At 44.5% G+C, this 144,179-nt stretch overlaps 1 protein-coding gene across 7 annotated transcripts; it reads right to left on the bottom strand.

Moving 5' to 3' along the window:
• Positions 1–25,978: 25,978 nt before the first annotated feature.
• On the bottom strand, positions 25,979–137,700 carry KCNQ2 (potassium voltage-gated channel subfamily Q member 2). 7 transcript variants are annotated; one of them, XM_032766322.1, is made up of 17 exons: positions 137,393–137,700; positions 89,631–89,721; positions 87,404–87,530; positions 83,757–83,932; positions 81,496–81,621; positions 75,005–75,115; positions 73,068–73,163; positions 70,362–70,456; positions 64,232–64,261; positions 59,062–59,130; positions 56,189–56,218; positions 50,479–50,532; positions 42,320–42,543; positions 41,336–41,444; positions 38,764–38,895; positions 28,525–28,648; positions 25,979–27,639 (listed from the first exon to the last, which is right to left on the bottom strand). In XM_032766322.1, exons 1-17 carry the CDS (start codon positions 137,686–137,688, stop codon positions 26,902–26,904), a joined length of 2,628 nt encoding a protein of 875 aa, XP_032622213.1. In that variant the 5' UTR covers positions 137,689–137,700; the 3' UTR covers positions 25,979–26,901. The 7 variants fall into 7 exon arrangements, with proteins under 7 accessions (XP_032622213.1, XP_032622211.1, XP_074928313.1 ...); XM_032766320.1 differs by lacking the exon at positions 50,479–50,532 and adding an exon at positions 35,522–35,629; XM_075072212.1 differs by lacking the exon at positions 50,479–50,532 and having other exon boundaries at positions 41,336–41,441.
• Between the last annotated feature and the right edge of the window lie 6,479 nt (positions 137,701–144,179).

Raw genomic sequence — 144,179 nt, 5'->3', positions numbered from 1 at the left:
CTTTGGGTCTACTATTGGGATAGATGTGGCTGCCCAGGGGACATCTCAAGCTGTGACACCCTATCAGGCTGAGTCAAGAACTATGCTACAGACTACCGGGAGAACTGGTGGTCTGTTATGAAATCCTGGAAGACTATGGGGAAGGAGAGAAGGATTGAATCAAATGAACAAAAGAGGCACTGGATAAAAATGAAAACTGGCACAGACAAGCACATTAGAGCTGGGAGTTTGGTGAATTTCTCAAAGAGGGGAAGTTTCAAAAATCTTATTCAAGTTTGCAATCCAACCAGCCGTCGCGCCGTATATTGTGCACTCTGCCTTTTTTTCTCTTTGACCCTAAGAAACACAATCAAGTTAAGCCAGTATGATGCCTTTTTCCTTTTCTCTTTCCTTTTCTTTGTTTGCTGTAGATTTCTGCATAGAAAATTAATTAAATGCTTTTAACAACCCCCGTAATGTAAGCAGCATTTTATAACTGCTAGAACAAAAAAACCCAACATTTTATACAGAAGGGGAAACAAGTGGATTTTTAGCTTTTTCAAAAACACTATGGCTTTCTGAACAGATCTCCTCATAAAAAACAAAGATTGAGCTGCCTTTTTTTTTATTTAATTTTTTTTTTTGGCCATTGTTATTTAGCACATTTTGGCTAAAGGCAAGAGAACAGAACATTTTTCCCTCCCTAGAAATTGCCTTTTTTGTTTTGCTTTGCCATAATGAAGCATTGCACAGAAATTGAAGCTCATGCAACTGTGAATTCTCTGTGCTCTAGTAGGAATCACATCAAACATCATGGCCTGGCTCTATATTTGACACACATGGGAATCTCTTTGACTGCATCACAAGCACTTACATGACTAGCTTCATGCTTTTAAGACCTGATCCAAAGCCAGTTGAATAGGAGTCTTTACGTTGACTTCAGTGGACTCTGGATGGATCAGGCTCCTTGATCGGAGGTTCTACCAAAACATTACTATGTCCAGTGGTTTACTCGAGTTCTCCCTTCCATACATACAACCTCTGACACATTCCATGTACTGGAGAACATGCAGGACTTGTGTTTACAGGCAGGGGCATGAGTAACACTTAGGAATCTATTCATTTAAATGGAAGTGCTCGACCAGAAGCATGCCCCATGAACATGGTGTATTAGGTGTAGAGAGTTTGTCAGGCCTGATAGGAGTTGCTGTTGCAGAATAGTGAACCCTTTGCGAGATGGCACTGAGGAGTCCTGAGGGTCATATGTACAGCACCTGTTACTTTGATTCCCTTATCTACTGCATGTTATTTTAAACTGTCTCATGGTTTCCTTGTATTGTCAGCCTCTCTGTAGCTATTTGCCGTCTCTTGTGTTAAACTTAGATTGTAAAGTCTTTGGGGCAGGGACCATTCTTTTGTTCTGTGTTTGTACAGCACCTAGCACATTAGGATCCTGCTCCATGACTAGAGCTCCTAGGAACTATGGTAATACAATAACAATCATAATGGATTATTTTCCTAGAGGGTGACAGAATTGGACACAGAGACTCACGTATTTCCATGGTTCTGCTGCATTTTACTGAGGTTCTTTGTGCCAATGATAAATTTACCCCTATTGAAATTCTTGGAAACTTTCTGGGTTTTTTTCCTTGTAACTATATCAGCCATTCGCAGGGTTTGTAAAAATCCATTCATGATTTGCTGGAAAATAAAATCACAAAATGGTACTGTGATGCCATGTCTGAGACCTGGTGGTTGGCATCTTTTCCACTACTCAGCTGCTATTGATAAATCTCGACTTCAGCATGTCTCGTTTCTTTTTAGCTTGGGAAAGGGAATGACATGCTGTCACATCTGAAGTGCTGACTCAGCAAGGTACTCAGGTTTCCCTTGAGGGTATCTGTTTTTATGGACTAGCTCCTTAAATCACTTTTCTTTCTGGGTAAGGAAAACAAATGCTGTGACAAACTGCTGTGATTTCATTGCTGACTCACCAACCAGTTATTGTGCACAGGTGCATCCATTTATTTCCTATGGTTAGGGCCCTACTAAATTCATTGCCAGTTAGGTCAACTTCATGGTTACAGGATTTTTAAAATATAAATTTAATGATTGCAGCTATTTAAATCTGAAATTTCAGTGTATTGTAATTGTAGGGCTCCTGACCCAAAAAGAAGTTGTGGGGGTGTCATAAGGTTATTGCAGGGGAGTTGTGGTACTGCTACCCTTACTTCTGTGCTGCTGCTGGCTGCGGCACTTTCTTCAGAGCTGAGCAGCTGGAGGGTGGTGGCTGCCGGCCAGGAACCCAGCTCTGAAGGCAGAACTGCCGCCAGCAGCAGCACAGAAGTAAAGATGACCTGGTGTGGTACCGCCACCCTTACTTCTGCGCTGCTGCTGGTGGGGCGCTGCCTTCAAAATTGGGTGCTGGGCCACCCACCACTCTCTGGCTACCCAATGCTGAAGTCATCGCAGAAGTAAGGGTGGTAATACCATGACCCCCCTAAAATAACCTTGTAAACCCCTGCAACTCCCTTTTGGGTCATGACCCCCAATTTGAGAAACACTGGTCTCCCCCGTGAAATCTGTATAGTATAGGGTAAAGCCCACAAAAGATGAGATTTCATGGGGGGAGACCAGATTTCACGGTCGGTGACGCATTTTTCATGGATGTGAATTTGGTGGGGCCCTACCTATGGTGTCATGGCTCATCCTTCTGCAGCCGTTTCACTCTGGGCTGTGTGATCATATCCAATTTCGTAAGATGGCCTGGGATCTCCAAGGGAAGCCCAAGGTGTTACAGGAAGTGATGCTGCTATTTTAGCAAATGGTGCTCTGCACTGAGGCCATCATGGGGCTCTGTATTGTTGGAAGTGTCCATTCTGGATGCAACATAAGACAGGTTCTCTCCACGAGTGGTCTCTAGAGATCCACAGCTGCTTTTTGTAGGAGCAAGGGTGTCAGCCCCCATGTCTCTGTCTCACTTACGTTCTTCTGGAGTTTCAGCTGGACAAAACATCCTCCTGCACATCTTGTCCTAAATAATTGCACATTATTGATGTACACAAACCTATTCATCCTCACCCAGACCACCCCCTTTCTCCAAAGATAAATCATCAGTTTAATGCAACCCTTATAAAATAATAAGCTCTCCCCTACAGACCCTCTCAAATCCACCGAACTCCTTTCCATTAGCCAGAGACCAAGAAAACAGATGACCTTTCAGCATGCCCTATCGGTCATCAAGTCCTATGTCAGTTGGACAACATGCTGTAATATTGTGTTGGAATGTTGCGCCATGTGGTTGAAATGCAGAATAATCATACTAAGAACATAAGAAGTGCTTTGCAACCTCAAAGATCTCTTTGTCCATTAGCTAAATGACACTGTTTATTATAGGCAGGGGGAGAGATCTTTGTTGCGTGCGCTACAGATTGCCTGCCAGTATCAAAGTTGAGTTGGTCTAGAAATTTCTTTCATATCTTGCAAAACAGGGTTGCAAGTCTTGGAACACAAACAAGGAAATTGGGACTGTCCTGAGATTGTTTTTCATGACCAGAGGCAAGCAGCTGTAGCGGAAATAGGGTTTGGTTAACTGTAACCCTACTAAATAATATTACCATGCCAAGTGAGACTCTGCTGAAACCCTAAAATTAAGTGACAGCTCCCTCTCCTGGTGGAGGGATTTCTACACATCCATTCTCTGTGATATATTCTTACCTTGTATATAAAAGGGGGATAATTGTTACACTTAGAGGGATGTGGTGAGGCTTTGACTATTCATGTTAATAAAGTTCTTTGTGATCTCTGGATGCAAGATATCATGGAGAGCTAAAGTACCATGTACCATCATATATTTGACATGAATTTGGGAAAACTCCCCTTGACAGTTTTGCTTCAAGAAGACAGCATTCAAATATGGTTTTAAATTAAATGCTTCAAGAGATCCACTTTAAATGGCGCCTTAGAGGAATGTACAGGATACCCTAAAAAAACCCCTCACCCTCTGTTAAAAGTAACAAGGGCCCAATTACATGTTGTTTTTAAGGTAGATGCGCTCTAAAATAAAAGCAAAAGTTGGAACCGGCGCGGTGAAACAGCAAATCACCAGGCATGCTGCAAAGACTAAAACCTTGAGTAGATTTTGAGCTTTCCCAAGGCTTTTTTGCTGTCAGTTCCCCTGCTCACTTGAATGACAGTCGTGTGGCTTTGTGTCACTTCAAAATGGGGTTTAAGTATCCCAGATAAACAGAGGGGAGAAGCATTCAGACAGAAGGAGAATCTAGTCTCTATTTACTCTCAGACCAGTAATCTTTTTATATCCCCCTGGTTTTAAAGGGAGAGGATCACCACCTCAACAACTTTTGAAGAAATCTCTAATCTGAAGATTTGCCTGGAGCAGTGTTATTTACAGACTCAATTGTCCATCCTTTAGGTGGCTGGTGTCTCTAGAGAAACACTGTACATTACATTAAAGAGCGCTAAGTAAAGGGTTGGGAGACAGGAGCTGGGGGAACTCAAAGTTTCCAGCATATGAAGAAAGCTTAGAAGGAAGGTAAAGTTTAAAGAGCGCTGGTAGGGGAAGTTGGACAAACTGCAAGGAGGGTCAGCAGCAGCACAAAAGACGCAGAGCTAGGTTTTGAAGCAGTTAGATGAGCAATTAACTCAGCTGCATGCTTAAACTGGGCAACAGTGTGTGCAGGCAGTCAGCTATGTCATGAGCTGGCAGGGGCAGGTCTCAGTTAACTGAATCCAGAAGGCAAGACATTTAGTTCAGGAACAGTTCGCTGGAGCACCAGGCAACAGATAAACAGGGCAAAGACTGCAACTTGTGTAAGTGGGTCTAAGCCACTCAGGCTTTGTTGGACTAGCTCCTATTATTTTCCATCCGGCTCATGCCTTCCACCAGCAGCAGCAGCAGCACCTCCCAGGACATGTTTCTCCCACACTCTGGCTCCAGCTGTGTCTGGAACCAAGTTATAAAGCCCTGCAGAGGGATCAGCTGGCATACAGCCAGTCAGTCAGGGCAAACCCCTCCCTGAAGCTTGGGCCAGGCAATTTCATCCTGCTTTACTCCTCCTCTCTTTTTCCAAGTTGGCTCTGGGGACACAGGAGCCCAGATTTTGCCCTTCTTTTCTCTTCTTGAGCTTCCCAGTACAGGGGCAGCACATATGGGGCTGTCTGGAACTAACAGTGTGAAGCGCATGGTTTGATTTTCAGCTCTGGGCCTACACCTGTGCACTCACTTTAACATCTACACACGCACTTGTGCAGATCAAAGATTTGGGTATTGTACTTGGAAATGCTGACAGCCACAAACACAAGTGCTAGGGTCACTCAGCCATGCACGTACGTGTGTGTGTGTGTGTGTGTGTGTGTGTGTGTGGGCGCGCGTGTGTAAAATTATCCAAGCAGAAACAGAGTCTGGTTGTGGCGTCACTGAAAATCAGGCCCTAAACACAATTAAAACCAAACCCCTTCATTAAAAGTCTCGCCACACTCTTAATAAAAAATCTTGGAAGGCTCTGCATGGTACCCTGAGAATAAAAAAGCAGCTTCTAAAGCCTGTATCAGAAAAGGATCTATTTCAAGCTTAATTCCTGATGATCTAGTTAAATAAAGATACCCTTCTCTGATTAACTGTGCCCTGAAGCCCTACTGTGCTTCTATCTCATGAGTCAGCAGCCATAAAAAACAATCCCCTGGAGATTTAAAAATTGGGCTGGGGAGCAGACTGTCAGCAGGGAGAGGTCTGACATGCTCATAACTTCCAAAGGCTCAGACTGATTCTGTCCTAAACCAGTGGAGCTCCGAGTTCCTCTCTGCAGTGTGATACCTGTGACCAGTCAGCCTAATGGGAGCAAATGAAAAAATCAGGTAGCAACTTTCATTCCATTCCCCGCCCCCAGGGGAATAGGTCTTGCCATGACCCATCAGAATGCGCCTCGCTCAAGATGTATGGGATATGTGCTAAGAACATGGCTCCCATCATGTAAGCATTCGTAACAGCTGCCATGGGGAAAGCATTGAATCACCCATGGGAGGGATGGTGCCCTATATGCTATGACTGGGAAGGCAAGTGGGGCCACGTGCAGTTGCCCATTAAGAGGTGAGTCAGGCTTTCAGAAAGTTCTCAAAGTTGGAGGAAAGGGGCAGATGCGAGTGGGCTCAATGCACAATAATAATAATAATTTTGCTTTTAAACTGTAGATTTCAAAATGCCTTACAAAGAAGGTCAACGTTGTTATTCCCAGTGAGCAGATGGGGAAACTGAGGCACAGAGCAGGATGGTGACTTGCCCAAGTGGCAGAGGCAGCACTAGAATTCAGGCCATTACTTTCTCCACTAGGCCACATTGTCTGTCTTGCTGCTGTTACTTTCCTACAGGAGAGCTCTTTCCAGGCAACATGCTGAATTCACATTGTGCCACCTGTGGTTTTGACTGGAGTAAATGGATGGATAGCAATGGAGTTATAGCAGCCTGAAGCTCACATCGCCCCCTAGTGAATGAAAGCTAGTCACTAACACAAACTGCAGAGAATTGCTCCTTCGTTTAAGAGATGTTCAAGGGTGAAGTGTGTCCGAAAGTGACAGAGGTATAAAGGCATTTAGAGTAAAATCAGGTTCGGTTCCCACCCCCTTTCTCCATCTGCGTGGAACTGGAAAGCAGGTCGCTGCAGTTCAGGAGGAGGCTTTAAATAATACAGCATGCGCTATAAATAAATCATCAAATAAAAGCAAAATGATGTTTGTCTCCCACCACTGCCCTTGGTTTGAAGGGAGAGAGGTCAGGCAGGCAGTGCTGGAGGAGCTGAAAAGAAGGAGAGGCCTTTTTTCCACTGCAGAGAACATGCAGAAAACAAGTTAAGCTAGTTTGTTTGGCCAGCACTTTTAGGGAGTTGGGGAGTATGTGTATGTGTGTCTCTTAATTCCTGGCAGTATGACAAGCCTGCACCTTGTTAGCTGAACACCCTAGTGCAGGAGTTGCATTGTGCACAGGTATGTTGTTATAAAGCTGATAAATATTATCATCCTTTGTGTGGAGCCCCACATTTCACCTGCCAACTGTCTGAGAGGGTCATGGGTGGCTAAAGCCAGTAGGATGTCCCACCCTTTCTTCCTCCCGCCAGCTCTCCTCCCGTTGCAGGATGGGGATGCAATTAAAGAAGGGAGCATGCAGGCTGCAGGAGAAGGCCCCTGCTGCTGTTGAGCTCAGGGCTGGGGGTTGGAGGGTGTCAGGCCCAGGGAACAGCCTGCCTGCATGGCTGCTATGTATGAGCATGCACCATGCTGCACGCAAGGATCAGCCAGTGCCCAAAGGGAAGGAGGTGCCCTGATGGGTAACTCAGACACAGATGTTGGGGACAGGGCAGGTGCAAGGATGTTTTGTGCCCTAGGCGAAACTTCCACCTTACCCCCATCTGAGCCCTGTGGCAGCTCTCTGCCCTCCCTCCACCCTAAGGCACCCCCCTGTGGCAGCTCCCCACGCCCCTGTCCTGAGGCTCCCCGCCCCGCAACAGCTCCCCCCGGCCCAGGGCCCTGTGCGGCAGCTCCCCCTCCCCAGCTCACCTCTGCTCCGCCTCCTCTCTGAACACACCATCGCCACTCCACTTATCCCGCCTCCCAGGCTTGCGGCGCCAATCAGATGTATGGTGCCTGGGAGGGAGACAAGCAGAGCGGGGCGGCGTGCTCAGGGGAGGAGGCAGAGCAGAGGTGAGCTGGGGCGGGGAACAGTTCTCCTGCGTGCCGCGCCCCCCATACTTGCTGCAGGTGGCCCTCCCTGTGTCCCCCTGTCCCAGCTCCCTCCGCCTAAATGCCGACAACGACTGGGGTGGCCAAAGATCGAGCTGCTGCGGTCACCACCGAAGAACTCAAAATGCTGCCCCCAAAATGCTAGTGCCCTAGGCGACTGTCTACGTCACCTAATGGGTTGCACCAGCCCTGGTTGAGGGGGCACTTGGACTGTTTCCATGCAAATTTCTAGGTGAATTCCTGCCTCCCCAAAGGCTGTAGGGCAAGGCAAAGGGTGGGAATTGGGACTAGCTGCCAGAGATGGGAGCCCCACCACATTTGCCATAGCACCTAGAGGCTGTAGGGAGGGGTCATGGCTCCATAGTGTTAAGTGCCATACGGACACTCCTCAATGCAAAGTTGGTCCCTGCCCCAAAGAGCTGGTAATCGAATGAAAGTAAAAGACTTAGAGCCATTACTCCCCATCCTCCCAGGCAAGGGGAATCATCAGGAGGATGATAGGAAACCCCAGGCCTATGGGAAATGAACAGAGACACTGCTCTTCTTTTCTGACACACGCCCACAAAATGCAGCCTCTCCTTGACCCTGAGTGACTAAACGCACGTGGCTTCTTCCGAGCCTTCTGGCCACAAAGGGTGGGCTCAGCCAACCAGAACACAGGAAAAATGCCACTTAACTTCAACCACTGACCTCACGCCATGGAAATAACCCCACCTCGAAAGTGCACTGTAAAAAAATAAACAAAGATGGGTCTAATTAGAGTGACAACTTGGCCGATGCAAAGCATTTGTCTGCAACGTGGCCTGTGTGTATAAACTCTGCAACTCCCTCGACAGGCCACAGGACACTGGTTTACATTTGGCACTGACTAGCTCCTGACCCTGCCTTGTCGTTATAATCTGGGGCTCTACACAAGCCTAGCCTACAAGACTCCTGTCCGTCTAGCCATCCCAGGCTCAGGTTTGCTTCCATTCCATCGCATGGGGTGGGTCTTAAGAGGACAAACGCCCACAAGCAACCACATGGAGACAGCCAGGCATGACCTCGTCAGGATTGGAACCCCAATCTCTGGAAAGGCAAGGCCCATGATTTAAACCTGGGAGCAACCTCACATCCTTGAGGGAATACTGATTGTTTTTAATGCAAAAACTGCATTCCTTTTAGGGAATCAGGTTTTTTTTCCTCTATTTGTGCCTTTTTGCCAGGTTCAGGCTGTTTTTCTGAATGTGTAAGTAGCAAAGGAGTAACAGGGTGTAGTTACATACTGCAGATGTTTTTGATGTTTACTGGTAATTTAAAGCAGGAATATAGTGACTTCCCTCGCAGCATTTATATCAAGGCAAAAGATCAGAATGTAAACCACTGCTTACTCTGCATGAAGCTGATATCTCTTTGAAAAACCTCCCATTTAACTCCAGTCCATTGATGTAAATGAGAAATCAGCATCAGAGACTATCTTTTGTTTCCTCCTTTATTAAAAATGATGCATTTGTGAAATTCAGGTTCTTGGCTCCTTAAGGATTCATCTGTTCCTGCAATTTATGTGCAATACGAATTCAGGAGTAATCCTCTCTTTATGATCTCGTCATTATCTCCCACCCAAACATTAATTCTAAGGTACGAGTGGGCTGTGTAATTCCCAAGGAAATCCATTTGAGTTTGGCAATTTGGTCATTTAATTTAAATTATTGAGCAGGGCCAGGTGGCTTTCTGGATTCTTCTGAGCTGATAAAAATAAAAATCAGAAGAGAAAGCAAATGCTTTCAGATCCTGAGTTTGCATGCTGGTGGGGTTCTGACTTTGCCATGAATAATGCTTCCCAGCCCCAAACAGGGTAAGGAAAGCCCCTGGAGATAGCTCAAACAACCATTTAGTTGCATAGGAATGGCTTGATTTTGTTGCAGATGAACTATGTCATATATATATATATATATATATATATATATATTATTTCATCAATCGGCTTTTGAAGCCCCAGCTCCTGTAAACTGTGCAAGCCGGAAAGCATGGATCTCTCCAGCAGCACAAGAGACTTCTGTCTCTTGCACCAGCGTTCCCTCTGCAGTGAGTTAGCTCTGCCATCTAGAGGGCATTCTTGGTGGCTGACTCTTGCAGCTTTAGAATGTGTCTGATTTCCTCACTGGGTAAACAGAGGAATGGCGAAGGGTTTGTTTAGGAAGGGCTGAGCTACTTTGGGCTTTGCGGAGGGAGGAGAGAGAGAGTATGAAGCAAAAGGAGCCATTTTTATTACTATTTGTATTATTGTGGCACTTAGGTTCCCTGACGATAAACAAGGACCATGTGGTAATAGGCACTGTATGAACCCAGAACAAAATTATTTGATTACGGCTGGATAAAAAGAGGCAAGGGTGGTGGGGTTGCTCCATTTATGATACAATGTATGTGATTTAACGTGGCATCCTGGTGTCCACAGCTCTACAGAGGAGGGTGCCTTGTTAATTTAGAGAACAAAATGTTGCCAACTCCTGTGACTTTATAGCAAGTCTTATGATAGTCAGTGTTTTGCAAAAAGCTCTAGCTCCTGGATTCATGTGATAATTAGGGGGAAGGGACACAAGCCAAAATATAGGGAAAGAACAGATTCCGGGTCTTCGGTGGCATTTCGGTGGTGGGGGGTCCTTCAGTGCTGTGGAAGACCCGGAGTGAGTGAAGGACCCCTGCTGCCGAAGTGCCACCAAAGACCCGGACTGTTGCCGGGTGTTCAAATCGGGCCCCACAGTTCCGAAAGCCAGCCCTGCATCTAAGTTGAATGGACATGAGCAATCACTCAAAGACGAATGTGGTCTTAATGAAATTATTGTCAGGTGGGTGCAATGAGTAATTATCAATGGTTCACTGTCAAACTGGGAGTGTTGGGAAAATATTTGTACCCAAGTGTGATGATTTTACTATAGGTATAGTCATTATTTTATATTTTAAATAGATGACACAGGAAATTAACAAAAAGGTAACATGGTTGTTCTTTGTTAATTCTGATAGTGCCATTGTCAACAAGGAGACAAAGACTCTATTAATTACTTGAATTGATACCCATTTTATCTACCTGAGACTTGAAGGAGTAAACTGTGTCAATGCATCTAAAAAGATCCGTTAAATAAATAATCAGCAAATGTATAATTAACTGATGTAGACAACGTGGAATTGCTGTTGGTTCTGCTGGGACTGGGACTAACTGAATTGAAGCTGAAAAATTCCTGATCTTCAAAAGATGCTCCCAAAAAGTTTTGTTTCATTTTTTTTTAAATTTCCTTGGCACCAAATCAGTGGTTCACAGCATAACCCAGTTAGTATGTTGCTTATATTTAAAAAATCTTCTGTATGCATTCACTGCTTTGTACTATGAGAGCAATGTATCAAGGGCAAGCTTCAAGGAGCTTGTGGATGACATCTATGTATGGCAGGGAGTGTGGTAATTTCATGTTTTATGACTCACTGAATCTTTTATTTTTGCAAGGTTGTGTAAGTTTCTAACTTGTCTTTTGAATAGCCTCTGACTTGGGCAATAACCTTCACCATATCTAGGAGAAATTCATGCACTATCATTCATATGCACATTCCTAATCTCAAAACTATAGATAGAATAAACTGTAATTCAGGAAAGCACTTAAGCACGTGCTATGCTTTAAGATCAAGCTTAAATCCCATTGATTTAAGCCTCTGCTTCTCTGAATAGAGAGATGTTTTCCCAAATCAGAGCTTAGATGGCAAAATCTGTTATTTCGACAGTTTTTGGTCTGTGAACCCGATTTGAACCTTCAGAAACTGATTTTGTGCACAGGTAATTTGCACTTGGGATTGTTGTGGCTGTGTACGGGAACTGAGGAACTGCAAATGTGGCTAGTTACCTATTTTTGCCTACAGTTACCTGCTCTGTGTGTGCAACCACATTAAATATATGCATAAGATAGCTGGGCATTTTGTGTGCATAAGTGCGGACCTAACTAGTTTGAAAATCTCACCTTAACGCTATCTTATTTTCAGAAGCCTGCACCTTATTTTCAGTTAGCATTACGTGCAGTTCCACACACCAATGGGGAGTGGTCAGTCTTTCTGCCTTGTCCTCCTGTGGGAGAGCATTGAGCCTCTTGAGGAAACTGACCAGAAATTGCAATATTTACATTAGTCAGCCATGCATAGTCTCACCTTTGGCTTTCTGACCATGCGAGCTTCAGCAAAGTTGCCAGGTGTGGTGATTTCCAGGAATCTGCCTTTTAAAAAATAAATTCTCATGTCTTGCAATGTAAGTTACCCTGGAAAAGCCTGCAGAAGGGTGTAAGTAGAACTGGTTGAACCATAACTTCCCCTCCATGTACTGGAAATATGAATATGCTTTGCTGCCCTCTGCTGGTATGTACAGTAACCTGGATAACTTTAGCTTTCTGGGCAGAATCTTGTGCTTCTGGCACCTCAGCTTGAATCTCCAGTGTACAGAGCTGCCCGGGATGTCTGTATTTATGTGCACAGAGATTTGGATCTCCAGGCATGTCAGAGCAGGGCTCAGTAGACCAGAAGGGGGAGGCCAATGCAGTTGACTTTCTACCACTGTGCCCCATTGCAAGTTAGAGCTTGAAGACTGCTCTAACTTGCACCAATGGATAATAGTCCCCTTGATACAGCTCCACCAGCTGGAATCCCCAAAGAGTATTGCACTCTGAACCTACTGGGTGAATTCCTGACCCCATTGTAATCAACAGCTTTGCCACTGACTTCAGTGGAGCCCCCACTTACTTTCTCCTGGTCCTGAGTCACCCTAGCCCATGCGAATGTTTTTTTTTATTACAGACACTGTAGTAAGAAATATAACTAAGAGCTCTGAATTTCATGTCTGTACTGCTTGAGTATACACACAGCGTTAAGCTTCCACAATACTGTCCCAGAAAGCACTGGGCTCAATTTGGAAAGAATTCATTGGGGACAGTGTATTTTGTTGTTATAAAGTTCTGGATGGAATAGACCCGAGGCAGACATTGCTGCCATGTAAATGGACATAATCTTTACCTACTAGATCATGTGTGCAAAGCTCTACGAGATCCTGTAGTGGATGGTGCTCGAGAAGGATAGCCTGTTGTGTTGTTCAAGGTAGTCTTTAGTCTTAAAATTAAAAGCTGCTAAAAATAGTACACTGAAATATTCTGCCTAGAGCAGGCCCTAGGATCTGTTATTAAGGCCTGAAAAATGCTTTGCAGTCCTTTTGCAGATCAAGAGTTAAGTTTGCCTGCTCTGAAATAAAAGTGCTCCAGAAAAACTATTGACATTTCAGTTTCTATCCCCTAGGGTAATGTTACCAAAGTCAGTCAAGCAATTTAGGAGTCTATGTATTTCTCAGACAAGGGGCATCATTTTCAAAAACACGTGATTTAGGAACCTAAATCATGTTGATTTTTAATGAGACTTATGCTCTTATGTGCCTGAGTCACTTCAGAGTCCCAAGTCACTTAGGTGTTTTGAAAATGCTCCCCTCTGAGATCCAAACTTGTATCAGGAACTGGTTTTTAACTGCGCAACATTAAAACCAGCCAGATTTTCCAACCCGTTCAGCAACCAGCACCTCGGTTGTTCTCAGTGGGGGTGGTCCCTATGAGGTATAAAATCATCTCATTAGCACATTTTGCTGTTTTTCTTTTCCAGAGGGGAGAGAACCCTTGGGTTCTAACTCACATTTCTTTAAAAGGTACAATATAAAAGATTTTTTGGTTTTGCAAAATGATATCAATGTTATTTCAACCAATCTGGCTGTGGAAAAGCCTGTCACTCTAGAACAGAACCCAACAGCATAACAAAGATGTTGAAAACCAGGATACATTTTTATTTAGGGCTTATGCTTGGTAAAGATTATAACTCTTAAGCCACATGACTTTTCCCCAGTTCTGTAAACTGGCTCTGAGCCTACCCTTTTTCAGATGGTACTCGCCTCCACTATTTATAAGAGTGATATGGCCTGTAGTAAATGAAGGCCCTGATAAAGGCCCAGTATGAGGCCTGAGGCCTGAGCTAAAGTAATGGTCAAGACTTTGCTCACATAAAGCAAAGTTAAGCTGTGAGCCAGAGGCAGGCTCTGCTCACAGAAGCTGGCAAGGAAAGGGCTGATGCAAGAAGATACGTACCTAAAAGGTACTGAACACTAGAGATCAGAACATTCACATACTTGCACATTCCACACAGATAACAAGGAACAGACTGACCCATCCCAATGACAGGGGCAAAAGGGTAAAATGATGGATAGAGTTGTTTTGATCTAACCAATCTGTACACGGGGAAAGGTGGCACCTTACTACGTAGAGGGGTTGTACCTTACTGCGTGAAGGGGTCGCACCTCAATACATCAGGATTGACGTGTAACTTGTTTGTACCTATGTATAAGAATGCACCCCTGGGGCGGGGTCTTTGTCCGGCCTAGGGAGCAGTGGAAAGTCCCGCCACTAACTGAGCTGAGTCCATTGACCGTGGGTACATATTCGTAGTATGCTCGGTAGGCTAAGTAATCTGCGGACAACTACTACTGTATCCAATACGGCAATAAACCTGGCCAATGTGCCTTCGTACCTTACTAGACTCTGTGGTCATTGGGGGTTCTCTTCAGGTCTGCTGTGTCAGCTATCTTCGAAGAGCTGGGACAACACACACAGGGAACACACGCACGCAGCGGAGTGATACCAACAAGGAGAGAGCAGAGCACCAAACCAGTAGCATCTGACAACACCTCTGACAACATGGCCCTTATACATTGTTCCTTTGTCTCTCAGTCAAATCCCTTATCTGTCAGGAAATGATTGATGCTCTGTGCCATCTCACAGAGGCAAATCATTATTTTGAAAGGGCTGCAATGGAGCAATCTCTTTAGAGTTCAAGACCCCATGAACTTGAAAATCTCCTGAGCTTGATTTTGCCCATCAGAAAGAGAAGCCTTTGTCTAGCTTGGAGTTTGGTCTCTCACCACCCCAGTAACTGGCCTCTCTTCTGTGTTTCTTGTTATTAATACATGTTTGCCTACGTAGCAGTTTTAAATAAAAGAAACAAAGTGAACTGCAGAGAAGTGCAAAGAAAAATAAGTGTGTATTTCATCTCACAAAGGCTAAGTCTCTGGCATATTTACTGGATGCAAGTTGTCCATTCTGATGCTTTGAGATAATTGAAAAAAAAACTTTCCTCCGTTTCCCTTAAGATTGCAACTATTTCCTTTTTTTTTTAAATTTCACACATATACATCTTCTTAGCTGTCTCTCGTCCACATGAAGGTATGCATTGTTTCATGCTCAGTGTTTCATGCTCAGTGTAAAAGTCTGTGCTACATAGCTCTTCAGTGGTAATAGTGTAAAATGATCAGTGATTGTGTAATTTTATATCGTAGCTATTCTAATAGAAAACTATAGGTCATTCCCTTGGAATCTATCCCTATAAAATGTACCGTGCACAAAATCCATGATCGAAATGTACAGAGGAAATTACACATTCACAAAAAAAGTCAATTTGCTATATTACAAGAGAAGTGTTTACCATTCAATACATACAAAATGTTTAAAATTGTACATACGTACGAAAGGCATTATGAAATATTCTTTGGAGCTGGAACAAAAGTGCAAAAAAGCCAAGGCAACAGAGCAAATGAAAGGAAGCAAAGCAGCTGTCTTTGCTTTCTAAAGGACAACCAAACTTTAATGCTTAGTTGAGTGTCTGTGAAATTTTATAAACATGCTTGAGAGGGAATACACTGACTATCACCCAGTCAAAACCCTGGGGCAAGGTGAAATTCATCTGTTTGCAGAGAACTAGCACTAAGTCTATGTGCTATCGATCATCCAGTTAAACCCTATTTGGACAGATCCTCTACAGGTGTAAACTGTCAGAGCTTTACAATGGAACTATGGCAATATACATGAGCAAAGTCATCTGCCCCTACGCTGAGCACTTATATGGGACTTCAGTAGTACCTAAGTCTGCTGAGAGACAGATTTCATGCCAAAGAAGAAATGCAATTACAATTCATTCAGATATGTCTTAGGTTGGAAATCTTAATTCTTCTTCAGGTATTTTATTTTTATTTTAAGTCTTTGGAAGAAAGACAAATACTACAAGGGCCAAGAGTGTTGGCAACACTTTAAAAGATTAATAAAACCACAGGGGCTGATTATCCTATGTACTGAGACATGATGGCTTCTATGGATTCAGACTGGAGGCCAGGGTACCGAGCAACCTGGAAAATTAGGTCCTTAACTGCTCAAAATTCATTGCTCTATTCATCTCAGCCTTCAGAGATTGGTGTTTGTGCAGTTACTAGACCAAGGTTTTAAAAAATGGGTACTTAAATTTAGGCACTGAAGTTCATATGTAGAAACCGAAGTTAAGGGCAAGATTCATGACCCATTGAAGTCAATGGGAGTCAACTGCTGAGATCCATGGGGACATAAGATTTTTTTCTCATGAATCTCGGAAATTGACACTTTGTTTTAGTAAAGATTGAGCCCATATCAAGAAGTTTTGCCCATGTAGACAGATATGTCTGAAACTGGCCCTCTCTAAGGGATCTTCTATTCCCATTGGCGTCAATGGGAGGTTGGCTATTGACCTTGGTTGTGTCAAGTTTTGGATGCACAATTGGCACAGGTCGATCTAATAATTTGCTTTAAAAAAAAGAAAACCAAATCAAGTATATAATGGTGGCTTTTTAATTTCTAAATGGGATGTGATTCCTTTCAAATTAGACTTCCTAGTTGGGATGTGAATCTGTGTCAGTCCTGTTACAAATCAGAATAGTTTTCCATTTTGATATAAATTTTATCAAAACAGTATTTCCTTTTGGTTTGACATAGTTACTCTCCATCCTTAGATGAGAAAATAACATACTTTCTTTTCATCTTATATGCATTTTTCTGCTTCAAAGCATGCAGTGTATATGTATATACACACATATACATAGATACATGTATGTATCTACATGTGTGTACAAACACATACACCTCACCTTTTGCAGCCAAAGCTATGTTGTCCTTTTATCTTGCAGTTCATGACTGAGATACTTAATACATCATTTCATCTGTACAGTATTTACAGCTCAGATGAATAACAATGAAGAATATATAGAAATACAGTATTTTAGGTCTTTCAAAAAAATCAGCACTCCAGAAACAGTTTCACTTATTTTTGCTTTCTAGTAAAATATGTTTAGAAGCATTCAATGCAGTGTATCTCTTAATAAATGAGGATTTTTCCTCTCTCCTGGTACTTTGAGTAACATCACAAAATAGGCAGGTAACACTTCATATTTGGTGTCTATTGAACACATACAGGCTAATTACATACAACAATATCTATCAGCAATTGGCATGTAACGTGCAGTTCTTGTGTGCTTCAGAAAGCTACTGTGCCAAAGTGATACTAACCAGAAATCTCATAAATACAATGCCTTTATTGATGACACAGGAGTATAGTTTTAGTATATGGGGCATTACTGTTAAAGTACTATATTGTGAAGTCCGCACATTTGAATTACTGGGAAAAGAATGAAACATTTATAAGAATAATTTATTTAATCTCCCAAACAATTTTATACACACCTCAGTAATGGCAACTATTTAAAAATCTGCTATTAGATCAAAACAAGGGACATCATAATCCCCCCTTTAAATGATCAGTTATATTTTTTATTTCTGAAAACTTCAGATTCTTCACCCAGTGCATCACTTTGGAAGCTGTGTAACCAGCAGAGAATGTTCTGCTTAAATCTTGGGGAAGAAGGTAAGGTAGTTGTTAGAGTAACCATCGTGGAATATTCCACATTCTAGTCCTAGAACAGAGGATCTCAATCTCCAGAACAGATGCTAAGCCAGTGAAAGGGACAGTGCTTGCTCATTGGCTGGCTCAGAAGAGTCCAAACACCAGGAGGAGTTGTAATGACTGTCATCACCAGGGATTGGTCATCACCAGGGATTGAACTGGAACATCCAGAGCTACAGCTTGAACTAAAGGACAAAGCCTTCCAGCTGGCAGCTATAGCAGATTGGTACCCTGTGTGGATCAGGCACAGACGGAGATGTGTTACACACACCAAAGGGTGGGTTAGTCAGGGTATTTGTCAGTTTTAAAACACTACAGTAAAAAAGCTACTTATACTGTAATAGAAAGTGTCCACTGCATGCTAGAACAGTGAGAAATTAGCCAGGCTGGGTTCAGACTGATTGCCCACCTCTCCTTGTTTGGTGGACAGAAGGGGAGATTGTCCCCCAGGTTTCAACTTAATTTCAAATGTACCTGAATTTCCAAGTGAAACTCCACTCCTGCCACCACGTTTTCACTTGGTTTCAGATCAGAACCATCCAAACTGTAGAGATCAGCATGGTTTCTACTTGAAACCATCAGCCCTGCCCCCGCACCTGAAAAACAGACCCTGCCTGGAACGAAACTCTGCCTGAGCTTTGCACTGAACCATGTTGTGGCTAGCCCCGGTTTCACCAGGAATCAGGGGAGAAGTTGCTACTGCAAGGATGAATCTGGTGCTATGACTATGGAGACTTAGGAGCAGGCAAAATGCTTCCCTGTGTAGCAGGAGCGTGCTTGCTAGCCTCTTTTGAAAATAGCATAGTTTGTGCTATCCACCCAGCCTGGCTATCAAGTGGGTTCCTGGTGTGCATGGCCATGGACATGCAAATTCTGGGAGACTGAGCAATACTGGGTACACTAAAAAACCTCCACTTGCACTTGGGGAGCAGAAGCAACCACGCTGCTAGGGACCACATGCTCTTTCTCTGAGCTCAGGAGACCAGTTCTCACATTGTTTTATCATGATCTGCTATTGATATGATACCAGCAGCATGTTGGGTGCTGAAGAGATGGGCAAAATGGCTCAATCTAAACAAACGAGGGACATTTTGGACCCACAGATGGCTCCATGGAGTGAAAAAGCAATAGCTGACAAAAAGCAAACACCAATCCACAAACTGATATATACGAGATTGTAGGGGTTAGTGTGGGGTGTAGTCACGTGACAAAACTCAAGAATAGGGTTGCAGCCCTGCTAAGGCAGTAGTTTCCTTTGTACATGGTCTGGACTAGGAACACTGATGGCAAGGGACCCAGTGGGCACAAACAGGGACCAGAATCACACTAGCAAAGAAATAATGCAGCAGGAACTGAGATTAAGGAGCCTGGTAAAATTTTAAGGACACTCTCTGGAAGGCATACTGTGATGCTCTGTGGGAAATAACATCAAGACATTTAGTGGGCATGGAGGGCGTTCAGCACTTTGCAAGACCAGGTAGAAAAAGGATGAACTGCACGGTAGAAACGACTTTTCAAGGGTGGCCTCTCTTCCCATTGGCCCAATTTTCATTCAAAAAGTTTGTACTCATTTTTGCACCCACAATTGAACTGTAGGCACAAGGGTATAAATACCTGTGGTCCCCATTACCCAATGAGCTAGTGGTGACATTACAGCGCTCTCATGTCCTCCCACAGTGAATTAGACAGGCAAAAAATATGCAGGTGCCAGTTTAGTGATTTCAAGTTGCATCCACTAAAGTGGAGGCTTCAGCTCTGTAACATATGTACCTCAATATCCCTCCTCCTCTAAGCTTTACACAGACCTCCAGGTGGGGTATTCCCCTATTCCCTTTCTAGCATGCTCCTATTATCACTGCCTGCATGAAATCCACAAGATTTCATGCACAGCCAACCACTCTTCTTTTTTCCATATGCATATTTCTACAGACCTCTGCACCAGTGGCTGCACATGACACACGTGTGCACCCCTCAGAGTCACTTGTAGTAGAACTAGAATTTATGCATGTCATACCAGACATAAATTGATCACAGTATCAAAGACACTTGGTATATTAGTGTTACCTAAAAAACCCGTTGGGTTGTTAATGAACTTTTGACACCCTATACAATGTATAACTGACAGCATGTTTGGTTTTTAAAAGAAAAGTTTTGCAATTACTGTTTAAATTCTATTTCAGATACAGATATGAGGGTATCGATTTCTACTCATCTCAGACAGCATGCACTAGCAGGCAAAATCGAGAGTATGGTATGTGACAGTCTGGAAAGCACATTCATATGTTGAAACTGAACTCTCTGCCTCTCCTTGGTTCATCTGATAGGAGGAAGGCTGCAAGTGACTCTGGGTGATATCTAAAATCTGAGCTTAGTTACTATTGTATCAAAGTATTGCATTATGTCCTTTCCCTTTTAACATAATATAAGGCAAGCAATATAGTGCCAGTGGAGAATCAAACACCAGATGCACTAAAGATTCTTATGTATTTATATTAATTCTTTTTTTTTAAAATATACGATCACCAACCCACACTCTGACATTTTAAATAATGTTCAGGTTGTGATATGAAATGGAGAAGTCAGGGAGGTTGACTGTAAAGGCAAAAGTTCTCCTTTCTCACCACTGAGTAATAAAATTACCCCCACAAGAACGGGACCAAGATGTAGGAGTTAGTTTCCATTTGAATGTCCATTACGTTACCATTATGTCTCTGCCTTGTGCAAGAGGTTTTGTATCTGATTTCCATGTTTCAGGTTTGTTAAATGAAGTGTATAAAATGAAAGCTATTGACCTTAGAGAGAAGGCAAAGGGAGAGTAATATGGCTCTGGCTTTAACTGGCTGCCACTACAACCCAGGTGCAGTGGAAAGTCAATTCAGGGAGGATTACAGAGGGACTGAGGTTGTGCTTAAAAGTGGGAGGTGCTGGATGGAGCAGGTAGTGTGGCCAGCACACTCGGAAGAGATGTGCTCACTCAATACATTCCTTGGGCTAGTCCGCAGGCAAGGCTGATGGGAACACTTATGCAGAAGTCCTACAGGGTTTAAGAGAACAAACTAGCCTAGCCACAGGGTTTTAGACCTTTGTCAGAACATAGTAGAGAATTTGTATCCTTGCTATGGAATTTATAGGATGGTTAAAAAACAAAACAAAGGAACCTATAGGAAAGACAGAATTCTGCGTTACATTTTATAGGACTTTGTCCAAAGGGAAGTCCCAGCTGAAAGCTAAAGCCGCTCTTCTTTGCAGATAGCGCCTGCTTTTCCCGAAGAATGAAAGTCCCATTTAGGGTACAATAACTCCAACTGTGCCCACAGTTGACAGGCCTTGCTCCAAGAGCACGGAATTGAGCTGTTTGCATGCTTCGGCCTCTGTGGGAAAGGGGAGAGGGAAAATCCAACTTTCAAAACTGCATGAGACTCCAGAAACTTGGATAAATCATCAACTTGCAGAGCATAGAAGCCTGGCACTGTTTCTGCAAACCCTTAGGTAGGTTGGGTTTTTTTGAAGAACATTTTCTAGCTGACAAATGAGAATTATATGTATAGATCTGGGGCTTTGCAGTTACTGAGCACAATGTGCCTTAAGGATCTGTTCCAGGCCTTTGTGAAGAATAGAATTAAACAGTAGTTGTATTATTAGCATGTAGGCTCTGCATATGGTACCTGTCAAACCACAATCTCACTAGAATAAGGTGAGGCCACTGTACTAACTCTCTCTATACATAAGGGCTTGACTTTACGTTGTACAGTACATTGCTATTATTTATTTTAAATATGCAGTAGGAGCATTCCTTGTCTGCCAGGCACATTATACAGTCCCACACGTGTCATTTCCATGCTCAACTGGAGCAGCCTTTGGGCTGCCGCATGCTTCATAAGTACAACAACCCCAGTCGCCAGTGTTGGAATAGAGTGGTTGACGGAGAACAGGCTGGAGCCTTTGTAGGGGAGAATGTGTGCATTCTACCCCAATAACTTTTTTTAGATGTGACTTTTTGATAAATTCAAAGAAAAACTACTTTTTCCCCTCAAGAAATACCTTGATTAACCCAGGGCAAAAGTCACTGCTGGTAGGATTGGGTATAATGATATCTAGAGAGGGACAAACTCTTTGATATAGCGATCCCCACCTCACCACTCGCTCTTTCATATAATAGCTCCCTTGAGCTCCATCTGCTAAGCTGCTTCTACTCCTAGACCTTGTCTCGAATCACCAGGAAGTAGTGGGGGCAAGAAGCCTAATTGATTCTAAACTGGAGCTTGATATGTTTATGAAAGGGATTATTTTATGTGGTTGTCTGCAGTGATGGGGACTGGACTCCATTACCCTGGAGGTCCCTTCTAATCCTTTATTATGGTCTTCTCTGGGACAACAGTATCTCTGCAGGGGAGGGCACTCAACCTCTCTGTGGGGTGTCGGAAATAGCTGGCATTTCTGAAAAGCACCGTCTCTGCTTGGTTCAGGAAGAGCACTAATGCTGTTTGGACAGCTGAAAACACAAGGATCACGGAGCAGGGAGTGTAAACACCACAAATAATTCAAAATTCTTCATTCAGGGATGTAAGAAAGATGTGGCGCAATGCTCTTCTCTCTTGGGTAAATATTACACTTTTTACATTTTAATTAGCATATTTAAATAGTTTAAGTAGTATGACTCTTAAGAAATTCTGTTGACCTTTTTCCATCAAATTTCCAACTAAACACAACAACATGCTCAAGTTAAAAGCTTTGTTTAAATGACATTAGGTTTCTGACCAAACTGAAAGCCAGGTCATTCAAAATCATAGGGCCAAATTCTATCTTGGAAGCGTGTGTTTATTTGTCACTGACTTTGCCTGGTATACATCTCAGGGCAGACTATGGCTCACCAGTCTTGACTGCACTGGGAATTTACCCTGATCCCAGCCACTGAGCCTGAAGTGTAGACATGAAAAGCCATGATTTGCACTGGCACGGCTTCCCTTTGCTTGAAGCATGGCTAAAATCAGAGCAAATTCTTGCTGTAGACAAGAGTCTTGCTGCCACTGAGTCATTCCAGCAGGATGTAAAGCTGATATTTTAGCCCTGACTTTAGATTTTCCCATTTGTTCCAATTATGCCAGAAATTTTAATGCTATTTAAATATTTTGATGTTTTTTTTATTTCTAAATGACTGGTAGGGTAAAAATCATTTTTTAAAAATGTATGACTATCCCTATTTACCCTGCAAATAGAAATGACCCTGCTGAAGATACCTGAATCCATGAAGCTGCTTTAAAAATATTTTTATGTACCTGATTCATTACATGATTTGCCTAAGTACCTGCAATGGCTCTCTGGGTTAAGCAATATGTTTTTCATTAATTTCCTTGACATTTTTTGTTTGTTTAGAAATTAATGTTAAGAAAATGAGCCAGCAAGGAAATTCACATACAAAATCTACATCTAAATAACGTTAAAGTCCTTCCCAATTATTGGGAAATTCAGCTTTGGGCTGGTGCTCCACTCTTCCATCTCAGCGCCACAGTCTCCAAAGGCCTTCTCTGGACTGAGCTTGTGATGTTCGCAACCTCAGTTCTTTGTCAGATGTGCACAAACTGCAACATTTGTGTTCCAACATGGACTTTGAACCCCCTCAAATTCAGTATGGTTTCATCCCCAGTTTTTGAGCTGGCCCGTTACAAAGATGGGGGACATTTGCAACATTCAAAACAAGATCTGGGACTAGATTTTGAAAACTTCCAAAGTTTCCTGAGGTGCAGATTCTGGGTTTTGTTTTAAGGACATTTCTTCTTCTTATGCCTGCATGTGGACACACACACACAGCTTCTGTATGCCCAAACAGACATGGTTGCAAATACCACAGGTGCAGATAAGAAGGCCCATTGAAAATTTGGCTCACAGCTTGTCTGGACCAGTGTTATTAACTTTGAATTTCCTAGCTTTTCTTGGGTTTGTTCACAACTTAGCATGTCCTAAAACTAGTTTCTGTGTTTGAGTGTACAGAGATCATATAGCTAGAAACACAGAGGTACAACAGATGCTACACACAGGCTAAGCAGCAGTGAGGCAAAGGGGAGAAAGTTTACTTTGCATTTCTCATTGGAGGACATTTATGAGCCCAAAATCAAACCTTCTCTCCAAAAAATTAATGTTTCTCAACCATCAAACTGAGAAAATGCTGCATTACTGACTCTCCAGCAACTGCATATGCAATAGGAGTGGGGGAAGGAATGGAGACAGAAGGATCACGTGAAGAGTCACGGGGATGATTAGACTGGAATTTGCAATGAGAAAAACTATGTTAAGTGGATGAGCAAAAAACCCATCAATTAGGTCCAAATTCTGTTCTGGGTTACAACATTGTAAACATGGAGGAAATCCACTGAAACTGAGCTGCGAGTTTTTCTTTGCTGTGTAGACATACCCTAGGTTTACTTGCATGTGCAAAAGCACGTGTTCCTCGAATTGGGTAATTGTTTACAGCTGAGCAGTCAGCTATGCAAATGCATATTTTTGCATAAGTAACGGAATCACCTGCAAATATCGTGGGTGCATTTCTAGTGGTCCATTAGCAAATACATCTCTGAGGACCCCATTGGAGTTTGCCAGCATTTTTGTGCTCACCTATATACACCCTTTTTTTTTGAACATGCTTAAATACAGCTGCATGTGCAAAAGCCAGATTTACACATTCATTTGCAGCAATTTTCCACTTAACTGTAGCCTGTGGGCCACATGTTATGAAAGTCAGGCCAGGTGAGTTTAAAGAGAGCGTGGGAATAAGCTGCCCTTTATAAATATGGATTTTAATGTATGATAATTCCAAATTCAAAGCAAACACTCATATAGAGGTTAGGTGTATCATACAGTAATTACTTTTAGTTAGATACATCACAGGGGCTACTCAGAATTCAGAATTCTAGAGGCAAAAGAAGGCTCCAGGCAGCTTGAGTGGGGAAGAAAGAATTGCAGAATATGACGGGAATGGGGAGAAAGCTCTGGACCTGCAAAGGTCCCTTCTCTCTATCCTTGGAGACACAGATGCACAGGACCCCCTAAAAAGAGGAGGTTATCCCTCTCTCACTTATATACTGAGGCTAATTGGATCTGAAGATTACACATCATTTTCCCCCACCACACCCAAACAAGTGCTGCATATTGCCCCTGATTAAATGTATACAAGAATTATTTTATTTTCCCTCCAGAAGCCGTAAAGACCCACCTGTTCAGTAGGGGATTTCCTGCCCTGGTGGGTGAATCTCACAGGCTTATAGACTTTAAGGCTAGAAAAGACCATCATGATTGTCCTCTCTGACCTCCTTCACACTGCAGGCCATAAAAACTTCCCCCACCCACTCCTGCAATAGGTAACCTCTGACTGAGCTACTGAAGTCCTCAAATCTCATTTGAAAGACTTCACATTATAGAGACTCTTGTGGAATCACATTGAGTTCCTGGACAAGAGCTGTATGTTTCCCTGTTGTATGTGGTGTTTTATGGCTGCCAGATTGTGTGCAAATCCTCCCCCCGCCCCCCAACACACACACTGATACCACTGAAATATAGTGCATTATGCCTAAATTTGTCTTTTCCCTCCTTCACTTCCCAGGCTGCTTCTCCTAATGACCAGAAGGAACGAACACACTAGGTTTCTCCTTTCACCACCAGCAGGTCAATCTTACAAAATGGAGGGATTGTACCTGTATTAGGTGCAGCGAGGCCTAAGAGAAATAGGGGCATGCCGTATATTTGAAATATCATGAAAACTGGCCATTGACATTGGCAGGGGAGAGGGTGGAGGAGCGAGGGACACAAATAGCTTCAGAAAACACGCAAGGTGTGGGGCTCTAGTTAAATGGGTGGATTTGGTGGACATGGCAATGGCTGTTGTGTTGCAGCCCTGGCTGTAGATCTCACAATGCACCAGCAGATTTCCTATGACCCATCCCCTTGAGCGACCCCTGCAGCTCTGTGACAGGAAAGGACCACTTTGTGACTTTGTTTTGGTCCTGAAAGAAACCTTCTGCATCATCAGTTTTCCCCCAGCTTCATGCACCAGTAACGATGACATGATCTTTACCTGGCTTTTCAAGAGGGAGAGAAAGAGAAAAAATAGAAAGACTTCCGCCACCTGCATTTGTGGATAAATACAGATCACAGGTGTATTAAAAAAAAAAAAAACAGGAGGAAACAAGGAAGCACCTCGGGACTCAGCATGAAGGATCTAAACAAAACAATGGAGAAGTCATAGCTTTGTGATCCAGAATCGGATAGTGGAGGAAAGGAGAAAGGAACTTTGCTGGGAGTCTGGTGCATGCAAAAGCATCCAGGCATAATGTGAACAATGTACAAAACGGTCAATATTTTGAGTTATGGGGCCCAGCCGCTGCTGATGCTCTCGTTCCTTGCCATGATCTCAAGTAACGTCCCTCTTACAGGGTCTCTCTTGTGGCTGTAAGTTCACCACGAGCAACCTCAAGTTACTAAAACCCCGTAGGTGGAATTACGGCTTCCCGTTCTGTACAGCTTGGTGGGTACACTATTAAATATAACACATGGTTTAAATGTAAAATGCCTTATCCCCCGCCCTGTGTGGTGTTCCTCTTTGCCTTCAAAGACACATTTTGTGTCTTTGACTTTCCTCCTCCACCTAAGCGCTATGACAAATTTAATTTGAAAATCATTCTGGTTCCAAATGGTGCCTGCTAACATTCTACCTCGACTCGTCCTGACAGCATATGTCTTTTTAGGGCAATACCGTAACGTGAATGTAAATACCCCAATTTGTCAAGAGCCAACTGAGCTTCCATGTATTATACAGTAATTATACTACATTCCCAAATGGCTAATGGAGGATCACATTCCATAAATTCAAAAGTAATCATCGTGTAACCTGGACTGTTTTACAAGGCAGAAACAATCATGTATTTGCGGTGCAACTCCAAAGTATTTGACTGTATAATCACCCAGTGTCATGGTATGGTAATTAGCATGTAAAAGATATGTTCAGCCACCAGTTAACCCACTCCCTCCCCCCCCAAAAAACAAACCCACCTTGCAGGTGATATTTGTGCCCTGTACCCTAAAGGATTACCAAGAAATGTGGTTGCCTACCCTGTACTGTGATATCGTTTCACCTAATTATCTTAGAAAGATAGTATGAAAGAAATCCAGACACTTCAAGGCTCTGAATTATTCACCACAGTGGCCTCTTTCTACTGAATGCTGGCTCAGTGTCTGTCCCCAGAGTAAGCTGTAAGAAAATATCCACAAGCTAAGTACGTTCTGGATTCATAAAACCTTAGCTGTAGATCTTCTTCAGAAGTTCGACGTGGGGACAGCATGAGTGGGTGGCTGGCCAATGCTCTGACTTGGCTCAATAGATGTCAAGATGCTTCACTGTCTAGGGGCTGACCAGCCCATGTCACTGAAAGGTCCTTCACCTGTGGCTGATCTGGGAGGTGGACCACAAGGTGTGCAGAGGTCAGAATCAGTGTCTGACTCTCCTTCTGCAATGTAGGGTCTGATTTTGGCACAGGGGGCCACTGCTGCATAGCAACCGTTGTTAAGGATGTCCAAATTTTCTTTGGACTGGGAAATGCTAAATCCACTAAAAGAGCGTTCCAGTTCCTCGTGATCCACCGACGGGATGGAAATGGATGTGTCACTGTCTCTCAAAGCGCTATCATGGTGTTTAGCTGTAATGTCTTCGTTCCTCAAGTACTCGGCACTGGCCCTGTTCCCGCTACTGTAAGCGGACAAGGAGCGCTCATGTGACGGTGGGGGCGGGATTCTTACCAAAGAGCCAGGATCTCCAACTGGGGAGGATCCATGGCTATGCCGCTGGTATGGCTGGTGCTGCCAGGACGTTGAAGGGGGACATGTGTTGGTTGGCATTGTTGGGGCTGGTGGTGCAGAGAAATTCTTTTGTCCCATTGAACTGGTGGACCTTATGATCTTGATGATGCAGCCATTTTTGTCCATGTGCTCCCGGCTGTCTTCTGGACTGTGGTAGGGTGGCGCCGGGTCTGGTTCTTTGGACCCAAAATAGGCTTCGGCTTCCGTTGGTGCGATACCCATCCTCTGCATGTAAATGTTCACCAGAAAGTCCAGCTTCTTCTCCATGGACAGAACCTGCAAAATGCCACACAGTTCCCTGTGCTGGGTGATGTCTGTGAACCAATACCTTGTATGCAAAGAGCTCCACTCCTGTCCATGCTCAAATGGGGATCTAAATTTCATAGATAACCCTTTCCTACACTGGCACAAATTGGACTTCCTTGAACTTTTAAAGAGAGTTGGGATCCAAATCCAGTCTGAACTTTGGCAAGGGCTTCTCTGCTTTTATGGAAGATAGATTTTTAAAAATATTTTTAAGTTGTACCCCAAAAAATCGTCATTTAATGCATTGATTTGTTTCTGCAACGCCCTTTGTGTTCTCTTTAAGCAAGCAGAAATGCTTGTGAAATGTGACAGATTTCAATGGGACTAGAGAACACTCAGCACCAGGTCAGAGGTGCTCAGCACTTCATTGGGTCAGGCCCTTACAGTGTGTGTCTGGGGAATTGTGTGAGCCTTGTGCTCTGGAGTGAATTTCACCTTGAACGAGGCATGGATCCTGTGGCAATTAAAATCATACCCACAGCCTCACTTGAAGTTGTTTAGGTAAGAAAGGGAACATTTCAAACGCCCCAAGGTCACTTTGGAACGAATGATCTGTTTTCAAAAGGGACTTTGAGACTTAGGCTCCTAAGGACCTATGACTTTCAATGTGTCTTAGGCACTTAAGGCTCAGATCCTCAAAGATATTTTGGTGCTAACTCCCATGGGAGTTAGGTACTGACATACCTTTGAGGATTTGGGTTTTAAGTACCTAAGTCACTTTTACAAATAGGGTTTAAGCTGCTAAATTCTTCAGAAACCTTTGAAAAATCTTTCATCTATTCTTAATCTTAACTACTTTTAAAATCTCAGCTCACAACATGAACTTTTTCTTTATAAGAAACTTCCCCTCCATACCTGCTTTTCAACTTTTCCAAGCCTGCCCATCATGCTTGGGTCTTCTGGAAGCTCCCCCTCTGCTGACCCTTTGGTTCGATCCTTGTCGGTCATTGATGTCCCTCGTCCAACAATCTGGTCCACTCTACCAGGAACAGAAATAACCCCCCCACCCAGAAAAGGCCGTTGAGTTAGTCAGATACATCAAGGAAACAGGACTCTGCTAGCTGCTGACTCTTTTGTGGACAAAGCTACAATCTCTCTCCCAACGAGCACTCAAAATTACTCACACAACCAGGGAGAGGCACCTAAGTATTGTCTTTGATGGAAACAAGTAGCTATGTTTTCACAGTAGTATTAGCAGAGTTTGAAATCTATCGATGCTGTTTCTATAGATATAATCTGGCACATTATGCTCCGTAAATTTTCCCGCAAGGAAGAATTTCACTCTAAGCAGGGTTTCTACTAAATTAATTAGCATTGTATTTGTTACTGTTGATAATTTTGTTGTGAATAAAGTTGTCTGCCTGCTTTATATAGATGAGATTCATGGCTTTTCACATCTTTACAGCCAACTCTTCTGCCTCTCTCCTATATACTCATGTCCATCGAGATAAGAGTCTATAATTCAGCATTGGAATGATTACATACCTTATTTGTAATCCCTTTTCCCATGTCTAAGAATTTAAGGCTCCACATGGACGGAAGAGGAGTCCATATAGGAAGTCACAAGCCAATTACATTTAATAAATCAAACCTAAATTTTCTCTACAGGTAATTAAACACGGGCATCTCCTGATCTAATAAAAACCAGTAAGACATCTTCAAGAGGGGACATATTCTTAATCTTAACCTGATATATAGCCATCTCCCTAAATATAATCCTGGCAAACTTTACTCATGCATAATGTGCCAGAAGTGTAGGTGACAAAAAACAGATTAATCTGGTTGAAACCAAGTTAGTTGTCTTGAGCAGGAATAAAAAATGCTTCTTATGCAGTTCTGCAGTGTGGGTAATGGATCCATGCACCAGTATGAGACAAAGAATGGGCTGAATGCAGACAGACAAAGGAAAATTAACAAACAAAACTGAAGGAAAGGGATGAGACACAAGGCCATTCTCAACAACAGAGCAGTCTAGTTGGCTTTGCTTTGGTGTGTGTGTGGGGCTAGTTTCTTATACTTTCTTTTTTTTAAATAGAGGGTGAGATCATCAGTTGATATGTAGTAGAACAGCTCCCTGGACTATATTAGACAGACAGCAGTTCACACGAGGTGAGGATCTGGCTCAGGGAGATAGGGAAGATGCGCACCTCATAGCTAAGGTAGCAAATATATAATAAGCAAAAAATATTTAATCCAGGTGAACTGACTTAGGTAATCCTTTATTTAGGCAGAAATTTTCAGTACTACTGCTTCACCTATAAAATAATGTCTGATCATTTACTCATATGCTGAGTACCATGTGCTATAATTACAAGGGTGAGTAACAAAACTGTTGTAACCATGTAAGGAAAGAGACTTTTAACAGGAAAACGAGAGCTACCTTGATTTGGAATCAGAGGCCATGATGTAGTAAAGTCACACTCTGATCTCCTTTCCTGCATGTATAAACATGGAGACCCAGTAAAACAATAGTCAGGGCATGTGTTTAAAGAAGCTAAACGTCTAATCACTCCTGATTATTTGGAGAGCTCAAGAAAGGAGGTTGGTTTCTTGTCCTGGTGTAACACCCTGATGTAGTCATTGTACTGGAAGAGCTTTATCATTCTATATGAAACCAAAACCAAAATGTCCTTCAATAATAATTGCCAACTAAGGAAACAAGAGAGAACAATTTGTAGTATGGAGGAAATTAAGGCAGCCCCACTGAGGTGCCTCAGAGCACACGCTAACCCTAGAAATACTCTTTTGCTCTTATAACCCTGATCCAGAATTCACAGATGACAATGTAAGACTCCTATTGACTTCGATGCAAGTGACTTAAGTTATCCAACTGTTCAAAGAGGGAGTGAGGGGCAAGCCTGTGCAATGGAAAGCCTTCCTGCAAGTTCCTCCAAAACCAGCATTTGCCTACACCAGTTTACAAAAAAAGGGCTTAACATACAAGCAAATGAATGCACAATTTCCCAGCTGGTTTGCACAAATATTTGTCCTCCCCAGTGGTATTTTTGTATGTGCATTATTTGTGCATACAAGTAAGCCTCCACTTTTTTTTTTCTTTTTTTTTTTTTTTTTAAAGTGGCCCTTACATCTGAACATTTCTGATGAAAGGGAAAAGAGAGAATTATTTTATAGCCCTCATGTTTCGTTTCCATTTCAGAAATGTCGTTTGGCTGCATTTGGTGAATTTGGTTACTAATGGCCAGCAGGGACTTTCAGCATTAGTTATTAACAGGTATTTAAATTTCCCAAATACACCTCTGCTTACATGTACACATCCTGGGCCTACTGCACCCTTTATTAGTCTAGTCTGAGCCCTGCTCTACACGGGGGGCGGGTGGGGTGTTGATCTAAGTTACACAACTTCAGCTACGTGAATAATGTAGCTAAAGTTGACATACTTAGATCTATTTACAGCAGTGTCTTCACTGCGGTGAGTCGAGTGCTGCCGCTCCCCCATCGACTCTGCCTGCGCCTCTTGCAGCGTTGGAGTACAGGAGTCAACAGGAGAGCGCTTGGGGGTCGATTTATCGCGTCTAGACATGATAAATTGATCCCCGCTGGATTGATCGCTGCCCGCTGATCTAGCGGGTAGACATACCCTTAGGCTCTTGCAGGCCATAGATTATTAACTCTCCCCTGTTGCATGGTGTTTTTACGGGGCTGTAACTGAGACTGACCATAGTAATTTCTGTGTAGTGATTTCTCACCCAGATTTCCAGCAATGAAATTTAGTGTTAGGATAGGATGTCTAAAGGGGCACATAAGGAAATTAGGCAGCCAATTCCCACTGACTTTCAGTGGGAGTTAGTCCCCAGTGCTTAAGGCACTTTTGAAAATCCCTTCACTTACAATACCATTAAGCCCCCTTTTCATTATTTTGTATTGCTTTTTTTTTTTCAGTTCAACTCATGGAAAACTAGACGTGCACAAAGTTTCAATGATAAACCAGCACACTAGGTCTTCTTTTAAACCTGCCATAAAATGAAATCAAAGGCATCAATTCTTAAAGGCAGGTGCCAGAGTTGTGTCCCAAAGTGTTGTGCGCCAACCCTTTGTGCACCCTAATTCCAGTAAATGAGCATTTCAGCACCCAAGTCCGGTAATTATGTACCTAGCAATCCAGCTGTCTGGGCAAATGCTGGATTGCAAGCAAAGGGCCTGTGTGTGTGTGAGCATGGGTGTGTGCTTAAGGGGGCATCTTTCCCTTTCTTACATCCCTGTGCAGGAATCAGGCACAACTGCAGTCCCTGTGGTCATATGAGTACAGAAAAGGCTCCCCTGCCAGCATCCCTGGGGCACTAGCCCCCACACACAGGGCAGGAAGAGCAGAGAAGGTCGAGAACATGTTACATTTTCCTAAAGGGGCGGTGCAGGGTGAGTATTCTCACTGCTGCTGGAGAAACGGGAGGAATTCAGGAGGCCTCAGGCTTTCCCTAAGGTGCACAATGTGCCCTGGGAGTCCCCCTGGAGCAGTGTGCTTCTGCACTAGCCCCAGAGAAAAGGCTTGTGCCATAAAGACACTCTCTGGTCCCAAGTGGGTGTACTCACAAATTCCTGGAGCTTCGTCTTAGGCATCAGCCTTTTAAAAATCTGTCCCTTGCTTTAGATTTGTGACAAAAGAGGATCAAAAGATTGCTGATGCTATATGACTTACTACATCACCTGCCAGGTTTGCCTGGTTCAGCTGCACCTTTAGTTTGAAAAAGCTTTATTTATTATTATTTGTTATTAAATTTTAAATAATAGCTTTCCTTCTTTTGAATGATACAGAATAATGTAAAATTCTTGCATCAGCCATGGTGCAGTTTTTCTCATGCTTCATGCTTACAGTTCATGCAAAGAGGTGTGTCGAATGCCACCCTCCGGCCAGAAGCAGACATTAAAGGTCAAACGGCTCAAATGAGGAAAATATGAAAAGTTTGGAAATATTTATTCAGTTGTTTTCTTTTTAACACAATCCAGGCACAGACACCAAACCCCTTTCATCCATGTCACATGACTGGCTACTTAACTTTTGATTGGTTAATAGTATTTGGACAAGACATATTTAATCTAATAATACCAACGACTCATGTCCATGCTCCTGAAAAATATAGCTGGGGCTACTTGGATTTTAAAGTAATTGTATCTTGAATCAGCTGAGCATTCGAAGTTCATGAGCATACAGTAGGTGCTACATACTATAGGCTAAATTCTGCCCTCAGATACATGCTAGCAGTCCATTGCCCTCACCGTGAGCCATATCCATGTATCTGAAGGCAGAATGTGGTATTACACATCCTTCGGCTGCCAAATACAATCCAGTTGGTTTAGAGAGTTTATGTGACTTCCACTAGTTTGGAACCACTGTTCTTCTAGCTGACCAATTGGTGGTTTTTATTTTATTTCATATTTCTGTAATTATCTGGCCCTCAGTTGGTTGAAATGAGGACGTGATGTAAAAGAAGAAGCTCAATGCAGGGTAGCTCTGCTGCTGTGGCACATTTAGGGCAAAACCACCTCAGAGCTGGGGTGATTATCTTAATCACCCGCTTTGGGCCAAATCTGGGCGCTCTGACTCAGCTATAATGTTTGCTGTAGTTTTTCCTGAATAAGAATGTCTGGATTTGGGGCTTGAATCCTGCAGGATGCTGAAAGCTCTGGCCCCAGTCCACCAAAGCACTCAAGCAGGCACTTAACTTAAACATCTGAGCAGTCCCCATTCACATAAATGGGGCTATTCATGTCCTTAAAATTAAGCCCATGCTTAAGAGTTACTCTGGATTGGGGCCAGAATGCCCAGTACCCTTCAGGATTGAACTCTTGGTCCTAGGGTCCATTTGGGACTCCACTGCTGCTTTCTAAGGTTGTTAGCTGCCACCCTAGTAAACAAAAATGATGGGGAAAATTAAATGAAAATGGGGCAATACAAAATACCCCTAGGAGCTCCAGAGGGTAAAGCCCAATAATGCTGCAGGTAACAATGGAATAATTTTCTGGTGCTAAGGGTCAGAAATTGTTTATGTAGCAGGGAAAAAAATCACCCTAAACAGTGACTGTTAATTTTAGCTCTGCAGTCAACTGAGGGAGGGTCAAAGTTCCCTGCAAGCTAAAAATGGAAGCAAGTAAAAAAAATATATTTCCTAAGGCGTATTATAGTGTTATGAATATAAACATCCTGTTTTTGATTGCGGGAGTTATATGCTTGTGAAGAAGCAGTATTAGGCTAATACAAAATAGAATTTTTAACATATGGGAGATAATATAATGCCTTGGGTTGAATGAGTGACCTGGAAAGGATAATATAAATACCCTCAGTTTGGCATTTTGGGCATCCTCTCCCATTGTTGGTCATTTTTTCAATCTGCAAGGCAGTAATTTTAGTGTATTAACCTCCACTCTAGCCAAGATGTTTTGTACATTGTACATAATACGTAGCTACAACTATATACAATCTTCCCATTTTTAAAGTGCATTTCAAAATATTGTTATGGCTGAGGAAACAATTTCATGTTTAAAACCTGTTTTCACGTCTTGAACTTTCAGAAACAACTGTTACCTTTTGGGTGGAAATTTCTCAAGCTAGACCTAAGTTCAAAGTGGGAAGTTTCTGCAAGGTGCAATCCAACTGGATTTTTTCCATCTTTGAGTTAGCAGAGTGTGAATAAATAGGTTTGAAAAAAAAATCACACACATTTCTCAGGCACAGATAACTCAAAATAGCTTTTATGGAAAACTACAGATCTGTCATGTATCCATGTACTTAGTTCTAAGTGAGGGCTAACACATTTGGAAAAATATTTTGAAGTAATAATATAATTGTGTTTGAAATCACCTTCTACCTGTGCACAGAATATAACTTTTTACCAGATATATACATACGTATTCAGGTGTGATGGTCTAGATAAATGGGGAATATTTTGGTCAAAATGTTTGTCCCCATTCTTAAACCCAAGTTCATCTGTGAGTGTAAATCTGAGTAGTTACTTTGAACTATCTCGTTGGGGTAACTACTTGTGTTTGTGCCGGCAACACATTTTATTCGTGAAAGTTCACAGACACATAGGCGAGACCTCCCTCCAGCTGAAAATGTGCATGTAACTGAGAACACACCATTGCTTATTTCACTGATAAGACATACAGGAGTAAAATTTTCAAATTCATTTGGTGCTTCTGAATATTTTACCTAGAGTGAATCCTCAGTAATGTCAATAGTAAAATTTCCATTGATTTAAATGAGGCAAGGATTTGACAGATAGTTTATTTTTGTACACATAATTAAGGATTCTTTTGAACACTTGGCCCAGCATATATAATATTTTTAGTGATATTATACATTTATTGTGGTCAATAGAGTTGGACCAGAGGTGAAAACAGTTCAGTGCATTTATTCACTTCCTTCCCTATAAATATGAAACACGTTTGATTCTAATGTTGCCCACTGAAAAAAAAACATGGAATAGGTGGATAGATACACACACAGAGTGAGAAGTTTTCCATTCTTTAGTTAATCTTAATTTGCCTCTTCTTCTAGATGAAAATAACAAATCTTGTTGCTTTTGAAGATATTTTTGTAGTCTTTTATAATTGGCTGCAATATCATAACAAATTATGATTTTGTCATCCCAAACAACTACTTGAGGAAGACTGAATAATGCTCACAGAAGAAATCAATGGTTGTATAATTTTTTTTCCTTAGACTTGCCCTAGTGTGAAAACCCATCACCAAAAGTACAGCCAAGGGATTTTGAGTTATATGTGTCAATGAGTTGCCTTATTAAGTGATACATGCCGTCATATACCTGGCATGAAAGGGGTTTGACATTAAGCAAATGAAAAATCCAGAGAAAGCGCCATTTTGGTGAATCCTAACCTAGGCGAGTATTGGGGTGACTCTTTGGAAGAGAGCATGGGTCCTTTGGTTGGATACTTCTTATGCCGGGGAGTTGAAGGGGGCGGGGGACCCACAATCATATCTATCCTGGCAAAGTAAATAAGAAAAAAGACACCAGCAAAATGCATAATGAAGCAACACGTAGAAAAAACTTGGTCAGAAAGTTGCGGAAACATAAGGAACAACTAAAAAAATAAAAAATAAAAGACAGAGAGAGAGAGAGAATTGGAAAATATATTCTGCTCGAAACAGAATGCAGCATTATATTGCCTGATCGTTCATGGTTAATGCCAAATCTTATCTGGCCAAACATAAGATTCATGGAACTGGGCATTGGAAGAACGTCACTGCTGCTTAAAATGGGAGTCACTCTGCATATAATAGGCAACATACTGTACACACTGGAATATATTTGCATATATGTGGCAGTGTCCCATTGGAGATGTCAGATATAAGACAATATATATTCACCTTTCTATTACAGCAAGGTGTAAATGAGGTACACTGTGGAACTGTACACTCGGTGAATGAAATGCATCCATGGTTGGAAAGGTGTTGGAAAGGGATGTGAGCCAGGGACAGAATACCAAAAAGAACCAATTACAGACACGTCACAAGAGCAGTGACAGAGAGTTATGAATGATTAAAGAGAAAAGTGCATGTAAAGACCCCTACAAGTTTGCCTGAATAAAGCTTTAACCCAACAAAACACTGGCCACAGAGAGCTAATGTTAAACATCATCACAAACTCTCTCTCTCTCTCTCTGAGAGAGAACGTATTGCCTTGGTCCCTCATTGATGCAGGAGGTATTCATCTATCATAGATTTACACCAGTGGCAAATTGCATTGTCCCATTTCCCTGCCCCCCATACCAGCTCCACTGTGCTGATCAGCATGTTGTGGGACACACCCAAGTCTTGGCCTCTTCCCCATCCATGCCCTGCTCATTCTCCACCAACCTGTTCTGGGGACAGGGGAGTAGGTGACAGCACAATGTCCTGCGTGCATGAGATGAAGGTCCAAGTAGCCTACATGGTGCTCTAGGAGATAGTTTTACTCCTTCCTTCCTTCCCAGGATAGAAGGAAGTATAGTCTATGTCACAATCTATCCCAATGACTACTGCATCCCATTGCACGGATGCAACTGAGAGGAGCATTTGGCCTTGTCTTTCAAAACAGCCACTCTCTGTTCCACCCCAAAATCAACCAGCCGAACAGCTTTCTTTTTGGAACACACAATCTCAGAACAAGAAAAATGGAGGCAGGACTGGAGAACCTTGCCAGGGACAAGGTTCAGCTGAAGACCCCAAAAAGTATGGGTGCCCATTCAGATCTTCCCTAACCTAGACAGACTACTTTACTGGGCACACCTTGGCTGGAAATCTCAAAAGGAGAGATTTTAGTCAAGTGATTTCATGCTCTTACAGCTAAACCTGGGCTTGAGTGCTTTGCTAGATACAGTGGGTTTGGGATAAAAAGCTCAGTCCTGCTCTTCGAATGACTCTCACAATGACATGACGAATCAAGAATCAAATGGGAATATAAGTAACACACATTATTCTGGCAACACAAGTACTTTTATGGGGGATATGAGGTAACAGACAATGATTTATCTCCAACTGTGGCTCCATCATTTAGATTTTGAAATTAAGGAAGCAAAGACAATGTTCACTGTTTCCTGTCATATGCCTTATCTGTGCAAAGGACCCAATCTAATTCCTTTTGAAATCAATGGAAAAATTTCCATTGGCTTCAATGGGGGTTCGAGAAAGACCCTTTTAGGCTGTAGAGTAGCATCCACTTGAGCACCCATTTTTCATCTACAAGTTTGCAGAGGCAAATATTTACATTACATTACTTGGTTGTCTCCTGCCTGATACACAGGCACAAGCAGTTAGTTAGGCATATAAGTGACATTCACTTTGATTGAAAGTAATTTAAGGTGCAAAGTCATGCCTTGAGTTACATATATATCTACACATTGTAGGCCACAAAGGGTAGGTTTTCTTAATTGATACGACTGAGGGTTATTTGTAAGGAGAGAGGGTAGAGTTCTTACTGTCAATGGCTTTTCTCTCATCCACGCTTCATAGGTTTGAATTCAAACTTTTTCTGAGGTAAAATAATTTGGGTGTTGGAGGGGAAGGGTGGAGTTTAAAGTCTCTCTCTCTCTCTCTCCCTCCTTTTATACTCTTCCTAATGCTTCCTCTTCCATACAGTTTAAACACAAGGAGTTCGATCCTGTCCTGTGTTAGATCCCCTTTATGCACTCCCACGCCTACAAAACCAACTCAGTACCCCCCAGACAGTTATACAGCGGATGCAGTTTAGTTCCTGTTTCACTGAGGCTACCCATCTGGGCTGATATGTTAAACTCCCATATTTTTAAGACATTCTTTCCCCATTCCCACCCAATCCAAACAGAGGTCGGACTCCTCCCACTTCCCAGAGCAAATGATGTAAAATTATTACAAGAGCCTCTCATACTGGGGCCATTTTTCTAACAGCTCCTTTATTCTTAACAAGAGGGCCAAAAATTGTACTTTCAAGGTAGTGCCTTTATTTTATTTCACTGCTGGAAAGGACACCCGATATGCCACACAGCCCCCCAAATGGTGATGTCAAATCATAAGTATCCAACAACAAAGCACTGAGACATATGTTCCAAAATGCTTTGAAAGATTTATGTACACCCTGCTCTGCTCTTTGACCACATGCTGGGCCACAGTGAGGGAACATACTCTCTGTGGGGGGCTGAAATGTGAACAACCACCTTGTGTGTGTGGAGTGAGATTGAGGGGAGGGCAGGATACTTCAGTAAGGATTCTCCGGTGGTGCCATGCTATGGGAGGTAACACGGGTTTATTGGCACAAGGAGATGGAACAGGGTTTGCTTCTGTTTCATAACAGAACCTGAGGCTGCTCCTGAAGCCTGTCTAGCACCCTTACCCAGAATGCACAGCTCCCTCCCCTAGACTGGACACTAGAAATAATGGGCACTGTAAAACTAATCTGCCTGCCCAGCACTCTGTGCCAAAAATTCACCCCTTGTGGCCACCCAGAATAACCAGAAGTTATTCAGAAATCCACCGTTTTCCATTAGCTTTTTCTTAGAAAGAAAAATAGATATGGCTGTTTAAAGAAAGGACTTTATCTTAACCCTCTCACTCCTATCATCCACCACTGGGGTGCTATCACAACAAACAGTGGAGTCTCTTGCCTGGACTGGAGATTTTTAATCCGGGAGAGCATGTCCAAGTGACCGGCTGAGTACTGCTCGATGACATCCATCACATCGTAAGGCCGAAGGCTCTCCTTGAACTTCCGTTTGGAAACAAGAAATTTCATGATGCTAGGGGAGAGAGAGAGAGGAAAAAATAGATTCCCCATGCTGGAGCCATGCAGTGTAGAGTGAAAGGCATGCCAATGCTGCAGAGAGCTACTTGGGAGTCAGCGGAACAAGACATTTGAAAAGTGAACACTTTCTGAGGCTACTTTAGATAAAGCAGAGAGAACCAAAGTTCAAGATGTAGGGCTTCGTACGCTTCCGGGGCTGCTGGTCTCACTAGCCAGCTTGGTGGAAAGTCTTCCAGGTAGGGGAGGAGGCTCAGTAATGCACAGCATCCACAACCCCCAGCTTGCCCCACTGGGGACCTTGGGGGCAGATTGGAACAACCCAGCTGACTAGGGGTAGGGTTTGATCGGGGCACATAGAGATGGTGCTGATTCGGTGCCCCTAGGTGGCCACAGCAATTTAAAACTGCTCCCCATGACAGAAGCCCCACAGTAGCAGTCAACCCTACCAGACCAGAGGTGTGCAAATGGCAAGCCCCAATGCCTCAGAGGTGTAATTGCTATCTGTGGGTTAAGGTATCTAGGATGGGGAAAGGGCCAGCATTTTCTTGTGGCTCTGTGCTTGCTTTAATATCTTCCTTGTGCCTGTCATACTGATGCCAGCAGGAAGCATAGATCCGGCCCCAAAAAAGTTAATAATTGGACAATATTCTCTGGTTGATGTATATTTTTTCCTCCTTATTCTTCGATCCTCATGCTGGGCAGCAATGCATTTAGTGTGTGTGTGGCAGGGAACAGCATCTATAAATCCCTGCCTCACTTAGGATTGAAGCACAGCTCCCCAACAAAGCAAAGTGCCCACTCATAATCCAAGCAGTACAGAAGGGCAAAGCCCTTGGTATTTGGATGGTGCACGTTAGGTGGGGGTTCCCACTATCTGAATACTGTCTGGATCTCAGATATGAGCCAAATAAGAATAATAGGCCACCCCTTAGCCACAGAACTTAGCTCTCCTAACAACAAGCCCAGTGCTTCTCTTTCTCCACTTACCTTTAGCTATTTTCTGAGGAAAGACTGATTTTTCAACCCCTCCCAGAAAATTCTTAGGGAAAATGGCTCCTCTTTTAAGACAATGGAGAGGACTGGGATAGACAGCTACTCGGTTTCTATCAGCAAATGGCTGAAAGTAATGGAGCAACCTGGGCCTGTGTGGGGTGGGAGTGGCAGGGGCCTCTCGGAAAGGAAGGGAATGGCTATCCCCTCCTGACCAGGATTGCTTTCCTCAGCCTCTGATGGAAGCCTCCTGTAATGACATGATATAGTGATAAAGGGTGCCAGATGGTTAGGACATGAGCTCCAGTGGTTCCCAGTGGCTCAGAAAAAACTTCCTGAGCTGGAGGGCATGTATTTTACTGGGTGATCTTGTGTGAGTGTGCATGCATATCCCACTGATCTCTAGGTGCCAGATGACTAGAGGCTATAAATCTTAATATTGCTATTACTATAGCTAATAGAGATTATCATTTAGGGCAAGTCAGAGAAGCTCATGTTTTGAAGCCCAGGGGCCTGTGTCCCCTCCCCAGATCTGCATGTGTGCGTTGTAGATGATGACTCTTATGTCTAGATATGTGCATCTATGGATTTGTTACAAAAGCTCATTTGCAACATGGTGGGTGAATTCCAATGTTTTCACTTCTTGAACCTTGCCACTCTTGAGGTGCCCCCAAGGCACTGTTCTAAAGCTATCCCCACCATCCTTCCAACAGGAGGAGGCCGGGTCTAAGAATAAGACCTGGATCCTCTAGGTGGCAATTCTGTTTGCTAGGGCTTAGGTCATCGGACAGACATCTTGACTGAACAATACAGGACAGTAGTGGAGATGAACACTGGTTCTAGCACCCAGTCCCCAAACAATAATTTTGGCTCTGGATCCAGTGCTGTACCTGAATCCTCCAGCTCTGGAAGGAGGAGGAGTATCAGTGCTAGACACTGCCAGATTTTGGGGACGTTCAGCCTAGGATCCTAATCCAATGTGTGTGGCTTATAGAGAGGGGTAGGCCAGCTGGACTCACCAATGTGAGTGGGGAAGAAGTGGGGATTTAGATAAGCATTTTGTGTCCTTACTTCTGGCAGCTAGAAAGGACATCATAGCCCCAGCACCCTTTAGTCTGTCAGCCTTGTGTGTCCTCTCTCCATCTGGGTTTGTAAATGGCAGCATTTAACCACAAAGCGAGCGATATGATTTGGATTTAACACCGTTAGGGTGTTTTCCCATTTCTCCCTTTACTCCTCCTCCAAGCAAAAACTGTTTTCCGCGCTTAGCTTTATACAAAGGAAAATAGAGCACCTGGGGTGGATCCAGTCAGCAGCAACGGGATTTGTGCATTATTCCATGCTGCTTGGTTTACAGATACCCTTATTTATTTCCCTTTAACATTTTACCCTGTAGGGAGGTCTCTCCATCCTCCTTCCTCCCCCGCCTCCTTTTCCTTTCTTACCACACTGCCCTGATGCTGACTTTAAGACCTGGCGTTAAATCTTCCGTCACAAACTCGCAGTTGCAGCTTTTGTTATCATCGGGAATGTCTTCTCCAGGGAGGCTTGCTTCTGGGTTTAAAAGAAAGAAAGAAAAAGAGAATCCATAGCTAATTAGAGTGACGTTGCAGCAGGAGGAATGGGAGCGTCAGACTCCCGAAGTGAGCACATGGAAGACATAAACGGCATGTTACCTTTGCATCTTAACAAAAGCTTTCTCTCCCTCCGAGCTAGGCTAAGATGACATCTGATACCACCAGTTTCAGTCCCTATCTGTCTTTAACGGCATCACATAACTGAATGAAGCTCTCCTCTTTCCTCTCCCACCCCAGTATCTTCATGTGGATAAAACAATACCTTATGACGTGCTAATAAGGGAGAGAACAAAACAGTTCAGTAAGTCTAGATGGTTCAAATCCCCTTCACCTCCTCCAAACTGGCTGGGCCAGTAAGCATCCTGTTTAAATGAACTGCCTATTATCAAAATCTTTAAGTAAGAGTAAGAATCACTGGGTATAGAGTAAGAATCACTGGATATAGATTCTCCAACTTCCCCTGCTACTGGGTAATCAATATCTGATCCCTATCACGGTGGACACATAGATGGCTGGAGACAAAGAAAGATGCACAGAATATCCAAAGACAACTCTTGATCAAATTATTCTGAGAAGCTTAAATATCTAAATCAGAAGGTAAATAATTCAAGGATCAAAACCCCAATATTTCCTATGTGAAGCAGAATGCCTTATGCTGTACCAAGTAATGGAGACATCCTGATTGACTATCTGCTGGATTCACACCTGCCAGCAAAATTCCTGTTGTGGCAGCACCTTGCAGATCTTCCATCCAAGCGCCGACCCAGCCTGACCCCACTTAGCTTGGGAGGAAACCAAGAGGATGGCAGTCCATGGTGACAAGGCAAAATGGCTGCCCTCAGAAGCTCTCACCTTCAGAGTTCTGTCGAGATGCAGCTCCCTTGATCCGGAATGCTTGCCGGGCTCGGCTCCGGTCTCCAAAGCTCCAGCTTTTCGGCACTTTACTTGGGCTATCGTCAATGCTCTGATCAGCGCTGGGGGATCTCCGGAGGCTCTGAGCCTGAGGAGAGCTTTTCCCTTTAGTTCCAGAACCTCGGGGACTGGAGAAGACACGGTCTTTCAGGCTGACCTTCTGACTATTCATGGAAACAAATTGAAACAAAGACAAAAAGGAGACAGCAGGGGGAGTCACTCTTGAAGCCGCACATCCCTTCCCTTTCAGACCTCAGAAACCCATGACATTACAAAGCAGCAGTGAGATGTGTCCAGGTTTAATTTTTTTAGAGCACTTCAGAATGGTTTCCATTATCACGAATGAAATGCGAGGAACTGTTAATTGGGAAAAAATAATGGAAGTTCAAACAGAAACCCTTCCTATTATTAGAAGACTTGCTGAACAGAATGGCATGAAACGATGTTGACGATTCCTTACATCATTTATTGGTTCCTATCATGAGTTATGATGCTTTTTTCCAGTTTCCCTCAAAAATCCTTTTTCAATAAGAAAATATTAACAAAAGTTTACCAAAAATGTTTCAAAGTAAAGTTAAAAAGCTATTTATGCCTTTTCATGCCAGTCACCTGTCTCTTTTCCCCTTCCACTCACGCCATCTTTTCTACAGACTGAAAAAGTTCTCAACCCCTCTTCTATCCTCAGGTTAAAATAAAAATCTTTTTCTGTACATGTAATGAATGTTAACTACATAGCTGTGAATTAAAATCCTAATAAGGATTTGAGGTTAAAAAGCACTTGCATATTTACTAGGGCTACTCAAATATTTGCAGCAAAATTGGAAACACTTCAAAATCTGATATGTTTGCATTTAACTGCAATTTCTTTAAAATGATCCAATTTTATTGCAAAATATTCTGTTTTTTGCTTGAAAACCACCCTGATTCCCGTTGATAAACAGTCTTATTGTAGAGTCAAACCTATTTTCAAATTTCTGAATTCTGAAATTTCAAATGAAGATGATGAATTTTCACATGAAACTTGCAAAAAATGATTTTGTGAAACTTCATGAGAGGAGCAAAAACTGATAATTGCAACATTCCCAGGAACAAAACTGAAAATATTTTTAGTTTTGCATAGACCTAATATTTGCCAAATACCAACTGATTATTAACAGAAGATATTTATTGAGAATAGATAACGACTACAAAGCACTTCCTCATTTATCCAATATTTTATATTAATGTAAATTCAAGCCTGAGTAAAGTTTAGACGTAATTTCCAAGTGGTTTCTACCACAATAACCATTAACATTCTGCATTGGAAATCTTACAAATTCAGCAGCAGAGGTGCACATGACCTGATTGAATTAAGTCGCTGACTATGCTTAGAAAAGTGAATCAGACAGAAGGGTATTGTGGGAACTTATCCTATTTCAATGACTTCTAGGTCAAACTTGCTTAGTTAAAGTAGCAAAGATTTATTTTTTCTAGCTGTCAGTGCCGCCACCTCAGATCTAAGAAATAAGCTGCTTCTTATTTCATCGTTAATAATAAAAATTCTGCAGTTACAATATAGCTGTGGATATGTGATACAGCTTTATCGGCTGTGCTGCGCTGCCAGGAGTGAGCATTTGGTTTTGTCAGTAAAGGAACCAGACACGCAGGGAGCAGATCCGATGTGCTATTTTTACATAGTCGCTTTATATTGTGAAACCTCATTGTACAGACTGATCCAAACGTTTAACTAGAACTCTAATGCTAAGAGCAAAACACAGGTGCCCTAAATTAGAGGCACAGGTGAGGCTACTTTTTAAATCTGATTCTAAACGAAGGGTGTTCTTGTAGCCTATTCATTTGTAAGGCTCATTTGTGTTGCATGTACTGTTCGAATTTCTTTATTCTGCAAGGTCTGTTTAAATATTTTATCTGACAAAAGTCTGCCAAAAGCTAAAATCCAGAATTCAACCCTATCTCTTAGCACTTCATCCTGAGAGGTGCTGCATGGCCGAATTGTTCTTCTTGAGAATTGTGCATGCTCGGCATGTAAAGATTGTTTATCCATAAAAACAGCCAGACTGGGTCAGATCAAAGGTCCATCCAGCCCATATCCTGTCTTACGACAGTGGCCAATGCCAGGTACCTCAGAGGAAATGAAGAGAACAGGCAATCATCAAGTGATCCATCCTCTGTTACTCATTCCCAGCTTCTGGCAAACAGAGGCTACAGACACCATCCCAGCCCATTCTGGCTAATAGGCACTGATGGACCTATCCTCCATGAACTTAACTAGTTCTTTTTTGAACCCTGTGATAGTCTTAGCCTTCACAATATCCTCTAGCAAAAAGTCCCACAGGTTGACTGCGCTGTATGAAAAAATACTTTGTTTGTTTTAAACCTGCTGCCTATTAATTTCATTTGGTGACCCCTAGTTCTTGTGTTATGAGAAGGAGTAAATAACACTTCCTTATTTACTTTCTCCACACCAGTCATGATTTTATAGACCTCAATCATATCCCCCCTTAGTTGTCTCTTTTCCAAGCTGAAAAGTCCCAGTCTTATTAATCTCTCCTCATATGGAAGCCGTTCCATACCCCTAATCATTTTTGTTGCCCTTTTCTGAACCTTTTCCAATTCCAATATATCCTTTTTGAGATGGGGCAACCACATCTGCATGCAGTATTCAGGATGAGGGCATATCATGGATTTATACAGGCAATATGATATTTTCTGTCTTATTTCTATCTCTTTCTTAATGATGCCCAACATTCTGTTCAATTTTTTGACTGCCGCTGCACATTGAGCAGATGTTTTCAGAGAACTATCCACAATGATTCCAAGATCTCTTTCTTGTGCGGTAACAGCTAATTTAGACCCCATCATTTTATATGTATAGTTGGGATTATGTTTTCCAATGTGCATTACTTTGCATTTATCAACATGGAATTTAATCTGCCATTTTGTTGCCCAGTCACTCTGTTTTGTGAGATCCTTTTGTAGCTCTTCACAGTCTGCCTAGGACTTAATTATCCATCACTGAATAAAGCTGGGCCCTTATTCTGGTTGCCCCAAACCCATTTCCCAAGTAAATATGTTGCAAAAGATTCCATGAACTAAGGATGGCAAATCAAAAAGTACTGAATTTCCTACAGAACATGAGAGAGAGGAATTTCATATTAGGACATCATAAGGTGCAATATTTTACTCATTAAAAATATCACTTATGAATCTGAGGAACATTTAAAATCCATTCAGGTCTGATCCCTGAGTACTCAAACTCTCGATATTTGGAATGCCTCCAACATTCCTTTGTGTTAAACAAACAAACAAACAAACATTAACAATAAAGACAACATTGGTATCCATTACGGTTTTCCTTCTGCCATGCATTTTTTTCAATGTAAAAGCTGACTAGAATCTGCATGCAGACACAGGCCCTGCAGCAGAAAATGCAGTTGAGAGGTGGCCAGAGCTGGGGAGGGAAGAATGCAAAAGAAAAGCAAATGCTTTCAGCTAATCTAAGATCATGTCCTCATCCAAGCAGAACATCATGCAAGGTGAGGTACAGTGCGTCAGAGAATTGATACTCAGATGCCAACCACGCAGATGGTAGATGGACATTATTCAGTAGTACAGTACGTGCGCTGAGCGGAAGGGGGAAGGGAATGGTTATCTCGACACACACAACTGCAAGGAAGGAGGCTTGTAACTGACACTTGCATGAACTGAGGGAGAATGGGACATTCGTTCTGCCTGTTCTAAGGGGAAGGGAGGATAAAGCGAATCACAAGGTTTTGTAGCCTGTACCAAAATCTATGGGAAATAATAATAGAATCAGATGGTCTGGTTGGTTCCTGTATCAGAATAAGGTAGCTACTCTTGGTTAATATTTGTTTAAAGCCTATTTATTAATTATTAATAATAATAATTATTATTATTAAGAAAAGAACCCTATAGCATTACTGCACAGACTTAAATGAGAATTTGCTCAGCATTTAACCTGAATCCAGTGAAGGGTGGAAATGTATAATTTACCTTTTCTCTGCTACCGAAACGTGCTTTTGCTTTCTAAGGCAGATTCCTAACAACCATCTACTCCGATAAATGAAAGTCCATTCTTGACTAGCACATGTAGGGGTCCAATCCAAATTCCAGTGAAGCTAATGGAAAGACTCCCACTGACTTCAGCGGGCTTTGGGTTGGCATGTGATGGTTACAACATTCACCAGAAAAGTGGTTAAGAACTAACCCTCTGTGTACATACATAACACAGAACAGTTGGCTGACACACATTGTGTTTACGGATATTGATGGTTTAAGTTCTTGTTGGAAATCTCCTGGGTTTTGTGGGTTCATTTCATAGCCTTAGCAATCTCCTGATGTTCCGGTTTTGCATTCCTTACTCCTTGAGGATTCCCTGCATTCACTGTAATTTTGGATCAATAACAATGATGACCTACTGGGCTTTGTCATGTATTTGAAATTACATTCGTCCAGCTGCTTCATTTTCTCCTTTTGCCTGCATATAGCAAAATACTAGCCAGACTGATCAATACCAACCAGTAGGCAGTGGTGTTGCAGCCATGTTGGTTCCAGGATATTTGCAAGACAAGATGGGTGAGGTGATATCTTTTATTGGACCAACTTCTGTTGGGTGAGAGAGACACAGAAGTTGGTCCAAAAAAAGACAGCTCACTCGCCTCATCTCTCCAATACCATCCTGGACTAAACAGTCATTTACATACGAACCCAGCTGGCAGTAATATTTGTTCTACTGAAAAATATTTCCAGGAGACAGAGGGAGACAGAGAGAGAGAGGAACATTATTTCCTGTTGGAAATGGGGCTGTTGTTCAATCCACAGTTTGTGCCGAGTTCACGGCCTGTCAGACCAGTTTGTTAAAGGTAGGCAGAACAGCTCAGATTGAAATAATAGCCATTTTTGACCACCAGGTTTCTGGTGTGAATGTGGGTATACAATGCTTGCTCTGGCTGGCTTAGAATTCAAAAGAGGACAAAAAATCATGCCTGGTGTATCTCCACGGGCTTCCACAGAGTTAGAGCAGGGGTGAATATAGCCCAGGGAACAGAGGAGAAAGCAGGGCTCAGAGTAAAAATTCCATTTAGAATGTGGTGGGAGATCAAAGTTAGGTTAGGTATGCTGAGCGGGCAGCAATGCTCGTACTGGGGGGACTATCTTCATACCTACAGCGCTGAGTTTGAAATAACTGAAAATGCTCGAGCTGCATTGGTGCCTGATGCCCAAATATGTGAAGGTATTTAGGCATTGCTGCGCTCAGTGCCAGAAGGCCTCACTGATTTAGGAGCCTAGATCTCATTTTCAAAAGGGATTTAGGCACTTAGGAGCTAAAATCCCACTGAGAGTCATTACAATGCTACCTACGCCCTTGAGACCAGATGGAGCAGGGAAGCCAGAAAAGAAACACTTTAGAAATGCATCTGGCTCTTGTAGTGAATCAGGAAACCTATTTAACCCTGTGGTTAGGTATTTTTTAAATATTGCTGACTTCTTCCACTGTTCTCCGCCTTGGCTGTTTCTAGCACACAGCTTTTGTCCCCTGTGTTTTTTTCGGCAGTTAGAACTAGTATTATGGGAGAACATTCTAGAATGCACTACTGCATGAGTGAGAATCTTCTAGAAAGTCCTGACACCCTCTGCTCTTTGCCAATTAAGCCAGGTTTGTGCTTGTTTTGCATTGCTGGAACAGTGCTAAGCCTGCAGAGCACATCAGCAAATCTCGCCTATTCTTTATTCAACCAGAATCACCTAAACTACATTCCATTTCAGGCATCCCCCCATGCTACCCCATTCTTCTGCAAACACCCCTTGTCCATTATCAGTCCACACATCATTTTCTCCTGAGATTGGTAAGAACATCTTTCTTGCTCCACTCTGTCAGGGTAGACTCCAAACATGTCTTTCCCTTCTACAAAACAAAATATGGCATCAGTGGTTGATGCAAATAATAAAAGAGATCCAGCTATACCAAAGGCCAAGATTCCTTTATGGCTCTACATCCCCAATTCTTAGAGACTCCCTCTTGAGATCTTGTATAGATTTGGAAGGATCCTTAGTTAATGAATTGGTTCTTTTCCTCCTCCAACAGAAGTCAAGAAGCGGGAAATAACAGAAAAAGCCACGCAGGAAGGAAGGAGTTAGATTTCTTCTGAAGAAACCAAGGGTGAACAGCGATTTACACTGCCTTTGCATATAAGAAAGTATCCATCCCTAGGAAGTCATACAAATTCACTTGGCCACTGACACCAATGTCAGAAGACAAACAAGTGAAGATCAGAGTTTCCAGTTTTCCAGGAGGTGATATTGTGTAATGACAGGCGAGAAAGAAGTGTTATTAATATTATTAATATCTGCCAAAAAGAGCCCTAAAATTAAACAGCTGACACCATCAATGCTTACGAGGAGGAGCCTTCACCAGCTAGACGTATACACCTCCGAGGATAGAAAAGTCTGCACTGGTAGATGGGAACACTGAAGATAAGATAAAATTTAAAAGTTCAGAATGAAGAAATATATTAATAATATCTCTAATATGAAGCAGACTTTTTGTGAGCTATTTAAGTAATCTTTATGTAACTGACCATGCGCCAATGATATTTAAGTCAGACGTTCCTAATATAAACTTCAGGGGAGCCATAGCATGGCCAGAACATACAGTGGGAGACCATATGAAGATTCTTGGTATTCATTTAGCTACAGAAGTATCTCACTATGGCGAATTGGTTTCTGTGAACCTTCCCCTTTGACACCCATTCAGACATGGAATTTACCTCTGATTCTGAGCTTTTGGTATATAAAAATATTCCCAGATAAACTAGAAGCTATCCATTCATGGCAGGTATATCTGTATCTATATCTATATTTTTATATCTATATAAACAATAGCAATAAAGGAAAAAAATATACAGGGTGGAATAATTCATTGAGAAAACCAGAGAGATTTCTTTAAAACTCTACTTTAGCTGCTTTCTAACAAAGAGACAAGTACTTGTGATTTTGAGAATTAAAATGGATTCCAAAAAGAGCATGCATAAATCCCATGTCACAAGCATGCTGCATCACTCAGCTCCCTGCTGCCCCTGTGCTTGTGATCCTGCACTCACTGCAAGAAATACATGGGAATTCACTGTCACTATTCAAAGCACGCAAATGCTGGGGATTAGTTGTTCAAGGCACTTGTTGGCTGCCTATAAATTCAGTGTTGAGGAGGGGGGCAGTTGAATCTAATGTGAACAGGAGAATAATGGACATATTTATATGTCAAGAAAAGAAAAAGGACACTGGAAATTTCTTAGGATCCTCAGACAAGTGTGTCAAGGAACACAAGTGTGGGAGAAGTCTTTGAAGATGGTTAGCAGTCAAGTTGTCAACTTGATAAAAGACGCTGTGTGTATCAGACTCTAAAGTCTATCTATTTATTCCCCACTCGACCTATATGCAGGATCACTTTTAATGCAAATAGGAGATATGCCCACAATAGGAGAGACAATATATCTCCTATGTCGATTATAATAGGTTGAAGATTAGTCCTTCTCTAGCTGCGTAGTAGAGGTGCTAGATAGGCAAGCCATGCTTCCAAATGTCACAAGATTAGGAAAGGCCCATTCATAGGGATTCAGAGAGCCAAAGGAACAATGTTTGGTGGAGGTGGAGAGCTGGTGATTTTTCTGTTACTAAATTTGTATTGCTTTATAATATACAATTAACTGTGGAAGGGTTCCCTGTAGCTTAGGGTGGGGTAGAGAGATGATGCATCTTTTTTTTTAATGCTTTATTTTCCAGCATTATTTTAAGCTCAGTTCTTGGCCTCCTTCATGGCTACCAGTCTCTGGCTTGCTAGCCCATATCCAGTGTCAGCATTACACATTTCCCCAGCTTCTGTTGATTCTTGTGTGCCGCATTATTGGAAAACGAGAAAGCCTTTGATTTCGGAGAAGGACATGGGGAGGCTCTTCAATTTGTTTTACTCATCTAGTACCTCTATTAAGCAGGGAAGTGATCAGAACGGGTGGTAGCAGGGTAGAGAGAGAATGAGCCGTGCAGCTTTAGATTAGTTCCGTGCGACGCATTTCCCGTGGTACCTAGAGTTTCCTGAGCAGCATCCACATAGTGACTCTCTGCATGGTTTGCTTTTACTGGAAATGAGGGGAGAGTAAAGATTAGACCTGGAAGCAAATGCCAAACAGGAAACTTTGATGATCGTTTCTACTTTAAAAGGCAGGCTGTTTTGATGGCTGAGTTTGTGATGGGATATTAAAATCTGGCCATTTAATAAAAAAAAGGGTTTTATTTGTTGCAGTGAGAGTCATGAAAGGAATTGCTCTGTAGTAAATTAGGAATGACTCGCTATTAGGAATGACCCCTTCTGCACTTAGTTGGTTGCATTACTTCACCAACTGTTGACTTTACTAAAAAAAATGAGTCTGGCAGATAGAGCCTACTACCTGCTTGGAAAAAAAGTAGTCCCTCCTTAATTTCTTGTAAATAAATTTAATTGCTGGTTTTTCAGTTCCCCAAGCATGTGGAGTCCACGTTAATGTCCTAGGATAAAAACTTTCCTCCAAAGCCATTCAAGGGGTTTATTTCTCTTCTTCCAAGTATTTAGTGATTAATGAATTGCTCCTTCTCTGCTTGCCACAGTGCTATGTGAAATGAGGTGTTAAAAACCCACATCAGTGGAATGTGGCTAATCCTTCCAGGCTAAGGAATTGGAATTTCAAAATTCACAAAATCCATTTTTCGTATCACTTGCAAATCCAGACCAAAAAAACTGTGTGTGGGAGGGAGGCAGTTATGGACTTGTTAATGAATCAATGAAGTTCCCATGAATCTGACCTGAATCACACTCTTTTCTGTGCTCAGGGACTCGCATACTGTTACCCATTCACCAATATAGGGGTCCCTTGACACGGAGCTGGCTTCTCTTTGCAAAAAGAGTACGAGGTAGCCCACTGACAGCTGTGCTCAAGCATTACTAGACAACTTTGCAAATATATTTAAATTTCAGAAGGGGGGGACCCTATTTGGCTCCTCCCCCCCCCCGTTTTCTTAAATTTGAACTTGGCAGCCTGAGGAGCTTGTGTTTAGTAACAGAAGGAATTTGCAAAATTCTTTCTGCTCTGTAGCAGCTAGGGCAAGTTCAAACGGAATCCACCCTCTCTTTCTTTAGGACTTGGAAGGCCTCTGCAACAAGTTCAGTGCAGACAGACCCTGCACCCACATAGAGCCCAAGTGACAGGTTAGCTACCCGGATAGCCATACTGCTGGGCTCTGCAGATAACATCATAGACAGAGAATATTCAGCATGCACAGATTTGGAGAGACACATTGGTTACTTGGGTTCTTAATCTCCTTTTCTGTCTCTAAAGAAAGTAGCAGTCCCTTCTTTTCAAATAATCAGCCCCCATTATGGCCACTGATTATTCCCAGATTACACACAGTCACAGCATGAATATCTGACACCAGTTTTAATATCAATATCAGTCTAATATTATATAGCGATATATACACATATATATTTTTTTAAAATAAATATATTGCAGAGGGACCCAATCCTGCACCCATTCAAGTTAATGGTAAAACTCTCTCTGATTTCAATGGAAGTGGAATGGACAACCACAATCTACAGCTTGACGGAGACCTTTTAAACTGGTTGCTAGGGTTATTTATACAATCACAGGTGACCCTAACTCATGCTGGAGCATGTAATCTGCTTCTTCTAACTCTACAGTTCCCTAGAATTGTTTCTTTGCACTCTGACTTTTTTTTTCAGTTTGCCTGATCCTGTCCTGAAAAATACAAAAGGGCATAAATCTCATCACATATGTTTATAGATGTTCAACAAACCATTTTTAAAGAACATCTGACATATATTTCACATAGAAATCTCCACAGCCCTAGCTAAGCCATACATGTGCCCCTTAATACTTTGGTCAGAAGACAAAATAAGCAGAGACAACTTGCCACACTGAATTTGCAGCCTGATTAGTACGTGAATAATCACATCCTATTACCCTCTCTGAATGGTAAGCCTTGCTTAGTAGGAGTAGTGAGAAAGTCACACCACGTCCCTTTGGCTTCCCCTGAGGTTATCAGACAGGGTAGCTGGCTGGCCAAACTTCCATCTCTACACCGAGTGAGACAGAAGAGACGTGTGCGCTTTTAGAGGGAGTGATCATAGCTAGCCAGCCTGTGGAGGTCAGCCATCAGGACATGAAGAGCTCTGCTCCCCCACCCCTGGCATAAGCAAATTGCGATGCAGATGGACAGACAGCACCCAAAGCACTTTGCGACAGAGCAGATTGTATGAGGAGTTAAAAAAAAAAAATGTAGCCAAATACCAACATGGTTTGTGCCTATCACAATCTGCACTGCAGGTCACAGAGAAATGAGCTTATGTTTCTTAATAGCTGATCAGCAAACAACTTCACAGTGCTTGGTCACGGGATGAATGCAGACAAGTTTGAGTGTAAAACAAAACAGAGAAATGGCAAAGACAAAACCCATCTCCAAGCTGCGATGCCTAATTCAAATCCAAGGCAAAATAAACTACCTTCCTTGGTAACTAAAAAAAAGATATTAGAGTGCTAGACAGTAATAGGATAACCCCAAATAGTGTAACTGCATTATGTGTAAAGGGGCCTTGACTGTCAGTTCGGGACAGTCCCTAGCATAGTGGGGCTCTGATGCATGATTGGAGCCCTTATATCATAATACAAATAATAAATACATTAATAATTGAATCCCTGTGGGCTTAAATGCACTGCATATGAAATTAGGGGCATGGTCCTGCAGAGTATACTCTGGCTTCAATGAGATCTTCTGGTGCTACTCAATGTAAGGGTATTGGGGTCTGTCCCAAAAGAGTCCAGACTGTCTATTTGAGTGGAAAGAGTTTCTTTATGGGCACTGAGAGTGCTGACAATTTCAGCCCTCAAGCGGGAAGATGTGCTGATCTTTGTCAAGTGCCTTCATCAGTTCTGCAGCAGTGTCAGAGGGTGGAAGGGAGGATTATTGCTCTAGCAAAACATTGGGGGGAAAGGTTTGGCTACGCTAAGGACGCTATTGAGAACGATATGGAAAATATTAATGCTATTATAAAACTCAACAGCACACCCTGCAGCCACTGTCTTAGAAGAGCAACAACAATGATTAGAAGCGTGAGGGGAATATTATAAGGACTATGAAAACTTAGTTTGGAAAGGAAACAGGTGAGGAAGTTATAGAAAATAATGAATAGGAAAGAAAAGGCCAGTTATGCAACTCCAATTTACATTCTCCCCTAACATAAGAACAAAAGGGTGCTGGATACAATTAAAAGAGAACAAATTAAAACCACTAACAAATACTATTTTAACATGTGTATTAACCTGTGGAGCTTACTGCTGCAGGATGTTAGTGAGATTAAAAGAAAAATGCTTCTCTGATTGAGGATAGCATTTGCAGTTACAGTTACACAGGCTAATATAAAATCACAAAGGGCTATCAATCCTCAGACTTCAGGGTCTGAACAGAACCTTGGCTGAGACCACGCAGAGATTCTTCTGCATGGCCCAACTAGGTGCAGCTTGGGGATTTTAATTTTTCCTCTGACGCACACAATATGTGCCACCAGCATAGACAGGAGACCAGATTAGCCAGATTATTGGGATGACATCCTGGCTCCACTGGACTCATTGGCACTGTGGCCAAGATTTCACGCTTGGTCTCTTCTAGGAAAGCACTCCTGTATTGTTTTCCTTGCTGATGATATTTGAAGTGGAATGGAGGACGGGAGGTTACATTCCTTCTCACTGCACAAGGTTAGGCCTCAAAGCACGAGAAAATAAGGTCTGACTTGTGAAAACATGATGTTGGTGATTAGATTTAGTTGGCAGCTTGTGGATGGAGCACTTTGGAGATCCTACATGCACAGAAAAGCTCAGATGAGTGACAGAAAGGAGATAAAGTGGAAATAACAGTAAAGCTGGGCACTTAATCCTCTTAGCTGGCACCTTATCTACTTAAATATCCTTTACTGGATTTTGTTCCAGGGAAAAGTTAACTTGTTTCTAGCCCTTAGATACAGGAACACCATCCTTAGACAGTTCTGGGTGTCAAACAACTGTCTTGCTATATTTAAAATGTTAGTGATCTGCAAGAAGTGTTTAGATCCAACAGTATTTCCTTCTTAATATATTTAGGTCATAAACTAAGTTGAGTGGGACGGAAGGTTAAAAACATTCAGTTTGAAACTCAACCTGAAATTACTGCCAAGTAGAACTGGTAGGATACTGAAAAGCAATTAACAAGGTTGAGCTGGATGGAAAATGAGGAACATTTGTCTCAAAAATTGTCATCAGCATTTCCCCCTTGCCTGTTTTTCACTGGAAAATCTGTTTAAGCTAAAACATTCCAGCAGCTCTAGTTGACCGCTAGCATGCAAAAACATCAGTCGCACACATTATTCAGCGAACTCTAAGGCAGAGAGATCTGTGATCCAAAGAGGCCTACCCTATTTTAGGTGATTCCTCAGTTCCAGTACCTGCTGCCAATCATACTAATGGCATCCTCTGTATCTTGCAGTGATGGTTTGAAAAAGGTATAAAATATTATGCCTGTGCTCTTTAATTATATTGGGCCAAATCTTGAAGCTTTCCTTATTCATGCAAAACTCCACCTGAAGTCAATTAGTAAAGACTATGGCAGGGGTCGGCAATCTCTGGCACGCGGCTCACCAGGGTAAGCACCCTGGTGGGCTGGCCAGTTTGTTTATCTGCCACATCGTCAGGTTCGGCCAATTGCGGCTCCCACTGGCCGCAGTTCGCTGTCCCAGGCCAATGGGGGTGGTGGGAAGCTGTGCCAGCTCATCCCTCGCCCGCACCGCTTCCCTCAGCCTCCATTGGCCTGGGACGGTGAATCGTGGCCAGTGGGAGATGTGATCAGCCAAACCTGACGATGCAGCAGGTAAACAAAGTGGCCCGGCCTGGCCCGGCCTGGCCTGCCAGGGTGCTTACCTTAGCGAGCCACATGCCAGAGGTTGCCGACCCCTGGACTATGGGATTGAGTCCATAGAGTATAATCAGTTATTGCACACAACGGGTTCTGGCAAGAAGGGTTAACAGGGGAGTGCTGGGAAGTATTTGGAGCTGTTGACGTACAAAGTGATTGCATGGCATGGAGGGCCAGTGGACGTAGGCAATGCTCCATTTCTCCAAACTCCATGGCCTGGGAGAGTTCTGAGGGTGTCTGGCTGAACATGCTCTGGTTTTCTGGTACAGGGGCTGAAAGAAAGGCAGAGCCAGGCTTGGGCTTCAGTCATGGGACATGCAGTGGCAGGGGAACAGAACATAAAGTGTTAAAATTGGGTCTACATTGTTATTTCAGCTCCCAGATTCTGGAAACAGGCGGAAGAAAGAGAGGCATAAAACAGTCTCCTTTTCCCATGTATCCTAGACACTCATTTGCCAAAAACTCAGAAGACATCAGTCTGTGACAATACATTTCTGAGGGCAAATTTGACACACCTCAAACTTCATCTGCTGCCAGCACAACCCCCTTAAACACTATCCATACACATAGCTACAAAATATAGTCAAGATATACTGCGAAGAAGGAAAATCTGATTTAAGGCCCAGCATTACATGTATGTATGACACACAGAGACATGTCCCACAGCACAGAACAAGCACATACAAGCCACTATGCTGGTTTTAATGGTGCTCAGCTCCTTGTTGGTTACAGACAGACATAGTGCGCACACTCTCACGTATGTGTAAAGCATGGGAATGGCATGTTGGCAGTGATACAGACCTGGGTGATGGCTCAGGCTGCTGCTCTTTCCTTTAAACAGAAGCAATGGTACATTATCAGTGGTGTCAGGTAGGAAGGATGCTGCTGCATTCACTGTTAAAACATAACGAAAGGACAGTACCAAACGGTACAACTAAGTGAGGCGGATAGAAGGGAGGGCATGGAGCACTTACTCCTGGGGCTTCCGAACTGGAGAGAACATAGCCGCAGACTCACACCACCTTGGAAGGAGACACATGAGACGTATAGGGTCAAAATGTCACAAAACCCACCTCTTTTGTGCACACAGATTCCTATGGAGCCCTGCGGGTTACACCACTTGCATGAGCAGTGCGGGATAGCGAATGGTCACGCTCCTTTGAAAATTTGGCCCCGAGTTTGTTTCTGAACAACTCCCCAGGACTTTCACAGACCTTTCATAAACTTTCCTTTCAGCTCTTGGGCATAGAACTGACTTTGATGGGGTGTAGCCGGCATTTGCTGCCCCCTACCAGAGGCCTTGCCCAACCTTTGCACATCCCTCTCTACAAAGTGGTCCTTTTGGAGATGAGGAAAAGTGAGTTTGGACCTCCAGGAATTATCTACAGAGATCTCCCAGGGTCAGCTGCCGGTGGAATCAATGAGACTTGGCCCTCCTGCAGCTAGAAGGACTAGGAGCAGGCAGAAGCCAATCAGGGCTCAGCAAGTAAGATAAAAAGAATTGGGTGCTTCTTTCAAGGACCAGTTCTGGGTGACGCTGTGACAGGGAAGGCAGGCTCTCCCTCCCTTAAACTTAACAAACCTGGCCTATCAGGGACCTAGCTCTAACACCATTTTGCCTCACTCAACAAAGGGCTGTTTTTTTTATGTTATGATTAATGTCCAGGTGGCCATTTTGAGTAGTGTTAAATTATTTTTCTGTAAAATTAAGGCAAGTCTGTTCTGCGGGATGCTCTGACTCATGCGGGTCTGTTACACTAACTCCACGAGATGTTGTTTCATCGATGCATCTGCCCCATCCACTGGGTCAGTAGTGCAGAAGTTTAGGGGGCGGGGTTGGCTGGAAGGTGCACAGCACTCTTTTTCCAGCTCCTGCAGGAGTCTCAGCTGTGGCTAAAGGTCCACATGAAAAATTATCTTTGGCAACTGCTCGTTGAGAGAGAGAGAGAGAGAGAGAGGAGCCATGTTTTCAAACTCTGGCAATTTGGGGATGCAGTTGCTGCATGTCATTTAGATGTTTAAATACCCGATTGCCCCAGTAAATCAAGGGCATAGAGGACAAATTGAACTATATGGCATCTCTACAATTTCAAGCACAAAACCAGAGGCCAAGCTAAGGCCAGGCTGAAAAACTCACCCAGGGTTCATATGATATTCAGGAATTTCTCTCTCCCAACAAAAAAATAACGAAAAATGGCCTGGTCGCCTAGTGGCTGTTCTTTGCATTTCCACCCAGGAGCGCTTCATTTGATTTCTGGTCCCCATCTCCCATTCTCCATGCTGGCAGGGATTGAGAATGCTGCAGAGGCAGCTCACTTGGTCCTTGGGAGAGAGGGAACAACGCACGTGCCCCAGTGAGTGGGGATTTGCATGAGCCAGAACACCAGATTGCTCTGGGGAAGTTCTGCTGCAAATCCAGGGACAGATTTCCTAAAATGCTAATGGAAATACAAATGCAGATCTCCTGGACCTGGCTCTACTCAGCCGTGACCATTTTAGGTAGTTAAAAAGTGGTATTGATGAGTTCTGAAGAGAGTCCCATCTAAATTCCCAAGTAGAAGGAGAGCAGCCATGATACAACGCCTGGGGGAGCATAACACAGGGGCCATTTACAAACAAGCCAGGAGCCACGCCCAATCATGGGATTAAATATCCAAATCATAAAGTCCTTTAGTCGGGTGTGTTAAGCTCCTGACGCTTTAGCAAATTTTCTGAAACATGAGATAACTCCAGAGGTCTTGAAAAGCCCCAACCTCCTTCAGCACTTTGCTCAGTCTGGCCAGGTAGCCAAAGCGGGAACCACTCTCAGTAAGCGCAGTACTCTACCTTCCTGGGACCCCTCCTCCGTAGGGGATCACAGTCCATCGGGGTAGGGAGCCTTATTTAAAAAAAAAATTACAAGGGGACCCTCCCCCCCACAAACTCACTCTGAAGATATAAATTGCAGTGGGACAGTCCTTCCAGGTGTGGTCATTTCTAATTTATCATAGAGGGCCTATCAAAAATGAGTTGGATGCTTCTGATTTACATTGATTAATATTCATTGGCTAGTGTTTTTCACCTGGCTAGTTAAAGAAAGAAAAATAAATCTGCAAATAGCATCCAAGCTTTGTGGCTGGGGGAAGACAGACCCCAGTGAACATCCCTTCCATTTCTGGGTTACTAATTCAACCTTATTGGTTCTGAGGGAGCAGCGGAGGTGGGGGATTTATTGGGCTGCAGAAAGAGCAGCATGCTAAGTAAGGACTCTGACCCCAGGCTGGGCTTGACACTCCTCTCACACCAGTGAAAACTGGGTGTAACTACACCCAAATCGGTGGAGTTATCCTGGTATATGTGAGAGGAGAATCAGGCCCTGTATCTCTTATCTACATCAACTACAGGAATCAACTCCAGGCTTTACCTTGTGACATATTTCTTTCTGTTGTCAGCTGAACATCCAGACAATGTTTAATAGAAGATGATGCAGGAAAGGGTCTAGCAAAGGCATTTACAAGCATCACCTGGGGAGAGGGTTGGGAGCCAAGGCACCATATAACCCGTTATATGGCAGCATCCAGGTACACAGAATTCTCCAGGGCTGTGCACATACTATGGAAGGAAGGAAGGAAGGAAGGAAAGAAATTGGTTTGCCAGCTGGGTGTTTTCTGAGCTCTCCCAGCTCTGTTGCTAACCTGAAAGTCAATCCCGATTTGCTCTTCAGGTTCCTGAGGAGTTCCAGCTGGTTCAGAGGTGGGATGAGTCTAAAGTGAGAAAATGAGAGACGGTGACGTTCAGGCAGAGACAACATCACAACTTCCTGTCACGGGAACTTCCCCACCCACCTACTTTCAACCAACCTGAGCTTCATGTCGGGGTTTGCAAACACTGGGTGGCTTGGGGAGAACGAACAGGGATTGGACCTCTAAGGGCACTTTTCAAAGTGCCCAAAGGTAGGTGCAGGAGAGATAGCAGGAGAGTGAGAGAAAGAGAGAGAAATTTCGTTGGCGTTCTTGTATCTCTAAACTCTCTGAAGTTGAGCAGTGGCCAGCGTTCCTATACGGTACTGTTACGTTTGGCAAGGCAGGTGTTTATAGCATGTTGTTTAGCAGTTGGTCCTACTTTGTTAGAGGTTCCATGCAGGCCCCAGAGACTACGACTGGCAGAACTCAAAGCACAGTGTTGTGTGGTCCTGTTGCCAGGGGGCAGAACTCCAGAAATTGGGGGTAAGAACCTTACAGTGTGAGGGGAGACAGGCTCCCAGAGGCTGTAAGTATCCAAGGAAATGCAGCAGTTTTGAAAACTTTAAACAAATGCTCGGTCCAGCTTTGAATTTGGTTGAATGTTTGATTCATACTTCATGTGTCCAGTCCTGGTGAAGACAAAATAAATGTATGATACGCCTTGTATCTTAGGGTAGAACTGAGGTTTCCTCCTCATCTGAGATCTGAAACTTACAGAGAAAGAGACTGACCCTACCACCCTGAGCATCCATTGGTTCATGAAAAATTCTGCCTCTCTGACTTTATCTTTCTAACAACATAAAACCCACTGAGTTGCAATGGCACGGCAGGTATTAACTGTGCTGCCCACACTTATGTCAGCTGGCAGAAGTGTCGGAGAGACGTTTATGTAAAGGGCAGAAAGAGTGCTACTGTGAATTCATGAAACCTGCAGGGATTGAGGATGGCTCTATAAATGTTTTACACTGATATTCACAGTCAAGTTCTCAACTGCGAGAGAAGCAGACTGGAAATGTCGAGAGATGGGATTCATCTCCGTAAAAGACACACTTGGCTGGAAAGAGCAGCATCCACTCAAGTGTCTGCTCAGGGACTCTGTGCTCAGGGTCAGGGACTGATGGGATTAATCCAGATGCTTATTGAGACTTATTTGCACAACCCTGGTGTGCCCTTGTCATATCTGAAACTGCTCCTTCCAGCATGTCTTCCCAGAGGGCATGAAATCAGCACAGATAAACCTCCGTCCTGCCTGTGACAAGTCTCAAAGTATTTATACTCTTGTCTGAAATAAATGGGCCTAGATCCTAGCTAGCTAAGCCTGGAATGGGTGTAAGAGCTTGTCTTCACTATCACGCTACACTGGTGCAGCTGCGCTGACAAAACACATCTAGTGAAGATGCCCTATGTCGCTAGGTGAGTGCTCTCCTGTTGACATAATTACTCCACTTCAATGAGAGGTGGAAGCTCTGTTGGCAGAAGCGCGTCACACCCCTGAACAACATAAGTTACCTTGGCTTAGGTGGCAGTGTAGGCAAGCCCCAGCTAGCCAGACCCTTAGCAGCTCTTGGCATTCAAAGGCATCACATCAAGGAATTTATACTCATTCAAAGGACAGTCACCCACTCTGGACTGCTGCCCCCTCCTCAACATATACAGCACCTCCTACATGGCAGCTGTCTGGGTTCCTTACAAATGTACCACTCACAGCATGTAGGGGAGGGCAGTTCCTAACATCAGAACATCAGTGCAGTTAACAACTAAGGAGGGCAGAGCATTGAAGAAAGCTGCACCTTCCTCCACCATGTTCTCTCAGATGGCCATTTCTGTGACACATCCAGACTCCTGGCAAAAAGAGCAAGAACCGTGAGGTGTCTCCTGCATGGGCATGATATGGCCCAGCAGTTCAGATCTAAAACTGGGCTCGACACTTCAAGTAAAGGAGATTCTGCATTAGCTGTCAGCAGTTGCAGGGCTGATGTCTACTCATTACAGGGCAAGAAGCATTACAGCACTTAGATGTTCCACATGGATTGGATGCACCTGTCCTTCCCAGATAAGCTATCACACTGGTCATAGACAGTGGTCCACATTTCTTATGCACCTGCTCAGTCAATCCTGGAACAAAGCAGGGCATAATTATGAACAGGGTTCTTCAGCATTTTCAGTGGTCTTGCTTGACTGAACACACAATTACAAGAGCATGTGTGCTGCATGTATAAAACTCACATTTAAAAGCACAACGATCTACTCAGTGAATGTAACAGTTGGGTTATTGTGTGCACAAAATGGAGGTGATCATAAAGTTTCTAAAGAGGTTGACATAAAAATAGGGCCTCAAAATTTGGCCTGGCTTCCTTTACATGCAGCTTATGATCAGCCAGTTTTTTTTCCCACCTAAAGCAGTGGTTCTCAAACTGGGGCTGCCACTTGTTCAGGGAAAGTCCCTGGCCGGCCAGGCTGGTGTGTTTACCTGCCGGGTCTGCAGGTTTGGCCGATCGCGGCTCCCACTGGCCGCAGTTTGCTGCTCCGGGCTAATGGGGGCTGTGGTGAGCGGCGCGGGACAAGGGATTTGCTGGCTGCCGCTCGATGCTTGATTGCTGGCCAGGACACCGGTGCATTTAAACGCCCCCACAGGCACCATGGAATCCGTGGGCACCACGTTGGGGACCCTTGACCCAGGGGTCAGGCAGGATTGTACTCAGGCTGCTAGACCACACTACTGCCAGAGCTGCAAAGTCCCACATTGCTATTTTTCGTGCACAGCTCAAGCTGAGCTAGAGTGGGTCTGTCCACCCAGGTTGGCAGGCACACGCCCAGCTGCAGTACAGAGGTCCCCTGAATGTGCTCAAGTGGAAGAGAATTGTGTGTGAAGTAGAGTGTTGTGTTCTGTGCTAGGATGTGGAAAAGAACCTGAGATTGTGGTGTTTGACATTTTCTCTCTCTTATCCAAACATTCATTTCACTTGCTTGAAGGATGCATGTTTAAAGACCAGCAAAGCAAGAGGATGCATGCACCACACAGAGCTCATGGTACCCAGCACAGCAACTGTTAGAACTCCTGCTCGCTGCACAGGCTCCATTGGTTTGTACTTGTGGCTCCAGAGTGAATCATCTCATCTTTCTCATCAAATTGACCACCCTGCTCTTGTTGATACATCACAAGAAACACAACACTAACATCAGGCATTCCCTAACCCCAGCAAAAGAGCACAAAATTACTGTTGCTGGAAGCACAAATATTCAAGCATAACAGAGCCAGGGAGGTAGGGTTCTCATGCCTCAAAACCCTCCACAAAAAAAAAATACGATATCATCGCAAAACACAACACGGGGAAGACAGCTGGACAAGGCAGTGTGCACGCACACACACACACACACAGAACTGATAGTCATTATTTCATAATGCAGCCCCAGGGAGTGAGAAAGACTGAGCAACAGACAGATGAGAAGAAGTGGATGTCAGAGCTGGGTGGACAGCCTGGTACCATAAGAGGCCCAAGATGCAGCAAGTCCTGTCTCTGAGAGGAACCCACACTTGCAGTGAACCCTCCTTTGCATTGTGGTTTTGTCTTTATGGGACAGAGAATGATATACACAAAATTGATAATGAGGAACCCCGTCTTACAGCTTTTACTCACATAATCAGTCCCATTGACTTCAACGGAATTACTCATGTGAGTAAGGCTTTTAGAATTGGGCGCTATGAGCCAGATCTTTGTTGGTGTTGATAGAGCTATGCTGATTTACACCAGCTGAGGATCTGGCATTGTATGCACATTAACTTTCAGCTGCAGTCCCTCATTTTTGCATGCCCATGTTTGCGTATGCAACTGATTCTGCTTGCAAAAATGTATAGACTCATTCTGCACTGAAATATGGGTACTCTGGTCACTGTTGTCAGGGTAGGCAAAAGTGCACATGCAAAGTTGAAGGGCCAATTTGAGGCTGGCGGAAGTTTGAGCCCAGTAACTTGAATAGGGTTTTCTTATTTAAATTCCACTTAGTCTCTGCAAAATTGTTATGTACTGTAGCTATTGGGGCCTGATCCTTATTCCAACGAAGACAATAGCCTATATGGCATTCAAGATAAAAATAACCAGGCAGTTGGTTTGTAATTGTAGAGTAGTAGGTCTGTATACAAATGGCTAAAATATAACAATTGAGGTGAAGTATGTGTCCTGTAAAATAAACTATTTTCTGAGTATGACTTTGTGGCTCTGACCTGAACAGCTCTTCATAAATTTTCCAACTTCGGGAAGTTTGTAAATATCTTTATTTTATGAACTGCAAACAAGAGGCCAGTTTTTTGTCTTTAACTATACGAGAGTAAAGGCCTGATTTTCAAACCGAGCTTCCATTCTGTGTCGCAGTGAAGTACATCTACAACCCTGTACCTGCTGTTATCATATTTATTCATAATAAACCTTTTACATGTATTATATATAGATCTTTTCAACCTGAACAACCTCAAAAGGTTAGACTCACTGAATGAATTATTTATTGCAAACAGTTCACTCAGCTCTAGCTCTGACTCAGAGGGAAAAGCGCCACCTACTGAATTGCCAATAACTCTCATAAACCTTGCCGAGGTTAAACTGCCCTTTCAAAAACCAGCACAGGCTGTCAGGTCAAAAACAGTCATTTCGGTTTAACATATCTTCACTGGTAGCTAGTGGCCACAGCTGCTACAACAAAGAGTGGATTGGGATAAGAGAGGGTTGGAAAGGAAACGTTGAGAGATGGAAATAAGAAAAAAAGGTTGGGAAAAGGGCAGAAAAGAACAGGGAGCTTTCTTGTTAACTGTCCTGTGAATTTGAAGATGTTCATAATCTGACCTAAGAAAACCAATCTCATTGAGAAACCTCCTGTTCTCCTTCCTGGCATTGCCACTTAGATGTACAGTTTCCCAACTCTTGTGCAAACCACCAGTTAGACTGTTGATGAAGATGCATGGAATTAGCCTACAGACAGCTGAGCAGGGAGGTTGATATTTGAGCTTTTTTTAAAAAAAAAAACAACCAAAAAACGGGTGTTTGGTTGTATTACAGGCTTAGCATGTTACGGTCCCAGACGAAGGAGGAGTGACATAACACATGGTTTCAGATTCACATGCAATTCATACCTGGAGGCACCATAGGTTTGCGTTTGCGAGCTTTTCAAGTGTTTTCACCAAAGAAAACAAAAGGGGTCAGAGAAAGAAAAACAGCAAAAGGGGTGGAGGGAGAGAGAAAAGAAACAGAAGACAGAAAATTAGCATGTGAGCTACCTGTATTTCAATGAGCAGGTGTACTGTGAAGCAGGCTTACAGGTGGCTGGCAAATCTGAATTGGCTCCGGCATTCCCAACCTCAGTAGGACTACAAATTGCTGCATATCCATATCACCTTCAATAATGGCTAGTCTAGTGTTTGCTCAGAAAGCAAAGGTGGGCAAAAGAGATTGAGGCAAAACTGCAGAAACCTCCAACCTTTTGCAGACATTCCCTGGGGGAATTGTTACACTCTGTCAGCAAAAAGTTGGGGGCTCTTCCTGGAATCACATGATCTCCTCACTCTGAAATGCTGCCTAATGAGGTACTTCTCCAGAAGCATAGCTCCTGGGTTCAATGTATCTGAGAATGAGGTTCAGAGGACCTACACTAATTCCATACCATAAGCATATCTGTAGCGGCCATTGATTTATATTCTCTGAATGCCAATACACAGGGAGAGCATTCCCATCAGGGATAATAACGCAGTCGAGAGCTGGGTATCGTTATAACTGGTGGTGATGGACACAGTCCTTTTAAACAAATCTGGTTACAAATTTACACAAAAGTTTCTGCCGTCTGGGTGTATAAGCATGTACATTAAATGCCCATTACAATGTGCTTTTCTATGCAGACTCAATATTGGCATGTATCCATATGTTTGACACGTTTTATTTATTTGAACTTTGGTATTGACATACTTTGAGTGTAAGGGTTCAATTTCAGATTTTCTTAGGGAATAAAATATCCTCTCAAAAGAAGTGGGTCTAACTCTACTGCAGTAGGTCATTGCAATGAGAAATCTGATGTTCCCCCAAGGCGTACGTAATAATTGTCCAGTATGAAACAATCCATCCTTTATGGGAGCAACAACGAGAAGACATGTACACCCGTGTCACAGGGCTCCTGCTGACAGCTACCTCTTGAGGAATAAGCAGTACAATGTGAGCAAAAGATGTGTCAATGCCAACCTACCTGCTTTGTGCCAAGGTACCAGTCAACACAACTTACCACACGGAGGAAATACCCACTTCCTCATACCCACTTCCAAAGCAGACTTATGCATCTGCTAGATTACAGCAGAGGTAACCCACAGCAGGGCTGTCCTGTGTCATTTCAGGCCATGTGGCATGCCATCAGTGACTTACATTTTTATTTCATTCGCCAGTTTGAAATAACGTATGAATTCCTTAGGGAAGTGTGTAGAAGAGGACAGAATAGACACTGTGCCTCTGTGTGTGATGAAAGCTACAGCCAGAATATAAAGTTAACCCCCCATCTCTTTTTTTTAAGGAGGAAAAAAACCAATTTCTACTGAGCTTAGCCTAACAGATTTCAAGGGATATTGACATGGGAGGTGATACATTATAAAGTGAACCCCATACATTAAATCATTCACTGTGGAAGGCTACTGATGTTTCTGTGCAGCATCCAGGAGAATTTCAGAGGATGTACCACATCGGATAAGTGACACTGACACCCAGTGTTCAATTTGTAATGAAAGAGGTGCCAGGGCACAAGCAATTTTGTTAACTTTAATAACTGATGTGGCCAGAGGCACCAGGGGGCTCTGAACTGCCCAGCCCAGAGGTGCCCGGGGTGGGGACGGGACGAGACGACTATGAACTGCCAGGCCCAAAGGTGCCAGGGGGCTATTAATTGTCAGGCCCAGCGGTGCTGGGGCTATGAACCGCCAGGCCCAGAGGTGCTGGGGGGGGCTAGGAACTGCCAGGCCCATAGGTGCTGGGGGCGGAGGCTACGAACTGCCAGGCCCAGAGGTGCCGGGGCTAGGAACTGCCAGGCCCAGAGGTGCTGGGGGCAGGGGGGGAGGCTACGAACTGCCAGGCCCAGAGGTGCTGGGGGCAGCGGGGGAGGCTATGAACTGCCAGGCCCAGAGGTGCTGGGGCTCTGAACTGCCAGGCCCAGAGGTGCCAGGGCTCATCCCTTGCACAAATGACGCTTTGCTGGCATGGTGTTTTATCCAACGTGTCGGGCACATTATGCAGCAGCACTTTGGTGGTTCATTTATATCATGGTAATGTTGGTTAAATAGCACACCTTTGAACGTGTCAATTTAGCAACTATAATAAGAGGATCTCTGATGGTTTACAAACATTTATTAATACTGCCGACACCCATCTGAGGCCAGGTTTATAATCCCTATTTACAGTCGGAGATTTTGTTATGAAGAGGTTACAGTAAGTGACTTTTCCAAGATCGCACCACAAGCCAGAGATAGCGCTGAGAACAGAACTCTGCTGTCCTGGCTCCCAGTTCCATGTCTATAACCTCCCAATCACACATACTCCCCTGGATATGGTGTTATGTGGGACTTCATAGTAATGACAGTATTGCTATATTTAAAAATTGTAGTACAATCGAAACCTGTTAAGCACTAACAAGGTGCATACCAAATCCCTAGACATGCAGACCTGCCATTTGGGGAAGTTCATCAGATCTTGTTCCACATTCAGATCTGGCTCCAAACTATGTGGCTTAGGCCATATGTAACATATTGATGGGACACGGTTTTCTTTTGACCTTTTGGGTGACATTCACTGTACCTGCACACAGCACAATAATCAGGGTTTATGCAGGTGAAATTCAGTGGGAGAGGAAAGTGAATTGGAGACAAAATCTACCCTCCCCAACGCAGGGAAAATGTATTGGGCTTCAGCCCCAGGGATTCAATAATGGCCATCATTTGTGAGGGGTGTGATAGCCAGTGAACCCACATATTCAAATGTCCCCAACCCTTAGTCACTTCCAGCTCCACCCTCTGAGCCAGCCTGTGCAGGACTAGTGGTGACATCTCCTCCAGAGACCACAGCTCATGCAGTTGTCCCTCAAACGGTGCTTAATTGACTTGCATCAACCCCCTACCCCCACCCACCATGAGTAACTCATCCTTGAGGGGTTTTTTATTTAAGATGGCCTTACTCTCTCATAGGCTAAATTTCAATTCAATGCATCCAAAACATCTTCATTTAACTGACCAGATTAGCGTTCCACCTGAATTTCAGCTTTTGGTCCACGTGACGCAACAATTTTAACAGGTCAATTGCTTCAGCAAATAGTCATTGAAAAGGGTTTCACTGTATGTCTGGCTCTGACCATAGGCTTATTCTTTCAAACAGCCTCCAGGCCTGATCCACAGCCCACCGAAACCAATGGCTGTGCTGCCACAGACCACAACGGACTTTGGATCAGATCCAATGCCCTCACCCTCGCTGAGAACTGACTTCAGTAGGAATTATTTATCCTCAATTATTTATCCTCAATTAAAGGTAAGGAGACGGGAGGGAGAGACTTAATGAATGAGTGCAATGCTATTGGGAAACAGGTTGTTTAAATAAAACACTGAAGATTGTTCATAAATGTCTTCAGCTAAAAGAAATAAACATAGGGAATGAATCTGGTGCAAAACTTGCTGACCATAATAGCAATGTGAGTTCCAGTGGACTTTGAAAATGGATCAACAGACTGGCTGCAGGGTTTCTGACAGGCCCACCCACCCTAGGAAACATATCTGGATTGTCTCCTAGGATTCCAACATGCACCAATAATCAGGGTGAAGAGAAACAGATTTAGATTTCTAATAGGCAGCTCTACTGTCTGACAGTTCCTCCCCAGGGTAACAGACCTCCCGTTCCAATACTGTACCATGCTATTCTCTAGTGGGGTAAATAAGAAATCCGTGAGCCGTCTCAATGCCCAACAGTGAGAATGACAAGACAACGGCTGGCACCATCAATCAATTCCTTCTGTAAAACTAACTCGGTTGATTTATTCAGCATCACAGACCGTCCTGTGTAGCTCCAGGTAAGCACATTAAAATGACAGAGATGCACATGCTGCCTGGTCATGCCTCACTCTGAGGACTTCCAGGATTTTCCTAGGGAATTTCAGTGCACCTGCAAGTCCCATCCTGAAGGGAATGCCACTTTCCAGCTTTCCCCACTCTAACTGGGGTCATTTAAGCTTCAAGTGCTGCCTTAGTATTAGCAAGAGGTCATTCCATTTAAACCATGCCAAACTGACACGGATGCCATTCAAATCTGGTCGCTGCCCTGTGGCCAAGCAAATCAGATTTATTTCTTGCAGCTCTACAGTCTTTCCCAGGTGTGTGGAGCTACTTATGGAGGGAGAGAGGGGCAGTGCACCTGGAAATCTGAATTTTCCCCCTTTGGGAGAAATTGCAAGTGATGTGAGTTGCGGGGAGAGGGATCTGGCCTGTTTGCTGCCTGGCCATATGGCTGGGGTGCTGCTGGCTTTCTGGGGATTGAGGATCAGAGCATCAGCTGGGGGCTGCATAGAGGATGGCTGGTGGGTAGGTGCTGAGAGCTGTATGGGAAGTAACAGCGTCTGGGGATTGCAAGGGGAAGGATGGGGCTGAGGGCTGTTTGCAAGGTGCGTGGGGGGGGAGGGAAGAGCGCTGTGTGGGGACTGGCTGGTGGGTGAGGAGTGGGCTGGGCGCTGTGTGGGGTTCGGGCCTGGATTAGAGGTGAGGGCTGTATGAGGCGTGGCTGGGGGGCTGACTGGGGACAGATGGAGGCTGAGGGGAGTGGGTGGGGGCTGGCTGGGAGAGCATGGTGACACTCCTTGAGCCCTTCCCCTTCAGTCCCTGCTGATTGCCTCCTCCTTCTCCTGGATTCAGCAGGGGCAGCAGAAAGGCTGCCTGAATAGCAGGCACCACAGCCCCTCCCAACTGCCAGGAGAAGCCTCTGCAGCCCTGCCTGTTGTGTATGGGGCCCCAGACAGGCCGTGTGACAGCACGATGGCACTGCCAGCTGGGCTCTTGGCAGTCCTAGACTGCCCCTCTATCCAGGGTGAGCTGCAGGGTCAGTTCAGGATGCAGGCAGAGCTGTTACATACACAAGCAGTTTCTCCTATAGGTCTGATATCGGCAAAGCTAGGAAGTCAAACTTATCCGCAGGCCTCTGATAGGATGGGTCACGCCTCAGGTCTTAAGTAAGCTGTATACCCCGGCGTCAGAGCTATGGAAGATGCCTGGGCATCCAAACCAGTTGTCTGGAAACAAACTTTTCTGCTGCTCTCCTCTTGAAGATGCAAGAGAACTCACTGGGGCTGTGGCAGTCCTGCCTACTGACATGTCTCTGCTATCAGACTGAGAGATGCTGTTATCCGATTTCACAAAGGCAAGCATGGATTTCAGGCTGGGAGCAGTGTGTCCCCGGTGTCATGACTGTCAGGATGTGTCCACTTGCAGGGAAGGCTGCAGTGACTGTTCTTTTCATCAACATCTACCTTGGGTTGCCATTTCCCTCCTACTGCAAGCAATTACCCGGTCTCAATATTTGAAGAGACACAGAAGGGGAGGCTTTGCCTCATTCAAGCTCCCAGAGAGAGACGTGTGCTCTGTTTAATTTCTGACTGAAAACCATGACAATAAAAATTAACGTCGCTGCCCCAGGGCCTCATCCTCTCTTTACCCCACCAGTCTAGGTGGAATCAGAGGAGGGTGCCAGACCCTGTGAATGCCAATCACAACTCAAGGAAGCAGTGAACTAAGTGCTGCACTGTGGGAGAATGTCAGGACCAGTCAAGAGATTGGAGCAGAGGTTTGCTGAAAGGCAGAATCACCATTAGAATCTGGTTACAATGACATGACAAGGCAACTCAGAACTAAGATCTGCATGGCAAGGAAAAGGACGCATTTACCTACTTTCCAAGGCTGCTCGGTGGAAGTCTTCACACTGCTGTAGCAATTGTCACAACACAATGCAACTACCAATGGATACAGAAAAATAAAGGTGAAAATGACAACACACATAAAAAAGAAAATTAATATCATGGACATTAAAATAAAGCAAAAAATATATACAAAAAAACCCCAAAAAGAAACTTAAAATTACGCCAGCTCTTGCAAGCTTTTCAAATCAAATTTAAAAAATGTATTTAATTAATATAAAAAATGAATGGGCTGGATGGAGTCATTGGCACCGTGAAACAGGAACCTGTAAGAAGGGATTTAAAACAGGTACCTGTACATGGGAACGGTGACTGTCCGTTCATAGTACTGCCAGGTAGAGTGCAGGTCAGTTCGAGAGAGGTTGGTGGCATAGAACCTCCAAGCAGCCTGTGGAGGAGAAGGGAGCTGTATGTGTGAGTGAAAAACAGCTATAACTGTCCTTCCCACCCCAACCCTCCAATCCACAGCAAGATCAGCAGATTCATCAGAGGATCAGAGTGCTAGTCAGCTGCTAATGGAAGGGTTCTTCGGTTGACTCAGACCAGTATTTTTTAAAGAGATGACCAGGCGATGAGCCTATGAAAATATACAGTAATGATTTGTACTGCTGCTCAGTAAACAGTTTAAAATTGAATATGTATCCCTGGCTCATGGCACCCACCTCTGAAAATGCTGCCTTCACTTTGTGGTTGGTTATGTTAAAAACAAAATAAAACAAACAAACAAGTTTTAGAACCTGATGGTTAGAATTACTGGTGCTTACAACCCCAGCTGAGTCAAAGGGAGCTGTGGATGCTCAGCATCTCTGGAAATCGGCCTCTTCAAGACTCTCAGAGAACACCATCCTGATAGTCAATATCCATTCAGCTGGAACACACATCAAAAATTTTCAAGGCTCACAAGTAGTTCAGTCTAGTAGCTGAAGAGCCTTTCCGCTTCCTAAGCCCACCGAGTCAGTCTGTCACAGATCCACTCTTTGAGTCTGATTCTGATCTTAAATTGGTGCATCTTCGACTCCAACAGCGCTGGTACACCTGATTTATGAGAGTCTGACTGTGATCTGAATCAGACCCTCTGCCTTGAACCGGCAGCTCCCACTGGGTTCCTGCCCTGCTGGGTTTTATTTATTAAAGAACAGAGTCTCTCTGTAGACTGGGAGACTTGACAGTCTATGGCTTTACTGCTGCAATAGCAGATTATTACTTAGATTACAATAGAGCCTTATGCACAGACATCTGTTTCCATCAAAAAATGCTCCCAACTGCCGCCATCACATTCACAGAAATTTTCTCTTTGCATAAAACCAATTTGGGGAAAAGAGGCTGAATTAATGAATTGTCTGCATCATGTATTAACTAAATCAGCTTGGATTTTGTCGTTTCTCCCCCCAGACTGGCTGACAGCATCTGCTGTCATCCAGTGGATGATTTCCTTGCATTTATTTTCAGGCCTGCTGTCTAGCACCTTTTGAGCTGCCTCAAAATGCCACCTTCCCTCCTCCTCCAGAGAGTCTCAAAGAATAATGAATTGGAAACGATTCGTCTGAGACAGTTTAATATAAAGTTTCCTTTGCTTGAGTCCTGGATGTTGGTCCCTTGGGTTCATTTCCCTCCTGTAATGTTCTTAAAACGTGTTACTTGCACTGTTTCATGCCTCAGCAGTATTCTTCAGTGCAAGAATAAAGGGTACATCTACACTGCAAATCTCCCCCTCCCCCAGCACAAGTGAGACACAGAGCCTGGGTCAACTGATTTGAGCTCACAAGGTTTGCACAACAGGACTAAAAATAGCAGTGTAGATGTTTGAGCTCAGGGTTGCTGGGTTTCAGAGGCCAGGCTCCAGCCCAAGCCAGAACGTCTACACTGCTATTTTGAGCTCTGCAGCCCGAGCCCCCAGAGCCCCTCAGTTGACCCGAGCTCGGAAACTTGCGGCCATGGGTCTATTTTTGCAGTGTAGATGACCTCTATGTGTCAATTCCTAGGAGGCTGGTTAGATAGAAGGTTAGGATCTCTTCCACAGCTCAAGAAAGTCCATGGGAAGACTCCCATCGATTGTGATGGGAATTAAGCAAGGCCCACAATCAAGAAGACCTTATAAGGAGAGGGAAGTGCACCTGCAACTCTTTACTTTGCACTAGGATGACTTTAAAATACTCTCACTAGAAACAGCATCCGTACCTGGAGGAGGCAAAGTGGCTTTTTTTTTTTTACACTAGTCTTTCTACACTGGAGACGTGGGGCTAGACCATCAGCTCAGCTGAGCAGGGGTGAAGAAGCCACCTTTCTGTTCCCCAATTCTGGACTGGCTTGGCGCCAAAATGACCCGATAGGGACCACTGCACCAGCTGAAGACCAGGCAGAGCTCTGGTCACTTCACCCCAGCCATGGCACAGCCCCTCTCTATCCCCTACGTGTAGGTGATGTGGGGCCTCTTTGCCAGCAGAAATCTTCGGCTGTCCCATTAGGGGAAGTTTCTGCCTGAGGCTGTGGAAACCAGCCAGAACAGGGACCGAGGACCTGACCAGTCGAGTCAACTGTGGGTGAGGCCAGGAGTGGAATGAATGTGCCAGTCTCAGCTTAGCCCATAGCAGACACATATTCACTTCCCCCAGGGCACGATTTCCAGGCTCCGAGAGGGCAGATGGAGATGCAGTGACAGAGCTAAGCAGAGAGAACATGAGTAGCACCTGCCTGCATGGTGCCTTGTCTGGCCGCCCAGGAATCCGCTCAATTCTATGAGTGTAAAAAGATCTCCCTTCATTCAAGACAATTAACCAGAAGCAATTCTGCTGAAACCGTCCAGATAGACGTGGCTCCTTTGTGTCAGTTCAGTCCTAGCCAGGTATTGTTACTGATACCTACATGTAACAGACAAAAAACCCAGCCATCCTGGTCTGTCATCTCTGGGTCGCAATGTCTGCTGAGACAGAGCAGCTGCTGGTATTGGGGAGTTCATGCAGCACATCTCTGTCGTCAGGATCGGGACACTGTTTGCTAACCTGAATCAGGCCCGCTGCAGGGTTTCGCCTCTTCTCAAAGTGCTTTTGCCGATGCTGTTCTTGAACCTTCAGGGCAAAGCCAGAACCTAAAATGCCCTGGAAGAAAGAATGAGACCATTTAGAGTAATCCGTGCGTTAGCCCGGCTCTAAAAGGTTGCGTTTGTGATAGCTCTACCCTGACAGCTCGCTCTCTCCTCTGATTTGTTCTCTTCTCATTTTCTGTCCCATTAAGATCATGGTGTACTTCCCCTCTCCCTAAGCTAATAATTTCCACCCACCATAAAATGCTATGACTGTGAGACATGGAGTCTGGGGGTAAATGCTTTACTTCTCTCAGGCGTTGCAATAAAGTGTAAGCTGTTCACCCAGTGCTGCAGCTCCATCAAGACAAAAAGCAGTTTTCTGCAATGAACTCCCAAACGTTTGCAAAAATGATTGTGGTAGCTTAATAAAATCTCCCCAGTGGCTCAGGAGCAAGAAATGGCACTATCACTGGATTGTGACTATTTGGGGACAAAAACAAGGCCAATGGTTTCAGTTGCCCAAATATCTGTACTTATTTTGCAGCACACAATCCAGAATTTTTATCCTGTCCTATCATTCCCCCCATGACCCTTCTTCATTCATATCTAAGGAAGTCAGTGAGTGCATGCAGTATGAATATACAACTGTGTCTCTCTCGTGTTGTCCTCTGTGTTGATTCAAAGGAGTATGCGTAGCCAGAATATAGAGATGCACAGAACATATTATTCTATTGTTACTTGGCTGTTTTTCTGTGATCAGTTCCAGTCCACAGAGATGTAAGCCCAAACAGTCTTCAGTATTATGTGGTTGTTTTCATGTTCCTTGAAATGCCACGTTTGGTGGCAGGAAACAAAAAACTTTCAAAAATGTGCAGGCCCAAACTTTCAAAAATGTGCACCCTCCATCCCTGGGACCAGATTTTCAAGAGAGCTCAGCACATTTTTAAAAAAAACATGCAGTTTGCGGAAGCTGGGAGCTTTTGGAAAGTCCAGCTCTGATGGAGGAGTCCAAATGGGAACTGAGGTTCTTGGAAAATCTGGCTCCAGTTATGGGTGCTGGGCACTTGAAAGCTAATCTGAAGGGCTTCAGTGCAACCAATGGGAAAGTGCTCACCAATGCTCAGTCAAACGCTTTGTGTTTCTCTCTCATAAATAAGGATTAATTAAAAAAACTCCTTTCATGCATAAGCCTTGGAACAGACCCTTTGCTGCTGTAAACCAACGTGGCTACACTGATTTACACCAGCTTAGAATCCGGCCCTAAGTATCTGATCTATGCAAAAGATGGAACTGTTCTAATCTTTTAGTTAAAAAGACTAAATCCTGAGAGGCACCAAGCAGACACAATGCTCACTGCAGTCCCTGGGCATCTCACGGGTCCTGCCCCTCCTAGTCAGTGTTGCCAACTCTCATGATTTTATCACAAGTCTCACAATATTTGATCTTTTTCCTTAAAACCCCAGCTCCTGGATTCATGCGATTATGTGTGAGTCTCAGCTTTTATTCAAAACAAAAATAAGTTTGTCACTCTCATGATTGCACAGAAAAGCTCAAAAATGTAAAGCCTAAAAGTTAAAAAAACAGAAAGTATATCAAAATGAATCCCAAAATGTGTCGTTCCCCCTTCCTTCCCCATCCCCCTACCTCAATCTCATGACTCCACAAGGCAGCCTCAGGACCTTCTGGGCCCTGATTCATGAATTTTGAACACTGGGTGCTGCCAGTACTGGGATTTCGCCATTGAGCTGAAATCCTTTTGCTGCAATAAGTAATTAAATGTCTGCAAAGTTAACTCCATCAAAAAAATCGGAGAGAGCCATATAAGCGAGACGGCAGCCTCGGTGAATGTAAACGGGACTGTCTAGAGAAAATATCATGTTCTGCTTTCACGGTAATGTTTGGGTGCTTACTTACAGCAGGGAGGGCAAAAAAGGAGACTCCGATGAGGGTGAAAGTTGCAGCCAGGAGACGCCCATTCCAGGTCTGTGGATACTTGTCCCCATAGCCGATGGTGGTGAGCGTAATCTGAGGAAAGAGAGAGTCAAAGCCTGTTCACTCCAGGGCATTTTGGCTAGCCCCGTATTGAAAACTGAAACAGCTGAATGCAATTCACTCTTCAGCATAATCTCCCCCTTCCCTGGTTATTCTTATGCCAGCTCCCAGGATTCTATCCTGTAGGGTACTTCACTGGCATATTCATCACAGTGGCTATGTCTATAGAAATACATATGTACAGGGGGATGTGGGAGCCCCATAGAGAAGTTTACAGGATCTTTTATGTTCTCTAGAGCGATGGAGCCACACTGCTGAGTACTTACAGAGGCAGTGCAAAGCTCCTCTGCTTGCTATATCTGTGCACAATGGAAACTGGTTTACAAGAATTGAAAAACTGGTTGAAAGAATTGGGTCTGTTTAGTCTAGAAAACAGAAGGCTCAGCAGGGATATGATAACAGTCTTCAAATATGTAAAAAGGGACAGTGATCAATTGTCCTCCAGGTCTGTCGAGGGAAGAAGAAGAATTAATCAGCTTTGCAGCCAGGTAGACTTAGGTTAGATATTTGGAAAAGCTTTCTAACTATAAGCTCTGGGTTAGGTTACTTAGCTGGTGGCGGAATCCCCACTCCTGGAGGTGTTTAAGAACAGGTTAGACAAATATCTGTCAGGGATGATCTAGGTATACTTAATCCTGCCTCAGTGTGTGTGCTGGACCCCATGACCCCTCGAGGTTCCCTTCCAGCCCAGCATTTCTACGATTCACTCACAGCAGTGTCACAAATTCTTTCTTTCTTGTGCCTACATATCTGCCCTTAGCACAATAGCTGCCACCAGCAGCAGCCACAGAAACAGCCAGCTATAATCAACAACGTACTGCCACAGACACTCTGCCTACAGGGGGGAAATGGCATCTTGCCAAGGCAACTTCAGAGGTGTTCTAGCCATCTGCCTCAGCACATACAACATCCCCATCACCCGGCTATCTCAGCCCCTCCCAAAGATCTGTGGATGTATCCTCAGGCACCCCATGTATTGCTATCCCCATTTCACAGTGGAGGAAGCTGAGGCTCAGAAGACCAGATTTAATCCTTCCTTGGTGCCACTACCAGGAGGCAGCTTGTATCTCTCCTACTATGGTGCTGCCCTATTGCCATTGGCAGGGCACACATCTCCCAGGCACATGATCACCCCAGCCATGCCTCCTCCCATCCCGCTCTCTCCCTTCATTCTCTGGACCACCCCAGCCCATCCCAGAACACCTCTGCAGTAGGAGAGAGGGGTTCCACAGAGGTGCTGTGGAGTTTACACCAGTCCTAGGGCCCCCTTTCTACTAGCTTATCTTGCCTATGTTCACCCAGGGAATCTGTGGCACAGCTAGGCACTCAACCCAGAGCCTCTGATTGCCAGTCCAGTGTGATAGCCACCAGGCCATCCTGGTTTTTACTTCCGTCCCTCAGAATGGGCAGCTTTTCTCATTAAACAGGCATATACACATCACTGCCTTCTGGGGAGAAGGCTTATGCATTTTACTCCAAAGCATCCATGTAGGAGATGGAATGGCTCCTTCAGGACTGAGAACAATAACCCAGTATTCCCCAAACTCCCATCAAGCTTTTCAGCTGTGGATCTTTCAAATGAGGCAGTGTTATTTCCATGCATAAAAGTCTGAAACTGTTTATTCCTAATCATTCTAAAAGTGCCTATTAACTGGCTTCCCTTCCTATTTCCAAGCGCAGTATCCTGAAGGTACAAATTACTGCAGCTTAATACAGCCTGATTCACAATTGTGAATATATTACTGATTATACTGCTATAATGTTCCAAGCAGGGGTTGGGATGTTGGCATGTATGTGTGTTGTGGGATGAGGTGGGAGATTTGCAAAGATATGCTTGAACTCCAGAATGCAGGAGAAGAGACCGGTATAACTTTACTGCCAAGTGTCTGCTGGCAAAGGATGAAGAAACTTAGGTTTGTAGCCTCCAGCAATGGAAAGTCCGCCCAGAGCAAGGTCACAGCGGGCTACAACCCTCCTTCCCCACGTAGTCCAGCATGGCCCACAAAGTGAGTGGAGCAAGCCAGGATGGGGCGAAGCAGGCAGGGATGTGGTGATTCATAACATCTTCCAGGCAGCCTCTGCAAGCAGCACTCCTATGTATCCCTCTCCAGAATTGAAACTGCCCCGCCTCTTCAACTACTTCGGGCACAGCTGCCTCTGAGGGTTCAAACTGCACCCCAGCCCTGCACTTATGGGGTTAATTAAACCTACTGCACATTAATTTAAAACAAACTCATTTTTATATGAAGAAAAATATAATCAGTGGCTTTCCCTAAAGCATTTTATAGACATAAGCACTATAAACTCTTTCCATTAGATGCCATTTAGACAAAATATTTAGCAAAAAGCATCTTAATGATTGTTCTATATTGAAACACATCTTGGAAAGAGTTTTATTCTACATTCACTGAGATGTTACTACACAGATTTCAGCAGGGACTTATCTAGGCCGGAGCCACTAAGTGCAGATCCAGAAAAGGATCCAAACATTCCCAAAATATAGGGGGTGCTTGGAGTTTGAATTCAGACCTACCACTTTGTTGTTATTTCTTTGTACTGAAGTAGTGCCTACAAGTCAGATCCCATTGTGCTAACCACTGTATAAATCTATAACAAAGAGACAACCCCTGCCCTGAAGAGCTCACAATCTAAGGAATATGGGATCAATCACTCCTCCATTAAAGAGAGTGTTGCTACAGACATAAAAACAAATACAATCCTGTAAGGAAGGATTGAACTTAGATACAAACTCGTCTTAGGTAGTTCTTCTGCCCTGCACCATTCACCAACAGTTCCAGGGCCACTGATCAGTATTTCAGGACCACGGTCAGTGACCAGAACAGTGGAAGGTCAGATTTGTTCTTACCCAGAGACAGGTCTAATTTGCAAAATTTGGAACTTTGGTGAAATCCTGACCCACTGACATCAATGACAAAACTCCCATTGATTTCTATGAGGCTAGCAGATCACCCCTGGATTTCAAACCCGCTGTGGCCATCTGCTCCCTGACTTCCAGCAATCAGGGAGTTACATCTTTATTTAGACCTCACACAAAGTGAAATATTGAAGCAAGACTGGGAGTGACAGCTCAATAAGGCTCTCAGAGGAATACCAGAAGCTGTATGAGCAGTTATTTGATAGTATAACTGTTCCAAATTTTCAATGGAAATTTTCATTGCAATTTTGAATATCAGTGAAAAAAAACCTACATGAAAAATATCAATGAAGTGTTTTCAATATTTTCCCCATTTTTGAGCAGCTCTGTTTGACAGATAAAAAGGATAACTCCAAATCTAGTTGTCTTGGAGAGGAAGGAAGGGCAGTAAACTTGGCTTTGAATTTTTCTCATTGTTTTCTAGTTACCTTCAAACCATGCTTTGTTTTCCTAACTGTAACCAATGTGCTTGAAAACCTTGATGAGCAATTTACTAACAACAGTCTTCCCATTGTTGAATCATCTGATTCCTCCCAAAGCTTGGAGCTGTTAAGATCTCAGATTTTGGTTCGGGGCTCATCTGTAGGTTTTAACAAGCTTTGTCTTGAAGCCAAGACTGGCTCCCAGAAGGGTTGGAGCAGAACAATAGACAAAGTAAATTAGAACCTCATTAATTCTCCCTTTGTTAATCTGCTAATCCAATAATTCACACACTCACACACACAAAGAAAAACTAAACAACAGCAGTGTCCTCTCTGCACTTGTCTTCAAAGATTTAATAACAGAGCGACTTCATGACTGAAAGCATTCTATTACTAAGACCGCATTACTTTTTTACAAAATATGCTCCAGTGCTTTTAACAGCACATTATGATGTATTATTATGAATAATTAAAGTAAATAGCACTTGTCAAAATACATGATCAAAATGCATTTAGTAATTCAGTATCTCTGTTAGATATGGCTCAACTGTTCTGGTGCAACTAAGTCCATGGAGTTGTACTATCCCAGTGGGAGGTCCTGGAAGCATTGTGCCTCTGGTATTCCCAGTGACCCCACAGAGTGCAAGTGCTGTACCAACCTGAAAAGCCATGGCCCGGACTCCTTTGAAAAGACTGGAACGAGGAGCATTTCCTCCAGGAAGCCTAGGAGATGTTCGCCAACTAACACTGACTTCGCTGAAGCACATAAAAGGACTGAGGCTATTTAGTGCTTGCTAAGTAAATATTTTGGTTGATTGTGTGCTTGATCCCTTCCCACCAGCCCTTTGGAAGAAGCCTTTTGTCTTCGGCAGTCAACTATTCAGGGCTGGAGCTTGGGTGAGATTCTCCAAAATGCTGAAGCCCAGTGGGACTTGTGTTGCTAAGTTACGCAGACCTTGTCTGCACCTGCAGGGTACATGTGGCTACATGCTGCAGCATGGATGCTGGAACAATTTGTATCGTGAGGGTGCTGAGAACCACTGAACCAAACTGTAGACCCTGGATATGATGGATACCACTTCAAGCCAGGGGGTGAGGCAGTGCCCCCAGCACTCCTAGATCCAGCGCCTATGCGCTGCAGTGAAAAGCAGGATGGGTCCCCACTGTCTGTGGTGTGTTGCAACACGCAGCAGTGAAAGGCTCCAGCAGAGGGGAGCCTTTCTCTGCTTCCAGAGTCTTTCACTGAGGTGGGGAAAGGAGCCAGGAGCCAGCAGGATGCTATAATGCTAAAAAATAGCAGTTTAGATGAGTGGGCACTGCCTAGGCCTGCAGAGAGCCATGTCGGGTACATAACCAAGGGTTCAGACACATAGGGCACTCGACTCACCTAAGAAGTGCCTCACCATCTACACGGCTATTTATACCCAGGCTAGTTGGGCATGCAGGATCTGTATGCTCCACACCACCGTAAGTGCAGCCCTGCCCTAAGGTACCTTTGAAAATCCCATTCTTTGTCTATGGTCAGTTTCCAGCACTTTTTGAACGCCAGTGGACTAACAACAGCAGAACTTGCCTCCGACAGCTCTTGAACTCCCAGCACTTAAAGACTAGGGTTGGGTCCAACTTGTAATGAGGCTTAAGCAGGAAGGCCAGTGAACTCCTCCTCCATCCTACGTGCCTGCATAAGCGCTGAGCTCACTTTGGTCCACATTGTTTGTTGCGGAGTCTACTCCAAAGCCCACTGGAGCCAATGGGAATCTTTCCATTGGCCAAATTCCATCACCAAGCTGACTCCCCCAGTCATTAGCATGAATTAATTAGGTTTTGCTGAACTGCTCTCACTGCAGAAGACCAAAGCTGGAAGGCAGATCACATCCCAACAAGGCTTCCTAAAGAATAACCCCAGTTGTATGGGAATTGCCTGAGGCATAAGGGACCCTTATAAGTGAGGAAAATTAATTGAGAGAGGATACCGAGAAAGGATGACAAACCCCTTGTGGCCACAAACACAGAAGAAACGTGGGTAGTAATACTTAGCACCTCTAGGCAGCTTGAAGTGTTCAAAGCACTTTACAAAAAATGAGTCAAATTCTCCTCTCTGTTGCCCTAAGGTAAGAGGAGAATTAGTTAACTAATCCTGGTCATCCCTCTGTGAAGTAGGGGAGCATCATTATTCCTATTTTACAGGTGGGAAAGCTGAGGTACAGAGAAGTTAAGAGACTTGCCCAAGGCCACATGGAGTGCTGTAGCAGAGCTTAGATTGGAAGGCAGGAGTTCCTGGCTCTCTGCTCAGCTCAAGCCACTAGACAATGCTGGTAGTTTCATATCCCAGTGGCGCAAGACTGGCATAGGGCAAGTCTGAATTGATTTCCATTCCACTCCCAGATTTTCAAGTATAATCGAACATTGTTTAGAGTCTGAATCTTCTTCTCCTTTCCTGATTTTGCTCATGTTTCCTCCTTTTCTTTCCACTCCCTTGCTCATGGTGCTAAGCTTCCTTGAACCTACATGACTGATTGTCCAAGATCAACCCAGCTCTCTCCAGACACACACCTACATGGTGACATCTCTGAGGTGCTCCCATGGAGGTAGCCGCTGAGTGGCACTTCCTATAGCCCAAGCTTCATTTTACCATGGTTAACCTCCCGCCTGCATAGCTGAACATAGCTCCCTTCAGAAGCTCATTAAAATAGTCACTTTTTGGCCAGCTGGTGCCAAAGTTGCAATGGTCAGACTGTCCTTCCCTAGTTCTGGAAGCAGAGGGTGTCTCTCCTGTAGCTGTCCATGATCTGGCTAACTCAAGGAATGAAATAGTATAGCATACTCTGAGGAGAATGTTTGTGAAAACTACTTAGCTGAGTAGCCAAAAACCATTTAATAATAATGCTAGCTAAACACATATCAGACAACTCCTCACATAAGTGATAGAGGATGGGAGGGTTAATGGCCATTTCATTTTAATAGCCGGCAGCTGCTGTCTTGTGGAAATTACTCACCAGGCCCCACCAGAGCGCATCTGCGTATGTATCAAAGTGCTCATTTTCTCCTTTCTCGGCCAAGTACACCAGGAAAGAGGCCAGAATGAGGCACAGGAAGCCAATATACCAGGCAGTAATCAGCTCCTGTAAGATAGTTAAAGAACAGAACAGAATAATGTGTTTTCATATGATGCATTTCATACTCGGGGTATCCCCGAATGCAGAGCTGGGGTTCAAATCTCAACTTTCTGAAAGTTTGTGAGTGTTCAGCTCTGGGTTTGGATTCAAGGCTATTAGTAGAAGCAGTATTATAGTAGTGTTCAGACACTCGAAATGGGCAGGGCCCCATTGTGCTAGAAGCAGTCTATACGCAAAAGGTAGAGACAGTCCCAGCCCTGAAGCACTGACCAGCTGAATAGATAAGACAAGGTAGGAGACAGGAACTATTATTATCCCCATTTTAAAGATGAGGAACTGAGACAAATCCCAAAGGTATTTAGGTGCCTAACTCCAACTGACTTTCAGTATCTTTGAGGATCCGGGCCAGAGACTGGCCTAAGGTCACATGGAGAGTCTGCGTTAGAGATGAGAACTGAACCTAGATCTCCTGGGTCCCAGTCCAGTGGTCTAAGCACATCAGTCTCATGATGGAGACCACCTACGAAGTGTGAATATGAATCCGGATCTTAACTCCAAATTTCAGGGGTGTTTGGATCCCAGGATTTTAGTCAGGGCTTACCTTTGCTAGAAACTTTATAATAGTGAATTATATACTGAATTGGTAAGATCATGGCTGCTAGGCTGCTGGAGCAGACATTTAAAGCTGAGCAGCAGTAGCCACATAAGCTTATTGGAACTTTCATTATTTCCTACTTGTTTAGGAAAACCACCACTACTTGGATAACCCTCAGGGTTTGACACAAGAGAGCTTGGTCTAAGGAAAGCTGTATAAACAACGGCAATTTACATTTGCATGGTCTTGGCTTGAGTTCACCTAGCTTTGTGTGCACGTTTTCTTTGGTTTGGATTTGGGTGGGATTGGTAACCCTGGAGTTTTGTGTAAAGGTTCACACCCAAGTGAAGCAAATGCACTGGGAAACATCAAGCCTCATTCACCATAAAAGAACCCAGATTGGCTTTAAATCTTCTAATGGAACCTGGATGAAGTTTGTAACATATCAGGAAACTGCTAGGTATTATATTGTATCTGGTTTCCTTGGAAACACTTTGCACCGCTCTAGGTTTAATATTTCACCTGAATGACAAAGCATCTAATGGTGCAGAATCAGAGGATACCACCTAAATTTCCTCTCTTATTTTTCCGCTAAAGTCATACAATGTCAGAATGATAATATACTTGATCCACACTTAAGGAAAAGGTTTCAATAACCAAAGTTGCTAAATCAAATATTGAGGTATCTCTTCATCACATTAAACTGCAGATACAATAGGATGATTCATGCTTTCCCATTTCCCCAACCTCAGAACCACAAAATTATTCCTTAAGAGTCCTTTGTTGAGACCCACTACATCCACATTTCAGCAAACTGCAGAAGAAAGGTCGCATTAACTACATAGGAAAATATGGCAGAGGTAAATTCTGCATCTTTAAAGCTAATATAAGAGCTAATACAAAGCTAATACAAGAGCAGATGAAGGGAAGCTGGTAGATGGTAGTTTTCTGGGATTTTTTACTAAGATTTTGATAAATTTGTGAAGGCTTTTAAGGAAAACAAATAAACCTCAAGATAAGGGACAAAATATTGTCATAGATTAAGTGATAGGAAACAAAATATTGTTGTGAATGAATGTTCCTCAAGCTGCTGAAAGGTGAATATTGAATCCACCAGAGATCAATTCTGGGCCTAGACTAGTTAAAACATTCATTAATGATTAGGAGGAGAACATGGTCAAGATGGTGGTATCTGCAAATGGATGACCCCAAGGGGTAAATTATCAGACATGCAGCCTCTTTGAAATACATCCTTTATATAAAGCATTTGCAACAACATCATCCTCATTTAATCACATATATATTGGCTGCTGCCAGATGCAGTTTAACCAGCCACCCAGCTCCTTCATGGCCGTGGGTTTGTGCAGGCTAATTACTAACCCACATTGCTTCTGAAAATAGCCACTGCAGCCACCTTCAAGGTACCTCCCACAAACGATAATCACACAGGCATCAAAATATTGGGGCGGGGGGAACCAAAGTAGTGTTCATTGTGGGGAAAAATGAGTAACGAGCTGATTGGTCCGGTTGTCCAAGTCTCACTCACCTTGCTGTGGGCATAGACCACAGACCCCAGCAGCTTCCAGGTGCCACCTCTACGGTCCATTCGTATCATGCGCAATATCTGCAGGAACCGCAAACTCCTGAGAGCAGAGGTGGCAAAGACATTCCCTTGGGATCCCGCTGCCAGAACGGCAATGGAGGCAATCAGCACCATGATGTCTGCAAGGAAGCAGGGCATAAGAGGAAGGATTTCATGGCCCTCACACACGAACCATCAACTCTCCCGGACGGACTTTTACAGACTGACTCCTCCATCGTTCCTACCTCTGTGGGTAATGAGATGTCAGGCTGGCACTACTCGAGGGTGAGCCCCTCACCTTTGGTCCAGAAAGGACCCCTCACACATCACTCCTGTTCTCACCTCCCCTTATTAGCTGGAGTCAGTTTGGTGGAAAGAAATAAAACAGTTTCGGTGCCATCAGCCAGGGTTGGGGCTGACTCTGCTATTGACTGACCATGCCAGATTAGTGATGGATGATTCTTCCTCAGGCTAAAACCTACAATAGCATCTTTTATCCACACAGGCCCCCAAGACTCAGAAACCCTAATTCACTGTTCAGTGTTATGCAGCCACATCCCCCAGCTGGCCTCCTGAACACCTCTGTCTCTTCCATGTCTTTCCTGTCCAGGTATTCAGGGCATTACACTGCACCCACCTCCATGGTATCTGAACTCCTAACTCTGCAGAGCTGGAGAAAAGATAACATGCCACCTCAAAGATTTCGACAGGTATAAACCGCTAGTAAGCCCACTGAGAATGGGGTAAGTGCGCGTGTTTGTCTGTTATAAAAATGAGTGATGTGTCTGTCACATCTTATGGAGGAGGTACATGGCCACGTACAACTAATATTAACCCACGCTGTGTGATTCACTGCATGGTTTAATGAAATTCACATTCCTCTTCTCCTCATACCTCCTCCACCGGGAGAAAGGTTGCCAAGACTCCAAAGACTGAGTTCTGGCTTGATGCACAATGCAGCATTTCTAGCCTGGAATAAGCCTCTCCTAAGTGCATCAGCAGAGGTGCACGACCTTCTTTAGCCAGGCAGAGCAGTGTACTGCTGTTTCTAAGGTCCACCTTGACATGGGAGTTCCCACTGCCCGTCGCATTCAGGCAAAGCTAAAGGGCTGTGTTTTAGGAAGGCCTATTTCTGCCACTGATGGAGGAAAGGTGGGTGGGCGGGATAGTACTATAAGCATCCACCTTTGCCCAAAGCAAAAGCCGAGGTCTCAATACCCCAGGGCTTTCAGGGCTCTGACAACCATCATTCAGATCGCCACATGAATTATGTAGATGCCCCTGGTTTTATAATGGGCTAAACCAAAACCCTGGATACAAACATCCCCAGTTCTGTGATGGTCAAATCGGGGTCCAAATCCAAATGCAGTAGCTTGAGCCCATCTCTAGAAAGCACTGACAACAAATGCATCCCTTCTCTCCCTGCCCACCTCTGACCCCTCCTCACCCTGTTCAAAATAACTGCTTTGCACTGCGACAGCCCCTTCCACCACAGGATCCCAAAGAACTTTACAGCCAATAATTAATTAAGGTTTACAACTCCCTTGTGAGGCAGACAATTACTGTAATATCAGTCTTATGGAAAGGCAAATGGAGATGCAGAGTGACCTGCTAGTGAACCAATGGCAGAGACAGATACAGAACCCCAGACCTTAGCTCCCATGCCCGTGTTCTAACGGTTAGACTACTTCTCCTCTCAGAGGAGACACAAAGGGCCTGATTCTGAACTACACTTATATTATTGTATCTTTCTCACGCTCATGTTGGCACAGAGGGAAGAAACCAATCTCTCCCATCCCCCTCTGTCATTAGCTGCTGCTTCTACCTGCTCCAGGGTATTGAGCTCAGATGTTCTGCCCTCCCTGCTAAGATTTCTCTCCGGATCCCTGTTTCCTCACACCAGTTGGTTTTCACTTGACAACTTTATGGAGAAGTCTGTGCACCCAGAGTACATGCCCCAGATATGGCCAATGCTTCCTTCCAAATCTAGTGGAGACTAGCTGCAGGTTGGTGAGTTCTCGGATCTCTTGGTGGATGGTGAAGTCTCTGCAGCCTATGCCCTGAATCTTTCCTAGGCACTTGTTTTCAAAGGGATCTAGGTTTCTAGCTAACATTTTAATAAATCTTCAGCTCTCATGGCCATATGTTGGCTCTGAGCTTACGTTCAAGTGGAAAATCCTACCTTTTGTTTTGGTGCTGTCTAGCTTTGATTTGTATACACTGCTCAGTTACATGAATGCTGCGGATGCCTCTCTTATCCTTGATATCACTTCTTTCTTGAGGTTTCCATTAGCTAGTATGGTGCTGCTCAGCTAACTGAGCTGTTTTCCTTCCTGGATCTTTTTGCCCTCTGATACGATGTTACTGCTTGACGTCTGGGTTTCAAAGATACTTGTTTTGGTTTAACTGATTCTGAGCCCTGCTTGGCCTGCTGCTTTTGCTAAGGATTCTATCTCTGTAGCTTTTGGGGGGTATTGCTCAAGCGTGTGACATCAACAGCAAAGCCAAGATCTTCTAGGTGTTTGCCATCTACCCATGCTATGTCAGTGTTTGTGCTGCTAATACAGTTCTTGATTATCTAATTCAAGACAATGCCAAACAACAGCGGAGATTGAAGGCAGCCCTATTTCACACCAGCGTCCACACTGAACCACTGTTATCTGGTCGTCCACCCTTCCAGTGTGCTTTGCATTGATGATGTTGATGACTTCAGCTAGAATTCAGTAAGACTGAAGAATATTGCACAACGTCTGCCTATGTAGGCTGGTAATGCCTTTTGACAGTCAATGGCATTGATAATACGTTCCAAGCGTTGCTCTATGATGGCCCTTAGTGTGAATATCTCATCTACCCAGGATCATTTCGGCCTGAATCCAGCCTCCTCTTCCTTAGCTTTGCATCTACTGCCTCTTTCATCCTGTATAGCATCTTACTACAGAGGACATGAGGGGTCAGCAGCATTCTCTGCTGAGCAGCCACCGTTACTGGAATGGCAGCCTGGGTTTGTTTCTATAACCATGGAGTTTGGGCTTGGTTTGTTTGTTTCTTTGTTTTTTATGAGGCTGGGTGATTGGCCTTGCACTCAACTCTTCCCCGCTTTATCTGGGCATGGGAGCAGCAGTCACATCAAAGTGCACTTTATGCCATTCTGAGGCTGCTCTAACTTTATCCAGGACTGGGCAGGGCCCTGCACAGGTCCAGAACACAAAGAACTCAAAAGTGGGTTGCAATCATCTTTGCCCCCTCTTCCATCTCTGCTCCAAGCATGAGAATACATTAGCTCAGAATCAGGCCCCGACATACAATAAGCACAAATACTCCATGGTGGACTCACTGTCCTCCAGCTCCCTGGAGGTTCTGTATACTAATAGTATGCATTCCTCCCAGGGAGGTCTTGGGCCCAAGAAGCAAACCAGACAGTTCCCCTTGACCCTGGGACGGGACTGGCAGAGCTCACATGCCTGGCTGAAAAGCCAGTTGCCTGTTCTGATAACATTTATATGTTCTCCCAAAGTACAGCAAATTCAGCAGTCATCCTGAGCATGACCCACAAGGCCCTTATCCCATTCGTCGTGCACTCTCAGCAGTAGCTGCTGGGCTGCAGTTCTTACCAATGATGCAGAACGGTTTGCGGGCAAATTTTAACCTTCCCCTCCAGCCCCGGTATCGACAGCAGCAACCGGCAGCCCAGATTCTCACAAAATATTCCACACCAAACACCACGATGGTGACTATTTCCTGCAGGGGAGACAACGCAATTAGTCCAAGAAGGCGGCGCTGGGAAGAAAGTGTGGCAGATCAATGCAGAGGGCTGAAACAGTGTCTACTAATAAAGCTCATTTTGCTCCTCACTGTTAAAGTCCTTTCAGAGGAGAATTGTGACTCTGACCAAAAAATGGAATCAAGCCACAAAACTGGGATCTGGCTCTTGAGTTCTAAGAGTTCCAAAGAGATGAGATTGTGATGCACGATAAAGATAGAGGCTAATTGCTAGAGTCAGGTCAAGATCCAGATTCAGCTTTCAAATCATCCAGAATTTGGGAGAAGGGATTGTTATTTAGCACAGGTTCCTGTGGTTTAGGTCCATCTCTATTTTGAAACCTTCTCCCTTATTACAACATTGATCTTACCCTTGTCAAGACAGTTTTAGCTCTGTAGAGAGACAAAAGTTTAGCTCTGTCACAGAACTGATGGTTTCCTATTTTTGTTCCTATCGATGGACTTCAGGACTTGGGAGAGGTGGTGGGGAAAAGAGAATTATGAGCTGGATTCTTAAAAGAGCCCAATCCATTGGGCAATGAGCAATTCTGAAAAATCTGGGGACAAGGGTCACAACAGGAGCAGCTGGAAGGTGAGCACCTTATGTCCTTAGTTCGGTGTCTAAGTGGGAGCTGAGATCTTCTGAAAATCTAGCCCAGCAGTCAGTGCTGAGCAATTGAAAGTCTGGTCCTAAGCCCCTTGGAAAGTCTGGGCCTGTGTTCTTCTGTGTTTAAATACATTTATATTGGTTTCTGAACTCTAATGGGTTAACCCAAACTACCTAAAAATCCACACCAGTCTCGACTGAGTTCCTACCCTGTTCCAACAGCCTTCTGCCTCGCCAGCTGAGACATTTCACTATTGACCTGCCGTTTGTACCAACACATAGTTGCTTTTCTCCCCACAAACAGAGATACAGAGGGAATGAGCCCACCATGCTGCAAAGCTCTGCTTGCTGTCACTATGTTTCATTCTCTGTGATTTCTTCACTCACGGTGTTCACCTCACGTGGCTGACACTGAGTCGTACAGGGCTCTCATTAAGCTTTCACTAGCTTCTGGTATCTGGTTGATGTGCAGAGTGGGAGTGGATGAAGGGAAAGGCAAAGACAGGGAGAGGCGATGAATTCTGGGAGCCCTATGAAGTAAGTGTCTGTGCCAATAGGAATTCTGTTAGCTATCACTCAGCATGTTACCGGAAGCCAGATTGTCAGTGTAAGGCATGCCAAACTGTTTAAAAGTAAAACCGTTCGGCTTTATGTCAGCTCAGATAAAAGCAAAACTATATAGCATGGGGAACAGAGGCTACCACCTAGGCTGATTCTGCTGTGGTACAATGTCAGCTTAGCCATTTAGGGTCATACTTTTAAATGGGCATCAAACCAGCTTGTCAATGCAGGCCCACAATACTGCAGGATTTTTCAATCGCAGAGAAACACACACACACACAAATTGAACATGCACCAGTTCCGGTTTTTAAAGTCATCCTTGAGACTGTGAGCCACATTCTTTCCTTGTTTACACTGGGGCAAATCCAGATAACTTCAGATTTACACTCAGTGAAAATAATAATTGATTTTGGTCCTGTGAGTGCAGGCTAAATACAGTGCTATTGTTACCCAGACCTGAAACAGAGACAAGAAAAATTAAAGATGATTCAAAATGAACCAGGTGGCACCATGAGCTAATACACCAGCTTAGATTTGGAGTCATATTTGTCTTTCACCTTATGAGAAAGTGGTTATTGCTGGATCTTCAGGATTTTTACAGGTTAATACAAACACTCCCCATTCCTTCCAAGGGGTATTACTCTTAGATGCTTGTTTTTAAAGATTTACATGGCTTTGGATTGGAAAGCATGTCAAATCCAGACAAATGTTTGCAGAGAGAGAAAATACTTATCCCTCACTTAAAAGGCTGAATCCCTCCATGCCCCAGTGACATCTCAGCCAGTTCTCAGACATGGCCTCTGCCCCATCCATCCTGAACGCCGCAGCTCAAATGCTTGCCATGTTTGAAAAGCCCAATATTGTTTGTTTCTTGCTCATGCTCTGTCTTATGTTTGCAACTCCCAACTTACCAGTATGTAGAGAGCCCCTTCAGAGCTGTCCTGATATTCATCGATGGTTGAAAAGACAGATAGTACCAGGCAGGAGAAAACTAGGAGAAAACTGGATGACACAAAGAAAAGGAGAGAAAAAATAATGCCAGTCTTTAGAGTGTAAATTTTGAGTAGTTCATCGAGCCATTTTGAAACATTCCACGCAATGCTATTTTAACAGCACTGTCCCCCTTTATAAAAGTGGTCTCTAACAGATCGTCAGTGGAATATTTGACCTGTGCACTCCAGACATTCTAAAATGGGTAAATCGTTGATGAAATCCCATAGTTTGTTGCAAGTGTGCAAACTGAGCAGAATGTGGCTCCACAAAATACGATCAGAGTTCTCATCCTACAGCTATTAGAAAAGTGTATGCACTGGGTCATTTCCCAATTACTTCACTCTACTTGACCAAACGAAATTGTTGCAAGTTTTGATAGCAATTGCATGGAAAGCAATTGTGAAATGAGTGCACATCACCACTGTAGATGTCAGGCAAATATATTTCCATATATATTCCCACAGTAATTATGTACTCCTGCACAATTTCTCAATTATATTACTCACACATCAATTCAAAATCTCTGCCATGACACATGTTTTTAGCTCTCCAAAGAGAACTTCAGTTTAGGATTAACCTCTGATTAATTTTTTAAGGCAAATAGGCCTTTGCAGAAGGGAAAATTTGGCTCTTAAAATTCAATTCTGTTCTCAGGTATGCCAGTAAAAGACCCAGTTTCATCCCACTGAAGTGAACGTCTCCAGATTCACACCAGCCTCAATGAGAGCAGACCTATCCCGGAGTAGGTCAGTATTTACAGTCTAGGGAGAACAGGTTTGGGTGGGACTGGAGAATGAACAATCAAAATTTGCACTTATCCTTTGAACTGAATTCAAATCTTTTTCCCTCATGTTTGAACAGCTGCCAAAATCAAAAAATGTTGGAATGCACAAAATACTACTGAAAATATTATGATGCCATTACATAATTCAATCATACACCCTCATCGAGAATATTGTGTTCAGGTCTGGGCAACCCATTCCAAAATAGGTACAGCAGAAACGGCATGAAAAGATTTCCAGTAACTGAAAAAGATTAGGGCTGGTTAGTTTAGAGAGGAGGCTAATGAGGGATGACATGATAAAGGTATATGATATAAACACTCTAGAGAAGGTAAATCAGGTGTTCCTATTTACTCTTTCTCAGGTCACCAGCAGAAGAGGATATTCAATTAAACTGAATTGCAACAAATTTAAAATTGATAGAGATTATTATTAATGCGACGCAAATTTAACCTGTGGAATTCACTGCCACTTGATATTACCGAGGCCAGCAGCTTTACAGAGTCAAATAAACATTCGATTTGTACATGGAAAAATGGAAGCATACATTTAAATTAGGATAAAAAATATAACAGATATGAATCCTCATGGATCAGAGCATAAGCAAATCAGTAATTGATGAGAGTCACAAAGAACTTGTCCTAGGGAAATTTATCTTATACTTGGTCCATTACTCTGGATTCTGAAACATCTGGTCTTGGCCACCATCAGAGACAGACTATTCTATCTATCTGTCTTAGGGTTCTCTGCTGCTAATAGTATCTGAGCACCTACTATTATTAAGGCTGAATATTGGATTCCATGTTCACTGCTCTGATATGAAATGGCAGTTCCTGTGTTCCTATGGTGGAAAAAGATCCAGCCTTCCTCTCTTCCCAAACAGATGCCTCTCCTTCTTCACAGCCTTCCAGTAACATTAAAAGGAAACCATGTGGTTAAAACCTTGCATCTCGCACTGAATATTTAACACTGAATCTTACTTTAGCACACCTCTCTGTCCTGTTTGTGGCTTTTCCCTGGGGAGTGAACTTTCTCTCTGTGAAAATGAAGAATTAATCTCGCTGTCTGGCAGCAGGCTTGGTGCCATGTCTTGGGGAGGAGGGCGAGGAGAAAAGTACTAGGCTAATGGAGAAACCTTACCCGAGAGGTGTCACAATTCATTAACCCCACTGATACAGCCCCACAAACCCCCAGGGGAACTAAAGGGATGGGAAAGTTAAAAGGCCAAAGGAACTGGGAGACTATGGGGGCAAAACACACAGTCCACTTTCAGGCTAAAACATTAGCAAACCACTAATAATTTGAAGGCGTTTAATGGCAACCTCATGCTTTGTACGATCCATACATGTTGGCAAGTCAGCACTAATGTAGAAATTACAAATATCCACCAGCCTTTTGAAGAGATAATTTCACCAAAATCCAATTCCCATATGTCCAACCCTTTAGACTTTCCTTGGCCAGCTCGCATTCTGAATGACAAAGTGGATTCAACGTGTGGAAGAAACAGACAAGCTGAATGGGGGGAAGATAAGGTGACAATAAAAATAATTTATCAGAAAAGATACCCCAGTGCCTTTTTATATAGCGACTAGAAGTGAAAAACTAGGGTGAAAATACACCATTCAAAATAATGTCAAGAGGGTTTTTTTTAAATGGTGAGGAATAGTCAATAAGAATATGACTCAGTAGACAACAGCACCTTTCTCTGAAAGAGCTTAATGCATTTTACAAACATTCATGAATTAATCCTCCGTGTGAGAGAAGGGTAGTGTTATTGCCAGTGTTCGTGGGGTAAACTGAGGCATAAAGGAGTTATATTAGCAGTTCTCAAACAGGGGGTTGGGACCCTTCAGAGGGTCACAAGGTTATTACATAGGGGGTCGCGAGCTGTCAGCCTTCTCCCCAAACTCTGCTTTGCATCCAGTATTTATAATGGGGTTAAATATATAAAAAAGTGTGTTTAATTTATAAGGGGGGTCACACTCAGAGGCTTACTATGTGAAAGGGGTCACCAGTACAAAAGTTAGAGAAACATTGACTTGTATGCTTGTCACATATCAACATCACTAGCAATACCACCCAGGAGTCCTGCATCAAAATCCAAGTCTGTAACTACTAGACACCATTTTCCCTTACAATATTAACTGACTATCTAGGTTTATCTACAAAAAACTAAAAACAACTACTCTGTATTTGTACAGTACCCAACACAATTTGGTGTCATTCTTGGTTGGCCCTTAGCCACTACCACAATAAACATGATTAATTAATTAACAAGTGTAAAAATAGCACTTTGGGCAAAGCCTCCAAATGCTAAAACCCAGGGCAAAACTCCCATTTACTTCAATGAGATCTGGATTTGGTCTTTTGATACTCAATTAGCCTAGCCAGTGAGATCTAGCGGGCTTGTGGAATGTTCAAGGGATGAGGTTAAGAAGCTGCAGATATGGTGCTGTCAATAAAGCAGTCTCATGAGTCCTCCTCCCCATCTCACACGCGCTGCAAATGAACGGAGGATCTTCGTCATCCCTCCTGGAGAACGCAAAGATTAATAGGCCAAATGGAGGATCACAGCTGATGACGTCTTAGCTGGAGAAGACGGCTGCTATGTTTTCATTTGCACTGTGAAAGGGAGGCGCTGACTGCACTGGCTTTAAGCAAGGCATATTACCAGCAGGCATTGTACTAGCTCCCTTCACAGTGCTGTCCAAAACTCTCAGTCCTGACCCAGGCCACAGCCTGTTTAACCCAGTCCTATGCCTCCCCTGAGTAAAGAACGCTGGCCGTGCATAACTGAACAGTGGAGCACCAATCACTAGAGGCAGGGACAAGAACCCCAGTAAACTCATCCCTGGGGTAACCTCATTGACTTCCCTGGCCTATTTGTTTTTTAAACGTGTTCAGAATGTGGGTGCAGATCTCTCAGTGCAGAGGCTCAGTGGACCAGCCCTGTGCACCGCTTCATCCAGCATCTCTGTTGTGTTCCATGAAAATTATGGGTGAGGTTTTCAAAAGCACCTAAATGATTTAAGAGCGCATGGATGGCCCAGTGATTGGGGCACTAGCCTATGTCTTGAGAGACCTGGGATTTAGTCCCTGCTCTGCCACAGACTTCCTATGTGACCTTGACTAAGTCCCTTAGCCTTTCTGTGCCTCAGGTCCCCATTTGGAAAATGGGGGCAATCCCATCACTCTGCATTCCACATTAAAGACAGTGAGGGGCTCTGGTGATGGGGGCCATGTGACTACCTGAGGTCGACAGACGTCCCATTGGCTTTCACTGGGACTCGTGTTTTTAATGCAATTAAGCACTTCTGAAAATCCTGCCCCATCTGGATTCTCTGAGATGAGTGGTACTGAGATAAGGAGCATTTTACCACTCAGCCTCCAGTTTAGAGCCAGCCCACAGCAGCAAAAAGTATTATCAAGTAAGTAATATTACCATCCAGTGGCTCCTTGGTGGCCGAGGGAAAACAAGGTGGTCTCTGTCTAATCCCTAGTGGTAAAACACCTACAAATCCAAAATCTACTCTTAGGATTGGCATTCTCACAAGCACGCTCAGCAGAGAAAAGCCAGCAATCTTGTCACCCATGGATCCGTGGATAAAGGCAGAACTTCGGTCTCCAAGCCTGTCTGTTTTGTAGTTTTTTCAAGCACTAGATGCATTAAAACCAATTAAAAGACAGAAAGAGAATGATCCTGACTCTATTGCCTGAGGACACAATGAAATCTCAGGCTATTCGGAAGCCGGGGACGCCTTGTTAAGAAGATATCTGGCATCAAATCACAAACCAAGCACGTATCAGTCAGTCAGCAGCAACAAGAACTGGCTCAAACAAGATGGGTGAAATTAATTTACTAACAATATATTTAAAATATACTAAAGGACGCCAGCTCCGAGATAAACTAAAAGACTGCACTTTGTAAAAACATTCAATAATTCATCTCGCTGGCTCCGCTTGACACCACTGCAAATTGAATTTTGACTATTTCTAAGATTATGTTTGTTCAGGGGCTAGCGTTCGCTTCTGCTACAAATAAACTGTGTTTTGTTCCATTGAGCTCAGTCGATACCACAGATCTCTAGCCTCGCCCTGGCCATAAACATGACAGCAAAAAGTCCAGGTGGGATGGAATTACAGCATTTAGTTGAATCCTGGTATACGATGAAAACTTGCTGCCTCCCTGTCATAAACAGATGGTTAAGGGTTAATGTCTCTTTTACCTGTAAAGGGTTAACTAGCTCAGTAAACCTGGAACACCTGACCAGAGGACCAATCAGGAGACAAGATACTTTCAAATCTCGGTGGAGGGAAGCCTTTGTTTGCGCTTTTTGGGTTTTTTTCTTTGTTCTCTCTGGGTTCTGAGAGGGACCAGACATGTATACAGACTCTCCAATTTTCTTAAACAGCCTCTCCTGTTCAATTTAGTAAGTACCAGTTAGAAAGGCGGTTTAGTCTTTTGATTGGTTTCTTTATTTGCAAATGTGTATTTTTGCTGGAAGGATTATATCTCTGTTTGCTGCAACGTGTACTTGTGCTGGGGGAGGACTCTCTCTAGTGTCTACAAGCTGAAAGACCCTGTAACATTTTCCATCTTGATTTTACAGAGACAATTTTTACTTTTTTCTTTCTTTTATTAACAGCTTTTCTTTTAAGAGCCTAATTGATTTTTTGGTTATCTTGTGTAAGACCCAAGGGGAGAGGGTCTGTACTCACCAGGGAATTGGTGGGAGAAAGGAGAGAAGGGGGGAGGAAAAACCTGATTTCTCTCTGTGTTAGTATCACTGTCTCTCTCTCAGGGAGTGTCTGGGAGGCGGAGTGAGGAAGGGGGGAAGGTGGATTTCCTCTCTGTTTTAAGATTCAAGGAGTTGAATCACAGTGATCTCCCAGTGTAACCCGGGGAAGGGAGGATCTGGGAGGAAGAAAGGAGGGGAATGGTTTATTCCCCTTTGTTTTGAGATCCAAGGAGTTTGGGACTTGGGATCCCCAGGGAAGGGTTTGGGGGCCAGAAAGTGCCCCAAAACACTATATTTTTGGATGGTGGCAGCTCTATCATTTCTAAGCTAATAATTAAGCTTAGGGGGGTTCATGCAGGTACCCCATCTTTTGGACGTTAAGGTTCAGAGTGGGGAATCATACTTTGACACTCCCATAGGGTGACAGACATCCAGGGAAACCTCAATAATGCTGCATTTTCGTGAACACAGGCCCTACCCCCGCAGATGTCGTGCAGTGACTGTGAAGACTCAGACAGGATCCAATATATGCTTGTTCACTATGGAATCCTTTTTCTGACATCAAGGTCAGCACACAAATGAGGTGAGTAACTGAATAGCCGTTCGATCCTTACAGGTGAGAGCTTTTGTACATTTTCCATATGGCCCCCAGTGGCCTGTCTAAACAGTGGCTCCAGACCAGTGGTCCCTAATGCGGTGACATTAATGATGGTCCCATCCTAGCGCCTGTTCCCATCACAAAAGCATCATGTCACTAAGCACAGCTGGGGGATGGTGCTGCAGATCAGGAACGAGGCCCCAACCTCTGCCCCTAGTGCTCTGAGCAGCAAAGGCATGTTTAACCACAACCTCTGCTTGGGTGGAGAGTGGGGTTTAAGTCAAGAACCTTTAGTGCCAAAAGCATGAGACTCCACCACGTGAGCTAAAGAACTAAAACCATTCGCTGGAAACATCAAATAATCCTGTTGACATAGGGACCAGCCTCTGGAGAAGGGGAAGAACCAAACTCGCACCTTATATTTCTAGGAACTCCGCTTATCTTTGCTGCTAGCTCTGGCAAATGGGCACAGCCAAGCATGGGCTCCCTGCGATGGAGGCAGATGCAGATAACCAATCAAATAAATCAGAAAGGATGATGAGAGCTTCTTACAGACATGCATGTCACCAGACTATCCAGAATCCTGGGCTGCAGAACTCAGGGTGTCTGTATGAGGACGAGCCAGCCCCAGTGTCTCTCTTCCCGGGTAGTCTCTTTAACCCTAACTAACCATTGTGACTCATCCCTTGGGCTACCCACGGCTACAGCACAGAGGGGAGTACTCCAGGCACCATGCACCAAGAAAGCAGTGTCCTTGGCCAGTAACATACAAGGCTCATGGGAAGTTGATGGGGTCCAGTCACAGGATTCATCTCCACAGTGAATCAACCCAGGTGGGTAGGCAGCTGTGCACTGAGGCCATCCCTCTCTTTCTACAGCGGAGAGAGGGTAGAAGGCTCTGACTGGGTGTCTAGGGAACCCATGTGAGAGCTCCTCCCCGCCCCCCACTGTTTCCTGCCCAATTCCCATCTCTCTCTCCTCTTCCAGCTCAGCATATTTTGGGCAGAAGCTGAGGTGTAGATGAGGCTTAGGACACGCACCCCACTGAGCAAGCTGCATTGGTCTAACGTAGCCAGCGGGTCCCTTTCTTAAACGGAGCTGTGGAGCAGGCTTGCACGGCTGCACTGGGAAGGCTGGCTACAGTTCTGCCCAGCAGGCCCAGTGGGATCGACAATCAAACCCATCACCCCCACCGAACACACTCCATACTGGCAGAACAGCAGTGTGAGGTGTTCAGCCATTGCTGCTACAAACACAAACGGTGTAAGAATCAGTCCCCATTGAAGAATGGGGGACAAAGGAAGGCGCACTCAGCACTACGCTTTCCCCATTCAGTAGGGGCGTGCAGATGCTCTTTAGCCACACATGAAATGTTCCAGCCACTGGTGAGCCCAGGGTAGGACATCGCTGTGGAGAGAGACCTGCTCCCAGGAGGGATTTGCTGCTGTCCTTTGCTACAGCTGCCAAACCCAACCCAGAATCCTTTGCCCCTCTGTATTTTACAGTGCATCCTCCACAGAAGAGGCCACTGATTTGCAGCAGAAGTAGCCTCAGTTTTACTGAGGGACCATAGATGAGTCAGCCACCCCTCCAGCGTGCTGAATGGCACCTGGTACAGCACTCAGCTCCGCAACCCAGGCTCTTCATAGCCAGTCTAGCAGGCAGCCACTGGAGTCCACTTGTTCTTGATCCCTAACCCGCCCCCCGTTGCTGAGCCAGCCCCATGACAAAGCAGAAATAACGGAGCAATGCAGCCTATAAGGGAGTGTGGGACGGGCACCACAATGGGCTGAGAGACAAAGAGCAAGTGGCCTGTGGCTGCATGATGCATCAGCAGGAGGGAAGCTGAGCGGAGCAGCAATCCTGGAGCAGCCACAGCTCCGAGTTGCAATCAATAGATGTGGTGCTACCCACGTGCCAAAGAGGTTTGACACTTTGGATCTCAGAGTCTCAGCATTTGGCTCCAGTCCCCAGGCCTTCAGCTTGCCAAACTCAGGCAGCTTCTGGTTATCCTCCCGTGCCTTGCCAGATGTGCCATCAGTAACAGCTGTGCAAACTAGGTGTAAAATGCTACCACTGTGATTTAGCAGGATCGGGCCCAGTGTGTCCCTAAGATGTTTTCTCTTCCGCAGTGGATATTGATTCCCGGATCAGCTCACCGTTGTTGAGATGAACTGCTCTGGGCTCAAGTGACTCACCCAGCTGCACAAACGCTCCTAAAGTAAAATTGTTTCCTGACTGCACAAAGCCAGGTTATTTCCAGTTCCTGCAAGGAACTCCGCAGGAGCAGGGATATGTGACTGGCACATCTCCAATCCACAGGAAAGGAATCGGAGTACAGCACAGCCCCTCTGTGGCTACGTCCTCTCCGCTAGCCCCTACGTAATGTATTGGGGCCACTGGAATACCCCCTGGCTTGCCCAGGGTACACCCCAACTGACCTGTATATCTCTGCCTATTCAGGGATGCTCAAAGCCCTGCTTCATGCCTTAAGTGGGTGCTTTGTATGGGTGCTTGGTGAATTTCTCCCTCTGAGACTAGCTGCTAGATAGAAACAACAGCTCAGGTCCCGTAGTGGAGGAAAATGAAGGTGCAAACACACATATAGGCCCGGACTTCAGTGCTAAGGACAATGCTCAGAGGAAAGGCTGTATTACCATTCAGAGGCAGGAGCTAGGGTCAGTAGCTGCTGGTGGTGGATTTCATCTTTACCCAAAACTTTAAGCAGGAAAACACAAGTAATACTGCAGAGCTGGAAAGCAACACAGGGTAACACATGAGGGACAGCACCGTGGGACAGTTTCTGAGTTAAAGGGACATTGGCAAGAGAGCCTTAATAGGACACCCCAGCTGCACTTTGGTTTTCAGGAACACAACTCACATAGCCCCAGTGCATTCCCTGTGCACAAAGACGGGGCAAACTGGCCGAGTGAAGGGGTGACGTGTAACAAGCAGGCACAGAACTGGAGAGGGACTTAGCGCCCTGGGCTTGTCGTTGGCGAGTCAGTTGGATTTTAACGTTTGCAGCAACCTAATTTCAGTCACTGTTCCAGTCTCATTAAGGGCACTGGAAACAAGCAGCCCCACGGAACTCCGGGTAAAAGAGACACCAGCAGGCTCATTTGTCTCCAAAACTCACTATTCATTGTAAGTCTTTGTAAAGTTTCCAACAGATGGTGCTCGTTGGCGCTGACTATGGCTTCCGTTATGAACCACATGGAGCTGTCAATCTGATATCCCTTCCTTAGCTGTTAACAACTGGCCCTGCTCCAAACAAGGGTAGGAAATCAGTCAGATTTCCCCACCCCTCTGTAAGCCGCCTGGGCTAATGGCACTTCACTGGGCAACCAAACAACTCTCCAGGTGTACACAGGAATGCATTGCCTGAGTGAGGAGGGAGCATCCAGAGGACCATGACCAAACATATGGCTTTAAAAAAGCAGGTGAGATGAACACAGTCGAAGTGACATTCCGTATCCTGATGTACGTCACATCTGATCTTGGCGATGAAGCTTGGGGGCTTGCAACAAATGAAACTCCTCAGACCCCAAGTCCCATCCCTAAGTCCTAACCGTGTCCTGAGAGTGCTTTTAATGAAGACGTATGGGCCTCTAAATTGAGGTCCCATAGAATAGACCCCAGCCTGCAGCCCTTCTGGAGACCCAGACCTGATGCCTTTTCTTCACTTCTTCTATCCCCAACAAGCTGAGGTCAGGAGCACAGCGGATGGAGCCCCTCAGCGCTGGCAGAGGCACTGTCGAAGAGAGTTGCCCAGCACTGATTCTTTAGAGGCTGATTAAGAAGTAGAAGCACAGTCAGGCTACAGAGAAGAGCTGTCCAATCCTCCCATGCCAGGTAAACTCTACGATCATTTTTTTTCCCCCTAAACTTGCCATGGAGCTGATCCAAGGGCAGAGCCAGAGTAATTCCTCAGCAGGTAATAGCTTCCCGCAGTACTCGAGCTATTTCAGGAGATTTGGAGTCTGCCAGGAGATTTACAGCTATTCATCTCATTTACATGGATCAACCCCCTTGAAGTGACAGATTGTAGCAAAGAAGCCAACCAAGCATTACCAAGTGAAAGAAACCAGTCTGGGTCAGCCAACCCTATTCGTGGCCTGGCCTAGATTTTGCTGCAAAGACCTACTTTGAAGTGAGAAGGAAAGAAAGAAAGATACTAACTAACTTTCTTTCTTTCTAACAGGGCCTGGTTAGTGAACAAGGAGGTGGGTTACATTTTTGATAGTTTTATTGATAACAGGCTCTTAAACGTCTCAGCAATAAGTGCTGATACAAACACACACGCAAACCATTTCGCCTACCTAAGCTGAAAATATAATTCAGTGTGTGCAATTGCTGGACAGGAGGTACAAAGAAGACACAGACCACATGTACAGAAATGACTAGTGATCTTTCCTTCACGCATGCAAAGTGGGTGTGCAAATGAGGTGCCCTGCAGTATGGGGGGTTGCTGATGGTGCAGCAGCCTAGGTAAGGGCTGCTGCCATGGGACACTGGCACTGAAGGGTGCTGGGGCTGGTTGAGGCTGGTGCAGGAGGCAATGCTGGGTAAAGAGGGCTCCTTTTCCTTCATCCCCTCCCCAGCCACTCAGCCTCTTGAAGAGGCGCTGAGCATGGTATGACAGTGAGGAACTGGAGCAGAGCATGACTAGGGTAGAAGTGAGGCAGGGCACGAGAGGAACAGGAGCAGCAGCAGGAGGAAGAGGGAGGGAGGAAGGGAGTAGTTTCTTTCATCCCCTTCACTGAGGCCTCAGACCTCCCCTCCATGGGAGTTTGATGCTTTTTTTTCAGTTTTCTCCACCCATGGGGTGCTGCAAACCAGCCCAGCCCCCGTGCATCCGTCCCCACAGTGGAGATGCCCTTCGGATGCCTGGGTATAGAGTGCAGCATACATTCCTTTACAAGACAAAGGCAATTTTCCCAGATGCAGAACTGCTGCCTTTTCCACCGGTCCCCAGCTGCCAGCTGCATCTCTGACATCCGAAGAGGAATGTGAGATGGGAGCAGTGACATGTGATTACTCTGCTCACTGCCACTGAACAGTCTCCTTAGTGTTATAATTGATGCGAGCTAATGACACAGGTGCTTGCTGGTAAGCGTTCCCCTGGGCTCCGACTGCCATGGAGCCCAATTAAGAACTGATGCCAATGACACTGCCAGGTCCAACATTAATTACAGCGTCTCTACTTCTCTGCACTGTGTGGGAGGCTGCAGGAAAGACACTGGCAGTCTGATGGCCAGGCTATTGGGAAGCTGCTACTTTCTGCTCTCAGCTCCATGGGTTCTATTCATTGCTGAAGTTCCACAAGCAAAATCCCCTCACATGGACCAGAAAACCCAGAAATACAGGGTCCTCCAGGAACCACAGCAAGACATGGCACCTCGTGATTGATACAATTGTGAGCAGCAAGGCTGAATAGTTGTGCCATGAAGGAAATGGCTTTCTTTCTTTTTTCTTTGGCTGTAACAGAAAGAGCTCGCTCGTCCTTTAAAGGCAAAGTGCCACCATCTCCTCCATTAAAGTGTCTTTTAAGGGATTCTGAGTGCATGACGGCTGACAGACAGGCCTGCTGGGATACAAAAGAGACAGCCTTTCTCTCAGGGAGAGAGGGTGTCTCTCCAATAGGACCATAAAGAGCTGGCAGAAGGGGCAGAAGAGGGGCTATAACCAGAAACCTATGAGCAGCACAAGGGCAGCCGGAAAGGGGCAATGCAGACCCTTGCAGGCCAGGGACGATGGAACTCTCTGCAAACTGTAGGGCTGAGGGAAGAAGGGTTATCTACAACCCCTAGGGAGTGAGTGGTGAGTGGAGCAACTACTACATCCTGGGGTGGTGGGAAATGCTAGAATGCCTGTGCAGCCTTAATTCAACCCTCTTTACTATTCACCCTTCAATTCCATAATCTCCTTTTTTTCTCACAGGTCCCCTGCCTCATTCAGTGCACAGGCCAGCCCTGCTCTGGGGATGGATCAGGGCTGTGTAGTGAAGGAGAGTGTTGTCCGTAGCACCCCTCTCTTATTTACTATCGAAGTTTTGTAGTGGGAAGGCAGGGGAATGCAGGAAGAGAAATGATGATCGCATGGTTAAAGCAAACCGATTGCCACCCGGGAGGACTGGATTCTATCTCTGTCTCTGCTACAGAGTTCCTACCTGATATGCTGAGCAAGCCACTTAAGTCAAACTTTTCACAGGTGCCTCATTTTTCAGGAGCCCAGCTTGAGGCGCTTGAGATCTGATTTATAGAGGCTCTTGCCACTCACAGCTGCATCTACATTCAATACATTATTAATAAGCACCAAAACACAGCACTGTCTGCCTAAGAGAATGTTAACGAACGGGTGGCCTGACTCTCCAAAAGCAACTCTGTAATATAGAATAGCCCTCAAAGTACCATCCTAGACCAGGGCTTCTAAGCATTAGCACTGCACAATTAATAATAATATAATCCTTACTGGGTTTAACAGGCAACCAGCTAGTATAACTTAACCGCCATGGAATGATGCGGATTTCACCAGATGGAGAATAGAAAGTGCCTCCCCACTATGTCAGAGGGGAGAAACAGCTCTTAGAAGGACTTCATTTCTAAGCATTAAGATGGTGTCTGTTCCCACTCCACTCACACAGATGGAAAATCTGAAGAACTATAATTTTTGAGCCTAGTTTAATTTTGCCTAATCCACCATGACAATACAGGAAAGGGCTAAGGACAGAAATGGATAGCTGGGAAAAGGGAAATGAACCAGCAAAGGGTGTGGAGGTTGGAATGAAATCTAATTTTTAAAGCAATACATCGAATCAGAGCCAATTATCTCTGCAGCCCTGACTCTGGGTAATGTTAACATGCAATAAGAAATGTTAATGTGAAATTCATTGGCGGGGTCCTCATTAAAGGTCCCAGTTCTGGTTAGAACCATGGTGAAGACAGTAGCCTGCTCCAGAACAGAGAGTTGTGAGGCCCTGCAGGATGTTACCAATGGAGGTAGCAGCATTGGCTGGCTCTCATGTGCAGAGCTGAATATTTATCAACTGGGCTATATAAGAGAGAGGTATTCATTATTAATTATTATTATTATTATTAATTATTACTACTTGTAGAAATAAAGCTGCTGGTAGGATGCAAAGCTCAGATCTGGTGAAACTTTCTGAAGAGCAGGGGTACTCAGATATGGGGTCATGGTTTTAAACCTATTTTTAAGGCAAGCATGGACAAGCGGGTCAGAGCATTGGCCTGGAAGTAGGGAGATCTGGGTTCCATTGCTGGCTCTTCTGTGTAACACTGAGCAAACTGCTTCACCTCTCTGTGCCTTGGTCTATCCTCCTACCCTTTGTCTGCCTTCTCTGCTCAGACTGTAAATTCTTCATAGCAAGGTACGTCTCCTGCTGCAGTTGTACAACGCCAGGCACCATGAAGCCCCAACTTAGATGGGTCCTCTACGCGTTCCTGTCATAGAAATAACTAATAACTCCAAAGTCTGCTGAAATCAATGCATGTCTGTCCAAGAGAGATCCAGATGCTATGTTAAAACCACCTTGCAAACTGACAATTGACCAGCCCTGGCACAAAATCTGCTTGCCACTCTGATTCATGATGATAAATGATAATGAAATGTACGTTGTATTTAACGTATCCTCTCTGGAAAAAAAGTAAATAAAATAAAGCTACTTGCCCTATGAGATGAGTGAAAAGATTTTTCCAAGGCTATATTAATGAATCACTGTAAAGCTAAAAAACTGACCTGCCTTTAAAGAGGTATGTACTTGTGACTCCTCTGACTCTAAACATCTCTTTTTCACGACAATAAAAAGTCCATCAATTTGTTGCTGAACTAATTTTTTATAAATAACCGCTGTTTACATAAGTCCTACAGAAATGCAGTGCTCCAGAAGGTCTGTGGTGAGCCAGGCGGCTGTGTGCTGCGAGCAAGATACGGGAGGGGTTTGTGCTTCATGAAAATGTTCAGGGCTGGGAGCCGGGAACTGCTCACTTTGGCCTTGGCTTCACTGGCGCTTTACAGCGCTGCAACTTTCTCGCTCAGGGGTGTGAAAAACCCCCCCCTGAGTGCTGCAAGATACAGTGCTGTGAAGCGCCAGTGTAAACAGTGCCACAGCGCTGGGAGCCGTGCTCCCAGCGCTGTGGCACTGTTTACACTGGCGCTTCACAAGCTAATCCTCAAGAGGAGGTGGAGTACATGCAGTGACCTCACTCACACTTCAAAGCGCTGCCGCGGCGGCGTTCCCACGGCAGCACTTTGAAGTTTCAAGTGTAGCCAAGCCCTTCGACTCCCAGCTCTGATTCTGACACCTCTGGCCTCATGCACCTCACTTCCAGGAGCATTATTCACTGCTGCAGGTATTTTTCTGGGGCCAGAGGTTCTGCCTTATTGTTCAGAGCTCTTTAGGGATCTCACTTCACTCTGCAGCCCTTCTATACTGGTGCCCCTAGCTGCTCAGCCTGCCTGCGTTTCTAATGCACTCATCCCTGTGGGGAATTGACGGGAAATGTTCTGGTCCTGACAGAAACCTAGTTTTGCTCATATAATGCACCAAGGGCTGGATGCCACCACACACATTCACGAGAAGTAGCACGTCTGCCAATGTGAGCAAGGGCTGCAGGATCTGGTCTGGAATACACAGGCAGCTGGAACTTCAGTACTTTCACTTTTATACTTACCAGACTCATCCCTGCAAAATTCCCATTGGCCTCAATTCATTCACAAACGTCAGCTAAGAACTCTCTAATCCAGGGACCTTTATAATAGTTCCAATCATTTCTACAAGCTGTGAGCATTAGCATTTTAATTGTTTGAACTGGCCTTGCAGCAAGGCATAGGGAATAAATACCATGTCACTGCGTTCTGGTAACAATCGGTCCGGTTCTCCTCTTGTATCAGTGCATCTCCGTTGACTTCAGTGGAGCTACTCCTGATTTATGCTGGGATGAAGGAGAGGAGAATCGGACTCATTCGCTCTGATCTTGTGGGTTTTAATGTTGCCGAACCCCTAGCGGGAATGTGACTCCCCTCTCCGCAGCCCCATCCATTATTCTCTATATTGTGTACATTCCTCCTCGTGCCCATCTCCTGGTTCTCCAGCCTCTGGAGAGCAAATGAGAAAAATGCCAGGAATCAGAGCTACTGGCTCTTGGCCCAGAGTTTCTTTTCATCACTAAGTGAGACAGTAGAAAATGCAATTGAACAGACGAAGGAATTACCAAGTATAAGGCACATTAGATGCCTGAAAATATCCCCCACCCCCTACCCTGAACTCAGTTAATTCACTACATTAGCTAAAGAGCAAATGAAATTAATTGTGGTTATGAAGTGTCCCTCCCTCCAGATCTGCGCTGCTCATTAGCCTCTGGCTCAGAGACACCAATTTCTTATTTTCTTGCATTATCCAGGCAGTGTGAGGAACAAGACAGCTGGCAAATGACTCGAACAAGCCGGGGCAGATATTCCACAATAAAAATGGTTGTTCTTATGTGTATGGCAGTGCCTAAAAACCCCAATGGAGCTCGAGACCCCCATTGCACTAGGAGCTGTACACACCCATTGTAACAGACAATCCCTGCCTTGCAGAGCTTACAATTTAACTAGACAAGGCAGGCAAAATGCAAGCAAGGAGGGAGAATCACAAGGAGAGGAAGTGACTTGCCCAAGTAAGGAATAGAACCAGGTCTTCTAACTCCCAGCATTGCAGGCAACTGCTGTAATTTTCTTCTAGTCACAGTGCTGGGGCCTGAATCTCACTTGTTCCTTAAGAAGGGAATGCCTTTAAGTTACAATGGAGCACAGGCTTCCTTGCACTGATGAAACCTCCTATGAACCATCAAAATTATCACTCAGGGACCTTTAATAATTATTTCTTAGTGTTAGTTGTTCATTTAATAATAATATCTAGCTCGTGTACCTCTCTTTATCAGGAGGTTAGTGTCATTATCTCCATCTTACAGGTGGGGAAACTGAGGCACCGGGCCAGGACAGAATTTGCCCAAGGTCATGCAGGAGGCCAGAGGCAAAGCTGGGAATAGACCCTAGGTTTCCTGAGTCCCAGTCTGTTGCTCTGTCTATTAGGCCACACTGCCTCCTCGTTTAAGAACACAAGAATGGCCACATTGGGTCAGACCAAAGCTCCATCCTCTCATAGAGTGCACCTGGGACCTCAGTTCTATGATGATTTTCCTTGAATAAAGCATTAACTAGTGGCAGGCCAGGACCAGGGACCCATAGGCTAAAATTTTCAAAGCCAACTTTGCGATACAACTTGAATTCACTTCAGAAGGAAAGGCATGGCTATGTCCCTAGGGTTGCCAACCCAGCCTGAAGCTATTCCGGGAGATTCCCCCCCCCCCCCCCCCCNCCCCCAACATGATGTGATGTCATTTTCTTAAAGTATCCTATTAAAATCTCCCGGATTGCTTCCAACACTCACCAGGAGATGGATGCTGATTCTTGGAGACTCCGGGCCAATCCTGGAGGGTTGGCAACCCTAACTATCCCACACGTAAGCTTTCTGAGTCTGATGCTTGTTTCTAAGGCATTTTAAGCTGTGTTACTCTCACACACAGAGCCAAGCAGAACACAGTGGAGCCTAGGTGGGCTGAGAGGTAGAGATCTATTCCTTCGTATGGTATAAACTACAGGCACAAGCTGAATCTCACGTTTTGGGGCAGGACTGCTACAATTCTGGTTTGCAGTAAGGTCCAATATGTGTGCATTTCGAGACAGTCCTCCTGCCTGCACTTAGGCTGCATCCTGTAGAGAGTCCCTGGTTTTGTATATTTCATTTCCCCCCATGGAATGTTTAGACCAGATGCAACATCTGGCTCTTCACCGAAATGTTGCTTTTCACCCAGTTTTATTTTACAGCTGAGTTAACTCAGGTCAAATGAGTTGCCTGAAGTCACTCAAAGAAGCATGACCTCAGCAGGAGGAGGAGAATGCAGGAGGATCCTTGATGCTTTACATGCTTGAGCCATTAGATCACAGGGCATTTTTCTCAACTTTCTTCTGTGTTACTATGTATTTCTGATGAGAAATCAGAGACCAAGGCAGAGCAGGGACTGACAACCCGAGGAGCAAAGGGGTTTGGTTTGTTTATGCAAGGAAAGAATTCTGCTGCGGGGACTGATAGTTTCTCAGAAGGGGTGAGGGGAGAGGAGACACCCTTTTGGGAGTGCGCTGTAGAATCAAAGGTTTCACTCATATTTCAGGGTGAATAATATTTGTAGAGTATTGCATGGAGTTTGAGCCTTGTAACTCATCTTAAATTCAAAGGATGGGCTCTGAATAAACGCCCTCACAGCCTGCTTTGAAATGGGTTAAATGCCAAACAACAGGTGCTAAATATAAATGGACTTAATGTGCACTTCCCTTCACAAGGTGCTGTAATTGTCCGAGTCTCTCATACATACCAGTTGGTCAAGTGCAGACAGTTTATAGAAAGATCTCTCCGCCCAGCAGTGCACTCTGGAGCTGCATTGTAGCACAGCACAGACCCTCTTGGCAGCTGCAGTGTCTTGATTAATACTGAGGGTTTTCCTCCAGACATCTGGCTCTTCTGTGGCTGTCTGCACAGTGCAAAGTGACTATGCGGATGAGCGTTACCAAATAATTCATGTTAGAGTAGGACAAAGAGAAACAAATGAGGCTGGAACTTTGCCTGCATTGCTTTTTATTAATAAGATTTTTGTTCCATGATCAGATGCCCCAAGTAAGTCAAATGATTAGCACCAGGTAAACTTTTCTTAACACTTCAGTTCTCAGATTGAACTCTTTCCTCCGTCCCGCGCTTGTGGATTTTCCATAAATAGGCCTTGGTTTTAATTTTTCTTTTCTTTCTTTGTATTTATTTCACAAGGCTCCAATCCAGCAAAACACCTAACCACAGGCATTCCAGGTATGCGTATGCCTAATGCTTTGCTGGGCTTGGGTCCAGATCCGCTGTGTTAAAAAAAAAAAAAAAAGAAAAAATTCAGCCTAAGAGTGGCTCGTGGACTGAGCCACTAATATACAACTTCTCAATAGTTCCTGTTCAATTTTTGAGCTGTATGATGGGGAAATCAAGCCATGTGGCATTGTTCCTGTACTTTAGTCGAGTGGCTATAATTTATAAACAGGAGGAAAAGGCCTAGTAAGCTCTGATCATAGGTAAACTGACCAAATCCTCAGTGCACACACAGCTAGGTTGATGGAAGAATTCACCTAGCTACTGCTGCTCGGAGAGATTGGATTACCTAAATCTATGGAAATTTCTCTTCTGTCGATGCAGAAAGTGTCTACACAAGGGGTAGGCAACCTATGGCACGTGTACCGAAGGCAGCACACGAGCTGATTTTCAGTGGCACTCACACTGCCTGAGTCCTAGCCACCGGTCCAGGGGGCTCTGCATTTTAATTTAATTTTAAATGAAGCTTCCTAAACTTTTTAAAAACCTTCTTTACTGTACATACAACAATAGTTTAGTTATATACTATAGACATAGAAAGAGACCTTCTAAAAACAATACAATGTATTACTGGTATGTGAAACCTTAAATTAGAGTGAATAAATGAAGACTCGGCACAGCACTTCTGAAAGTCTGGTCTACACTATGGCGCTGCGGCAGTGTGACTGTAGGTCTTGGGATTGAGAAGGGGAAATTAATTCTCTAAGGGGCATGGAAATGTCCTGCCCTTTTTCCTTAAAAAAAAGCATTACTGGTTAAATACACGGGACTCAGATTTTAAAATATCAAGTTCTTTCCTCTCTGAGAAGGAGAGAGTGATTTGAGAGTAGTGGTCTCTTCCAGCAGAATTTATGTTCAGTTTATTCTTCTTTCGTCCATACCCAGGTTATTGTGTTTGTGAGTGTACAACTACACACTCTCTTTCTGAAGGTGTTGGCCATTTGTTGATCTGTTTCCACAGTGCCAGTCTAAGACAACCACGTGGGCCACTGAACTGCGGATACCTGCACAAAAACGAAAATGAGCTTCACCCTGAAAATTGGCGCAGTCAAAACCTCATTCACACAAATGGTCATGGGAAGCAAATAGAGAGACGTGTCTAGATAGACACGAGGGGAAACAGAGGTGTGTGCAAACACAGTGCTGTTTTTAAAGAGTCACTTTTCCACCGGTATCTTTATGTTCACAAAAATCCCCATGGAACCAAATATTCTTTAAAATTACTTCCTAAAAAGCCTCAGTCTACTCAGAATGACCCCTTCCTCCCCTCCCCCACAGCTCTAAAGAAATGCCGAGCGACTCCATCTAACCTTTCCAGCACGTCTTTCTGTGTCTGTAGCAAAGGGCCTGATTAAGTTGTCTTCTTGCATGTTGACTTGTTATAGGGAATCTGATGATACGCTGTCTGTTTGCAAACCCCAATGCCCTGATGAGGCTCCCGTAATATCCTCATGGAGTATGACGGAAATAGATGAAAGGTTAATTTCAGGGTGTCATCATTCGTCTCGACTTGTCTCTGAAAATTAGGACATTCTCTATGGGGCGAATCCTACCCATGTTCTCTCTGGATCTGCAAACAGCACTGACTGCAGTCTGGTTCCACTGTTGCAACATGATTCCATTGCGTCCGAGGGGAATGGTTGCTGCCACCCCCAAGTAATATCCAGAGGAGCAGCCATAGGGTGGCCATATTGCTTGCTCTGTGCAGGGGTTTCCCTCTGCAGCTTGGCGATCCAGCCCAACCTACCCCTTATGGACTTCCCCAGGGCACAGCCCAGATGTTCAGGCTGCGGCCAGAAGTTGTCCCTTTTGAAGCTCCAGTAAATCTGCACTGGTGCAGTGAGAACAAAGTCAGATCCACCATAGCGCTCCTTCTTTACAAAGCAGCGCTTTACAAAGAAGCGCTCCTTCTTTACAAAGCAGTGTGAATTAATCCCCTGTGTCAGCTGGGGATTAATCACTGCTATTATCTCAGACTTCTTCCCTGGCATAACTCAAACACAGCAAGCAGGTGAGAGGAGGGGTTGGGCTGGGTGCTAATTGGAGAATCAGCCTGCATCATGTATCTCCTGATTGTCTGAAGAGTGAGGGAGAGGGGAGACTATGCCTGGCTGAGAGGTTTAAGGCAGTCAGTAGTTACATGCATTAAAGCAGCCCCAGGTGCCCTAACTCCCGACTGTCCACACTGGCAAGACACTTAGAGCGCCTGGACTTTGCAGCTGGAGCGCTCATGGTAATCCACGTCCACGAAAAGCATAATGCTTGTTGCGCCTTGGCTGAGTGTCAGTGTGAACGAGGTGTTTGATTACTGCACTTTGATCGGTCTCCGGAAATGTCGCATAATCTCCTTAAGTCAGGTGAAAAGAACGAGGAGTACTTGTGGCACCTTAGAGACTAACACATTTATTTGGGCATAAGCTTTTGTAGGCTAAAATCAGTTTTAGCCCACGAAAGCTTAGGCCCAAATAAATGTGTTAGTCTCTAAGGTGCCACAAGTACTCCTCATTCTTTTTGCTGATACAGACTAACACGGCTACCCATCTGAAACCTTAAATCAAGTGGCCACTCCTATCATTGTTTTGGAACCGGCTGTAGGAATGCGGATATGCCCTTTCAAAGCTCGGTTTCTGACAGCCGGCTGCTTATCTGCTCCGGGACAAGCAAGTCATTAGTGTGGAATGCTTCTTGCTGTAAGTGTGTGAGAGAGAGGCATAGGGGAGGAGGGTCTGAATTTACAAGATAGCATGCTGACACACTCTCAGCACCCCAAAAACCCACTCTCTCTCCTCCCACATATACACAACACACTCCCTGTCACACTCCAGCCCATCCCCCGCATTTGAAAAGCATGCTGCAGCCACTTAAACGCTGGGATAGCTACCACAATGCACTGCTCTCTGTGGTGTTGCAAGAACTGCTAATATGGGCACGCCAGTGTGCTTCCAGTTGCTGTCTCTGGAGGCTGGTTTAACTCTCAGTGCTCTATATCTGCAAGTGTAGCCATGCCCTAGATCTGGGGTCATCAACCTTTCAGAAGTGCTCTGCTGGGTCTTCATTTATTCACTCTAATTTAAGGTTTCACGTGCCAGTAATACATTTTAACATTTTTAGAAGGTGTCTTTCTATAAGTCTATAATATATAACTAAACTATTGTGGTATGTAAAGTAAATAAGGTTTTTAAAATGTTTAAGGTGCTTCATTTAAAATTAAATTAAAATACAGAGCCCCCCGGACCAGTGGCCAGGACCCGGGTAGTGTGAGTGCCATTGAAAATTAGCTTGCGTGCCACCTTTGGCATGTATGCCATAGGTTGTCTACGCCTGCCCTGGATGTATGACTTATGCTGAATTAGGAGTTAGAGAGCAGGCTGGAGGGTTCCTCTGCTCTTGCAAACCGGGGATCCTCAGAATGCAGGGATCTCCTGTATTTAGTAACTAGGACATGCCCATTTTTAAAGCCTTCTGATATAGGGTGGTGGAATTTTTCCAGACTCTCCTTCCCATGGGTCCAGATGATGAAGATGTCATCAATGTAGCATAGGTAGAGAAGGGGCGTGAGTGGACGAGAGCTGAGGAAGCATTGTTCCAGGTCAGGTCATTTTTTCTAAATTACTCCAGGGCTCAGCTGTACGGTGCCATTTAGTGACGGCCCATCATGAATGGCACTGCAGAGCTGCTCAGTTCTAGGGCATGCCTTGGGGGCATTCGGGCGGGATGCCTTCAAGAGCTCTGTGGCACACAGGATACCGCTTACTACCACAGGCCTATCTCCTCTAGGAAGGACTAGGGAGGGAACACTCCCTGTATTCCCCAGGGTCAAATTCATTAATGTGCGGAGAGCCAGAATGAGGCCTACACGCCACTTACACCCATATTTAGAAGATTTTAACAGATGCCTAGGTCTTGTGCTAGCTCTCTCCACAGCTCAGTGTCACATGTGCACCCAGCCCAGAGCTCAAGGGCTGGAAATCCTGTGCGAGCAAATTACATGCACAATAGTGCAGGAAAGCTGAGACGTGGTTAATGGTGTGAACTAGGCTCTTCTGCTATTTTTAGCGTTCTGTTTTTATTATAGTGTGACAGTAAACGCCACATCAAATGTAAAGTTGCAGAAGCAAGAAGAGGGTGTCGAAAAGAAGGCACAAGCTCAGAAAATTATTAAAATAAGGCGATGAGAAAATAAACCAGCCTGATTATTTATCATCCTAAATGTGCCCTCCTTCAGTGCCAATGAGCACATACCTCTCCTGATCATGGGTCTGATCTGGCAAATCCTGGCACATGTCATCCTTACACAAACAGTCCCACATGACGAGGCTCTTCAAAATAATGGCTCTTCAATGGGCCTGCTTACGAGAGGGAAGGCTACTCTCAGGAGTAAGGATCAGATCCAAGATCTTGTTCTAATACCCAGGCCCAAGAATGGTAGGAACCTAGAGCAATAAAACTGAAGAGAAATGATGTAATTTCCACTTCTTAAAGTCATACAAATGAAGATACAGAGGAGCTGCACGCACCACTGGAAAGCTATTCATTTTGTTACTTAGGAAACATCCTTCCCCTTTAAAATGGCAGGACAAGGTTTGGCAAAAAGGGTAACTTTAGCTCTGTCATATTTTTGCAACTAAGGAGAAGTTGTGGAAAAAAGGAGAACGTTTTTACACACTTTGTGTCCAGGAATTAGACAATTTCTGAAGGAAATGATTAAAAGAGATTCATGTTATGACAAAATGCCAGCTTCTTGGACGTCTACTGAACTGCTGACGTAATGCTCCAGTAAAAGATCTACACTTTAAACAGAATGACAAATGAATTTATTTTCTGTTGTTAGCAGCTAGACTCTGTCTCGCACATTATTGAAACAGTGTGGCCCCTCCTCCTACAGAATCGTGGCACTGTCAAATATGGACCGTGCTGGAAATGGACAAGCTGTCATACCAAGTACATACACAAAAGAAGCACCAAAAAGAGGACAGGTACATTATTAAATAGCTCAAAAATATGACCTATGTGGGGAGATTGAAAGAACTGGGTTTGTTTAGGTGGGAGAAGAGGGGACACGATAACAGTTTTCAAGTACCTAAAAGGTTGTTACAAGGAGGAAGGATAAAAAATTGTTCTCCTTAACCTCCGAGGATAGACAAGAAGCAATGGGCTTAAATTGCAGCAAGGGCAGTTTAAACTGAATATTAGGGGGGGAAATTCTAGCTGTCAGAGTATTTAGGCACTGCAATAAATTGCCTAGGGAAGTTGTGGAATCTCCACCACTGGAGATTTTTAAGAGAGGTTAGACAAACACCTGTCAGGGATAGATAATACATAGTTTTGCCTTGAGTGCAGGGGACTGGACTAGATGACCTCTTGAGGTCCCTTCCAGTTTGATGATTCTATGAAGTTTGGTCACACTTTCTAGCATACCCAGTAGGGAAGGGCTTCCTAGCCAGCTAGCCAGAATCTTTAGCCAGGTTCTCTGAATATTAACCTGATCCTGAATAAGTAATACACGATATAGAATGTTAAGGTTTTACTGTAATTTTGCCTCAATGAAAAGGATTTTTTGAAAGGGTAACATTATCATTGCTTAAACCTGACGTCTCTTCCTTATCCACTCAACACCTGAGTTACTTACAGCTGGTCAAACTGTTGGCTACCAAAGTTTGTTACAGATGCGTAATCCTTTTCTGATTAGTGAACAGTCCTCATGCCCAATTCCTTTGAATGTGAGAAATCTGTGAGAAATTGTCCGAATATTTGCATAGATAACTTTCAGATTATGGGCTGTTTACAAGCTGTTCATAGTTTGAGTGTTGGCTATTCGTCAATTGCATTAATTTGCCTAGGACATGTGTTATTGTCTCTGCTTCCAGATTGGCTGAGTTACATTTATTAAGCAGGAGAACAGTGAATAATGCAGCTCTTTTAGATGGAAGTCCATATTTTGCTTATTGTGTAGGACAGTGGTTCTCAAACTTTGGTACTAGTGACCCCTTTCACATAGCAAGCCTATGAGTGTGACCCCCTTTATAAATTAAAAACACATTTTAATATATTTAACACCATTATAAATGCTGGAGGCAAAGCGGGGTTTGGGGTGGAGGCTGACAGCTCGTGACCCCCGTGTAATAACCTCACAACCCCCTGAGGGGACCCGACCCCCAGTTTGAGAACCCCTGGTGTAGGAGAAAACAAAAGTACCGAAACATAAACCAACCTCCCTGGACAATATTCTAGTCTGGATTTGTCACTGGGGCTGTCTGGAGAACACAGACAACACCACCCGGTTAATAACAGAAAATGTTGGGCACCAAGCATTCCCAAAGCACAAGAGTGGAAATTTCTCTCTGTAAATCTGGCATCTTAGAATTTACAACATCAAACACTCTGCAGCCTAATTACCTTCACAAATTCCAATTCAGAATGTTTCACCATAGCAATGGTTGCCAAGGAGATCTGCTCCTTGAGCTACAGGTCCAGGCACCTTCATCACAGAAACAGCTGAGACAGCCTGCAGAGACTCTGTTAAAATGCCATGCTGTTCACCCCCAGTGATATGCTGCCTTGCTCTGAGTCCAGCAGACCCATCCTGGGTCCATCATTTATTTTCCATGAGATATTTAAAGAATTATCACTCAGGGGTAGTGAAGTAAAAAAGAGTCATGAGTGAATTTTAGGATGCTATCAGGAAGGAATGTTTAGATACAATAGAGATGGCTTCTCATAAGTCAGGCAGACACTGTTGAAAGATAAGCCAAATAATTTTCTCTGTTATTTTTTAAGTTAAAGGAAACAGGCAAGTAACTTTTTCAACAGATTCCGCATACACTGAAAGCCTAACCACTTTCTTTGCAGAGTCACCTCACATTATCTTTTTACTTTACATATCCATCATTGCAGATCAGATTGATTTTTTTTTAATTCCATTCATTGTAGATCCCAGAGGCAGATGAAGCTGTATGTTTGCTGTGGTCACGGGTTGTTTATTTAGGAAAAGGGGCAATCCTCCATGCTAAGAACTAGTTGTTTCATAATAGCTTTAATAATGGAGCTCAAAGTACTTATTTAATAATTAGCAGCTTGGGAAGGCCTTGGACAAGAGATATGTTTTGGCCAGTATTCTAGTCTCAGTGGAGATTAGTATTGTCATCAGAGAATGGATGATCTTGTGGTTAGGGCCTAGGACTCAGGACTGGGTCAGTTCCTGGCTCTGCCACTGACTTCCTGAGTAACTTTGGGCAAGGCATTTAGTCGCTCTGTGCCTCAGAGAATGAGGATAATAATGTTTCCCTCCCACACAGAATTGCAGGTTGAGGCTAAATCCATAAATACCTGGGAAGTGCTGACCTCCCACAGTGAGGAGGGCCCTCTGGGTATGTTTACCCTGCAGCTGAGAGCGAGCCGGGTTGAAAGACTCCCACTAGCTTCTGAACCTAGTGCTAGTGGAGCCTGAGCTAGCGCTTGGAAAATGTCCATTCTGAAGCCTCTGGGGTCAGGTGGGCTGGAGAGTCCAAGCTTCTGCCTGAGCTGGAACATCCACATTGTCATTTGTAGTGAGCTCACTTCAGCCCTGCCAGCGTGAGTCTGTCTACCTGGCCTGGGAGATTCGCTCCCAGCTGCAGACTAACAGACCAAGACAGGTCACACTGAAATAGCTACCTAAAGCATGTACCGACATGCACCAACATCTGACACCAACACAGACTGCTGCCAGGATTTGGAACCATAGCGCACAAATGTCTGCGAACCAGGCACATCAACTGCCACCCGCTGTTGTGAGACAGGAGCACATGCCCACATCCGACACTGGCACCTGGATCAAGATGCACCCGTGTCTCCAGACATGTGGCCTTCTCTCTGCTATTGATTTGCTGGCAATGGATCATATTTTGCACATATCCTTTACTCAAAATGCAAGAAGAAGCCCATTTGAAAATAAAATGCACACTTCAGTATTTGTAGCACAGTCCTCTGCTCAGACATCCTGATTCTTTGTCCCAAATAAGCCGGGTGAGTCACCTTCACTTTGTAGCATCTTAAAGAGGTCTCCTTAGCGACTCAACAGCAGACTCCTAGATATGCTCAGCCTGTCTGGGAATTCTGTCCCCAAGCGTGACAAATATCAAACCGATATTTTATAATCTCTCTCTCTTGCTCTCATTCCTTTTCCTTCTCCTAGCGGGGAGTTGTTTTGATCTTCACTGGGAATCTGTATGTGCTATAAATTAAGGATGACAATAGTGCTAAAAAAGCAACGAATGAAGAACAGTTGTGCATTGTTCTGACTGATGGAATCATCAGCCTGCCTTTTCCCAGACTGATAAGCAGCTATTGAGAGAAGCCTTAAAATCGTTGCCCATAGTATATTTCCCATAAATAAGGGATCAGTACCCTGCACTCCCTTGAAGAGCAAATTCTGTTTCCATTGCTCTACTGAGAGGGGCTGTGCAGTTTCATTTTCTCTGTATCCCATTACATTAATCCTTTTCCCTCTATATCAGCTAGGAATAGCAGAGTGGGGAAAATTCAGCTTCAATTAAACTTCATTTAATTTCTGCAAGGCTTTCAGCAAATGAGAAATCACTGAACCATCCAGCCAGGTTCAAGCTGGCTCTGTTCCTCCCTGGGCCAGCTTTCTGCTGACTCACTGTCTTTCGCCTTCCCAAGATCCAGCTCCACATGGAGGCTTGCAGAGGGGCCCGCTGCTCATGAGATGCTGGTTAACGCATTGCAGGGGCAGGCTTGTGTCCAGCTGCTGTTGTATGCTTATGCCACACTGGGATTTGGGTCCTGCCAATAGGCCTCTTTGGATTTGGAGGGGAAATGACATTCCATTCGCGTAATGAATTTCTCCAGGGTACTTTAAAGAAGTGCCTGTTCTTCCCGTGGAAGATGGGCCCGAATCAAAGCTCCAGCTATGGAAAGCAGATCAGGAGGCATCTGGGTATTGGCTAGATTGAATGGAACTATGGGTAAAGCTGAGAAAACTGCATTCTCTCTGCAGAGAGTTTGCAAAGTGGCAAAATTCATTGAATAAATTACTCCTTAAGCATTGTCTCTCCCGCAGTGGGGCAGCCTAATAAAGAGCCACTGTCATGTCTCCTTAAATATGTCACTTCACACAGGTCACATGCAGGCAACTGAGAGATTTCTGCCCAGCCTCTTCCCAACCAGGAACCTGGGGAGGGGAGGGAGAGGGTTGGTGAGCAAGGCAGGACCAGCTATTCATATTCAAGACATTATCTCACCAAGGTACACTTAGAAATGGGCATAGTGAAGTCAGAGGCAGGCAGCCAGCACAGAGCTCTGAAGTCGGAGATAGCGGCAACATCCCACACTGATCCAAGAGTGAGTGAGCACCACCACAGCTCCTCAGGCTGGAAACAGGGTGGAAAATCATATTCCAGGCACCTACGTGTTAAACTCTGTCTGGCTCAGGCTTGGGACACAGGAGTTTCTGGCTAAGGTTCATTAGCTCATTCTGTATCACTCATCGTAACTTGTGAAACATCAGCCTTCTTAGCTAATTAGGGGAATGCAGACCAAGTGTCCTAGAGGGACAGGCAAGAGGAGACGTCAAATCATATCTCTTTTCCATTGTGCAAAGAATGCTGGTTTCTGGAACTCTCCTTCCCTTCCCTCCACTAACAAATTGCAACATGTTAAGAGTCCAGCTAACAAATGGTGGAGTATCATTAAAAAACCCAGCTGTTAGCACTGGGCCCGATCCTAGCCGCACTTAACGTAAACATGAGCAAGTGATTTCAGGATTGGGCCCTTTGGTTTTTTTGGTCTGTTGTGAACTACTCAGAATGAATAAACAAAGGGTTAATTTTTCCATGCAGAGAACACAGGGTCCCACCTGCAGCTCTGCCGCCTGGTGCATCAAACTCCCCAGGTTGCACATTGAGAAGTTCCCCCCCTCCACACACACACACACCACATCCACATATACCACAATGTGGTGCCTGTACACCAGCCCTCTCAGGCTCTGTCCTAGCCTTGCCCAATACCCTAAGGAAGGCAGCTTCCAACACCTGGGAAAGGCAGCAGACCTCCCCCTGCCCCTGCTGTGTGCGCCTCAGGAACGGATCCCTGTGGGGTCTCTATCTGTATCACATGGACTGGTCCTTTCAAAAGCATCTCTGTTCCTGTTTCCATGACGCTGCTGGAGGGAGGCTGAGATGGCTTCCCTTCAAAGCAGTCACAAGCTACAACATTCAGTAGAAAGATAAAGAGCGCTATTTTATCTCGTCAGGTTGCATTTTCATGACTTAGCACCTCACAGCTAAAAAAACCCTCAGTGTCAGTGATTTTCCGGATGGTGCTAATTTGCTACCTCGCTGTCAGCCCCTCCACAGCAATGTGAACCCAATCTCCTGAGAAAAGAATCCAGGGGAAGAGGTCCCAGTATCATAGACCCATAGACTTTAAGGTCAGAATGGACCATTATGATCATCTAGTCTGACCTCCTGCACAATGCAGGCCACACAATCTCACCCACCCACTTCTGTAACAAATCCCTAACCTATGTCTGAGTTATTGAAGTCCTCAAATCGTGGTTTAAAGACCTCAAGTTGCAGAGAATCCTCCAGGAAGTGACCCGTGCCCCATGCTGCAGAGGAAGGCGAAAAACCTCCAAGGTCTTGCCAATCTGCCCTGGAGGAAAATTTCTTCCCGACCCCAAATATGGCGATCAGTTAAACCCTGAGCATGTGGGCAAGACTCACCAGCTAGCACCCAAGAAAGAATTCTCTGTCCCACCCCATCTAAACCACCACAGACTACTGGGCATAACTTACCTGCTGAAAAGATCAATTGCCAAATTAATTGCCAAAATTAGGCTATCCCATCATAACATCCCCTCCATAAACTTATCAAGCTTAGTCTTGAAGCCAGATATGTCTTTTGCCCCCACTACTCCCCTTGGAAGGCTGTTCCAGATCTTCACTCCTCTAATGGTTAGAAACCTTCGTCTAATTTCAAATCTAAACTTCCTAGTGTCCAGTTTATATCCATGGAGTGAACCTCTGTTTTTAAAGGGTGATGGGCAAGACTGTGAGTTCAGAGACTGGTCTCAATCCAGACCACTCCTCTCCAGCCCTTGGGGTGGCTCTGGATTTACACCAGTAAGCGTGAGATCAGAATCTATGACCAGATCATTCCCATACACGGGGGAACTCTTTGGGTACTGATTCCCCGCAAAAGTGCAAATGGGAGGGGCGCTCAGGTGCCTTCAAAGCACTGTCCGTCCGTCCCCTTTTTAGAACCAGTAAAGCCCTCTTGATGGGGGAGATGCAGCCACACACTGAGTGGAGTTGGGGTCAGGGAAACATTGTCCCCCAGCAAGCCCCACAAAGCTTACCCAGAAAAGGTAAGACAGCCTGAGAAATCTCTACTGAATCCTGGGGGAAGGCCAGCTGGGGCATAAAGTCAACATGGGAGGCCAGGAACCCCTGACTTCCTACAGAAGCTCCCTGGGGATCCTCCAGGGGATGAGCCCTGCAGCTCATTCCCTGGGGACAAACTCAGTCCCCCACCACTGGAATAACCAAGGATCCACAAAAGGCTCTTTATGAGATTTTTACCCCTTAACCTCCTCCCGTGGATTTTACTGCAAGAGGGTATGCTCCAGCTCCCAACCCTACCTCTCCAGTTGTGATCCGTTCAGATCAACTAACAGTCAGACTTTGCAAAGACCCAAGGCCAGTAAAACTGTTCACTTAAACGTGTATTGATTTGGATACGTGATTGTCTGAATCTCACACCACCTATTGACTCCGACCGCTGATGTGAGAGGTCAGTGTGCCATTGCTTACAGTTCTTTTCATTTATTATAAAATGGAAAATCAAAGAAATCCAATGCAAAGACCTTTGGGAATGCAATTTCTGATGGAGAGTTTAAATGGAAAGAGGTCAGAAAATACTATGTATTTATCTAGGTTTTTATATTGTGCTCCTTCCCAGAGTAACTGAGCACCTCTTAAGAGACAAAACAACAATGATACTGATATCTGTCTGATTGTCACAGTAACCATAACCTGACTGCATTGCATATACAGAGACACACGTTTTACACAACAGTCCCTAGTATAACATAGTAGACAAGCAAAAGAGAGTGAGATCCTAGTGCTGGAGGAAGCACAACTTTGAATTTGTGTGCCTGACTCCACAGCCGCAAGTTCACATTAACAAAGTTTGTTTTGCACAGAATACATATTAAATTCCCCAGTCCCCCGGGCTTCCGCTGTGCAGCCCACATGAAGCACTAACAATTAATTTTAAGACATAATAACATGAGGACTCTCCCCGCTGGCTCAGAATGAAATGCCTAATTGGGTGTGAACGCACCTTTAGGATGAACACTCACTGCCATTAGCTAGAAAAGGACCTCACTTCCTTATGGAAGCTGGATATGTTCCAGGTATTTGGGGATCCATTACATGGACATAGGGTGACCAGATGTCCCAATTTTATAGGGATAGTCCTGCTATTTGGGGCTGTGTCTTATATAGGCGCCTATTACCCCCCACCCCAGTCCCGATTTTTCACACTTCCTGTCTGGTCACCCTACATGGACGAGACCATTTCTTGCTCTTCCAAATTCGGAACCGTTGTGCACCTAGTCCGCACTCTGAGAGACTGAAATGGACCAAAAAGAGAAATGGACCTAGGGGAAAGTGCCCCAAATACACTGTGAAGTCCTATTTTGAGCAGATGGCTCATGTATTGTGTACACCTCTGAAACCTGACCTGTCTGTTCTTATTTACAGGTTGGCCTCACTAATTATGCCAAGGGAAAGAGAGATGTGCTCAAAAATATCTCAAGTACCTCACCTCCTCCTAGGCAAAAAAATTCAACTAACTAAAAAAAAAAAGTCAACAGCCACAAACCCTGAAAAAAACCACTCTTAAAAATGAGAGTAAACTCATAAAATTATGTACATTTATTTATGTACACATTTACACTTATAATTTATTAATAAAGTAAAAGTAGAGGTTTTTATCCCAAAAAGGGAGACATTTCAGAAATGCCATGAGGCCCACTACCGACTTTCACTGTTGCTATCACTTTTATGAGTAAGGTACTCGGATACTACGGAGATAGGTGACCACACAAAGTCCTGGTAGCGAGACAGAGAGATCTTCTAAAACAGAGACAGATTTTGCCATCCTTACTCACACTTAGTACCTTAGGGCCAGATTTTTAAAATCCCATTTTGATTTCACTGGGACTGATTTCCCTATATACCTTTACAAATCTAGTTCTTAATCTATGAGCAGCCCAACTAATTTCAATGGGAGGGGCTACTAAGTGTGAATAAAGGGTATCTCCTCCAAGGCATTTACTTTATTTAACTTCTAGGTGCTGTACAAACAGAAGGATGCTACAGAACCTGCCCTGAAAAGCTTGAGGTCTAAGTTTAAGATGACAGACAACAGATGGATTCAATAAAGTGATGGCAAAGCAAAAGATAAAAGTGAAGTGATGCTGGTCAGCGTGATAAGCAGCGGTCCCAAGACACCAGCTGCCTGACCTTTGTCAAGTTTTTGTACGGGGGCCCTATGCACAGTTACCTGCTCCTACAAAACCCATGATCAAGGTTGTGGATCAGGCAGCTGCATACAGAGATGGGAATCTGTGCCCAGAAATACCCAATTTGTGTACATACATACTGGTTTTAAGGACACAATTAACTGTTCACGTGCATATTCTGTGCCCCGGGCTTTGAAAACCGGGGCCATGATGATTCCATAAGACTGCAGCGAATAATATACACAGAAGCTCAGATTCCCAGCTGCACTTGGTGCATCTCAGAAGGGGTGAAAAAGTGGATTTCATCCCCCTTTTTGCACTCCCCCTGTTCCTGGCTGTGAATTAGAGTAGCCTGAGGTCTGCTCTAACTTACACCAGTTGCCCAGAACACACGCATCACCCAGGGCTGTTCTAGCAGCCAGGGATCATTGAAGTGAATGGATGTCACACACAAGCTCCTGTTCCCCTAGTCATTCCCCCTTTGCCTAAGCAGAGCCTAAGCAGTCTGGAGATTCCTGCGGCTTACACCAGTTTTAAGGCTCTCTGGGCTGCTGACTCAAGCCCAGAGTACATATAAAGAGACAGGGCAGGGTCCGGGAGTGGAAGAGGTACACCCACTCTTCTGAAATGTAATATAAACACTGAAATAAATAGCTCTCTGCCTAACGAGATGACTCAAGAGTCTCAAATCAACATGCTGAGGCGTGAACAAAGGTCTAGTTAGGAGGATTTGGCTAGACAGGCTATGGCAGTTCCAGTGGTGTCAGATACATTGAAACAAGAAGGATCTATGAAAAGGAAACAAAACAATGACCTACCAGCTCAACAGCTACATCAGCCTGATACCTCCAACTGCCCTAGCTTTATAACTGTGACATTTTGGTCCTCATTACTTAGCACAGGTTTTGTAACTGCAACATGTGTAGGGTTTGGCTGGATCAGAGTGTTAAACATCAATTGTACTACTAATCTCACTGTGTACTTTGGTTGGGCACACTCAAAAGCACACCTAGCTGCAGAATCCACCATAAAACAGCAGCACAGCACAAAACAGAACTGGTGGTTCTGATTCACTTCTCTTACCCTTCCCTTTATTAAATGCTGAACCATCAATATCATGCTCACTTTTCTAAACAGGCAAGAGCAATATATAAAATGAATCCTATTGATTAAAAAGACTCTTGTTCTTCTGAGCTTACCTTCAGGTATTTTCATTAATTATTATTGTTACTGTTTATTATTCGTATTGAAGTAGCTCCTAGGAGCCCATTGTCATAGGCTCTGTACAAACCCACAAGTTTATGTGCACACATTGCATTAATTTGAATTGCAGAGACCAGACCAATCTCGCCACATGCACAGGTTCACTGCTAAAGCCAGATAAGGTCAGTGGCCATTTCATTACTGGAGTATGTCATTCTGCATTGGACCAGCCCAACAGAAATCAGAGTTTCTGCTGGGACACTAGAGCACGGAATCAATCCACAAACATACACCCACTGCCAGAATGTTGAACTAGCACTTTTAACAGCATAGGGTTTGTGCAGGCTAGAACTTTTGGACAGATTCTTCAAGAACTATTTCATCTCAACTGTTCAAACTACCCTGTTGAGCTACACTCATATAGTAAGTGTCCTTTAGAGCTGGAACCTCAAAATTCGGTGCACTTACTCATCACAGACACATACCTGATTACAGAAAACTGGCATGTGCCATATCTGTCATAGGGCACCACAAGGTCATTGGCCTAACAAGGTATCAGAAATAATATTAATTTCTTCCAGGAAGCAGTTACATTGCCCATAAGATATGCACTTTGTAGAAATTAACTTTGACGAAATCCCCAATGTGAAACCCGGAACTGTGGGACTACTCTGTCCCCTTAGCTCTCCAGCCTGGGCTGTCTCCCACAAAGCTATGCCAGTGACAAGCAACCAACGCCCTCCAGGAGCTACAATTATTCAGCCATCAGCATGTGGAGCCTCATACCCAGCGAAATTGCAAGAATGCTCTCTAAGCCACTCACGAATAATACAGAGAGAGGCACCAGCAGATCACCTCAGCCTTGCACCCCAGAAATACACCGTTTTGCATTGCTCAAGACTGTGCAAGCTCATTAATTAATTCACCACTTTGTCCAAGAAAGTGGACTTAGTAATCTGAGCTGTGATTCCCTGAGCACTTCAACCAAAAACACACTGTTTTATATAAAATATAACACAGAGTTAGTAACTACAGAAAGACAGATTATAAGTAGCAGGCATAGGGATCAGAGTCTTTTACACAATAAATAAAAATAAATTCGTAATCTAAATTCTACGGACTAAGCAAGATTTGAATCGAGCTGTCTCTCACCCTAATAGATGTTACAGGCAGCTCACAGGTCTCAATACACAGTCTGGATTCCCTTCCCAGCTTGGGACCAATCACTCCAGTTCAAAAGTCTTTTTTCTTCCAGACGATCTTCCGGGTGTTGAGATGGGAGAGGGGGGAAGAGGCCAAGTGATGATATCACTGTCCCTCTTTTATGCTTTCTTCCAGCTGCTAAAATGATCTTTGCCTGGATGGGGGATTAGGCCGCCTCCATTGCACAGGTCTCTGGGTGAGTGGATTCTTCTTGATGGGCTATCAACACCTGTCTGGCCAGGGATAGTTGCTCCTTTGTTACCACTAAAAGGCCAGTGTGGGTGTGTCCCAACCTCACAACGTATTTCAGTAACACACACATAGTGACACTTCATAACTTCACATCCAATGATAGTACACACAACTCAACAAGATATTAATGTTCCATAAATCAAGGCTTTTTAAAATGATACTTCACAAGGCATACTTCAGACAAAACATATCTTAATCCTATCAGAGTGGTCAATACGGGTGTGACGGTGCCTCCCATAAGGCTTTATGGAAATATGCTTATGAATATATATATGACATAACTAGAATATGTTTTATGCTACATATGCCATGTAACATATCTCTGTAAAGGTCTATGATCTACTGAATCTATTAATCCTATTTGTATGCATGTGTCATTTTTGTATTCAAAGTTATGAATACTGGCTGTGTACTGGCTTGATTTTTAAGTAACCTTAGTAAAGCATTTGGTCAGCTTCTTGAGAAAGGAATGTGCAAATTAAGTGCTCAATCGAGAAGCACTTAAGGGATAATGGATCTTGGGAGGCTCCAATCCACATAAGAAGTCTATATGAAGACATTCAAGGTAGCAGGTAAGCAATGGTTGCTGCCTGTAAAAACTGAGTCATGTGGGGACATGTGACTTGCCCATGTGACTCCAAAACTCCATCTTGGAGCTGGACTTTGCATAGGAGAGAAGAGCGGGTCTCCACCCACAACAGAAAATCTACTTAAACCCCTGGCAGATCCCTCCATTTTGTCTTCAGCTGATTAAAGAGAGAGCCTCTCCACCCCCAAGGATACCTGAAAGAAACTAGAACAAAGGACAGTAACTACAGGGGGTGTGAGTGATTGTTGGACCCAGACTAGAAGGAGACTAGTCTGTAAAAAGAAGCATACCGGAATTCCTCTAAGGGTGAGGTTTTTATCTGTACTCAGTTTTCTTACTGTATTAGACTCAAACTTGCGTGTTTTATTTTATTTTACTTGGTAATTCACTATGTTCTGTCTGCTACTACTTGGAACCACTTAAATCCTACTTTCCATATTTAATAAAATCACTTTTTACTTATTAATTAACCCAGAATATGTATTAATACCTGGGGGGGCAAACAGCTGTACATATCTCTCTATGAGTGTTATAGAGGGTGAACAATTTATGAGTTTACCCTGTATAAGATTTATACAGGGTAAAGTGGATTTATTTGTGGTTTAGCCCCCATTCAGAGTTGGGCATCTGAGTGTTAAAGACAGGAACACTTCTTAAGTTGCATTCAGTTAAGTCTGCAGCTTTGGGACACGTGGTTCAGACCCTGGGTCTTTGTTGGAGCAGACTGGTGTGTCTGGCTCAACAGGACAGGGTGCTGGAGTCTCAAGCTGGCAGGGAAAGCAGAGGCACAAGTAGTCTTGGCACATCAGCTGGCAGTTCCCAAGGGGGTTTCTGTGATCCAACCCATCACAACAGGGGTTCCAGGGTGCTATTTTGAGGTACAGAGTGTTACAAACTCAACTGGAATCCCTGGATCTATGTACCGTATTGTAGCTAAAGATATTGTTGAAGGCAAATGAGCACCCTGTAGGCTGTGACACTGATAGCAAGGTCCCGGCAAAGGGTGGACAGCTGTCAGGTAGTATCTTATCATGGGGGGGTTCTCAAGAACCGCGTCATTGACAAAGGGAAAGGAAATGATGCAACTGGACATTTTGCTGATATGCATGTGTCTCAGGGCTGGTCTACACTACGGGGGAAAATTGATCTTAGATACGCAACTTCAGCTACATGAATAATGTAGCTGAAGTCAAAGTATCTAAGATCAAATTACTCACCGTCCTCATGGCGCGGGATCGATGTCCACGGCTCCCCCTGTCGATTCCACAACTCCGTTCGGGTTGGTGGAGTTCTGGAATCGAAATAAGCGCGTTCAGGGATCAATATATCGCGTCTAGATGAGACGCGATATATCGATCCCCGAGCAATCGATTGCTACCCACCGATATGGCGGGTATTGAAGACGTAGCCTCAGAGATAACAGGCCACTTTCGTCCCACATGAAGGATATAGCCAGCATTCCTCAAATGCACCATCAGCAACACTTGGGACAAAACACAGGGCAAGGCCACATTTTATGAAATACAGTGGAGAAAACAACACAGAGGATGCTGGAGATTGATATTTATGATTATGTTATTCCTGAGCAGGATGTTCAGGATCATCAGCATCAATTTCCTATTGGGCTGGAAAATCTGAATGAGCTTGTCTTTACCACTCCACATTCCTATTAGCGCCTCCCCTCCTGCCTTCTCCTCACCCCACCTCAGCCCCAAGAACTCAGACATTCTTTTGCAAACCTCACAAACAAAACCAGAAAAAAAATAAAACAGAAATAACATCAAACAGTAGAGTGGAACCAAGGTGATGTTTGGGCAGACACCATCCTGACAGCTGTCTGCTGCAACCCTTTCTCCTGTCTTTCATCTGTCTTGTCTTTTTGAGACTTTTTGATAAGCTTTTTGGGCACAGGATGGTCTCTTACCATGTGTATGTGCAGCACCACAACGGAGCTCTTATTTCAGCTGGGGACACTGTTAGCATAATAAATATGGATTATCGTTACTCTTTACTACATATTACGTTAATTAATCTTTTCTTTGACTTTTATATTTTCCTGTTGCACTGGGTATTGAAATTACCCTTCAGCTGCACTGAACAGATATCACAATAAAGAGACGGGCTGAGTGTCTACAAGGAAACAAGCTCCTAGGTTTACTCGTTCCTGAAATATGAGACAGGGTAGTTTCTGTACGTACGAGTCACCGTGTATGTCAGTATTTATGGTAATGCTTTCCCCCTGCGGGCGGTAATAACTTCATAAGGACTGACAGCCCATCAGCAGAACCTGTGTTCTTATCTACTGCCCTACTGCTGCAAGCTATTGTAGCGCACAGCAGTAACTCCAGCTATCTCAGCTGTATTTCGCTCTGATTTTGTCACATCCCTCGGCGGCACAGCTATAAGAAAAGAGCACCAGAAAACAAAGCTTTCAGGAAAGCAGAAGTCCATTTACAAATGAGGTATCCGGAAATTCACTGGCCTGAAAGTTCATAACTAAGAGGGTCTCCTCCTTTTGAACTAATGGCCAGTCCACACACACTCAGAAGAGAGAATAAACCTCAGTTCTCCAAGAGACAAAGTGCCAAACGTCTCATGATTCACCCTGGTGATCCTGCAACTAACGCCTCTCAGTACAATGGTTGGGGAGCAGGCAGGCTGTGACTGCCTCTTACTTTATCACTGTAACCTTGTCCTTCCCCTCATTTCACTATCCATCTCCAACCGTTGTCTCTCATCACGTTTAGAGAGTAAGATCTTTGAGACTGTCTCTTTGCTATGTATTTGTACAGAACTCAGCACAGCGGGGCCCTGATTGGGTTATTAAGTGCTACTGTGATTAATGAATAATAAAATAATAATAATGATGATTAATAATAAACAGTTCCATAGGCATTGATTCCTTATCACACCTTCCCACATTTCTGTACTCCTGCATTCTCTCCCACATTTTTATTAGGGTCTGTTATAAAGTTCCCTTTGTAAAGAACACCTCACTCAGGGAACTGAGCAACACACCCGTGGTTGGTTTGGTTTCTCAGAACCTCATCAGCTGGGTTTAGGCTTTGAAAAACTAAAACCTGGGCAGGCTCAGCTCTAGATCTCATTTTGCCTGAATTTCAGGGGGGTTGGAACAATGGCTCTGTATTTAACTCATCTCTAGTTTCTACAGAAGTGGACCAAACCTGGGCTGGGGCTAGGTTTTGCCAAGTCTTCTCAGTCTGGTTTTTAGTTTGCATATCAAAGCCAGACTCTGTTTTCTATTCCTGTTCCACTCCAGTTCTTATACCATCCTCACCATCGGAGTTTCTGAGCACCACTGTGTTGTAGCAAATAAACTTCAACAGACTTTATTTTTACAGTGGAAACCTCTGTACCAAGCTGCTGCTGCACCCTCTGTAACTCTCACTCTGGCTCCTCAACTCCACCCCGCTCCTTCCTGTCCTTTCAGACTCCCAACAGCCAGTGCTCCTAGTTCTAATAATCACAAGCAGCATCTAAACACCACACACTGGCACTCTGACTGCATCCTTTTTAAGATGCATAATCCACACAGGAAATGTGGGTACTTTGCCTTTGGGCACCTGTTCAGCTGAAACAACCGAGTATCTCGCTGACACTATTAATCTGTTTTTAGCTAATCAAAACAGCAGCCTCTCTGAGTGACTTGTCTTCTGTAATCCAGTAGAGCTCTAATAGCAAAGGAAAGAGCATCAGTTTCAGTAGGTTTTGACTGTGCAAGTGCACAGCTGTGGCACATCAAGGTTGCTAACCAGTTCCACTCCATGAGATCCTATAGAACAATCTGTCATGGGACTAACAGATCACTCAAGACAGGGCTCTTTAAGGTTCAGGCTATATCCAAGGCTGTTTATCAACTAAGCTTCATACACATCATTCTTGGTGTATCTTTCAAACACTCAGAGAAGCACAGCAACAAGACAGAAGAAAAAGAACTATGAAATCAACTAATCCATTCCCCATCCCAGGAGTAAGATTGTCCCTTATAAGATATTATCTTTCTATAGAGGGCATGAGTTAGACTGGTGCCTACAGGACATCACCTCCTGTGGAATCCAAGGAGATTTTAAATGTCTCAAGTAATAGGGATCCCACCCATTCACACGGGGAGTGATTCTGTAGTCAGTTAATTTCATGGTATTCAGCCTATATCTTCTCTTTCTTAAATTCATTTGATTGCTTCTTACCCCCATGTGACATCCTAAGGGATCATTTCTCTTCCATACACCAGAGAGCACTAAGCCCTAGGAGAAGTCCTGTTATAAATGCTTAAAAACACAGGGGTTGCACAGCCAACCCTGAAATAATGGATTTCATCTTGATTGCACTTTCTCTTCCTTTAAACCTTAAAGAGATACTATATCCTTAACGTTCCCCATCCCTGCCCTCAACTTCTTCCCCCTGCAAGCCCTGTTTCCCCACCAGGTGTCTGTTCTAGCACAAAACGACGTGATTCTACAGGGGTTGCTGCTTTTTGCATTATTTCTTTGTGCATGCGCCACAGCAATCAAGAATGTCAGCAAATTTCCAGGACTTAGATTAGTTCATTAGTTTGGGCTCCCTCTGAAAGAACTGCTGGGGCTTCCACTGTGCAGAGGGTGCATAATACTCCACATGAATTGCTGATTGTAACATCTGTTAGTAAAGTCTTTTTTTTGTGGTTTAGGGTTTTTGGAGGGGGAGTGTCAGAAAAATAACTTTAAAAAGAAGGCCATCCACCCTAGTAATAACCAAATAGCAAGCTTTAGGGGAGAAAGGTTCTAACATGCCAACAGCACCTTAGAAATACGGAAGCCAGACACAACTGGCGGATAGGTGGAAGAACTGCTTAGTTTAGCTCCCTATTGGCTGTCATGCAGTTAAAAAAGCCCAAAGGCTACGATAAAGCAATCTCCTCTCTACATCAGCTCATGACTTCTGCTTGAGATATTTCCCACCAAGCCATCCACACTTTTATATTTCGGTGCTTTATAATAAATGGGTATGAACCCCCAGCTTCTTCAAGTTATATATTATAAGGTGTCATATTCTGGTTGGCCAGGATAGAGCTGATGGTATTGTGTGGGGAGCTGAAGTCGCTTGGCATGTTCAGTGAGGTGAGGACATGGCATCTTTAATTTTTATTGTGGAAGAATGACTCCTGCCCTGGACTCTGGATGGAAAGGAAAGACAATTGAGGGACTGCATTTAAAGAAAAAGTACTTCTCTGCAATCTCAAGGGTCCATTCTTCCCCATAGGGTAACTGTCAGTGTAGCTCAATTATTTGTACTTAGAATATAATTAGTGTCCCTTTAAATAATTGAAGTTGTGGAAATAGAAGATCTAACAGCACTGGATAGAGCCAGATAGAGGGCTGGCAAGATCCCTCAATATGCAATACGCCTTTGTGCCAATCTGTGATACCTTTATTTAGCACCAGTGAGATCGCCAATCATCCCCCTTGTAATGTGGGTCTGTTATAATTAGATAACAATGTCTATTGTAACTATGTTCGGGAGACCAAGTTAAGGTCACCAGAATAATTTGCTTATTTTCATTTGAGACTTACGTCATTTTTGACCCTTGATCACCAGAAGCTGTAAGTGAGGTCAATAACCTGAAATTGTGCAAACTACTATGTGATACAGGGCCTGATCCTGCCAGGTGCTGAGTGACATCAGCTCACATTGACTTGGTGGGAATTAAGAGAATTCAACACCAACAGAAATAGGTCCATGTTTCTGTAGGAAAGACACTCCAAAACCAAAGTTGCATTATTTGATATGGCTTCACTGCACCAACCTAATCCTGTTCTCTCACAAACACTGTACTGGAGCAGAACATGGAAGTATTAAACATGGTTGTAATTTTTTTGACATGAGTAAAACACTGTATTTTCTCCCAACCATGTTCTGAGAAATGGATGAATGATTTTGGTTGAAATTAAAGAAAAAAAAAATCAGCTTGAGGTACATACTGATGTGATAAGTTTACTAGTAATAAGTCACCAGGACCTGATGGTATTCACCCAAGAGTTCTGAAGGAACTCAAATATGAAACTGCAGAACTACTATGCGGTACGTAACCTATCATTTAAATGAACCTCTGTACCAGAGGACTGGAGGATAACTAATGTAATGCCGATTTTTAAAACAGACTCCAGAGGTGATTCTGGCAATTACAGGCCGATAAGCCTAACTTCAGCACCTGGCAAACCGGTTGACAGTATAGTAAAGAACAGAATTATCAGACCAGATGAATACAATATGTTGGGGAAGAGTCAATGCGGCTTTTGTAAAGGAAAATCATGCCTTGTTATTCTATTAGAATTCTTTGAGAGTGTCAACAAGCATGTGTACAAGAGAGTACTTGGACTTTCAGAAAGCCTATGACAAAGTCCCTCACCATAGGCTCTTAAGCAAAGTAAGCAGTCATGGATTAAGAGGGAAGGTAGTCTCATGGATTGGTAACTGGTTAAAAAATAGGAAACAAGGAGTAGGAATAAATGGTCAATTTTCAAAGTGGAGAGAGGTAAATAGCGGGGTCCTCCAAGGATCTGTACTGGTACCAGTGCTATTCAACATATTCACAAATGATATGGAAAAGTGGGTAAACCTTGCAGATGACACAAAATTACCCAAGGTAGTTAAGTCCAAAGCTAACCGCAAAGATTTACAAAAAGATCTCACAAAACTGAATGACTGGTGTCATGGTACAATTCCCCACTCTGAACCTTAGCGTCCAAAAGATGGGGTACCAGCATGAATTCCTCTAAGCCTGATTACCAGCTTAGGACCTGTAGCGCTGCCACCAACCAGGAATTCCAGTGCCTGGTACACTCTGGTCCCCCCAAAACCTGCCGGGGAACCCAAGACCCAGACCCTCTGGATCTTAACACAAGGAAAGAAACCTCCCCACCGTTGCCTCCACAGGCTTCCCCTCCCTGGTTACCCTGGAAGGTCACTGTGTCAAACCCTGGAATCTAAACAGAGAGGAAATGCACTTTCCCCCTCCTTCCTCTCCCCCTCCAGACTCTCCCTGAGAGAGACAGAATCCTGACACAGAGAGAAATTAGCCTTTCTCTCCCCCTTCCCTCCTTTCTCCCACCAATTCCCTGGTATCCAGACCCAGTCCTCTGGGGTTCACCAGAATAAAAACAATCAGGTTCTTAAACAAGAAACTTTTAATTAAAGAAAAAAAAAACAGTAAAAATTATCTTTGTAAATTAAGATGGATTAGGTACAGGTTTTTAGCTATCGGCACTGGAAATACCCTCCCAGCCTAGTATTCAAGTACAAATAAATCCTTTCAGCAAAATATAAATTTGAACTCTTCCAGCCAAATGCACAATTAAAACTCCTTTCAGCCAAATGCACATTTGCAAATAAGAAAACAAACATAAAACCCAACTCGCCATCTACCTACTACTTACTATTTGGAATTATAAGAACCTGTTATCAGGGAGATTGGAGAGAAACCTGTTGCACGTCTGGTCCCTCTAAGCCCCCAGAGTGAACAACAACCAAAAACTAACAGCACACACAGAAACTTCCCTCCCTCAAGATTTGAAAGTATCCTGTCTCCTGATTGGTCCTCTGGTGGGGTGACAGCCATGCTTACTGAACTTGTTAACCCTTTACAGTCAAAGAGATATAAAGTGCTTCTGTGCTATTAACTTTTCTTATCTGTTTATGACAATTGGCAACAAGATGGCAGGTGAAATTCAATCTTGATAAATGCAAAGTAATCACATTGGAAAACAGAATCCCAATCATACCTATAAAATGATGAGGTCTAAATTAGCTGTTACCACTCAAGAAAGAGATCTTTCTCTGAAAACATCTGTTCAATGTGCCATGGCACTCAAAGAAACAAACAGAATGTTACGAACCATTAGGAAAGGGATAGATAATGAGACAGAAAATATCATAATGCCACCACATAAATTCATAGTACGCCCACTTCTTCAGCTTGGGAAAGAGACAATTAAGGAGGGGTATGATAAAGGTCTATAAAATCATGAATAGTGCCAAAAAAGTGAATAAGGAAGTGTTATTTACCCCTTCACATAACACAGGAACCAGAGGCACCCAATGAAATTAATAAGCAGCAGGTTTAAAACAAACAAAAGGAAGCACTTCTTCACACAATGCACAGTCAACATGTGGAACTCGTTCCCAGGGGATGTTGTGAAGGCCAATAAGTATAACTGGATTGAGAAGAGAATTAGATAAATTCACGGAGGACAGGTCCATCAGTGGCTATTAACCAAGATGTTCAGAGACACAATCCCATGCTCTGAGTGTCCCTAAACCTCTGACGTCCAGAAGCTGAGAATGAACAACAGGGGATGGATCACTCAATAATTGCCCTGTTCTGTTCAGTCCCTCTGAAGCATCTGGCAGCAGTCACTGTCAGAAGACAGGATACTAGATATTGCATCCTATAAACACATTACAGTGAGCAAGATAGAGGAATTTGAAGAAATATGTGAAATAGGCAAAAGGGAAAGACAGCCTCAAGCCCGAGTACCAGCCACCCACACAACCTCTATGTAGACAGCCAGTTCAAGGCCTAAGCACCAGCTGTCTCCCAGGAAAAGCCTATGTCAGTACTTAAGTGGGGCTTCACTTGAGCAGTATCAGGCCTCATGCTTAGGTCAGACTCTGACAGAAGAATTAGAGCGGACATGAGAGAAATAATCCAATGAAAATCATAGATACAATGGGACTGATTTTCAGTAGGGGCAGAACTCAACCTTCACTCCAGCAGACAGTTTTGCACATGAAAATTCTGTCCCCTGCATGCTTGGCTGTTAGTGCATGAAACTGCTTGTGCAAAATTGTGTGTTTTCAAGTGAAGGGCAAGGTCAAAAAATTAGGTCCATTTTATATCCTATGAACAGGCCACCACTTGTGTTAGCCTGGGGAAGGTGTCAAAAAAATCAATCACAATACAGAAACACAGAATAGTCTGTGGTTTTGCCCCCAAACTGGCACAAAGGGGCAACAGTACATGTCCAGAGGGAAGTAGATCCTTTGGGATGAGACTGCAGCTCGCTTGGATTCCTGTGGTGAGCTAATCATCAGCTGTGAAAACTGACCACCAGCACTGGGAAGCTACCTATCTGCTCACTTCTCCGAGAGGAAATTCAGGACATCTGACCTTTTAAAACCAAAGTACCAACCACCCACACAATGTCAAGAGAATGCTAGCACACTGCTGTGGTTTGCCAAATCCCATACTTCATCCCTGAAAGAAGACAAGGTCCAAAAAGAAAATGCAGAGCTAGCATTGGCTGAGAAAGCACTTTTATGCCCAGAATACCATTACAGCTAGGGGAGTGGAACAGAGGACAAAGCAAATCAGTCCCAATTGTTATATGGCTGTGTGCCATAACTTTCATATATGCTTTCATATAGTCAACCACAATACTGCTTTAACTACATTTTTGGACTGAATTTCCCTTGTTTTTTTAAACAGTCATCATTGTGTGAGATGCGAGGGTCAAAAACAAGGAAAAACAAGAAAAACCCTGGCTGAGACTTGCATGTGGAAATGAACATACCATGCACACTTAGACGTACAATAGTTTACTTCACTGTGTGATGTCAGACTCTAACGTGTGGTGCTCCAGATGTACATGTTACAGAGTTACGTATGCAAATACATCTATCTGCATTTAACATAGAATCCATGTGCATTTTTTCAACGTAGGAGACAAATGTGTTAGGAAGTTTCGCTGTAAGGAGACAATATTTGAGAGTCTAATCACTGACACAAACACACCTGCCTTCATTTCAGTGGGTGAAGCACTCACTACCTGCACGATGGCGCATGAAAACTCCCCAGAGCTCCGCACCCTGGTGGAAACTGAGTCAAACACTACACATGTGCATTGCAGATGAAATTCACTCCTGTACAGAAGGCCTATGCACCACTTATGCTCCCCAAACAGGTTCCACTGAGGGAGGAGGTAACAAGGTCTAGTGGCTAGGGCACTGCCCTAGAAGTCAAGAGACCTTGATTCTGACCCCAGCTCTGCCACTGCCCTGCTGTGTGTGTGATCTTGAGCAAGTCATTTCACCTACCTGTGCCTCTGTTCTCTCACCCTTTGTCTGCTTTGCCTACTTAGCCGGTAATCTCTTTGTAACAAGGACTGTCTCTCACTATATGTAGGTAGTGCACCTACCCTAAGGGACTAGCGTTATTTGGGTTCTCTAAGCACTAACGTAATACAAATAAATAATTACAAAAACAAATGGGGCAAAACTGGTGCACAGGCTTTCATTCGTCTAGATGTGTATTACGTTCTTTACATCTGTCAATGAGCAACGTACCAGGGCTAACTCTGGCACAAGTATGGACCAAAAGACTAGAATGCTTGGCAGCTTCCCCATACTGTGTAACATGCGTCTGAAGCATCATGATATGTAGGCCCTTGAAATGGTCACTGGTCCAGCACTGCATGCAGTATAAGCTTGGACTGCATTTTCCTGATCGAGGCTTGAGGGGAAACAGTTTTGTGGCAGAGTCTTTAAAAAACAACACGTCTGGAGGTTTGGAATGCGCTGAAGTATTCCTGAGAGAGGCGGATAGGTGGGAAAAGTTCAGGGGAGATGCGTCACATGGTTGTGGAACTAAAAACACTTATTCCCTGGACGTGGTGCCCACATACGGAGCATAGAGGGTGAAATTCAGACACTTACCACAAGGTCTAAGCCCCACTTAAGTCTGGTTTTGAGGACTTAGTACAGGCCTTGTGATGGTCCTCTGCATGGGGCTGGATTTCACCTCTGGGGAAGGACTATGAGGGCTGATGTAAAGTTTGTAGCTGCATGAATCTGGGATGATCCTATTACTCCCTCAGGAACAGCAAGTGACATTATAAAGCTTTGTTTCTGAAAGGGGCCCTGAGGAAATAAATTCAGGACAGTGTGTCTGTCTGGATTAATCACACAGGAGTCAGACAGGTTAGCTACACTATTCTCTTTGTACTAAAAAAGCTTCTTTGCACGGGGTTAACCTGCCATGTGTCATTTTGCTTTTATCCCATTCCACTTGTGTCATCTTTACCCTGATCCCTGCAATCACAATGGCTATCACAGCTACAGAGTCAGCCCCTAGGGACTGATTAAGCCTTTATGTCTATTTCATCATCAAGTATCCTGTGCACACATACACAGGACTTGTTCACAAAATATGAGCCTGATTTTCGGAAGTGCTGAGCAAGGGAAGCCCATGAGAGCTGAAGGTGCTTGACAGCTCTGAACACTGGGTAACACTTATACTAACTGTGGACCAAATGGAGAAATGAAGATATATTGGTGTGATTTGCTTCTCACTCAGTTATGATCTCTCTGGGAGAAACCTGGGCCCCGTTGAAGTGAACAGCCATGCTCCCGTGGACCTCAGTGGAGTCAGAATTTCATCGTCCAAGTTTACTCAGCAACAAGATCTCTCTGAAATGCTTCCACTTACAAAATGGCTGAGGACCTGAATGCACTTCCCAGTGACTTTTGGTACCATCGCCATCACGTAAAAGGGAAAAACATTAAAAAACAGGTTGGGGGGAGGCAAATCCTCAATTCAAAACAAATCCAAAACCTACCACAACAAAAGGAAAAGCCAGATAGGTGCCTCTGCCTTACATCAGGTTTGGAGAAGAGCCTAGTGGGGACCATGGAAACTCCCAGAGGGAACGGAGCTGCAGTAACACAGCAGCACATCATGCAGCTTGGCATCCCCTTTATATTCCCACAAACAACAGGAGCTGATCTGCACTTTCTTCCAACAGATCAGTGGAATACAAACGTTACTTGTTAAAAAAGGGCATCTGAGTGCAAATGTCTGCCTTGGGACTGCTCCTTTGTCTACCACTCCCTGTCTTTGCTGTCAAAAATCAGACACTGATCAGCATTCTTCCCTGACACAGCACTACTTTAGCTGCTGTCCATAAATACCTTCCAGTCCACAGCCCAAAATGCTGCTAGACACAGATCCATCAAAGCTGGGGATAGCGGAAGGGGCGACTGGTGGGGTAGAGAAGGAAGACACAGCACAGACAGCAGCCCCTGGGCCAGATTTTTTTTTTTTTGTTCCTTGCTGCTAACAGCATTGCTAGGATGATTCCAAGCAGGACCAAAACAAAAACAAAAACAAAAAACCCAGCCACTGCTCCACCTAAACCAGAACCAAGTGATCAGTGAGCATGTCATGTCTCACAGCACATTGTGATCAGGCAGAGGAGGCAAGCACCCAGATATACAAGCGAAGGTGCTACGCGAGTGTATTCATCTAAGAACCAGAAGTGTTTGCATTGCATCTGGTACCCTTCAGGGCTGGAAATCTGCATCGTCGCTATCAGTCTTCCTGGGATAAGCGACCCTCCAATTTTGCAAGGCTGCATGTTTGATTTTTTGAGGTGGTCCCTCCCCCATCCTTCTTAAGAACTGCACCCTGCACTGGGGCCCAAGCAGGCGAGGCACAATACACAATGCATGCAGCGCAGCCAGGGCTCAGGAAGGGAAGGCTCAAAAGCGGCTGGCTCAGCGGGTGTTTCCGAGCTGCAAGATGCAGACAGACCAGCGTGAAAAAAAAGGGGGGGAGCTGAAAACCTGCCACCCTGCAGCTCGCCCCTCCTCCTCTGCACACAGCGCCTCTCCCCCTGCATCTCGGGTTTAGCCCCCCGGGGCATCGGCTCCCGCCCGGGCTGCCCCCTGTCTGCCCCTTGTCCTGGCTGCAAGGTGAGCTGCGATCCCCAGCCTCCCTCTCCGGGGCAAGCTGCGCGAAGCCGCCCGCACTGGCTACTCACACGTAGGCGTGGTAGATGAAAGCCCAGCCGCGGGGTCTCTCCAGCACGTTGTAGAGGAAATTCTGCAGCTTGCGGTAAAAGGCATTCCTTTTGGGGGGCTTCCCCGTCCCGGAGATCGCGGAGCGGGGCTTGCTCAGGATGCTGCCCCGCTTGGTGCTCTCCGAGCCGGCGATCAGCAGCGCCCCGTCCCGGTTGGAATCCGGGGCGCCTGGATCCAGCCCAACGAACCCCACTTTCAGCTTCTTCTCTCCGGTCGTACCTGGGTACACGCCTCCGTTGCGGGATTTCTGCACCATCCTCTCCCCGGGACTCGGTCGTTAGCCCGGGCTGGGGTGGGACCGATCCTGGCTGGCTTTCAGAGCGGGCGCGGGGCGGGGGGCGGCGGGCAGGGCAGCAGCCCGGGGCCGGAGAGGGGCATGGCAGGGCCGGGGCAGGCAGCGCCGAGACTCGGGAAGGAAAAGCCGCAAGGGCGCTCCGCAGTCTGGCCAGCCCCCTCGCCGGCCGCCCGCCCGCCCGCTCGCTGCAGCTCCGCCTGCCCGCCCTGCGCGCTGTCCCTGCCTCTCCGGGGTGGGGCTGGAGCGGGGAGCCGGGGAGGGGCACCCCCGCCCCGCTCCTCGGGCCCCCGGCTTCGCGGAAGCGCCTTCCAGGCGTGCTCCTTTGGGGAAGCCCGGGGATGAGAAGGGCCTGGGGATGTTGAGTGCTGGTCTCCTCCCTCCGCCTTTCCCTGTTGTGCTTTGCAAAGAAAGAAAATCCAGGCTCCTTCGCCCTGACTTAGCGGGGGAAGGGAGGGAGGTTCATGGTAGTGGTGCTGCTATGCACAGGGCTTGATTTGTGCCAGGGCTGAGCCCCTGTACCTCTGGGCTTGGCAGGTCAGAGTCCCCGCACCTCCGGGCCTGGCAGTTCCTAGACCCCCAGCACCTCTGGGATGGGCAATTCCTAGCCCCCCAGCACCTCTGGGCCTGGCAGTTCCTAGCCCCCCCCCCCCCCCCCGGGCACCTCTGGCCCTGGCATAGCTCTCCCCCCAACACCTCTGGGCCTGGCAGTTCCTAGCTCCGCCCCAGCACCTCTGGGCCTGGCAGTTCCTAGCCCCGGCACCTCTGGGCTTGCCCCGTCAGTTATGAAAGTAAAAAAACGACATGACCCCATCACCTCTTTCATTACAAACTAAGCAGTGGCTGTACACCGTCCAAAGGTGCACACAACTCATCTGTGCGGAACACATGCCCTCTCCCTGCCCCCCGTTAGCCATCCCCCAATATGCACAACTGTATCCCCTCCCAAGCCAGGAAGCCAGCCCTCTACTCCCCCACACACACACTCCAGGTCCAGAGTGACTCTCCTCCCAGCCTTCCCCACATTCATATTATCATGCGGACACACAAATGGCTCCCCTCCCCAGGCTCAAATGGATTCTCTTCCCCCAGTTCTTCTCTGCTAGACCCTGATTCTCTGGGAAACAGACAAGCAAAAGCCCCTGCCAGTAGAGGTGCTACTACTCCTCCCACCCGCCCATTCCTCTGTTGAAGGAAGCGAGCAGGGGCCACCCCCACTCTTCCACTGGGTGAGGGGAGCAGGAAAGAGTGGGAGGAGAGCCGCCAGGGTAGGTCCTCTCTACCCTGGAAGGGTTGAGGGGGAAGCCAGCTAGGAGCTAATCCTTCCCCTTGTCTCTCCATGAGGAGAAGACACTCACTGCTTCTCCCCAGGATGAGGGGAAGGGATAAAGCCAGGAACCACTGTCTCTGACTTTGCTCTTCTCTGCAGGAAAAGGGAGAAGGTTATCCCGGTGGTGGGGCTGGGCTGCTGGCTGCCTCTGTCGTTCCTGTGCCTTGCTCCTTTCCCCTCTAGATAGGAGATGTGGGAGGAGTGGCACCCAGTGCAGGGCGCTCCTCTGCCAGAGTCCTGGCAGAACTTCAGGACTTCAGTGCAGCAATCCTGCTGAAGGCATCAGGGCAGAGCCAGGTCTGCCTAATAAGTCACTGGTCTCCTTGATGTTTAAGCCAAGTTTCAGGGAGACACCACCCAAAAAACCTTACAGAGCATGTATCCCCAGGACTGGCTCTGGCTTTAGGGTCCTCGATCTACCTACCATTGGGTTTTGTACGGTCTCGCGTCACCGTAATATTTCGACACCTCCCAGGAGAAGCTGACTTAGCAAAGTGAGGTCCTTAGTGGACTAGAAGTGCTGTGTCTGCTCTTCAGATTCTACCATGTGTGATCCAGAATTGAGTTTGTTTGAGACAGCCGTACAGTAACCTGCATAAAGGGGAACCCATAATGCACTGTCCCTCCAACACAGGTCAGAAAAAGACATCATCTGTGCAAGTCGTTCACAAAACAAGAGCTAGTTGAATAATAGAAAAACTGATGCACAAGTCTATCCATGAAGAAATTACTCAGGCTCAGAGTAGGGTCATGCTGTTCCTTGTTTGTGACTTTTTGTGAATAGTTATAAGAGCACTAGTGTTCTTTAAACATTTGTGCCCAAAGTGCCTCATTATTCTGGTAAGTAGTTTCAGCCACACGAGCAGAGTGCAGAACACATACTATGCGACCAACCAAATGCCATGAAAGCGAATGACCTAGCTGAAGTGAACAGTTTGAAAATTATTTGTCCAAACTATTGGGCAAACGTTTACAAACTCTACATTCACAGTAGTTTGCAAATGTTTTGTGAGCCCAAAAGAAACACTTGCATGCATTGCATACCATTTGCCCAGCTCACCTGCTCATAATTTTGTGTCGTACTTCATTGGAACCCATCATGCCACAAGGCATCTGAACAACAGGGGTAGAGCCCATGGTCAGAGGACCCTGGGCAGACCCACAAGTGAGAGACAAGGAGGCACACACCCAAGTGCTGCCAGCTGGCCATTTGTGTTGCCTCACTTGGGAGGAAGTTCCGGAGTGAGTGGAAAACAGGAGCCAACTGGAGCTGAGAACAGGAGTTGGTAAGGGAGATGGAAGGAGCTTGCCATTTTGAATGAAGTCCCAATATGACTTTGAGCCTCCCCTGCCTAACCCAGCCAACTCTGCTTTGGAATCTAAGTGTATCCCCACCTCCTCCTTGCAGGATTTCCTATAGATTGTATTTTGTGGCACAGGGTTGACCATCACTGTTCTGCAAATTGAGAGGTGCCGTGGTTTAGTGGTTTTGGACATCAAGAGAGCTGAGTTCTATTCTTGGCTCTGCCACCAACTGCTATGTGACCTTGAGCAAGTCACTTCTCTTCTGTTTCCCTTCCCCCTTTTTGTCTGTCCTTTCTGTTTAAACTGGAAGCTCTTTGGCTCAGGGACCCTCTCAGTCTGTGTTTGCCCAGCGCAACCGCGTCCTGATCTCTGCTGCAGCCCTTAGGTGCTACTGCTATACAGACAGTAATAAATCAGAGAAGTGCTAGATCTGTGTAGAGCAGGATCATTTCACAGAGTAATTCCACTTGTGCTAAGATATTTTTGCTAGGGGCGCAGAAGGGCAAAGGCTTTGTGAAAGCTCTGTGGTTTAACTAGGTGTGTGTAAGCAAGACTGGGAATGGACTTTGCTCTGCTCCAAGGATGTTAAGACCCACAAATAAATAATTAGAAATATGAAATCAGCCCCTTATTTTCAGTATTACTGATAGATTTAAAAAGAATTGTGTGGCATTGCCCCTTCTGTGAAATGGATCTTTCAGGCTTGATAGATAGTTGAAATACATAGACTGACTAATATACAGACTTAATTATTTGCCTCCTAATAATCCTTCTTTTTACTACAGGTGAAACAGGGTCAAATGTGTAGAATGACGATACTGTTATATTTAGCTGTTAGCTCAAACCAAACCTTTTGTCCAAGTCTGCAATGGTTGGCATGGATTGGTACCCAGGTCTGAGCTGTCCTTGGGTTTGGTCGTGCAAAACCAAAATTCAACCCGGGAACTATTTTCAAAACCCAAAGCTGGCCTCTTTGGCCCATCTCTAACCATATTTTCACACAAAATACTTCACCAACTTTGCACCAAGTTGGCTGAAGTGCATGTCCTATCAACACTCCACTCATCATCCCTCTTCCCAGGCTCAGTTACTTCCCTTTTGCCACCCACAACCCACATATATATACACACTCTCATCCTGAACAACCAGCAGAACTCCTTGAAGGCCAGTCAGGTTGATTGCTTATATGCTGGTGTGTTGTGATGATTAACAGAGGCTGTTGTACTCTTTTTTAATCTAATTTCAAATGTGGCCTATGTCTCAGATGTTCAGAATGTGCCCATGTGCATGAAGTCTGGCATTTGCAGAGTTTAGCTAGAGGAACCCAAAGATGTGTGGAAAACAGTGCAGGATTTCCAAAAAGCAGCATTTACAAATATTTCCTCTACAAAGGTTAGAAAATATTTAGTTGTGCCAAATCTTGAGACTAAATTCCACCATTAAGGCATGACACAGAAGGATTTTAGTCCTGTTTTACATGCAAATCTCAGTGCAACCTGAACTATGAGATCACTCCTGAGACCTCCATAATTATATAGGTGAAACACAATCATTATTATTTGAGTGTCTCTCTCAACCTTTCTATCAGTAGTGCTGATGATTACGTGTAACAAATATCAGATCATTTTTGGTTTGGAGACCAGAAACCCTGCATTAAAAGAGAGCACTGTTCATACAAAGGAACTCATCCTTGAAAGAGCTACAGCTTTAGGGATGAAGTCCACAAAGGAAAATCCTCTACAATTTAAGAAGGTACCTTTGCCATTGGCCAACACACCAAACCTAGGAAGCTCGGTTCTGGTCCACAGGTAAAGAAGTCAGTACTGTTCATTGTATTACAGGTGACCACAGCAAGCCAGGTGGATCCATGTTTCCATTGCTTAGGTATATTGTATTAACCAAAGCATTGTATCTTCTATAAGCTTCAGTTTAGTAGCTGTGATGAGACAGAGAGGCATGTCTTGTGCCACTACAGTGCAAAGAAGAAATCATTAACATCTACAAATATGAATCACCCAATTGTCCATTTGACTATGGAAGATTGTAGCGGGGTGGTCACCCCACTCCGGCCCCGAAGGGGTTAAAGCAGCCCTGGAGAGGGCTGTGGCAGAGAAATGCTAGGCTGATTGGGGGAAGCAGCCACAGGTGGGGCCACGCCCCAGTCAGACCACAGCTGGCCCTATAAGAGGGCCTCAGAGACTGAGACAGTCTCTCTAGTTTTAGAGAGAGAAGGATCTGGCTGTCTGGGAGCTGAGAGCTAGGCTGGAGCAGTGCTGGGGAAGGGCAGAGGGAGCTGGGGAGCTCCAGCCTAGCAAAGCCCCAGGCTGCAGGCCGAGTTAAGGGCCCACAAGAGTACTAGGGCTGCGGAGGGGCAGCCCAGGAATAGGCAGAGGCAGCTGGTCCAGCCTCGAGTGGTTTATAGACTGCAGTCCGCCCCAGGGAGTGGGGGCTAGATGATGACTGGCAGTAGCCACTGAGGTGGGGATAGGGGGTTGGGGGTTCCCCTGGGAGGGGAGACCCAGAGTGAAGAGGTACTGTAGTGGACAGAACCCCTGGGCAAAGGACACTGGGGTCTGGGAAGGACACAGGGCCAGCAGCGGGCAAGACACTGGCCTGCAGAGTGGGCTCTGGGCTGGAAGGAGCTAATTCCTTGGGTGATCAGTATGAGGTGCTGTGCTGCTGAGTCATCACCCCACCACAACGATCCTGTATCAGGGATTTTTGCTGCTTCTTGATAAAGCAGTTTGTGAGCTTAGGTTATCTCTGTAATGGTGCAGATCAAAATTAGTGCCAATACTACATATTTATTATTATTTATTTGTTTAATGGCCTAGGAGCCCTAGTCATGGACTATGATCCCATTGTGCTAGGTGCTGTACAAACACAGAAAAGGATGGTCATATGTTGAGTTAATGTAAGTGTAAATGATGAGAAAGTGAGAATAATGAGTGACCCAGGGGCAGCAGGATCTGGGATTCCTGAGGGAATGGGAATGCCAGTACTTCATCGGATAGAAAGGCGAGAAGGGATGCAATTGCACAAAAGTCAGAGTATAAAGGAGAGGTAAGAATTAAGATGCCTGCATGTCACTGTAAATTACAGTTAATTGTGTCAGAAGGAAATGGGCCTTCATTGATCAGCAGAAATTGGCTGAACAAGTTTAAAGTGGATTGGGGAGAGGAAAAAAGGGGATTAAAAACAAATTGGAAATCTGTGTTGGATGCAGACATGAGGCTAATGAAAGGTGCATTGCCATAGTCCCATGTATCTGAAACACCATTCACAAACTTTCTAAGGGCTTGTCCTGCACCTTGGGCTTGACAGGAATCTGTAGAAGGGCAGAAGGACTGCAAAACCAAGGGATCATTTCTCCTGTAGAGCTGAGTGGGCTCCACCAAATGAGTGTGATCCCTCCAAAAGGTGGAAACGTGCAAACTCCAGGGGGGGAGAACTGCAAAATCACCATAAGTCAGGGCCCTAGTCGTAGGTGACCCTCAAAAAGGGACTGGAGGAAGACAAATGGCAAAAGCCTGTTCTTCACAAGCATCTTCAACCACAACATGAGCACAGATCTCCCTCCATATTAAAAATAAAAGAGAGAGGAGGGTAGTGTGGTATATGCAGCATATTATGCATTTAATGCAGCTTTAATGGACATTGGCAATTAAAAAAAATAGAAGGTAAATTTTTTGGGTCAGGGACTATGCCTTCCTATGGATATGTACAGCTCTAGGCATAATGGGGACTTGACCCCTGATTGGGGCCTCTGGGCATTACTGTAATAGAAACAGTCAAGGATTTTTAAAGGAACCTAGGGAAG

This window comes from Chelonoidis abingdonii, chromosome 14 (assembly GCF_003597395.2).
Source record: "Chelonoidis abingdonii isolate Lonesome George chromosome 14, CheloAbing_2.0, whole genome shotgun sequence".
Taxonomy (NCBI): domain Eukaryota; kingdom Metazoa; phylum Chordata; order Testudines; family Testudinidae; genus Chelonoidis; species Chelonoidis abingdonii.
The sequence above is the reverse complement of the archived record's forward strand: the minus strand, read 5'-3'. Positions and strand labels throughout refer to the sequence as shown.

What these genes read in the sequence shown, in the direction of transcription:
- KCNQ2 (XM_032766320.1), bottom strand. Translation starts at nt 137,688, where the DNA reads ATGGTGCAGAAATCCCGCAACGGAGGCGTGTACCCAGGTACGACCGGA. An exon ending in AAGGGGCTCTCTACATACTG is followed by an intron (nt 87,531 to 89,630) that starts GTAAGTTGGGAG and finishes TCTCCCCTGCAG; the next exon opens with GAAATAGTCACCATCGTGGT. An exon ending in ATTAAAAATCTCCAGTCCAG is followed by an intron (nt 35,630 to 38,763) that starts GCAAGAGACTCC and finishes TTACTTTGCCAG; the next exon opens with GATAGATATGATTGTGGGTC.